Source organism: Larimichthys crocea, chromosome XVI (genome assembly GCF_000972845.2).
Source record: "Larimichthys crocea isolate SSNF chromosome XVI, L_crocea_2.0, whole genome shotgun sequence".
In the NCBI taxonomy this organism is placed as follows: domain Eukaryota; kingdom Metazoa; phylum Chordata; class Actinopteri; family Sciaenidae; genus Larimichthys; species Larimichthys crocea.
Window position 1 is genome coordinate 11,479,167 of NC_040026.1, and position 121,896 is coordinate 11,601,062.

Sequence of the window (121,896 nt, forward strand, 5' to 3'; positions counted from 1 at the left end):
TTGCCATGATGGTCACTGGAAGCGCAGGCGGTGCCACTGTACGGCATAATAATATGGGTCTAATTAGATTTTTCATATGGTGGTAGTGTGACTGTTGATTATTTTAACTAATTGTGAATGCTTGTCTTCTCAGCTGTGGCGGTGTATGTGTAACTACCAAGCGCAAAAACAGTGAAAAGAATACACAAATGTCAAGCATTTTCAAGCACTTCACAAAAAAAAAATTCAAGCATTTTCACAACCTTGAAAAAACCGAATTGAAATTCAAGCATTTTCAAGGAATTCAAGCACCCGTGGGAACCCTGTTCACAGTGAGCAGGTACAATATCAGAGCCCTGTAACTGGCTCCCCTAAATGGAATGCAGCCATTATTAATAAGTGGGCCTGTCTGCTGTGGAAAGAGTGTGTTGTAAAGTATAGGCTGTTGGTAGAATATGGTGATTATAGATTAGTTTCAGACAGCTACCCTGTTTCAGTCTCTCACAACAAAAACGTGAAATCCACCTACAAGCTCCGTTCTTCACGTTTATCAATGACCAACACAAACGTCCATATAAGCCGTAGTTGCTTAGCAACTAGTAAGTCATCAGGAATCCGGTTACGCTTATCTCCGTGTCCCTCACCTGTTCAGGTGTGGTTGTGTTGAGCAGAAGTACCAGGCTTCCCTCCTCCGAGTAAACCCGCATGAACTGCAGCAGTATGCGGTCTATGCCCATCCCCTCCGCCGCCACCAGCAGCCCGTCAGAGCCGAAAAGACTCAGAAACATCTCCGTCTCGAACTCCAGCAGCGGGCCCGCCATGTCGGAGCCACAGACGCAGAGCTCCCGGCGCTAAATACAGAACGTTTTCTCTCACTGCCCGCCAAAATGTTGTATAAAAGGAGGCAAAAACCGGTGAGAGACGGTCACAGCTGAGCCGTCACGTCTGCTCGACAATGTTTTGAAACCGCGCATCCGGTCACGTGACACTAATAACAAACAAGCGCGTGGTGGAGAGTGACGTTTAAGGTGAGGAGCGCCATCTGCTGACATGGAGGATAAACACTGATATTAAAGGAGCAGTGTGGCATGTAGCGCTGCTTATTCTTATTCACGTGATTATACACCAATGAAAAAGAAAGTATGCATATTCTATTTTTTTTTTTACCATATTCTGTAAATACAGCCCCCGTAAATCTGACACAACCTGTCATTTATTTCATATCACACTCTTCAGTATGAACCATATTATTTAGTATGCACATACAAATAGGTTTTAAGTCTGAATAAAAATGTAAAGTCTTCCTTGTTGAAAGTTTCTTGTGTTCTTGTGTTTTACAAGATTTGAGAGTGAACAGCGTAACCGTTCTGAATTCGTGTCATCCCTTTTTATTTGTCTCTCTCCAGTTTTCATTTTTTTTCGAAATGACATAACAGTCAACTCACTGGTGCTTTTTCTCCATAGGCATGTGAATGCATCATATATAATATAAAATGGTGTGTTTGTCTTTTCAAAATGCATTTAAACAGAATAATAATCCTCATGTCATGTTGTCAAGCTGATTTCAGGACATGCTGACATAAGGTTTGGAAAATGGTTAGCAATAAAATTGTACATGTACATAATTAGGACGGCACTGTCACCTCACAACAAGAAGGTTCCTGGGACATTTCTGTGTGGAGCTTTCATTGTCCGTTCTCCTCCCACAGTCCAAAGACATGCAGTTAACAGGTTAATTGGTGACTCTATAGTCATAGATGTTAATGTGAGTGTGAATCATCTGTTTGTTGGTTGTTCGTCTCTATGTGTCAGCCCTGTGACGAACTGGCGACTTGTCCAGGGTGTACTCTGCCTCTCACCCAGTGCCAGCTGGATTAGACTCCAACCCTTACAACCCTGATAAGGAGGTTACAGAAAATGGATGGATGTACATGATTGATGTGGTGAAAGCATGCATCTAAATTCTGTTTTAGAGACATTTACTTCCTGACAAGAAGAACATATTTCTTTTAGGAAACAGTCAGACCTTGTTTTGGCATCAAACGTCACATTTTAGTGAGTTTAGTCAGTTTTTCCAATATCATATCTGGTTATAACCTGCATCACAGTATCAGACCTAAAAAACTGCAATAAAATACTACACCACTTTCAGTTAACTGCACCAATAATAAGTACACTATCAAACAATAGAAATGGGCCCAGGGATACAGGATAGAGCGCCAATAGCTGTTTTAGTGACAGCATTAACGTGTTTTCGGGTGGATTATTCCTGTAATGCACCGACAGGAACAAAGCTGTAATATGCTTGCATAACAAAGCCTGCCAGCTGGGCGTTGTGAAACTCTGTTGAGTCAGCCCACATTTCTCTGCCGTAAGAGAGGAGGCTGATGGGACCAGAATAGGTCTGTGCTGGTGAACGACAGCAGAGGAGCAGGACGATGCTGAGCCCACTGCCACCACCACCTTCAACACACCACACACTCACACACATAATCACAGAGGTTTTGTTACACAGAGGCACGGACGTGACTCATCATGGTTTTGAGACTTTAAGCTTGAATTGGATGTTTGTATTTGTCATTCATCCACAAACAACACATGGACGGCACGTTCTTTCTTTTCACTACTCTGCAAAGTTAGTTCATGTTACCCTTCAAATGACACCGGAAACTGGTGTGTGTGTGTGTCGATTTGACCTGTCAGGAAAACTAATTTCTTTTAAAATCCTGATTTTGAATAAATGAGGGGTGAAGGACTGTTGCAGAAATAAAGTGTATTAATTAAAACTCATATTTCAGTGACTACCTTCCATCACTAATGAATTTCATTAATTCTGTCAACAACTGAGGGAAGAGTAATATGGCAAGTCTTAAATGGTAGAATATAATTACTGGCCAGAGTTAATTAATGGCCAAAGCTCAACATCAATGGCTGACCTTCACTGGTGGCAAGTGACTACTACAGTTTTCAGGTACTGGTACTTTACTTGGATATATCCATTCTACTATTCTACTCCACTCTACCTGCTGTGGTTACCTTGCTGATTTAGATTTCACATAAAAATCATATGATAAGTTCATAAAATAAAGAGGCGATTACCAACTTCTTTAGCTTATGACCCCTACAAAAGAACAGTTCTTCTTCTCTTGTTCTCAGATAGTTTAAGTTATAATAAATAACTGAAACCCAAACAAACAAAATATGAATTCTAAAAAATAAATAAACATTTGTGTTGTGGAAAGGTTTTTCCCCAACTCCTGCAGTTATTTCATGATTTATCTTGTGACACTAAGGTTGGGAACCACTGGATGAAATGACAAATCTGTACAATATTTTAAAACTAGCTCAATTTGGCCAGATACAGCAGCGAAATGCTACATATATTTTTTGCATCAGTATTTATTAAAAAAGTGACATAATAGAATCACAGGGGGTATTATTCTGCAGAGAGAATACTTTTATTTTTGATACTTTAAGTATACTTTCAGGAAAAAAACTACTTCAGATCTTTTAATTAAATAAGAATTTAAGACTTTCACCTGTAGTGGAGTAATTTCACATTGCTAGATTGACACTTTTACTTTCAAAGAGGAGCATATTAACCTTCTTGGGTCTGAGCAGATTGCTTTTGCAATCATGGCTGATTGCTCAGACCCCAGATGCTTGATGCCAATGGTTTTGGAATGAGACATTCAGCAAGTAAAATACTGCGCGGTACTTGTGCTTTACTTGAGTATTTATATATTCTGCTACAGTCTACTGGTACTACATTTCAAGGGCAAATATTGTACCTTTTACTCCACAACTTTACCCACTAGTTACTTTACAGATATAGAATATATACAAAGTGGTGCTTACACATAATCCTTCAATAATCCTACAATAAAATATAAATTCTATCTGGCCATTATTTTTTATGAGAGCTTTTACTTTTGGTGCTTTAAGTATATTTCATGATAGTGATTTTGTTCTTGTAACAAAGCATTTAAACACTTGTATTATTACTTTTATCTAATTTAAAATATTTCTTACACTACTGCAACAATTACATAAAGGTGTTATCATTGGGGGTCCATATACAAAGCAGTGTAGTGTAATATATCTGGCCCTGTATTTTTGAGCCTATAGTCGTCCTTCCATATGATCTCACTGTGAAATCTCAAATAAATTGCAGGCCTGCTGACTAAGGAAGATACAAAGCTCCGACACTCCAGCCAACATCAAAGGTGACCCTGAAGGCAGAAGACTCAGTGCCGGGCCCACGCTGTTTCGCCTCAACACTGTAATGCTACTTGGGAGGTTCATAGGTGCCTTGAACAGAAACTGATAACTTGATAGACGCCAGAGGAAAGCTGGAGGAAGCCAAGCATGAAAAGATAAATGAGGCTCTACCTCCATATGAAAGGGCTGAAGCGACATGATCTAGATTATTTCAAGTGTAAAAGCCATAGCCTTTATAGCCTTGTGTTGAGCTTGCAAACTATGTTTATTCAGTTTATTATGATGATTATGAGAGGGGTTCATTAGCTAAGACCAAACTTTTGCTGACTACAAGGGTTCACTTGATCTTTTTAAAGAGATGAAACATAATATAAAGATCTGACACAGCATCCCTCCAGTGGTTTTGTCAAAAGGGTCCATTGATTGCTTAAAACAATGCAACTCTACATCTCAAGTGGCATCATATTTGTCACATCAAATGACAGATTGTACTAAGAAGATACCAAAAAAAAAAAAAAAAAAAAAAAATTGATTAAAATAGTGCACTGTCCTGAACAAGCCTATAGAGAGCAGTGGAGCGCTTTGTCCTCACATCAGACGAGCCAACCTCTGGGGTGATCTGTGTGTCCGTCCAGCCTCTTCTGGGAGACAATCAGCAGCTTCATGTCAGGATGAAAACATGAAGCAGGCGGTTTGGATGGAGTGGTAACACGACACCATTAGGGCTGACAAGAGAGAGGAAGAAAGATATAATTGATTCTGCTATTATTACAGTTTTATGGTACATGAAATTGAATCAAATGATGCATAAATATGCTTGGAGGAAACGGCATGTTTCCACTAAGGGAGCTTCGGGTTGGTTGGCACATGTGAGGGATTGTGGCGAAAACTGTTCATCCGCCTCTCTTTGCACCGAGCGAGATGAGTAAAAATGTACGTTTGGCAGCTGATGTGCATCCTGATATCATGGACAGTGTGGCACATTGTAAATGGGAGGAGAACAGCTTGAAATTGATGGCAGGCTGGAGGATAAAATAAGATGAGATATTTAACACTGTCCGCCTGACTGCAGTGTAGGAGGGAGAGAGAGAGAGAGAGATAAAACAGAGAAAGAAAACAGCTAAAGGCTTGATACAACCAGCCCTCATTAGGAAAAGAGTGAAGCAGCAGGGTTTTGTTGTAAATGGAGGGCTAAGCCTGAGAGTCAACTAGGCTCTAAGGGCCAAACTCAACGCCTCTGGAGGTTAACACACACACGAGCCCACTCTTTAAAGGGATATCCTGACATTTAGAAAAATATACTTATGGGCCTGCTTCTTCAGAGTTACACTCGAAGATGTCCACTCTCTGGTTTGTACGTTACATTTTTTGTAGCCATCTGTAAACATGTTTATTTCTGCTGAAGTTAGACATTTTCAAAATGGGGGCTGATGGTTATTGACTGGGTTTGTAGCCAGCCTCAAGTGGACGTTCAAGGAACGGCAGTTTTTGGCACTTCTGCATTGGCTTCACTTCACAGCCACACAGGTTACCTCTTGTTCAGCTCTAGCTTAATTTAATGTACACAAGAATTGAAACTAATGCTTATTAGTCTAATAGTAAGGTAGTTAGCATGGCACATCATTCATATAGAACTACAACATCATCATCATTTTTACACTAGTTTTACACATTAAACAGATGTAAAACATGCTATTAGTGAGCTTAAGTAGCTTCATATTTACTGCGCAGACATCAATGTGATAAATATGCTCATCTTACTCACAGCAAGAAAACAAACAAGTGTATTTCCCAAAATATCAAACCCTAAAAGAATCTGCACTCTTGCATCGACGCTATTACTGTGGTGGCAGAATAAAAATGAATGCCTTCACTGACAGTGAAAGTACATAAATTATCTTCGATGGATTGAATTATCCCTTGTAAATGTGGAAGTATTTCTACACTAGTGTGGAACATTAGTTTGAAATTGGTTATTACAGTTTTTGGAAAAGAGAACACGGAGGTTTTGTCCGACCGCAACATTGTGGATGTGAAAATTCTGTTCAGTGCTTAAACCCAGACAACATTATTTGTTAGTTTCTGATTATAAACCGACCTGCAGTTAATGATTTCTTGCTCTGTTGTCAGAAGAAATTGGTTGCCACGCGCATGAAATTGTAAAAGTGAAATTTCAGCCAGGAGACATGCAGATCACCCAACTTAGAGAGAGAGCGATCAGCGGCACATGCAGATGCTGTTTTGGTCAATCTGACTCTTTTGGACACGTAACTGAATTTAAGTACAATTACTCACATCACTAAGTCCGTGTAAAGGCAATTCTGAGATCTCTTTCAAAATACATTAAATAATGTTGGGAAATAGTTGCTGAAAATGTGAAAAGACTTTGAACTTTGATATATTAACGTTTTTAAGTCCAGGATTTTTTGGGCAGTCCTAAAGGGTGCCTTGATGACACACTGAGGCCACCCTGAGCATAGCCCTGCATCCCTAACAGAGACAAAGAGATGAACTAATCTTGCACAGTGTTTCAAAGTTAGTCATGTCATTTCCTAAACTCATCTGACACGTTTCAGTTGCTTGAAAATTACCTCTTGACTGCTCCCATGAGTGGGCGTGGCTTTAGTGTCTGCGGACACGCCCCCACAGTCCTGGAGCTACTGATCATTCTTATGGATTTTGATGCCTAATTTAAAAAACTTGTGGATATTTTTAATCATTGAAATTTGAATTTGGTTAATAACACTTTCTTCTTTGGTCTGACAAACTCAAAAGACATATTTATTTTGACTTCACAAGGACTTTAATGTAGCAGAGGTTTGTGTGTTGTGTTTTGGTGATTCATCCTGTACCCGTTTATCCTTACCAAGTTGCAGGGGGCTGGAGTCTATCTCAGCTGGGGCGAGAGGGAGGGTACAGTTTAGAGTCACCATTTTTTTGTAACGTGGAAGTTAGCCAGAGTACCTGAAAAGAACCAAGGCTGACATGGGAAGAACATGCAAACTCCACACAGAAAGGCCGCAGTCAAGGTTCGAACCAGGAACCTTCTTGCTGTGAAAGGACTGCAATACACCACTGTGCTACCCCATGATTTGTTGATTTACAGTGTGTTATTGAACAGGTTTACAGGTAAGATGCCACAGCACCCCTTGTTTATTTCTTCCCTCAACCCAGATTTGTTATTCCATTAAGGTTCAACTTAAATCCAATCCCAACACCAAAGCCTGCCAACAAAGGCAGCCCTGAAAAAAAAAAAAAAAAAAAAGCAAAATGCAAATTTTTTGTTTTGGCTTTGGAAAGGTTTTATATTTGGAATGTGAAACGAATAACCTCAATTCAAATCTTCATGGAGTACTTTTAAAAAAATATTTCAGATGCTCTAGTCTGTCCATGATTAAAGTTCTGGGCCAAAAACTCTTCAACTGCACCTCAGACTGAAGCAACTGACTCAGGATTAAATTCCCCAAAAGTGTGATTCACTGTAAGCCTTTTAGTGCTAAGAGCAGTCACAAATTTAGAAAACTGTGCAAGCGCAGCTGAGGTTCAGCAGATATAAAAGTACTCCAGCGGCAGCACAGAAGATGGCTGCTGCAGGCTCTACATGTATAGCATTTCAGGTTGTCATGACCCTTGTTACTTCAGCACCATAGTGGAATATGACTAAAGATTACGGTGCTTGGAAATGGCAGAGTGGTGCTGCTGCATGTGAGATTATTACAGAACACCCTCAGTGCACTGAAATATAGATGAGAGAGAGGAGCATTTTGGTACTCAGAGCTGGGTCAAGCAGCACCAGTCAAGCAGCCCCTGTAATGCTCAACTATAATGACAAAGAAGTAATTTCTTTGTTTGTGTAATGGTGTGAGCTGATTACCAAAAGCAGAGATTTAAATGTTTTCCAGGGCTGCAATTTGCATATATTATCAATGACAAAGCAAGAGAATAAACATCATTGCAGCGAAGGAAAAAGCACTCTCTCGTGGTCAAACACAGCACGCTAAAGAGATGAAAAACTTCTACTGGAGCAAATGTATGGCTTTTATAAAGGGGCCTGAGCGAGGCTCGCTGCCCGTCACATCTGCTTTGGCAAATCACCGTGACAACGGATGCCAATAAAGAGGACGATATGTGGCGTTTGTGAGGAAAAATGAAAAAGAGAAACAGAGGGGAGAGCCGGGGGGAGAGGAAAAGACAATAACAGGAAGTGAAAGAGTGAGACAGATAAACAAATCTTTCTTCCCCGTAATGTTTGGCGAACCGGCACAACGGCTGGCTTTGTCAAACGGGCATATTAGATGAATAATTCAAGGCGGCTGGCAGACTGGAGGTTTAGACGATGGTGTCAGTAGGTGACAGGGGAAGACATGTTACAGGCTGGAGTGGATGTCGGTGATGCATTAGAGGGATTGACTGCTTTGTGCGTGCGTGTGTGTGTGTGTGTGTGTGTGTGTGTGTGTGTGTGTGTGATAGAGAGATAGAGGGCGGGAGAGAGAGAGAATGAAAGTAACATGAGGTTTGTTGAGAATATCAGAAAAAGATGAAGAGAAGAAGGTTTAATGTGTTTGTGAGATGTGGAAGCAGACGTGAACAGAGAAATACCCACCCTGCAGAGGGACTCGCATGCAGAGTTTTCGGGATCCATTAGCATATCCCTCTCATGAGCGATCATGGGGAGAACTGCAACTTCTTTCATGGTATTTTCTCCCCAGCACACGCCATGGAAACTAGACTTTCTGTTTGATGTTGCGGACACACATTTCCTGCGTCTATGAACCAATAAACCCGTAAATCCTGGCGGATCTGAGGCCCGTTATCGACCGGCAGACCTCACATCCACAATACTGCACTTCCCAGACCAGAGATAGAGATGCGATGAAGAACAAGTGAGAACCAAAGGAGAGAAGCAGAGATCAAGGCAGCTCAAAGGCTGATTTGATCTCTACCAGCAATGTCCTGGAGAGGTGAGTCTCACTGTGGTGTGGAGGAGGGTGTGGAGGTTGATATAGTGCTCAAGCTGAATGTAAAACCTTGGTAGTGGCGTTTATGTTTTCACATTAACATCATCTTAACATTAAGGGAACTGAAGGCTACAATATTGAATGTGTTGCCTTGAAGCAGGGAACTGTATCACTCTCCTCTATCTCAGCTGGACAAGTTTGCACCATCACACTTTGTACTTTGAATGAAAAGGCAACTATAAGCTGAGGGCTGAAACAAACTGCTGTATATTTACTTGTGAGTCAGACCCTTTTGTCTGCCTCCTCCTGCAGTCCTTGGGAGCTTGATAGCAAGAGGCCATCGCTCTGTCCAGAGAACTCAGCAACAACCAGTCTTCACACCAGTTATCACAGCAGGGCACAGCAGCTAGCCCTTTCCCTCACCTCCACCTGGCCCTGCAGCTGGCCCCCCCGCTGTCTGCAGCTCCAATCTTAGAATGGTACTCACTTGTTTCCTGGCTGGAGCGACAAGCCAGTGGACAGTAGGGTCTCTTTTCAGCTGGGCTGGCCCTTGCGGGCACTCCAGTGCTGGTTCCTCCATGGTGGCGCGCTCCCCCCTGTGCTTCCAGTTTGGCCACTGTTTTAAATTCTCCCAGTGCTCCTGCACACCTGTCGCTCATGTCCTCGATCATCCACCATTTGGCATCTATCTGTTATCTGAGATGAACAAACTAGTTGCTACTAGTTTTTACATTTATTCTGTATGCATTTCTTTATATCTAAAAATGTACTTCTAACAATGGACCATGAAATGCTGTCCTCACAGCAGGTAATGGACTACCAGATGAGACTAAAACGTCCACTTCAAAGCAGGTCATGTTCATGTATAGCCAGTTTCTCTGGAAGTGCCCTTGGTAATTGTCCAACAAAATAACATGCTGCTGCTCACAGCTGTTGTGACATTCAGTGACATTTTAAAGTTGAAGACCCAATTTTCTTTGCGTGAATTCAAGCTTGCCCTCTTTGCTCACAAAGCGATATGCATTTAAAATCATACAATGCAGGAAATGCAGCTATATTTCTTATAAAACACAGTAAACTAAAAGCATAGCATTCTCCATTTTAGCTCCACGTGTTAGAAAGGTCTGCATTGTCACAAGAGTCGAGATCAAGATTACTAAAGTCTTAAATTAAAAGTATGTATTGAAATAAAGTACAAGCATCCTTTAAATTACTGTTTAGCTGTTTCTGTCTTTATCTGTGGACAACAGGTGCAGACATATTGACATGTAACAGCTTAAAAACAGGTGACAAATACACAGAATAACAATACATCCTTTTCATTAATGACATCTGGATTCATCTAAACCAGGTGTGACTAATAACATTAATAATGACTGTGTTTATTTACAGTATGTGTCAAGATTAGGAGAGCATTCCTCCACTTTCTGGCCCTGGAGCACACTGGCTCACTTGTGTGGTTTACTGACAGTCATGAATAAAATGAAGTCATCAATAATGTTATTAGTTACACATGCGCTTGTCTTGCGATGACATGTCAAAATGTCTGCCATGAAAAGGACAACTTACAGTTATGAGTCCATGGAGTCTGATGAGTTCAATTCCCAGAATAGTTGTACCGAAGTCTAATCAGCCAGAACAACCAAAAGGACCTGTGTGAGGGTGTAGTAATTTAATAAACCTATCATCTATATATCAATCAGTGTATCACACTATATAAAAGGGGATCAACAGTGAGAGTCATCAGGAGTGAACTACAGGAATTGGCAAAATAATAAGTTGAAGTTTTAGGGTGATATATGGCCAGAAATGGAATCTAACATGCATAACTATGTTTTCAGTAATGTATAATCACCTCAGAAAATGAATTGTGAAATGATCTGTTTTGTTAGAAGACAACAAAGTCAACAAATGCACCAACACAATGCAGAACAAGTAACAATGATATTTGCTATAACCTGTAGTTTTTACAGCATATCTAACTGAATACATGTGTGTAAAAGAAACCTCAATAGTCTCAACAGGCTACTCGTGCCGTTTTAGTCCTGACCTTTTTAGGCCACTGTAGCTTATTCTACACACTTGGAATGGGAGCGGTAAGCTGGGGGTTTGGTTGAGTTGATTGCAATCTGCAATCTCACTACTAGATGCCGCTAAATATTACACACTGTACCTTTAATTTTATCTTTCATTCATGGCCATCTAGTCACCTTGGAGGTTCAGCAGGTTTGTTAATTAGCATTAATGTAGAGACTTGCAGTGTATGGCTGATTGGAATTCAGAGAGAAAGTCAGATGGTAGGCTACGCAGTGTTTTATCTGATTATCAGGACTCAAGATTAGGTCTTTGTTGTCAGAGTCCCAGAGGAGATGAAAGACCTGGTCAAAGTTCACAGAAAATATCTAAAGAATCCATTGCTATCATTTTGACCCATTTCAGCTCATGAGTACGGAAAGAAAAGGGCAGCTGGGAAAGTTATGTAAGGTCTGGATGAAGCCAGTGTATTTACTGGGAGTCATTGGAGATGTTAGCACATAGCCAAGGTTTAGTGAACATGTGCGTGTAGCATAAACACTAGTTCAGGTACACGCACACAAAGATATGCACACTTCTGCTTATAAGAGCCAGATAGCTGTCAAGCGTCTGATGCACTAAGTCAAAGGCAAAGGAGGATTTTAAACATTAGCGTTCCTCCATAATTCCTTCTAATCCAAACACTAATACAACAGTAGGAAGTTCAATCTAATTGAGGAGGGGATGAAAGCCAAGGATATCCTGTGTGGGAAAAGATATCTGGATTAATTAGTATTGTTGTTGTAGTGCATGTGTGTAAGTACTGTATGTGCCAAAATATGCTTGTGTAACAGTGTATGTGTCTGTGTGCGTGTGTTTGACAGTATATGAGAGGGTAATTGTTACTGTATTATATCCTATATGTGGAGCCGCCACCTCATCAGTGAACGTTCACTGTCATAAGAAGCATGTTTGATTGGATTTTCCTATTTTAATCACTCTGTCTCTATTTTTGCTTATGGTGGTGGGGCCTGGCTAATTACACGGATGGATTAAATTTGAATGTCAACATGTTTAAGGCATGCAATCACAGCCATAAACACATAAAGGCGAATCTGGAAGCATCATTTTAGATTAATCAACCACACAGGAGAGTTTGTCTGTGTATCTTTATGGGGACGTGTGTGTATTTGCACCCTTTTGAGGACCATGTTCTTATGAGTACATGGGCTACATGCAGTGTTGTGGAACTCATGTTTCACTCTTTGAAGGGTGTCTAGTGTTGGAATCAACTGAATTTTTACTTGGTCTTGTCTCGGTCTCAGACCAGAAGGACTCAGGATTTTTTTTGAAACCACAACTGCAGGGATATCACTAAATTATGTATTGTCTGATTTATTCCTTAACATCATTACTGTGATTGGACATAAAATTTCCTGCTTCAAATCAGCTGTCACTACTCCACGCCCCCATCACAAGCACTCCAAGAAAGTGAATGATGGAGTCTGGAGACGAAGCTGTGGCTGTCTAAAAGGCGGTGTCAGCCAAATCTTCTGTCATAAAAGTTGGCGATCTGAACCCCAAAGAGTTCGTCTGCAAAATGGTGTCCAAAACAAAACACAGCAGTATGTAAATTCTGCAATGCAATGCTTAGTGAGACGACTGGAACCATGCGATACCGATAGATATTTGGCAAATATTAGGCACATATTAGCTACATAAATAGCTAGTAGGTAGTAGCTGGTCTTGATTTGGTCTCAACCCTCAGAATGAAAAATTGTCCCAGTTCAGGTTTAGATGGTCTTGCTACATGTAAACTGCAGAAAACTGCACTCTATTGACAGGATTTATTTACCTTGCCACCTTTCCCAGAATCAGAGAGAGTCAGTGTGAGTGCTCATCAGAAGAATTGCAGCATTGGTTGTTGGTTCACATACTTGTAGTTGTGTTTTAGGTGTCAGCATCCTTGAAACTGGGTCAATGTGTTGTCTGTGTCTGAAATCAAAAGTGCTTGTAGGTGTTCTGTGTAGCAAAGCTCAAAGTGAAAAGCCTGTCATCATAGAGAAGGGCCAAAGACAATAACTACAGAAAAGGGCTTACAATTTCTGACAATCTTTCCTTGAAGGCATTCATAGTGTCGCACTTGTTTGTGCAGATGGAAAGTGACTTAAGTAATTCTGTAGAAAAAAAGCTTGAGAGAGTGCTTAGTTTCTCACCTCACCATTCATAAAGATGTAGGGGTTTCAGACACTATTCAACCATTCATTTTTTACTTAAGTTGAGGCATACTGACACATTTGCTGTATTCTCTACATGGTAAAGTTGAAAATAGCACGAAAGAGAACACTCTTCTTGTACTAACTGTCAAACTTGGGTTTCTAATCAGATTTTCTAATCTGACTGCACCAGATGTTCTTTTTATATGGAGCCATGTGTGAAATCTTTGTTAGAAACGATGGAAAAGGGCAGACATTTAGAAAATAAAAATTACAGGCCAGGTTATTGAACCATTCACTGTCTGTCATGGGCAAACTTCAACCATTCAACCGTCAATGAACCACATAACGTAGTCAAACTCATAGGACTCTGTGATTATTCTGTAATCGCTGTATTCTGACACAAGCTCATAGATTGAAGCCTGGCAAAAAGGATTTTTGGTTTCATACATGATTTTGTGCATGATTTCACCCATAAGTAATGTAGAGTGTAATATACATTGAAGAAATACTTGCAGTGGCCTATTGTTCTACGACTAAGTGGTACCAAATTAGAATGAGGCTTTTCAGACACTATTTAGTAGTTGTTTAAAAGAATAGTAAATTAAAATCTCTCACAGAATAGCATCTTGAATTGGAGACTGCAGCTGTATTCTTACAAATCAAAAGTAAGAGTAACAGGTACGTGCTTCGTGTTCTGTAATATTTTATTTAAATGCATGTAAGTGTGTGTAAAATGTGTGTAAGTGCATGGAAAAGCAAAGTATATCCTGTTTATCCCATGTTCCCTTCATGTTTTCCACTTAAGTTCCTGCTGAGTGAGGAACCACCTCACTATAGTAGTTGATGAGTGCGACTGACAAAGTTTCATGTGTACTTTAAGCCTGGGTTTTCATCTTCTTTCCCTTGTTTCCTGAGAAACTTAAGAATATTAATATTTAGAATGATTGTTGCCTCGCCTCATCTCACCGCGGAGATGCTTTCAGCAATGCGCAGCACGTCAGCACCCGTCAGTTTAGTGTGTTGTTAGCCAGCATCTTGGGTGCTAATGTTCCCCCACAGTTTATTGCTTGGTGAAATGGCTCCATTAGAGTAGAAATCCACAGTAATGGCATACAGATGGGTCATCATGCGCTAAAGCAAGCTAAGACTTGTGAGGGGGAACGCTGACGGACAGGAAGGAAAGCAAAATGTCAACCTACCTTTAAACTGTGAGTGTATGTGTGTGTTTACGTATGATAAAGAAGAAAATATTATATTTGCCAGAATCACTATGTATTTATTTGTAGCTTTCACATGTATGCATACAAATGTGAGTGTGTGTGTGTGTATGTACATGCACTAGAGAGAGAAAAAGTGTGTGTTTATGTGTGTGCAGTCTCCTCTCAGGGGGATAGCAGGAGGTTTAGAGACGTATTCGCTTCTGTTCAGCTGTTTTGCTCCTTGGGGGTCTTATAGAAGCGACACAACAGTGAGGGGAGATGACAGTAGGAAATGGCCGCTACGCCACACTATAAATTGCTGTGCTGGCTCAAAGAAACTAAAAGTTGGTTGGAGTTGGCCTGCAGGAACTCTGAACTTTCAAACTCAGTGGGCGTATTACCATACTACTACCATATGATGTGAAATATACCTAACTTTGCAGGAAATAGGCAATAACATGCTGTTTCTGACTAATGATGCAACTCTTCTGGGACCAAGGGACAAAAACTCAATCATGACATGATCTTGGCCTAACATTTCATGGCTTAATAAGAGATGATACCACACTGGAAGGGGAATTTTGGAATATCTGTCCAATAGATTTTTTATTTTATTTGACACTTTAAAACTACTCTCTAATTAGTGTGTTTCAAATCCATGGAATCATTTGGTAGTTTATCTAACGGTAGTTTATCTAACAATTCCACAAAGCACGTATTATGTCACGTAACTTCTGCAAGAAGTTACACACGCTCGATTCCAGCAAGCACGACTAATTACGCCACGTAACTTACACAAGTTTCGCACGTGCAGTGCAATCAGTAGTAAACAATGTCACCCACTCGGTTCAAACGCTCCAAAGTTTGGCTGCATTTTACAAAAAAAGATGGCAACAGCTCGACTTGCAATCATTGCAAAGTGGAGATAACAGCGTCGGGAGGAAACACGACGAACATGCAGAAACATTTGCGCACACAACATGCAATATTTTTAAATGAATGTCGTGTTTTTGACACATTTCGGACTGGAGATGAGTCTCAACGTAGCAGCAGCCAGGCTATGAGCACCTCTGCGGTTACTACAGAAGGTAACTCTGGTAAGTAACACATTGCCTACCATGTTAGCTCGATGTGCTTCTTTGTAAAACATGCTATAACAGTTAACATTAAACGAATGCCTTCTGCATTACATTTAGAAGATGACCATGACGAGAGAGACAGTCTGGCTCAGAGGCTGGCAGCTTCAGTTCACTACCTCCTCTAGCTTCTCCCTTCGTCGGTTTTGTAAGGTCGTGATACTTCTAACTAAACAAAGTAGATGCTGTTCAAACTGTTTGTTCTCCTTTTTTTCCCAAATGAGAATCGATAAGAGAATCGACAAAGAATCAAATTGTTAAGCAGAATCGATAATGGAATTGGAATAGTAAAAATCGTATCAATTCCCATCCCTATCTATAATGCGTATTTGTTGACTCAAAAACATGAACCACACCTTGGAAGACACTGCTGCTATTTCACGCACATCAAGACCAGAACATTTAAAAAAATCTTTTTACATTAATACACTATTATACAAATGGGTACACACTCTCATGAAGCTTTCAAAAAGCATCAAAGCTAAACTACAAGATTTAAAACATGGGCAGGAGAGAAAGATTGTTCGAAACCCCTTAGGGAACAATATCTGAAGATACTTTTATTGAAATACTAACAGTCAGTGGCTGTAATATTAAATTAGAGCTTTTTGAATATGGTGAGAAGCATCATAAGTTAATTAGAGAGACAATCAAAATAATCGTCAAGATTAAATGCGAGTCAGGTAGAAAACTAAAGAGAGAGAGAGAGAGTAATGAGGCTAGATCAAGAAAGAGCTGATCTTCTTAAAAGTGAGCTGACTAAAATAAAGCAAACAGTAAGTGGGCTAAAGATCGATACGACCCCCGGAACAGAAGGTCTTACATAAGAATCCTGTAAGAAAATAACCATCTCCTGCTGTTTTTATTAAATATATTCATATGTTTCAAAATCACATCAGACATTAAAGGAGGCAATTATTGTTTTACCAAAACAAAGCAAAGTCCCATTAGAAGTTAAGAGTTTACTTTTTCACAATGGAATGTAAGCGTGTCTATATATAAGCAAAAATAACCTTCTAAAGGCTTCCTTTGTTTATCTTCAGTTAAATACTGTTATGTGTGAAAGTGCTGACATCTTTAACATGGCTCCAATAGCTCTTCAGTAGGTGGCCCTCCTAGCAACTGAGCTAACTTTAACATATAGCTGCGGTGTTGTGATCACAGGAATCGCAGGAGACAACGTCAAGTTTACACATCAGATGGACACAAATTGCGCAAAACTGTTGTACACTGGCGCAAAATGAGTTTCAAAGAGCCAAAAATAGTTCTGGTTTATGATCACCTGCAATTATTATTGCAATGGTTATTATTATTGATTTCTGGTGTTCAATTTAAAAGATATATTTGAGATAAGCCCTCAGTATGTACCACTTATCATCGATAGATCCTGGCTGCTTCCTAACAAACATAGCTTTCCTTTGCACACACACTAACACACACACACAGAGGATGCTGTGTGGTTAGGTCGGCGCAGGTGTTCCTTGTTGTCCTGATGAACCACTCCTGTCTCTCTCCACCTCTCAGCCACTATGTTCACATCCTGTGTGCTGGTAAATAACAGCATTCGCCCATTTTTAGTCAGCAGGTGGCTAGTTGTTGGGGAGGTTGTGTTCTATGTCCAAACAAACTGTTGAAACAATCTTCCATCTTCACTTTCAGAGAGTGGGAGTCCGGTTGGTGGTGGTGTGAACAACAGTATTGTGGGTAAATGTCACAGAGAGCCTTCTGTTCCTTATCTGACTAAGTGAACAAAAAAAAAAAAAAAAATTGAACATATCCACCACTTTGTCTGCTCAGACAGAGGCAACAGAGCGACTTTACTCCTTGCCAAAAGGTCAGGTTATTGTACACCAAACAGTATCTCTTCCTGTTTTGTTGCCGTACAGACACCACGAGGATTTGACTGTTGCAGACATACAGTGTGGCTCACTTCCTGTTTCTACTACTGTATAGTGCGTCATATGGGCTGGAGATGGGAACAATTCCCATATTTACAGTGTGACTTACAGGCATCCACGTCACTGGACGGCTCAGTGTTTTAAAGCTCAAACTGACAAAACAGCACTATGTTAATTATGTTGTATAAATTAGGGTTTAATCATTTTGACATACAGACTTTGGCTGATGTAAGGTTTTCAGGCACTTCTATATTAGTGGTGCCAAGTTGATTATATCTAAGCTTTTATAAAAAAGCAGAAGACTTAGACTTGTTATTCATTAATTACAGTAAATCTGATATGACATAAATGCAACAGCCTCACAGTATCAGACCTCAGTTTTATAGAAATAATAAAGGACCAACTTTATCATATTAGCATTGCTAACATTTGCTAATTGGCATTAAAGACAAGGTACAGCTCAGGCTGATAGGAATGGCATTTGTTTTTTAAATATTTGGTCATAAATTTAAGTACTGGGTCCTGATAATGGCGCTAGATGAAAAGTCTCTAAAGAGAGGGATGGATGTTAATGAGTTGTCATTAACATCCATCCAAAGATGAAAATTTAAAAACAGTCAGGGTGTCACCAAAACAATTAGGATTCATCCTCTGGGGATCATGAATGCCTATATAATTTCAATCCATCCAATAGTTGTAGAGATATGTCTCCAGTGGAGCAACTGACCAATTGACTGCCCTCCACAGAGCCATGTTCGATGGATGAAAAAGTTCAGAGCTTGAAAAATAGACCTTGGCTTTGAAGGATCAAAAAGTGAGTCACCTTTAGATGTGGAAAACTATCATCGTTGAACACATCACCTCTTTAGCATACACTCTGGATGACTTCAAGTGCAACATTTTAACTAAAAACTTTTCTCTGGAATTCAACTTTTAGTTCAAGCAGGAAGACAATTATAATTTTAATTATCTCATCACACCCGCCCTCCACCTCTCAATTATTATACTGAACTCACTAAGTTATGTGCACGTACTTTCCTGTCAACCATGATTAACCTAGCCGAAGGGTGTCTAATCTCTCCTATAAGTTTTTCATTGCTGTCAGTGCTACTTTACCCCTCCATTATTGGGTTTGATGGGTTTAGAGGAACGTTGGGAAATCTTGTTTCTATGCAGGTTTTAATGTGTTTTGATGCTGCATTTACCAGAGATCACTGGCCAGTCAAAAACTGTATCGACAAATCATAACTATTTTATATCATCTAGTACTAGACAGTGACAAAACACACATTTATGTGAGAATATGAGATTTTTATTATCTTAATGCAACAGTTGGGATACATCTGTGACCAGACTTTGTGGCAGAAACAAATTCGTTGCATTAAATAAAGTGAATCATGCACATTTTTGACCCCACTGAATGCTAGAATCATCAAAAACTGATCCAGTTTGGCAAGCGAACGAGAAACGCTGATCCCCGCCAGCTCTCCCAGTCTGTCTCGCTGGCTGTAGGCCCAGAGGGCAGGGCACAGGGATGGATGGGCCTGTCGTTGGCTCTCTGCTGCCCAGATGGCTCGCTCTGTCAGCGGGCTCAGCACCAGGAGGGGTGGCACCCTGACGTCAGGCCATGATTGGATACGCCAACTTTCATTTGCTTCCTCCCAACACCTGTGGACTGCGTGGAGAAATGAGAGGGTGGTGGTATTGGAGTCTGGCTAAGTGTGTGTGCATGTTCTTGGCTATCTTTTCCTGAGCCAGTTTAAGTTGAACACTTGCAGCGTGTGGATATTCATTGAAAATCATTTCGGATTTTAGGATTAAAAGTTTATTTTTAAAATGGTAAAACTGAAGCTGACAAAATCTTCCTCAGTAGATATAATCTGTTCAGTTGTCGTGAAAATGTAAATGTTCAAATTTCTATTTCTCTGAGCCCTTTAAACGTCATTAAATAGCTGCTATTAAAATTTTAGATCAACATTGGATCAAATTTAAATAGATGTGATGTCAAAGGGGCACTGAGACTAATCACCCAGCTCTGCAGAGCATTTTAGTGTCTTTCAGCTTAGTTTTTTGGTTTGACTCCAACAATTTTTCTCTCTTGGTTCACTGGCAACATTTTACATGTTTTACATGTTTTACACAGTTTACATGTAAAAGCGCTGAAAACTGACCTGTTCAGTATGAAATAGCAGACAGGTTAGTGACTCCATGGTGAACATAGTGGAGCATCCATCAGAGTCTGTGGAGGTTGGAGCCGATGCCAGCTGACATTGGGTGAGAGGCGGGGTACACCCTGAACAAGTTACCAGTTCATCACAGGCCTGACACATACAGACAAACGATCATTTACGTTTGTCATCTGCATGTCTTTGTGCTGTGTATGGAAGCCAAAATACGCAGACATTAGGATCTCATGCAAACTCCAGAGAGAAAATATTGGACTTTTGTAAATAATCTGATGTAGACCCAAGCACGATGTCAGAGTTGTGTTTACAACTCATTTACACTTCCTCAAAGTGGCCAAAAATAAGATTAATTAGTTTATGTTAGTGATCAAAAGCTGCAAAACAGCTATTGAATGGACCTTGTCATTAGAGTATTCAAATTTCAAATGGAAAAAAATGCAGGAACTCATATGATCAAAAGCTCAAGAACAGTTTTTAGGCTGTTTAAGGGGTTTCATTCTGCTTTTATTTGTTCTGTTGTTTATGTCATTCACCTCACAACTGTTGCATACATATTATTGTAAGATACAATAATATTGTTAAATAATTCTTTTAAAAGGTGTGTAGAGCAGAAATCTAAAATGTTAGTTTGACATAAGTTTGTTGAGTGTTTATTTATACACATACAGTATATGTCCACCTGCATTAATTAAGCTGTTTTAACAACTAAACATGAACACGATCCTGTTACTGGATACACTAAATGAATAGGTTAAATAAAGAATTACTGCTTAATACATAATTTAAATGTACAATCTGTTGGCAAGGCTCCATGATTTTGGCATTGGTAGCATTCTACTTTCCATTTGTAGTCCAAGTAGTATCGACCAGTCACATTTCCTTGCATGCAAGCAAACAATCTCTGTGGAAAGGAAAAGAGGCGAAACACACTGGACGAAATACAATCTCTTTCACATCACTTGGGTATCAACTTGCTGATTGATATCTGCTGGCTACACAGGAAACATAACACTGATGGGTTTGCTTAACACCCAACCCTTTCCCTGTTTATGGCAAAAAGTTGCTTCCTGGGATCACAGCAGTCATGTGACCATGCATTCAGTTCACGTAAACCCTACTACTTAAGCTTAATCATATCACAGAATAATTTAGGAAGTATGCCATAACTGCACAAATACGTTCTGAAAGCAGGTATAACCATTGATGAAGCTCAGTGATGTCATTGTTTACTGTACAAATCTCCCACTACCTGTAAGTGTTTCTTTAATTAATTTTTAATTGATGATATAATTATCAAGCTCAGTCTTGATTTTATGTATTGAACTGAACCTTGGTTAGACCAAGCCAACAGTACAGCAGTTCTTATTAAGTCAACCCCCTACCGACAAACCAGTGGGGACCGATGTTACGCTGTCTGATGATTCCCGTGTTTTCTTTGAGGTAATTATCTCTGTGCACAAATATTGAGTCACAGTAACACAAATTGAACTATTACTGAAGACAACAGTGAATTATTGAGGCTTTCTCTTCCCCTCCTGTCCTCTGTCCTGGGTCTCTGTCAGTGATCTTGTAGATAATTTCAGTTCTAAAATTACAAACGTTATTGATGCCTTTGCCCCAGCTAAGGTTAAGGTAGTCTGCTGTAAAGAAAGAGCAGCAGGGAGAAATTCCATACTGGTAAAATAGATAAAATAAAAATAAAAGAGACTGTAGGAGACTGATCTCAGGTGGTGATAAACAAATTTTGAGGTTCATTATGACATCTATAAAAGTAACTTTTCATTTTTAATTTAGAAAGGAGAAATGTAAAAGTAGTCTTCTGAAATTATTGATTATTGATTATCAATTATCAGTGAAACATTGGAAGAAATTGTGCAGCATCTGAAATCTGTGATGTTCTCCCCACAGGCTGAAAAATGTTTTTAACTGCAAGGCATCAGATCTTCAGCAAAGTCAACACTTTTCTACTCAGGATATTTCCCAAAGGCCCTAAAAATGCAGATATTAAGTCAATATTTAAATAAGAATCTAGACAACTCACTAATGAACAATTACAGGCCTATATAAAATCTCTTTTTATTTTTTTAAGGAAATCACTGAAAAGGCTGTTAAATGAATTATTATTATCATTTTGATGTTTTCCAGTCAGGATTTCAACCACACCACGGCGCTTCTCTTAATAAGGTCATGAATAAACAGTGGAGAGACAGTGGAAAAGTTTCGGTCATAGTATTATGTATTGGATTAGATTAGATCTCAGTTCTGCATTCACTTTCTGCCACAGTACTTTACTGGCTTAAACCGTATTTGAATGATAAAACTACATTGTGTTGATTGATTACAGATCTGTGCTTAGAAAAATGATGTGGAGTTCCCCACGGCTCCATTCTTGGGCCTCTTCTGTTCAACATCTACATGCTCCCTTGAGCATGGATTGTGGAAAACAACAAGATATCATTATTATGCAGATGACACACTATTTATTTTGAAATCACCAGTCGACTATGTTCCCGTAAAATAATGAGTAGGTGCATTTAACAAATGGTCAAAATGTTCTCTAATTAAAGAGAAAACTGAAACAAAATGGTTTTGGAGCCAAAGACATTAAAAGACAGTGCTCAGCTGCAGTCAAACACCACAAAACCAGTCATAGGCTCAGACCTGACTTTCAACAGCAACAGAAATCAGTCTGAATAACATATCAAGAATTAAAGGATTTATGTCTCAGCAGGATTTAGGAAACTTGTTCATGCATTTATTTTCAGGATCAACTACTGTAATGCTGTCTTTACAGGTGTCTAAAAAGACCAGAGGATTATTATTATCATTACTCCAGTTCTTAGATCTTTACACTGCCTTTCTCTGTGTCAAATATTTGACTTTAAAATACAGAAAATACCACCACATTATTTTATGTAGCACTGAATATTTAAGGGACAAAATACATTTATGATCTGCTGCTAAGATGTGAATCATTTAGACTCCTCAGATTGTCTGGAACAGATCAGCTTACTGAAAACTAAACATTTGTTTAGACTCCCAGAAAACATTAGATCCGGTCCAACTCTCTGTTTGCCCTGGACTGCTTATTTTTATCTTCTACTTTATTTGACTTTTTTTCTTTTTTTTTGTAAACCGAATTTAACTTTGTCTCTTTTTTTACATTACCTTCTATTTCTTTTCTTTTGCCTTTTATGTCTCATGTAAGGCACTTTGAATTGTCTTGTTGTGGAAAGGTGCCATACAAGGTGCCTAGAGTCCAACATGAAGTAATTTGAGTCAGCCAAACAAAAGTGGATTTAAGTCCTCAGGCATTACAGTACTGTTGAAGATTTGTGTTGTGAAATTACTTTCTCTTCCCCAGCAATAGGAATGGGAGTCCTAACTTGTGGAGCATGTAATTTAACTGCCTCAGCTGTCATTACTTTTAGTTTGAAAACTTTGATGAACCTTGGATGAATAGTGAAGTATTTCATAGTGGTCTTTGGCTTTTAAATGGCTTGCTTCACCTACAGTGTCTTTCCTTAGATGCTGGCACGCACAGCTAACGACACGAAGCCAAAAATATCTGACAGCCAAATTGATCTTGCCACCATGTAATGATAACTTCTTGGATTCCATTAGGAACCAAAACACTCAGGCGAACATAAAATAAGCTCCTTTCTGTGTCTCTGGTGATTTACCGGACTCACTTCTGAAACGTTAATACCCCCTTCATGCAATCAGCCTGTACAGGCCTCTTATGTATGTTCAAAAGCAAGTGACCCATCACCTAAGTCACCCGCATGCACTTGAAGTGTGCACTTATATGAGAAAAACACAGGAAAAACATCAGTATTGTGGATTTTACACCCTGGCAGCTAATGAAAGTGCATGGTGTGTGCAATGTGTGTGTAGCGGGTTTCCTCTTATGTTTGTGTGGATATATTTGTACATGTGCGAGCACGATCAATAAACAGCAACTAGCTTTCATTTGTCACAGTCGAATACATTTCCTACAGGAACCGAGCAAAGAGCAGAGGCCAAAACACTGACCTCAAGTCTGTCCAGAAAGCTGCTATCTCATGTGGACATTTTCAATGTTTTTGCAGTATCAACCATTTGACTGCAATCCCTAAAATGAGCCTTCGTGTTCTTTCAAAGAAATGACAGGGATGGTGATTTTTTACAGCTCATCAGCAGTAGTAAAGTGAAGGACTAAACCTCAGTTTCAGAGCAGAATAGCTCTAAATGTGTATGTGCCCTGGTGTGTGTGTGGATTTGTGAATGAATTACTGTTCTGTAAGCAGTCGGTTCCACATCCAATCTCTGCTGTTGGGTCCAATAACAGTCATTTGTTTGACTGTAGAGTCCTTGAGCAAGCAGTCCCCACCTGCTCACTCCCCTGCGGCTGCGCTGGAGTCAGCTAATGTCACACAGAGAGAGTGGAAAAATATAAATACAATATGTAGTGCATGAGTTGGATTTAGGTGGAGATGACCGTGTGGATATTTTAATGTTAAAATGCCACATCTTATCAGCATCCTCTGTGGTTTGTTTTGCATCGTCTGTTTTTGCTGTTTGTTCTGGAGAGCTGATGATACATCTCCTCCAGATTTGTGCCTGTATTGACGGACAAAATGAAATGATTGACACATGTCAGAATAATCATCCTCCATTTAGCAAACAGAATAAAGGAGGTGTTCTTTGGAGCCAGACATGTTTCTGCTTTCTAGGGGAGCTACACACAAAGTGTGCCACATGAAACTAAAACAAACTGAGACACACTTCTGTTCAAATTTGATCGTTGTGCATCCCAAAAACATGGATTGATAGTGATTCATCCTGAGGGGAGGAAAAGCAGGGTTTATTTTGAAAAGCCTGGCTTTAATGAGGCTCAAGGAGTGAATCTGGATGAAGCTGTTTCATTCATTTTCTCTAAACTGAAAAGCTCATCACATCTTCGACAACCTTTCTTTTGGACAACTTAAATCAAATCAGCAGAACTGTCTTCTCCCACCTCAAAAACACAGCCGGACTCTGTCCATCACTCTCCTTCTCCTCTGCAGAAACCTTCATCCACTCCTTCATCACCTCCAAAACAGACTATTGCAACAGCATCCTTCACAGCACACCAGCCAAAAACCTTAAATAAACCTCCAGTACATCCAGAACTCTGCTGCTATCATCTGCTCACCCACACCTGCACCTGTGACCACATCACCCCCATCCTCCAGAACCTCCACTGGCTCTCAGTCCCACAGCGGATCTAGTAAAAAAATCTTCCTCCTCACACACTAAGCCCTCCGCATCCAGACAGTATATCAGGATGACAAAATTCTGCACAGATTGTAAATCTACATGAGGAATATGGATCTGGCAACAGATCCACAACCTCGTCTGGACAGACTACACAAACACACCATTCACACAGATAGGAGAAACAAACACACAGAGGGAGAGACAGGACTTAAAGCTAGTGGTGGATATGTGTGCGCAAGGGAGGTCAGTGAAGAGAAAATGAGAGCAGGGCAGGAAAGAGACGAGTTTGTACCCAGCAGTGACCGGTTCTTTCATCCCTGTCACTGTGGTTCAGGCAAAAGGCTTGTGATGTTGTTAGACTATGCTTGCGGAGTACTGAAGAAGTAATAAAAGTTGTTATAGCCTATTATGTCTTTCATAAATTAAAATCCCTGTGATTTATAATGATCCACTGTCCAAAGTTTAAAGTTCAAACCTTCCTTCAGTACCAAAGTAACCCAGTGACTGTTCGTCCAAAGAGGAACTGCAACGAGCTAATCCTGTATACTTATGTTTACAACTTGCAAACAATGTAAACAAAGACAGACTTTCAAATATTTATAATATAAATATTTAAATATACCTTGTGTAAACTTTGTATATTTCTGCACAAACTGCTCAGCTCTTTTCATTTTAGAAAATATTGTATACATATTTATATTATTTATATTTCTAAAATACTCATTTTTTTTTATCTTATATTTTTACTTAATGTTAGTTTTGCATCAATAACACCAAGACAAATTCCTGGTATGTGAAAACCTACTTGGCAATAAATCTGATAATTGTTTTGCATACTGTATATTGAATTATGGACTTTTGAATTAACCATAGGATGCAGATTGATGCAATATAAGTTTATGCTTTTTTACCAATCATGACCAATCTTTATATAATGTATTTAGGGGCCAAAGGGCCACAGGTCAGACTTGAACCTTGGACCGCTGCGGCAAGGACTGAGCCTTCGTACATGGGGCGGATGCTCTACCGACTGAGCTAACTGACACCCATGCATCATAAAGTTCAACTACAATGAGTTATGTCACAATATAATAAACAGAATAACACTCAGGTGTAATTAGATAAAATCAACATTTATTATAAAAATACAACCAATCATGTCACAGTCATGGTGTTCGGTACGGTCATTCATTAGGATTCAACACAGGAACAAGTCAAAGTGTGTGACGTTCCCCCATTCATAGAGCAAACGTGCTCTAAAACAAATCACACACACAAAAAAGATAAAGAACAATGTGATTGAGCTCGGCTACCATGAGGATATAAAAATAGATAAGGACATAAGGTTCCTTCTCAAACAGGAAATGAAGGAGATGGACTGAGTCGTCTTTCACACATTACACTCATTATCCACTCCTCTCAGACGCCCCCTCCTCCCTCCATCACATGCTGACTTTTTGGAAACCGGACAGAATCCGTCAGTGTGAAATGAGGTCAGTGATCGCATCGCTGACGGAAAATCACCTACAGAACCCACCAGACCACGGACAGACACACACACACACAAAGACCAGTACGTACACTTTCTCTCCAACACTTGCAGAGACACACAGATGTGTTGCTAAAGGGTTGCCATGACAACTCTCTTAAATTCCCAGTCGGTCAGGGCAAGTGTGAGAGTCTGTGTGTGTGCAAAAGTGTAATCTAGTAGAGTCATTTAGAGCTCACAGAGAAAGTCATTCTGTTGCAGTAATGTCCATTTTAAAGACAATTTCAGGACTGTGAGCTCCCAAATAAGCCTGCAGATAGTAGGCTGTGACACTGCGAGGCTGATTCAACTATGACTAAACAGTCAGGAAATACTGCACTCTTCCCATTAATCACCAACAAATCCCATCACCACCACCACGTTTCATCAGCCTGACACCAATCCTTTAGTTTTCCATTAACAGCACCATCACACCTTCTTCATATTATGCACTCCAGCACTGTGCCGAGTTCGCAGCACAGATCCCGAACAGATTAAACCGATTAGGTGTGATTTGAATGTAAAGTGCTGCATCATAAATTTTGATTTAAACTCCGAACCAATGATAAAATATTTTCATCAAAAAAACATCACAGTGAGGGGGTAGGCAGTCAGTTTGATCTACGCGTTCATAAACAAGTAACTAGAAGAAACCAAATGGATATTGCAACATGAGCCCGTTAGCAATTTATCTCTATTGGAGGAACGCGAGAGTAATGGACTTGGGCACAAATGAGCTCTGCAATGCTGCTCAAAGATATTAAAGTTGTAATCCTTGAGCTTTTTTATGACATAAAATCAAAGTTTTGATGTTATTTAAGGTCCCATCTTTTCAGCGAGAGTCATTCACTGTGTGTACATTCTGTGGTGGGGTCCGCCATTGCTGCTCTGGCTTCAGATTCCCTCCACATGCACAGGGGATTCATAAGCAATCATACATGTACTCGAGCGTCACCGGTTACTCTCCTATACTCCTATCAGAGCTGTATTGCTACTTTGAATGCTGTGGTTTCACATTAAAAGTGTGCAACAGGCTTTTATTGTGAAGGAGTAACAGGAAAGGTAGTGTATTTGCCATAGACAGAATATCTCATTAAAAATGCTTCTACAAAACATTACAACAATCATTTCTTTACAGTGGATCCGTTTTAGTAATTCATCAACCACGGCTCAATTCATTTTTAGTTTGCTATAAGTATTATGGATTAAGAATAGTGTCAACTAGTCCCACATTTCCAGGTTAGTTAAACGATGTACCACATGAAAACACACACAATATGGAGACATGAATAGTTTGCATAGGATGGCCAACAAGTCATCAAGTCAACAAGTCAGCAACAGAAAACACTGTAGACGATATGACAGCTGAACATTTTCACATCATTAAAGGAAGATTCCACCCTTTAATACTAGAAAATATTCAGTGCAGCCCAGTGTTGTTCTGGGATAAAGGGCTGAAATGTATCATCAACCACACGTTGTCTCAAATAAATGTTATTTATCTTAGTGATTTGTCTACATCTCCCAAGATGCGGTTTGACAGCCTCTAAAGTGAATTTAGCAAAACAAGCCGAAGCTCCTTTCTCTTCCTCTTGTATGAGTTTCTCTTTGCACAGTTACCACGGTTACCTACAGAAACAAGAAAACTGTGTCACCAAACAGCAAAACGCTGAAATACAGAGAGCAGCTGAAGCAGCTGTTTAGAATGAGGTTTCAATGTTTAAGGTGGAATCTTCCTTCAACGTTAAAAGTCTGGATACATTTGAAGTTTCACAGAGATTATCTGACATTAACACAACATACTGTCTTAAACTTTTGACATTTAACTGCACAGACAGAACGAGGCTCAGTCCCCTTTTGATCTGTGCCGTACAGTTGTGCTTCTCCACGAAAGAGTCGCAAGTTTTAAAAAACATTCAAAGATCTTTGTGTGCCGCTTTTATGGCAACTGTGGTAGAGATAATAACATCCACTCCGTCAATAGGTGGTCCTATGAAAACATTCAGCAGAGAGGGAAAATAAAAATATCAAAAGACTCTGTTCATTTTATAATGTGTGGTCGGTGTTGATGTGCAACTTAATATACTACTCTTTAATATATTATATATTCAAAAATTATGATGATGACGATCAATATGTCACTCTCTAAAAACCTTGTTGAAAGAGGGGCTCAAAACTGTAAAATGAAATGAAATCAAAACAGTTAATAACAAATCAAACAGAGCTTGTGACTGTTGACAAGCCAAGTTTTTCCCTGATGTTCCCCTGCTCTGGCACTCAGGCCTGCAGGAGCTTCCTGAGATCCTCGTCCATGCCTCCCGCTCTCAGCTGCTCTAAGCTGTGATAGCGGTGGATGACATCGTCGGCGGTCACTACCACCACTCTGACGCCGTGGGTGTCCTCGCCGAGCTGGCAGCCGATGGCCGAGCTCACGACCATGTCCAGGCCGCCGTGGCAACCGCCTGCGTTTCGGTGATAATGGCCGGAGAAGACCGCTTTCACCCCTGTGACAGTGAGAGAGGTGAAATCAGTACATCAACAAAGAAACTCAATAAATGCAAAGATTAAATGCAGAAACTCAAGCAGCGGTTTTAAGTGGCCTAATTTTGTCTCTGTTTGTGCCACTGATCTAAAGTAGGATATTACTGTGAATAGGTGAATGCCCTATATAATTTATACCACGTCTGACCTTGGCTCAGTATGTACAAATTATATAAACCTGTGAGTCAATGTTCGCTTCATCAGAAAATGTCTGTCTTTAAATAACTCACTTTACAGTCACTAATGTGCTTTTAAACATTATCTGCTGCTCAATGACATGACTTCTGAAGAAAGAAAGAAAGAAAGAAAGAAAGAAAGAAAGAAAGAAAGAATACTCAGGAAGCTTCCACTTGTAGCATTTTGTAAAGCAGCAGAACTTTCATTAAGGGAGCCACGATTTTCAATTTATTTTCAATTACAAACGACATCATTAATAGAACGGTGAGGGTAAGTCTTGGCCCTGCGGCAGTGATGCCGTGCCACTACAGTTGAAATGACTACACAGTTAAAATGGCACGCCAAAACAAGCCTCACTTTGACTGAGGGCTACAAAATGAGTTGTTCTGCCGTGTGTGAGGGTAGTATTTGTCTAACTGTGAATTCCTGGCTTTCACTTTCTGGCAGGTTGGTGCCAATTTTCACTTGAATAAGGGGTAAACAGAAAGTTACGATTTGGACTTTAGAAAAAGACTTGAATAATGTGTTATGTTTGGATAAAGCGGTGGTGGTGGTCAAGGCTTTGCTGCTTCGGGATTTAGGGATACGTGTGTGCATTCTAATGTTGTTCCGTGTTCAAATGTGCATGCGAGTGTAGGTGAGGGAGTTTGATTTGAAAATGAGTTTTCTGCAGGCTTTTGGCAAACAAACTGAGCTGCTCTATTTTCTAACAGCGTTGTGTTTCCATGGAGGGAAGCCTAGCTGCTTACTGCCTCGTTGCCAGAGAGACACCAAGCCAAAAAAAAAAAAAAAAAAGTAACAAAAGAGGATAAATTGCAGCCTGCACATGAGAAAGACACCGGTCTGTCCCAGAAATCTACACAACAAAGACAAGGAGGATCCGTCCAGAAAAAAAACTCCATGTATCCACTGCTGATACTACTTCAATGTCAGCACCGAGAAACTGCCCTGAATCATCAAGTCCGCCACTCTACATAATCAAGCAGCACCGGCATACAAATGTGACCTAAATTTATATTAATATTCAGAGCTATGTGAGGACAGTGGTTCCACATGCTGAACCATTTAATAATTAATCTGCCATAGATGGAAGTTGATGATTTAGGTCTGGATGTGTGCATGCCTGGGCTAAATTTGTTTTCAATCAAAACCTTGGGCAGTAATGTGTGAAGCCCACCCTCCTGTGACTTGGGGGTGGGCCTGGAGCGACATCATTATGGACCACACATCTCATGAATCTGTTTGTGTATATGCACAGTTGGCCAGGAATAACAGCCTTTGATATAACCTTGCCACTGCTGGCGACCTGGCCAGGGGTCAGCTCCATCTAGTCGCAAAGGTGTGTACATGTGCGTCCTTGATGTTGTTTCTAGATGAGGGCCAAAAGGCCACAAATGTGCTCCACGCCTCAGGGCCAAAGCATGTACTCATTATTCTGTACGACTGTGTTCTGTGGTGTACTTCCTCTGTGCTGACAGACACCCAAGTGTTTTATCTGTCCTACGAGGAATCGCACAGCTCGTCTACTATTATTTAGACCCCGCGAATGAAAACAAAGCGAAGCAGCAACAGAAGTGTGAAGCAGGGAAAATGTTTGATGTGATCACCTGGTGACTCAGTTAGCGACGCTGATTGTGGAAATGTTGGATTTGTTACAGTATCCACACGAGGGCTGCGACTTCTTCATCACCTCAGAGAGATGAGGTGGGAGGAAGATGCTAAGACAGCAATAGTAAAGAAGAGATAGACATTCATTAATCCTGTAATAATAATGACGAATCATCGGCAGGAGAAAAAAAAAATCTTTCTGAATGGTTTTCCTGAATCTCCTCTAAAAACTCCCAAACATGCAGTGATTAATCACGCCACCAAATAAAAGTGCGTGGGAGTGTGTAAGTGTGCATATGTATACATGTGTCAGTGCGTCTGAGTTAAGTAGCCACGTCTATGATGATCCACATCCCACTCACACAGACTGCATGACACCACCACGCAGCAGCAGTGAGCTTCCCCCATATGGATGTGACATATTTGTGATGCATCCATGTAGTGGAGTTGTGCTGTATACTTGTTGGTCTGAGCTTTACATATCAAAGAAAGAAGAAGTCACTGTGCAGTAATTTGTGTATGGCTAAAGTAGGAAACCACTGTTCGACATTAAAGGAATAGGTCATGTTGGGATTAGCATAGTTATCTTAGCGAGAACAAAAGTGACAATTTTTGGTAAACAAACGAGAAATAACGTTTTAAATTAGTGAGGAACAGAGGTGCTGGGGAGTAGAGATGTTGTAACCTTCTTTATATTTTGAACCAGTCCTCAAAAGAGATAAATCATCTTTCAGCCACTCAACACTACTATTACAATACCAGAGTAACTATTTATTTTTTGTTCTATGAGAGATTCACCACCTAGTTTTCTCCTCCAAGGCACAGGGGTCCTGGGAGAGTTGCGCTTGGCTAACCTGTCTAATGTCGATCAGACAGAAGGGGATCTCTGTTGGGTCGTCACGACACACAGGGTTCCTTTCGAGGTCTTAAGTATAGCTGAGAATTGAAGTGGACTGAACCAATGGACAATTTGTATGCTGTGGAAATGAATCGGCTCGCTCCGCTGGCTTGTTCCACTGGCTCTTACGGAGCAAAGCCGATTTCATAGAAACAATTTAGCCAAAGCCCAGTGATAACACCCTGACCTGAATTTATTTGAGCACGTCCCTTTCAAAGAGGCGTCATTACGCAGGCTTTAGAACTCAAATCACTCTACCTGGGCCCCTAAAAAACAACTCTCTGAGAGAAAAGATGGCCTGTCAGAGAAAGAAGAGCATTTTCAATCTCCAAAAGATTGTCTGCATGAATAAAAAATAAACAATTGGGGGGAAAAATGAAATAACAGAACGAATGAAGAAGAATAAAGAAAGCTGTCCCCTTTGCAATGCAATCAGAAGATAAAGCTGACCCCTAAAATTGACTGCAAGAAAACGAATGTGGGAAAGCACTCTTTTAAAGTGAGCAGCAGAAGCTGAAATTGCCTGCATGGAACTGAAAATACACAAAATAAAAAGGAGAGAACAATTTAACCCCCCAAATATCCAAACTTAGTTTCAAAGACTTTGGAATATAACTATTGATTGCCACTGAGCATTTTTAGACTAACAAAGTGATGATGGTTACACCCATATTGGCAACCCTGTTCCTGACTTGGATTGAATTCAATTTAAACACTGGCATGCTAACATGCTCACAATGACAATGTAAACATTTTGACGTTTAGCAAGCAAAATGTTTACCATCTTTTTTTTAGTATGTTTACCATTTATTTGGTCAATGAGCATAGTCAGTCAGTGACAGCATATGTACGTATGAAGTTGGGTATCAACTGCATAAAATATGATAATACCTAACCCATTTCTCACAGTTATTCCATGGGGTGCAAGTGTTCAGTGACCCAAAAATTGAGTTTTAAAAAACAAAAATGTGCTGTATAAATAAAGTTGCCTTGACTCAGTAACAGTTGTCGATCAGCAAGTAGTTCCATGACAGCAGGACTTCAAATGCTCTGAACCTTGGCATTTGCTGTTAGCGTTGCAAAGCTTTTGTTCATTCTTCTTTAATGACTCTGTGATTAAAGATAACAATCCTCTGGCACTTTTTTTATCATGAAACACCACAAAAACTCATAACTGCTGCTGTAGTTCTCAGCTAGAATAAAGACTTAAGAGTTTGTGGACCTGCATGCACTGATATAGATTCTGACACTGTCTTTAGGATAATGACGGTACCCTACTGGGAAAATGACCTTTATGTGACAAAGAGGAAATATGACTCCTTTCACTTCTCTTCACTACAATCAAAGTAGCACGCCTCACTTTCTGTACATTCTTTTTCAATGTGCCTTGCAGTACAATCAGCATGGGTGGCTTTGTGTGATTTAAACCCTCATTTGTGGTCATGTTAGTACCACGGCTCTAGCCATTGCGCTACATAAAGAGTCAAATCCTTCTCCTTCTACTGATAATACCATATTAAACCCATTCAGCCATACAGAGAATGGCCCATATAACTGTGCCAAGTGTCTTGCTTTATCCATTGAGCTATATGCAGACAGGAGGCACAGTGTTCAAAGAGTGTTAAATAGCAGTATCACATACAGTAGAGGATTGTTCAGTCCAATTTCAACTCATTTTTGTCTCTTCGCTATGCTTTGCTGAATTCTTTCCCTTTTCTTGCTGAGTGTGTACCCTCGTGAAAACATGCACTCTCTGTGCTGATAATTCCACGTCTTGTTTAGGTCCCTGCGGAAATCCCATTTACCTGTCAGCCTTGAAACAGCGCTGGTTCTTTTGTGCTTTTCTTTGTGATAAAGACTCCCATCTGGGGACTGGCCTTTGCTTTGACAGACAGGGTGGAGGGAGGGAGGGAAGGAGAGGGGGTGTGCTAGGCGCTCAGAAAACACCCAGAGTAAGCAGTCAGAGTGATGAAAACATATTGAATGCTAACGGAGGAAAATTACCCAGAGTCAAATTGAATTCTGGTCAGGGTTGCAGAAAAATGCACAGTAAGGAGGAAGGGAGTCCCTTGCAATATGCAACTTTATTTTGTTTATGATTTTTATATGCTGCAGTCATTTGAGCCGTGTCCACCTTAATTGGTTTCTGTGTTTGAATATTCTGAAAAGCCTTTACTATTTAAATGCTAATCATGTTTGCTGACATAGACCACAAAATAAAGGAAGTAAAGAAACATCTGTAAACATCTGATCATGTTTGATGTTGCTCCTTCCTACAATCTGCCCTCCCTATCTTTCCCTCCCCACTCTTCATCATGTCCCTTTCATCTCTTGGTCACTGATTGGATTTGCTAATTGCGAGCTAAGTTCCTTTCTTGCCACTAACCCTCCCCCCTGTCAGTGATTACCTCTAGAAGAGAAGGCATTTTCCTTCAGACCTTTTCTCCCTTTTTCCATCTCTTTGACACAAACTCTTAATGTGGTTCTGAACAAAGCTGTCATCTACACGTCATGAGAATGGGCTGCGTAGGAGTGAACACGCAACATGTATGCTTGTATTGAAGGGTGGCTGTCATTAAAGTGCAGGTCTTGGAAATAATTCATCATGAAATGGTGGCTGTTGATAATTTGCATGACAGAGGGATACAAAATGATGTAGCGCGGTGAGGCATCTTGCAGCCCCGGCTCCCCATAAATCACTTTCAGCCATCAGTCATCATGCAGAATCCCCTTCCTGTGTCCTCACACACACACGCACGCCCACACGCACGCACACAATCACAAAGGGAGCTGGGAAATGAAAGTAGTCAGCATGTCATCTATCCCTCAGAGAGCATGCATGCCTTTTGGCCATTTGGTACCCAACGTGGTACCTAATCATCCTGAATTCACCAAGCTATGATCCTTATGTTTCTCTAAGTACGTCGTCAGGCCTTGAAACTGTTAAGATGTCACAGATGTACAAGGGCGAAATTTGAGGGGGACTGGAGACATGGGGTGGATGCTCAAAAAGCCTGGAGTTGATGGTTTCTTTTTTATCTCTAGCAGCTTCAGTCTTTTGCGGCTACAGAGAAGACGTTCAGGCTCCGTACTGAGTGTAGGTCATCCACATTTTGGCAGTGCTCACAGCCCAATATCAACGTAAATGTTAATTAATCAATGTACTGTAGGTATGAGAGTAAAACACCTTGAGGTGCTGCTTCAACTGCAGCAGGAGATTAAGTATGAGTTGAGATGTAAATATGCTGAGTTAACGGCAGAAGTGGCAACAATGGTGGAAGCTTTTGAAAGAAATTAAACTTTCATCAGCTCAGAAGTAGAGTTGTTCTGATTCCGATACCAGTATTGGAAATTGCTCCGATACTGCAGAAAATGCTGGCATCGGTATTGGCGACTACTGAAGTCCAGGCATCGACCCGATACCACATAATTTATTAAATTAGTAATCTTTTTATTGGTTAGCTCTGTTAAGCATAGTTCTTCTTCGCTGCTCTTAAAACAGTGGCGCTGTGCTGCAATCTGCTGTTTCAGAGGGACGAGGAAGAGTTGATCACGTGACACAACATCAGAGCCGGTTGATACGAGGCTTGGAGCTAAGCTAACTAGCACATTATGTCAGCGGTGTGGCAGTATTTCACGTTGGATGCGGGGTGAGGGGAGCTGAAATGGCTTGAATTTGCTGTATTTATTCATGTTTTACAAATGGTTTAACCTGAGCCAGGCCTTACCACAATGATAATCATATCACAGTCATGCAGGCGTAGTATTTTTTTTTTGAGATAGTTCTGCTCCTTCATACGTGGAATCCGCTGTATGAGTTTTTGTATATTTTACTGCACTACATTTATCTTACAGCTATAGTTTGTTACTGTGCAGATTAAGATTATAGTTTTAAAAATATTAAGCATTGTTAGGCTATATCGTAATATATTATTAAACTATCCAATATATTACAGAGTATTTGAAATTACATCCCCTTTGAAAAGCTACAACAATATTCTGAAATATTTTGGTAGTTTTTCAAGTTGTATACACACACAAGCAGAACTTCGTCTGAATAAAATAGACCAACAGCAATGTAGACTTGTCTCTATATATGTTTACCGATTTAACCTGAATGAGTTTTAACTTGCTGTGGAGGTATCAAGCAGAAACAAGGCAAGACCTTCATCAACAGTCAGTAAAACAGGAAATGAACAGGAAGTTCAAAAGTGTTCATCCATGGATATTGTCCACTCTAACAGTTGTGATTGTTTCAAGCATGAAGACATGATGGATCAGTACACTGAGGCAGTGTTAAAGACGAACTTAGGCTAACACCTAAGTCACCAACACAAAGGTCAAAGTCTAAGTGTTCAAGTCCGCAATCCTGGTAGATGACTTTATTAAGGTTAGCTGTGTAGATTATTTACCTGGTAATTGTTATAGAGATATAAAATCCATCTTCATAGCATTATAAACTGCACTTTTTTTCGCATCTGATAAGGCTTCAGGCTCACAAATCTATTACTCCAACTGGCCTTCCTGGATCGTATCATCTCACCAATCCCTGAAACAACAAAGCCCCTGTTGTCCGTCTGAATGCCTGATAAGTTGTCCACGCCATTGCTCGTGGTAGAAGGAGAGTGTGAGACAAAGAAAGAGACAGAACACGAGAGCGAGATGCAGAAAAAGAGAAAGCACTATTCAGCCTCATGATTAAAACAATGGGGTTAAAGGCTTAACCATGGCCTCTTATCAAATCCCCAGTGGGTGATAAATGTGTCTTCACTTTTGAAAAGAGTAGGACCCTTGCTGATAAAGACAACCGGCGGCAAGAGAGAGAGAAAGAGTGAGAGACGGAGAGGAGAAGGCAGAGAGACTACGCAGAGCAGCACACGGCTTATCTTTTCCTCTAATTAGCTACTGTATGTACAACACTACCGCTGCTAGCAATGTTGGGAATTCAAAGACTTTCTCATTCGCACTCTCGTTTTTGTTTTTTGCTCATACTGTACACAAACAAGATTTGGAGGCTGCATGGAAATGTATCTGCCTGTACATCAGTGTGTCCATTGATTTGTCCTTGTTTGTGTGCTGAAGGTATCCTGAATGTAGGATATAAACCTTGGAGGAGGAGGAGGAGGGCAGAGAAATCTAATTACAGTACTACCATCTATGAGGAGAGGAGAGGCTGAGAGCACTGCTGGGATTTCTGCTCCTCTACTCGCCTCTTGGAAAGATGGAAACTGGTATTCAATCGTCTCCTAAGAGATTCTGGATGTGCGCAAAAACCTGTTCTTGCAAAATCCAACTTCCTCAATGAGCAGGCAAACCACAATTTTTGCATGTCTTTCTTCCTCTGCTTGCAGTAACTAAACGCTAGCTGTATTTATGGACGAAAAACTGGCATAGGTAGGGGCAATAAAGCCAGTGGGAGCATATTTACTATGATTATGGGTATGACAGTGATGAGGCAGCACAGAAGTTAACCATAATGAGAGTAAAGATGTTCCTCCAGGGTTTTTAAAGGTTCGTGTCACTGAATGTACTCGACTGAGAAGTTGTCTGCCAAGTACAAAATACCACGAAAGACTCAAGTTGTCTTGTTGTTTTGTTTACTGGTTCTCGTGACATTTTGTGAAGCGACCAATAAGTCACTGACTTATTTCTCCATTTGAGACATTTCTTTTTCTTATCGGCTGCTTGGTTTAAGCACGAGTTTTAATATCAAGTGACAGTCAGATCAGATACCATAGTAATTGCTTGTGCAATTAAAAAAAAAAAAAAGGATTGCACGACACTTTATTTGCCCAATAGGGGGTCATCACACAGACAGTGCATCATTAATATGAGTTGGAATGCAGTCAACAGTTCCCAGGGTGGAACTGCTCGCTGTGATGAGCCGCGGGAAGACTAATTGGTGTCGCACCTTTCCTGTGTGCGTCTGTGCTGCAGAGATAACATATAGATACTTACTGTAGAATACATCATGCATAGAAAAATGCACCACTGCACAACGACTTATATGCAAAACACATCATTCACACACGCACACAAAACGTGCACTGAATAAACAGTTGCAAATTCACACGTAAATACACAAACTCACATATCCTACGAGACCAAGCAGGAAGAGAAATAAAAAAAAGAAAAAACCTTGCTGAGGAAAAATCAATTAAATGTATTTCTTTGTCTGCAGGGGACTATATTCTCTATTTCCATCATATCTAACTGAAGTGGAGTGGAGGCTGCAGAAACCCAGCAGCAGCGGTAACAACCTTACAAATGCTGAGCCAAATCCCCAGCTGCTGTAAGTCAACTGACACCACACACACACAAAAAAAGACTCCTTTGGAGTGGACGGAGAAGTCCCAGTTACACACAGCAGTGTGTACTTACTTATGAGCGTTGATTTGACGCCAGAGACACATTTGCGTAACATCCAGCGATTCCATTTCAAGGCTTTCTGTAGAATTATAATTACTAGACAAAGAATGAGGAAAGCCATCCAATTTTTACCTTTGTTCTTGCTAGACTGTCGCTTCTCTTTGCTTAAATGAGAACCAATGAGAACTTTGAGGCAACAATCTAAGAAGAATATCCTTCAAGAGTTTTTCAAGCATGTCCATGTGTTATTCATACAAAAGACACTCAGTATTATAAAGAGGGTCTCAGCGTTCCTTTAAGAGATCTTGAAGTGAAATTCCTTGTATACTATAAAACATCTAATCCTTCAGCTGCTGGTATGGCTACATTTATCTTCCAGACAAAATGAGAAAACTGGCTGCACAAACATAAATGGAGACTTATCTTTGTCACCTTCTTACTTTATTGAAAATCTTAGAAAAATTACATTCATGCTCCTTTTGCGCCAACGCTCAACTTCCTGCGTGGTGTGTGTGTGTGTGTGTGTGTGTGTGTGTGTGAGGTTAATGATGCTGCCCTTTACTGTAATGACAGTAATGATCTGCGGAGTACAAGAGCACATCTGGAGGATTCGGATCACGGGGTGAAGCGGTGAGGACAGACCAACATTGGAGAGAGATGATGCATGAATAACGCAAACCAAAGAGGGGGGAAAAATTACCATAGCCAATGTCCAGAGGAGCCATAATTTACCATGGATGAGAGGAAATACAGCGTGCATAGACGGGGAGACAAACAACACACTGCCTTTTTTTTTTTGGTTTATATGCAGTAAGTAACAGTTTTCTATAATTCCTCGCTCGTTTCGATTGTCGTTTCCTCTTAAAAGTCTCTCCATTGGGATATTTTCAGGTGCTAGCTTCCCTAACTACTAGATACAAGTTACAGTTACTTCCTTTTTTTAAACATATAAAATCTAGATTTTTACTACAGTGAATCTGTGAAATCATACAATTTTGTTTTCTGTGGAGTAGCGGTAATAAAGTATCTGCATATTTGCATTTTATGTGACACTGGTACGTTATGTATTAAAAAAATGAATAACCCTTTCATATTTGTGATGTAGCTGATTATGCATTAGTGTCGAACATCAAATATGAGTAAGTGAAGTGTAAGCCAATTTTGTGAAAATATATTAATTTGAATGATTTTCCCCAAACAATCCTTCAAATCTTTCAAAATATAAACAATAAAAACAGCCACTAGCAGTTCTGTGAGGCTGTACGTCTGTAGGCACAGTGCTGCTTTATTTTAAATGCTAATGTATTGGTAAATGGACTGTACTTATATAGCGCCTTTCTCTTCTGACCACTCAAGGCACTTTTATGTTACAAATCTCATTCATACATTCATTCACACGCATTCATACACTGACAACATTAGCTGCCATGCAAGGTGCCAACTGCTCATCAGTTTTAGGAGCTAACCATTCACACACCGTTGGCGTAGCCTTCGGGAGTAATTTGGGGTTCAGTATCTTGCCCAAGGAACACTTCAACATGCAGACTGAAGAAGCCGGGGATTGAACCACCAATCATCTGATTAGCGGACATCCACTCTGCCCCCTATCACCAATGACTATATTTGCATGTGGATATAATAGTGCAAATGTGATGTTAACAATGTTCGAAAGTCAGTTTTTCAGGTATTTTGTCATAGAGATATTAGACAAATTTAAATGTGACCTGATGATGGCGGAGGACAAAAAGTTAAGGCAATTTGTGCCAGCATCAAAGTCATTAGGACACACCCTCTGGAAACGTGTGCCGATCCATTTAGTAGATGTGGAGATATCGGACTAGATATTTGACTGGATAACTCCTGACCTGACCTGATTGTCCAAAAAAGTCAGGAGATCACAAAAGTCGTCAGGATTTATCCTCTGGGGATCATGAATGTCTGTACCAAATGGCACTGCAATTCATCCATTGGTTGCCATGACATTTTACTTAAAAACAAAACCTTGTAGTGGCACTAGACTCTGGAGCAAAGCGGTGGCAACCCACTGACCAGCAAACCGACATTTCCATCCACAAAGCAGCGCTGCCAGCATAGCTGAAAATAAAAATGCTTTATGACCAATATCTGATAAGAGTGTACAGTATCATAGTATCATATACAGACACAGAGCACACTGGCGATCACAGTCAGTCCCTTTTTACAGTCATGCCTCGTAAACGTGTTCTAGTAGATTCAGGCATGAAAGAAAAACCACGGGATCGGAGAAGAGCAGAAGAACTGAGAGACAACGGCTGTATTATTCAACAATAACTAGTCTGACTCCCTTTGTGCAAGTGGGGTCTTTTTTGTCAAATCATCTGATTTGAATTTTAGATTTTGTACATTTAGCTGACTTATCAAGAGCGATGACAAATGACAATGACAAATCTGTATTTCATAGACAGAAACTCTTGCACTGCTTGTGATCTAAATGGCTTCAAATTTTTAGAAACATGAGAGATAACTTTACAGTAACATTGAAATTCTCCACCTGAGCAGTAGAAACAGACATTTACACATAAATTCAAGAGACACAGCTTGACATTTTGCCAGAGCCCATTGTTATACATGGGACAGGACTGGATGGAGATGGTACATGAATGTGATGATTAAAATATGACTGCTTGTACATAAATCAGATGGTATAAATATCGGAAGTATTATATATCACAGTTACACACACACACACATAAAGAATGTATATGCATACCAACATGAGTAAGTAGCAAGTCTGTCATCAATTATTAATAACCAGGCACAGTACATGTATGTATATAGCTCATAGGGTACATGCCATGTATGTAGTCTGAATTTATAATTGGTGCCAGGACATGTGTGAACAAGACAGTAGATGAGAAAGGACACTCGGGTGTAACATGATGTACACATACAGTAATACTCTCCTTTCCAGCATATAAAAAGCCTGTATGGGTTGCCCTTTAAAAGCAATCAATTATGAGAGAGAAGAGTCAACAGACCAAAACTGGCCAACATGGTTAAATACATGCTGGAATAATGGCTAGATAATGAAATTAATACCATACCCCGCCAGTCACCTTGATGCATGATTGAGAAGCACGACACAAGTCCGTGTGACTGGTCCTGTCAATCAGTCGTGCAGAATTGGCCGGATGATGTGATGGGTACATGCGTGTGTGCTTGTGTGCTTGTTTCGCTGCTTTCTTAAAGACTTACTGTCCTTGTGAGAGTTTCCCTGCCCGATACACCCTTGCACCAGACTCTTATAAGCTGACAACAATAGAATTTCATTATGGAATTATTCTTCTTATAGGGAGCAAATTCATGAATTAATTCAATCACACCCATCTAGTGTGTGTGTGAGCCAGGAACTCCTCCTGTGGTTCTGGCTAATGGCGTATTAATCCTCCGGGCTTGGATCTTAACTGTGCTTCAGTTAGATATGCTAGAAATTAACAGGTTTAACAGGAATATTGGCTGAGAAGTATTAGACAAGAAATTTAATACCACTTCACAAGTGGCCTAACTCCATCATTACAGAAAATGCAGCCGATATTTTAGAGTTTTAGGAACAGACAGCTGGCTGAAACAATAAAACGACATCTCTTCTGTAACTTCTAACTCAAAGTTACAACTCTCTATCCAAACAAACATATATACATCTAGATTGACAAGACATAGAAGAGACAACACATCAAGTTGAAGTGCTCTTGAGCAAAATACCGGACACACACCAGCTCTGCAAGATGGTCCGTGTAAAGACACGATAACTAGCAGAAAAAGGTACAACAAGCCCATTATATGTGCCTCCCTGCTGTCCTACCTGCCTTCTTGAACCTGTCCAGCAGGTTTTGTCGGACTGTCTTCTGCAGGTTGAAGTAGTCATCCTCCTCATCGGGGGTCTTTAGGTACAGAGGAATGTGCTGGAACACCAGGACGTGTTTGGGTTTGGGTTCCTAAACAGAGACAGATGTGAGGGATGGGTTCATGACTGCTTTCCAAAGACTAAATTCAAGTGCTGTGTCAAATGGCTGCAGACCGCAGCAATTATCCAAACTTCCAGACACAGCAAAGGAAGACATTATCTAACTGGATGTCTTCATGAATCAGATGAGAATAGAATCATGTCATAGATGCTATCCTACCTTTGAGGAGGAGGCTCTGCTCAGCTGCTCCTCCAGCCACGTCTCCTGGGCCTCTTTGAGCTGAGGGCAGGCTGAGGCGTCATAGAACAACTGGGAGTTCAGAACCAGGCAGAGGACACCACCCACCTGAGACCACAGGAGAAAGACAGAGCAGTGTGGTGGATGCTAGTCATTTACACCTCATTCATTTTTCAAACAAGTAGGGGGAGAAAGGGTTCTTTTTATAAAGCCCTTTTACCATCTACTGTATACATTTCTATTCATACAATTATAGATTTTTCCTCTAGTATTTTCTTGTTACAGCTGCAGAAATCTAACTAACACAGATGATCACATTTTAAAAATTCCATTACTTCTGCTTATACATGGATTATGCAATGGGCAATGTGAGCAGGGCCCTGGAGTCCAGCGGGGCTCCTGGCTCAAGTGGTTAGAGATATGAAAGCCTTACATGTACATGTGAATACAGAGCAGAAATTAAGTGATGTCAGTGTTAACCGTGATTACAGGAGGTCAGAAGAAGCCTGTGGTCTAGGTAGAACATTTTTCAAAATCTTTGCTGGAGTACCCCTTTGAATAATAGTGTATCCTGTACATGATATGCAGAGAAGAAAACAGAGCCATAATGTGGTTAATATCACATATCAGCATAGTGCATGGTGTATAAGGTTGCTCAAGTCATCCACACTACAGCCACTACTTCAGGGTATACTACTACTACTACTACTACTACTACTACTACATGCATTCAGTGTTCTGCTTACCCAGAAGCTGAAGTAGTCATTCCCCCATGCACTGCAGTACTGCTCCACTGTCCTGGGGGTGGGGGTGTTGCCCAGGTCATGGTTCCCACTGACAAATACCAACGGGATGGTGGGATCCGTCCCCTTCAAGACTGCCTTCAGGTCTCGCTCCTGGCCTTCTCTGAATGGAGTGTCTACGGGGTGAACAGGTGAACTCATTGTCACAATGTGAAAGATGGCTCGATGTCCTTCTGACGGCCACCATAGAAAAACAAATCAATGCTTGATTATTAATATTGATAACATCTTTCCTGGACAGACTAAAATGAGTCCGAGAGAGAAATTTCTATGAATGTTGATGAAAACCGTCAGATTGGGAGTGTGAAGGGTACTACAGGCCAGAGAGCCACCTAAGGGAAGGGGGATTATTTGGATGATAATGATGACAGCTCAGAGAATGATCAATGCTCTGTACAGCTCGACTTTATATCACCATGGTTACGGACATGATGAGTAGTGTTCTGGTGGAAGCCTCCCTGGGTCCGCACGGCAAACCCAACCTTTCTGCTGAGCGGAGCGATACCCGCCTTTTGTCACATTCATTGGTCCAAGATACACGAGGCTATTGGTTTTACAAGACCTTTACAACGTGTTCATCTGTTCGTTTGTTGTTTTTACATCGGGGATCCGATGCTGTTAAGCCTGGGGTTCACCAAAAGGAGAGGAGAGCAAAAGGGAGGGAAATGTTTTGAGCTGATTTAATTCAGTCCCAGCATAGGTAACAGGCGGAGGGTGAGACTCAAATCTATTTATAATTTAGAATGTATATCAAACAAACCCATCAGCCCCCTGCTTTTAAGTTATTCCTTCCTCTGCCTCTTCTCCTCTCTTATTTCCTTTCCTCCTTATTCATCTGAGTAATTATTTTACTGGCCTACTTTTGAAGCAAGCGTTTCCTTGGATGTTTGGATAGTACTCATTACATAAGAAGAGCCTTTTCCGACAGAACATCTTGTGCGAAGGATTAGAGTTTAAAACGTGTTCGGATGAAAAGGTGAAACGCTGTTTTCACCTGTCTCTCTTCTATAATTAAGCTCGCCTGTCAGACTTCAAATTGTCAATACAACACACAAATATGCACTCGAATACAAAGAGAGACACAAAGGCCCTTTTTGTTATGTAAAACAGACGTGACAATTTTATCACTGCATTCATACTCAGGTTTGCAGAGTGCTGTAAAATAACTTCCTCAAGTATACCAGGTAGGATTTGAAGAAGAAGAAGAAGACTGGAGCTATAAAAGTTCATAGAGCGTGAGCCCCATGTAAAACGGTTAAGTCCTTGATGCAGCGTCCCAGGATTCAATTCTCTTCAGCTGTCACTTTCTAATAAAGGTTCAAAAGGCCAAAAAATAATACTAGTAGCAACAATATCATAAAGTATTGCACCCAATTGGCTAACGTGGGCTGATGACACCAAATCATAGTCTCTAGCAAGTCTTTTAGTCCATATCTATGACTGTTGCATGAATGTCTCAATGGGACACATATTGCACCTTTAAGCAGTTTAACATTTGTATGGCTGAACAGAATGTTGGTCAAGTGTCATTAAACTGCATTTTGACCATCCTGCTGGAATGTCATAAAGATGCATTATATCCAGTTTAATAATAATGGTAATAATACTGTAATCATGTATTTTTCACAAATTAATTTGCTTTGTTTTGATCTCAAAGAATAATTCTGTGCCATGAAAATTGAAACTGAAACTGTTACCTAGCAAGTTACTTTAGTGGGTGATTTGTAGTGCAGCTAAAAAAACTAAACATTCAGTCTGGTCTCTGGGGGAGCTGACAGTTTGGAGAACAGTCTTGATGAAAACACGAAAGCTGAGGCCAGAACAATGTGGACTCATTATTCCACAATCACAATATTTGACCGCTGCCACAATCATACACAAACAAAGACAGCCGCTCTAATGAAGCTGGAACGGAGAGCAGGGGGGCGCAAAGGTTGTCATTTGAAATGCTGAGGCAACTGTTGCAGCTGCTCGCTCGCAACGAACCCTGCTGTTACACAAAACTGAATCTTAATTTATTCACAAGTGAGGAATGTTTTCATTTCTATGAAGTCAGTTTCTCCAGGTGTTCAACAAGCTTAGAAAACCTAGAATGGGAAGTCAATGAGAAATGCTCTACCCTCTCTTAAACACCATCAATGTGCTCTTTAGCAAGGCACCTGACCTTGTCAGCTGCTCCACTGGAGTCGGTAGGCAGCTAAAAAAACAGAAAGAGAAATGCTTTTTTGTGCTCGACAGTCGACACTATCCAAGTGTGAAGGTGTGTAATCGAGTGAGTGTGCGACAGGGTGGGACTCAACAAGAGCATGTAGCCACACGTTACTTTCTTTGGATGAATTTATGTGAAAAAAAATAGCACGGGTAGCCAAACACAGATGCTGAGCCACCTTCTGCTTACCCACAACTCCAGCTGCCTGCCCTCAACTACAGCCATCCCCTAACGTGGCAATATCCATGAATCATCCCTCAGCGCTACACAGTGCAAACCAATCCTCAACCATACAGTAGCCCATCAATCTGCATTTGAGACACCTTGCTTTAGATTAATGGGGTGTGTTTACGGGCACGACAACATTAAGGCACCAGGCAGTTTAACATTTGTAGGTTGTTTAGATACACGTGTCCGAATGTCTGGACTGCTTATTCACTATAAAATTGGATTTAAACTTATCTTGTTACATTTGTCAGTTAACACGTTCTCCCACACTTCCCCTTAAGCACTAGTAATCGTGCCATACAACACTGTGCAATTGACCACTTGCTTGGCAAAGGTAGGATAAAAGAGGGAGCAGAGGATTTGTGATGAGAACCCATCATGTCCAGAAAAGAGTGATAAAAACGCTGCAGATAAGTCGATTTCATGAATGATTCCTCAAGTGCAGGAAATAATGACGGCTAATTCTGAAAATGATGTTTTCCGCATACATTTTCTCACCCTGCTCTTTTGGAATAAACAATATAGTGTATGTACAGGGTAGGGTATGTGGAAATAAAAACACTGCTCTCTGCTCTCTGGAGCTCTGACTGAAAGGCCTTGTTCATTTAATGAGATTGCAACACTGTGATTCTCAAACCTTGACAGGAGACTTTGGCAGGTTCTCGTTGAGCCTGTCCAACACTATAAGCACTTCTCTCAATTTCCACTGAAGACCGGCTGTCGAGACTGCATGTAGGCCTCAGTGCGTGGGGTCTTGCTGTCGCATACATTTTCTTCACTTAAACAACTTTCAATGTGTGTGGGGACCACTATATTTGTGACTAAGTCGAGCATGTAGTGGCGCTGACAGGTTGTGCTGATGTGGCAGTGGCCTACAGTTTCTGACAAGGTGGTAGCTAGAATGAAGTCATATTAAATGTATCCTACAACCTTTCACACACACACACACACACACAACATTATAACATTACAGTATGCTGGATCAATCGTGAGTAATGAAATTCACCACTAATACTGTAAACTGTAATGTCTTCTGAACTGTCGCAATAAAACTAGAGATGTCCCAAGCTGATCCTAAGGAAAAGTACCCGGGTGGAATATTTCAAAGAATTATATCGGCTAAAATAAAGCAGCTCAAACTCTGATCCTTTCTTTTCTGTGCTCTACTTTGTTTTGCTCACTCATCTTAGTTGTTTTGCAGCACTACTGTTCTTTACGGAAGCCAGACTCTACAGTGCAGCGCTTAGCCGGCGCTAACAGGAGCTTTTGCAGGCAGATTGGCTGTCGTTATATAATGTTCATGTCATCAGTAACTCGAAGGCAGGCCTAATTTAAACTTGTCTGTTGTCTGGTTGAAGTGTTCATCTGCAGGCCAGGAAGTGTCTGTGCTCACCCAAAAGTAATTTTGTGAAGAAGGAAACCCAACTCTTTAACACCACTGTATAACCATGAGCGAACTCAGCGTTTGTGTAGTCTCAACCACTTCAACAGAGTGATATAAGATTTACAAAAGTTGCCTTCTACCACTTCTATTCATATCATATCAGTCATTTAAGCTCATAAACATAATACTTTTGAACCAGGACCTTCAGTATTTAGACCAAGTAGCTTGTAAAATGTGCCAAATTTAATGGTTTTCAACTGTTATTTACATTTGCAGATTGGAAAGTTAAAGGACTTGATTCAGGATCCGAGCCATAAGAACCTTGAATGGAACATTTCTACATACAACTTCATCAAAATCAGACATGCTTACATTTCTTGTTCACTATGATGATTCTAACGTGGACAAGCATGTTTAGATTGTATAGGTATAAAGTAAAATTAATCATCTGTCATCATCTCCATTCATCTTTTCTCTCCATGCCTTAAAAATGCACTTGTTACAAAGAATCATCTGGGATGTCGTTGTTGGAAACCGTTTGGAAAAAGGCAGGTGCTTGAATATAATCGATGCCATAGAAGCATTTACGCCAACCTCTTCAACAGCCGCCATTGTTGTTTTTCAAGTGAACCGATGATCCCACACATGTCTGCGCACACATCTAGTATTAATCCATGCCTGTAAATTATGCTATAGCTACCAGCAGTTCATCATAGGAAGCTCATTGGTCTGTAACCACTGTGCTGAGACAAATGCATAGCTTGAAGTCTGTGAGTTGGATTCTTGCATCAGTTTGTGTCTTGCAATGTCTTGTAATAAAAGATTATGACGGAATGTTTACTGTCAAAATGACAGAAAACGAGAAAGTCTAATGCAACCTCTGGTCCCATCTGTCCTGGGAACGTCTTGGGATCCCCCTGGAGGACGTGGCAGGGGTGCTGGATGGACTGCTGCTGCCAGTGTGATTTGGACTAGTCTACAAAAATGGATGGATGGGTGGAAAGATGGATGGAGGAATTCACCCTGACATTTACCACGGTTGTCTTACAGCGTCTAAGAAGATCTTTTCACACTGACATTTTGAAATGTGTATTACCTGGGCAACTACAGAAAGGCGAACTGTGAAAAAGGTATCAGAGAGACATTTCTACACACTACACTCTTGGCAGACCTATTACTGCCCACAAGCCACTGGATGAGCCCATTTGATAAATACTCGCAGAACCGCACACCTCTCTCCAAAAACAAAGTGCTGCCACGTGTGCAAAAACCTTCATCTCTCAACCTCCTTCATCTCTCATCTACTTTAGAATCTCACAGACAGCCTTCAACAGCAATTAAACAGGTTTCCACAGTTACAGAGCGGGGACAGGGAAGTCCCAAGGTAACCCCTACTTCACCTTTATGAGTTTTCCATATATGCGTGCACATATGCAGATGCGCACACATACTCAAACACTTCTCCATGCTGTATCATGCGTAACATCCCTTGCAGACCCCCAGAGACACAGCTTGAATCCTTTGTAGTGCTCATTAGGAGAGTGTTAAGTCCAGCGTGTTTCTCTAATCTAATCAGCTCTGTATCCCCCCACTTCTACACCTCCCCACAGCCACCCCGTCCCTGCTCTTTATCCTCTTCATTTGTCAGCTTTAAAAATAAGTGAGCGAAAGACACAGGAGAGTGAAAGTGAGTGAGGGAAAGGCTGAGATAGGGTGAGATTGAAGGAAGTCCTTGAGATGTGAAAGTGTCTCTCGGGTTTAGCTTGGATCAAGAGGAAACAGAATTGGGATCAAGGAACATTCTATCAGTAAAGGTCGGGACGACACAATGTTTTCAGGAAGCATGATCTGAGTTTGTTTAGTTTTGGGGAATGGGATTGCACCTCATGGACCAATGTGAAGGGAAGCAAATGAAAGCCTTTGAGTCCATCAAGGTTCCTCTCCATCTTGTGCAAATAACTTCTAATTACCACTTCCCCAATTAGCCTTCGATAAGGGAGAGCTCACTAGTTAGCCTTCCGTTTCCCTGCTTTTGTATCAAAGTCTGAAGAACAAATCGAATATTGATGACTCTATTGTTTGTTCCAGAACAATTACAAGAACAAACAGAAATTCTGATTCCTCTCCACCAGTTTTAATTCATATGGATGCTTCAAATAGATTCATCAGAGGCAAGAATAAATGAGCTTGTTTGTGTTTGGTGTCAGACTTGCAAATGAAGGATGTCAAAATAAGGTATGAGGCGTAAGACAGCAGCTGTTTACTGAAGAGAACAAACAGATAAGAGCGAAAGACGGCGAGACAAGAGACAGAAAGGAAAGGAGACTATGAAGCGACAGAGAGAGAAGAGATAGACAGTGAAATCCGTGGGAACAGGAATACAGTTGCCAATTTCCTGTCGCCGACAGGCAGCAGTGTTGACAATGCCAGTTGACAGCCAGCTTCCCCTGGCCACCACCCATTCATTCTGTATTGTAAATAAACAGTTTAAGGGGAAATGTCAGCTGGGAGACGGAAGGAGCAGCTCCGGCTATAATATCTTTTCCCTCCTCCCTGCCGATGCTGCAGCCCAGTTGCCAGGCAAGTGACGGACGTGGAAAGTAATGAGGATGGCACACACAACCTGCTCTGGTGGGGTTGACACTAACAAGGGCTGACGCCAGGGCGTTTAGAGGTCCCCAAGGCCGTGCGGTTTCAACCCCATGCTTACACTATCTACCGTCCCGCTGTACATCTCAAATGGATCTCGCTGTGACCTAAAAATGCAACTGATCAGAGGGAGATGGGAAGTGGTGTGGAAAATGGATAGCAGCCATGTTTTGGTCTAAATGGTGCAGTCATGGAGATGATAAGGATACTTGGGAGGCCTACAGCAAAACTCTTAGATGATAGAGGGAGACAGCTCCAAGAGTGTTCATGACTGTCCCAGTGCAGCTAAAACTGGTGGTCATTATGGCCCAGAAAAAGTCAACAGTTGTGCTGTGACTAAACCAAGCCAAATCTGTGTTGCATATGTATAGTTTGCCTTGAGTCATATTTTAGAAACAGGGTCCAATGACATTTTACAGATGACATACTGCACCACATATTAAATATTCTGCTAAATAACTTGCATAATCTTCAAATCAGGATCAAGGCCAGAGATTGGTTTATTGTGATCCAATCAAACAAGTAAATAGACACACTGAGAAAAACAACATGCAGAGATGTAGAGAGAGATGACTTCTTTTTGTGCCCATTCCTTGAGGCCAAGCAGCCAGACAGGCAGGCAGCTCATGCTACGGCCTAATTGTCATGCAAAGGTAGTTTGCTTTGGTTGGCGGCTTGTGGCTCTTCCTGCTTAACTTTAACTCTGCAGTGGTGCCTGCCAGCCTGTTTTTCTTACCCAGTAATTAAATTAGGACGCTGGACATCAAGAAACATGCTCATCACCTTACAGTCACTCACTGTTCCAATGTCTTCTTCACCTACTACAACTCCTACCATACTGAGAAACATGTGAGTATTGTCCACAGTTTTTTTTATAAATGGAATTGGTTGGTTTATGATTACAGGTTAGCACTAATCAGCATCATCACTACCAAAACAGATCCACAGACAGAAGGGAGCACAATTGAACACAGCATGCGTCAAACACGGTGTGTCAGTTCCAAACAAGGTGGGAAATGAGCAGCAAAATGACTATTTTGTTTACTCGACCAGCCGTTTCTGGGGCGAGTTCCCAAACCCAGTTCTATTCTCAAAATCGATTTGTCTGGCTACACAGCGAAAGCATCTGGTGAATTTAGGAAACCAGCTGCCAGTGTGGCAAAACAAGTCAGCTAGCCGTTCATGTTCCAAGACATCTAACATGTCCAACTCAGAGCATAAAATTCAGGGGGACAAACCAAGTTACCCTTTTGTTACAAACTAAATGATTAACTAAAAAGGCCTCAAATGTCTCATCTGAAACTAGTATTCAAGAGCTGAGCCATTCCAAGAAAAAAATCTTACCTTCATACAAACAGCTTTAAGGCAGGCAGGTGCTTTTTAAAGATAAATATTGCATGCTGTCACAGGGGGTCTGATGTTTACAAGCAGGTAAAACTAACTTCTGCACCTTCTAGCTGCAGCGGCTGCAACACAGGCACCACGATGACCGCAATTCTGTATAGATTTGAAGAACTGGACAAGAATTTTAAGTGTGACTGGTATAATCGATATCCAAAATCTTCATCAGCGCAGAAACTAAACTTCTGAGAATAGCCAGAAGGCCTGTGCTATTTCATAGATAAATATCAGCTGCTGTCATAGGGGAGTACGTTGTTTACACACTCTGGCTGGGAAACAGAGAAGGCTATTAATGTTCAAACCTACCACCATGAGGAATATTCTGTAGCTCAACCATCCCAAAGCTGATGTTCTTAACAGAGTGCATTAATTAGATCAGGACTATCTCAGAGGGTAGCTGCGAATTCATTAATCAATACATATATCAGGCATATTCCATTCTGTTTAAAGACTGATGAATGTCAGAAAGTGTGCTCTGCTCCTGCTGATAATGTAAGTGAGGACTGCAGCGATGGGCCAAGGCAGAAGGCCCAGTACTGTATAAGAAATTTCAAAATTGTGCAACAAAACAACAGCATGTCTATTATATGTGTCCTTTTGCTCAAATGCCATTCACTATTGCCAGAGATGCATACATACATTGGTTTTGCAAGTCATCACAAACCTCTTCTGCCTGCTGCACCGGGGTCACAAATAAACAATCCCCACCTGAGGCTCAAAAATGACACACACAATGACTGACAATGAGGCTCAGATTATACAGCATGCCTATCTGGAATCCTATATGACAGAAAAAGGCATGAAAATTTAATGGAGTCCGTCAGAAACATTCTTCTCACATTTGACTATTATGACAAATATATTTGACATTGGCATAATGGCTCCCTTCAGAGCAGCTTTCGTACCTAATCAGAAAGTCAACTCATGTTGGACGGGTCAAAAACTAAGACCCACAGTGGAAACAAAGTGAACGGTGCCAGGTTTGACACTGCTGAGCAGTTCGACCTCTAGGCATGGAACAATTGGTGTTCTTTTCTATATTACCATAGCATTATCCTCATTCACACGACCCAAGCCTGCATATTACACGAATATTGAACTGTATAACTTCATTGTAAATATGATTTATTCTCCTCTTTTATTGCTATAGTTTGTTTTAGTTTTTATTTAAATGCTTCTGTGTGGAGGGGGGTACAGTCTACAATCATGCAGAGTTGGGGTCATTTATATTGCTGTGTTACGGACTAGCCAATACATCTATGGCACGACGTGGCCTGATTACATACGACTATGCAATCAGGCCATAATCGCGGTGCTATTATTGAATGAAATGTGACCCTGAACTATAAATCAAACACTCACCCACTGACCCCTTGTGTCCAGTACAAATCCAGCTTAAGGATCAGCGATAGCCTTTAGACATATGGGGCTTTGGTTTAAATAGATCATTAGCTAGATCAATAGATTAATAGATCAGATGATGATCTGGGTGGCATAGCTTAATATTCCTGCCTGGATCTACACTACGAGTTAAATTTCTCCAGATCCAAGCTGTTAGTCACAACAGAACTACTGATGAATAAATGAATGAATGAATGAATATCTATCTATCTATCTATCTATCTATCTATCTATCTATCTATCTATCTATCTATCTATCTATCTATCTATATATCTATCTATCCATCCATCTATCCATCTATCCATCTATAAGATGTCAGTCGTGAGAAAAAGTTACATTGTGTGTATGAAAGCAGGAAGTAGCCTCGTGACTTGAGTATCAAACTTTAATGTTCACTAGCCAGATCAGCAGGCCTTTTTTATTTTGTTTTTATCATACAGAAGATTAAAGGTATGACTTGGTTTGACAGCACATTCTATAGTACATCACTTCACAGTGTTTGAGTGTTGGTTGTTAATCATTTCTCAGTTTGCTCATAACTTTCCTTTGATCTCTCTTGTAAAAAACAAGATCTCAGCTTCGGGGCACAAATCTGTCAAAGAGCAGCCTCAGAGTGCTGAAAAAAAAAAAAAAACGGGGCATAAAACAAGTTGACTGGCAAAACAGTGTATAGCGTGTGAAATCTGTGTTTCTATAGAGTTTGCTGTTATCTGTTATTTGGGAGAGCCATTTCAAACGCTCTGAAATACGTGCAGTATTCACATGAGCCTGCGTGAAGTACCGGATGCCGTGGGATGAACGTTGTGTCATTTGGTCTGACTAATAGAGGTCAGGTAGAGTTTAAGCTAACATGACTGGCATCTGTGAGGTCGCATCAAGTCCTCCAACATTAGGTGGATAATTGGCAGCCACCCTGTTTGATGCCAATATCACATATTCACTGTCCATATGGCTGTGAGTGTGCTGGGAACCTTAACTGCTGTGCCTTGTTTTCAGTAGTAAGCATGTGCTGTTGTAGTTTTTTTCTAAAGTTTAAAAGGCGCCGTGCTTGTCCTTCATGCGCTCTGTCCCTACCTGGCATGGCATGGACCAGGTCGCCACAGAGCACCACGAACCTTGGCCTGGGTCGGAGCTGGTTTACGGCCTCCACAGCTTGCTTTGTGAGCTCGACCTCCTCGGCCCATTCCTCCCCTCCTCCATCGCAGTCGCCGTCCCTCCACGCCTTCATCAGACCGAGCTGGGGATCCGCGGCCTGGATGAAGAAAAATGGTCCCGTCCACTCATGCTCTGCATCTGGAACAGCAAGAGGTAAAAATGGACTAAGCAGCAGAGAAGGACGCTGGTTGTTACCAAGACCACAATACAATAAAACTGATTAAAGATGCACTAATCGATAATAACTACTACTTAACTAATAGATAGATTTTTGTGTGACAAATATTATGGAAAAAGGTCATTTAATACTAATTAATATGATTATACAACTTTAAATAAGTGTCATTTTACCTATTCACTGAATTTGGATATAAGCGGGCACTTTAATTCAAACGTGTTCACACATTCACCCAATGGACCGATTATATTAGCAGCTGGCCTTTTAATATATGTATAAAATATGTCTGCTGTGTACTAACTTCACATTTTTTTCAGTGTGTTTAGGTCACTGGATGCTTGTACAGAACACTGCACACAACAGTAAGCAAGGACGTGAAAGCTTCAGGGATTAGGTGTCATAACAGCATTAGTCATTCAGCGGGTATAAGACCTGCTGTGACAGCTTTTTGTAGAAACCTTATATTCACTCTTGGAATAAACACAATTGATTAGCTGAAAGTGCTGTTATCAGGGTTTAGACGTGGGAATTGAAGACGCGGGGAGGGGGGTTGTAATGTACAGTCTTTTGATTAAGCTGTACATGCTCACTCCATGAGTAACCAATGCTAAATAATTAACAAAACAGATCCATGTTGGAGCATGAATGAACAACAGAGAACGAGTGTTTTACATAATCCTGACATTATGTAACGGGGTGAGGGGGGCCTTACAGTCTAATCACTCTCCAATATTCATTAACAACACGGCATGTAAAGAACGGAAGCAGACACTCAGCGCCGCTTGGCTTGATGGTAATGACGAGGTTTGACATGAAGGACACGAGAGAAAAAACGGCTAAGTGATATGGAAATGGAGCCCTCTTGTTTCCTGCAAATGGACCGATGCTAAAAGCAGGTGTAAACAACGGTTTCTGCTCCTAATCATTTAGTTTCCGGAAGATGTGAAAGCAGTCCTGTAGTTATGCACTGCTGTCACTGTGGAGCGTCTGCATCTGCATTCTGCACAAATCCCCTCGCTCACACTCAGCGGGGGCCACTAGCTGTTCAACATCCTCTATGTTTAACATGCTCTCCGCGTATCTCTCCCTCTCCCAAATGAGTTTATGATAATTCGGTCCTCCGGAGAAACGTAGAGCAAAGATAGGAAAAGAAAGAGCGACAAAGAGTGTCTCCCTCCTGGGAACCAGACGAGTAGAAGCTCAACAATGATTCCCACGTCGTAATTGACATTTATGGATCCAAGAGGGGGAAACACATTCTACTTTTATGATGATTACCATCATCATCTCTTCAAACAAATTACTTTACAATGCCTTCAGTCCAAACTAGCCTGGCCTCGATCTTAACTTATAACTACACAGTGGGGATTGTTGTTGAATTTTAAAAAGCTGCCAGTATAAAGTTTTCTACTGTAGCGTAGGCCTGACTTTTTCTCAGAAGTCCGTGACAGTCTTTAAACATTTACTTCTTGAGAGAATGCCGTCTAGATCCGTCTTTAAAACTTTCACCAGCACACACCGAACTCTCGCAGCTTGGCACAACAGTCTCCAAACTTGCACTCAGCTTACGAGAGTTTGCATACGGAAATCATTACTTAACAATACACACCTCAGTGAACAGGTAAGACCAGCTCTCTGCAAAAGGATTGCTTTCGAATCACACGGGAACTAAAGTGTGCACGCAGATAACGCAAACAACGTGCACCTCGATGCATGCTGGTGCCACTCCTGAGTTAATAGCTGTCTTTTTTTTTCCCCTTTGCGTGTGCTGCGAACATGAGACACAATCTGTTATGATTTCATGAAGCTGCAGGGCGCACACACACAAATCCTGCAAGCTTTTTTTTTTTTTTTTGCTACAGCGAGCATACTTTATAGTACAAGGTTCTCTCTCTGGAGTCAGATGTGTAAACTATTTCACAGACAAATGAAAAATAAAATAAATAAATAAACAACAACACAAAGACTTGCAGAAGCCGGCAAAGCTCCCATGACAGGAGATAAGAGGCAGCAGCCTTGTGTGGCTTCGCTGGGTGAGCACAACTTCAAACATAAATTGCACAGATTTCTCAGGTGGCAGATGGTGCGCTCAAAACAAAAATTAATCATCATTTGAGATGAAAGCACAAGGGGGCTTTTGTAGCAAATAATAAAATACTGAACATTTCAATTTCTTCCCTTGAGTTCCTTCATACGGGCTGGTTTTCCTACAGCAAAGAACAAAACAGACATGAAAAAGGTAGAAACACACATGAGCACACATGCTGAACATGAACACGGTCTGAATCACACACCTCACTGATGAAACATTTGAAACTAATGTAATTAACATAAACGAGGTCTGCCACAGGTGGAAACACTTCAAGTCGCGCCACAGCTCCTCCTTAAACATGCATTAATGCGGTTCAATGTTGTGTAATGGAGATTTAATGTAGTGGAACAGACCAGATAAAGTTTAAATTATAAGCTCACTTGCATTACATTAACCACAACTACCACCTGTGACCTCTAACAGCGGGCTACATCACTTTTGAGTACACTGTGAATGTTGTTTTGTCGCGACACTAACTTACTTATTGGATTTATTCTTGTAAATACAAGCTAACGCGCTAGCTGCTGTTTAGCCTCGCAAAAGTGGACGACAGTGACCCAGTTTGTTGTAAAAACAAAGCTACACAAAAGCTACAAAGCGACTGCGTTCGCTCTGTCGCGACATATGCGCAGGTTGATGTCGCGACAACTTGTGTAGCGTCCAAGTTAGCCGACACATTACCCCGTACTGTAAGTGGGCTAACCGGTGGCGCTAATAAGGAGGCTAACGACGGTCTGCTACCTTCAGTCAGTCCGCTGAATGTCCGGTGTTTGGCCCTGAGAAAGATATCCTCGCTGTCAGCCATAACACCCGCTCGATAAAGACTTGTCCGAGCAAACTAATGCGCGACGAGCGTGAGTCTGTCAGCGAGCCCGCGAACAGGTGCGTCGTCTCCAGCTGTCTGTCGGCGGCTATCCGCGATCGATTACACAGCCTGGCTCTGTGTGTGTGTGTGTGTGTGTGTGTGTGTGTGTGTGTGTGTGACTTCAGCTGCAGTGTGGGACTACAACACACACTGTCCTGACATCTATACAGGCACAAACAACGTGCATGTGTCAACTTTAACATATTACCTTTAACTTCAACTGCTTTATTTAAATAAAACATGCAATATATTTAAAGAAATTTCGACTAAATCAGCCTAAGATCTACACCAAATTACACCACAGAGAAGCTCAGGTAGGTCATAGAGAATCTTAAAATGGGTAAATCAATGGTGGCACCCAGCGCCGGTCCTGGCCACATTTGCGCCCTGGGCGTTCGTGCGCCCCCCACGGAAAATGCGCCCTGGGCGGCCGCCCACATTGCCCATAGCTAGGACCGGCCCTGGTGGCACCTGTGTTGACCCTACTGTTTCATGTCAAAATGGCTGCTGAGAAAAGAGCGGCAGTTTTCAGTTGAACCTTGAGCAAGGAGTAATTCAAAATTCAGAATGATTCACACCTGAGTGGAGAAACAGTCTGTGTGGTTTTCTTGCGTTTAGATGAGAATGAATTGTTGGTTTTGTTTACTTGCACTGCATCCATACAGTTCAAATGAGCCTGAATGTCCTTTAGGTATCTGCTTTCACAGAATTAATCAGAACACACCACTTATGTTACAGGTTTTGCAGGTTGGACATTATCTTAAATAGATAAATATTTAATGTATATATTATATCATATAGTATATATATATATATATAATAATTATATATATATTATATATATATATAATCCTATTAAGTTTGCTTTTTCAGGTCAGTCCGACTTCTCTCACAGCACAAAAAAGCTACTTGACAACAACAAGAACTTGAGATAGTCACTAAATATAAAACTTCTATAGGCTGCAAAGTGTTTTCTAATAAAACATCTGTATTGTTCATTGTTTCTGATATATTTATTTAAAGGGTTAGAGATACATCCTCCAATTGGATGACATGTGAGAATGAGCCTCTTCATTTTTTTTCCCCAGATGAGATGAATCTGTGTCTGCGCACTGTCCCTTATTTTCAGGATTAGAAACATTTGGATACACTGAACTGGTCTGAAAGGGTCTGTTCTTTGCGCGTATTGCTGCTTAAGAACCTTTATTGTCTTTCAGAGTTCCCAGGATCTAGCAGCCTTTACCTCCCCGGGCCACATCTTTGTTTTGTTTTTTTGTTGTTGTTTTTGTAAATCCATCCCCTGCTTTTAGAATCTCTGCCAACCACTGCCTATCCTATTGTTGCACACTATAAGTGATTTCAGGATTTCCGAAACAATGGCAACCTACGACTGAAAAATGCATGAAGTAGAAAGGGGGAATGGGAGGAAAGGGCTCCTACGCGTTTCTTCGACGGCAAAATAGAATAGTGATGTGCGTATTCGGGGATTTTATCAGAATTTTTCACAATAAAGGCTCTCTCTCTCTCTCTCTCTCTCTCTCTCTCTCTCTCTCTCTCACTCTCACTCTCTGTCTTCAGCCCTCGCAGTCTCCCTCCCTCTCCATGTTTTCCTCCTCCTCTCCTTTTGCGCACCAGGCTCTCCCACCCTCGGCTCTTCTATTCGCTCACTGCGCTCTCATCCTCGGTGCGGCTTGTGTCTCTGCTTAGTCCTGTGCGTAAGAGCGCGCCGATGGATATGTAAAGTGATGCACTCCTGAAGACGCGAAATCTGAGCTTGCAAATGCCTCTCTGGAAAGACGTGTAGATGCGCGGCAGAGAGCGCGCGTTGGAGAGCAGTTAGTTAGATTAAGTCAAGTTCATCTCACGGAGATTTTATTTTATTTTATTCTGCGCGTTTATTTTGTTTTGTTTGTTTTTTGGATGGTGATATGTTAATAAAGATGTTCATCAGCGCGGATGACGGTGCGTTGCTATTTGGATGTGTGTTTCTGGACTTTTCAGCGTATCATGACCGTGCGCCTTTCCCCCTCTCTCCAAGTCATTTCGTTTCTGCGTGAAGTTGAACGGAGGAGAAAGCAAGATGAGAGGGAAATACTTTCTCCTCGGCTTCTTGTTGCTCAAACTTATGGCTCTTGTGTGCAAGGCTGACGGGGAGCCAGGACTGCTCGGTGGATTCGTAATGATCGCCACCTCCAACGGCTCCAGAGAGGAGGAGAGCGCGTCCGAGGCGACCCCGCACACGGAGGACAAATGTCGGGGTTACTACGACGTGATGGGCCAGTGGGACCCGCCGTTCATCTGCAAAACAGGCAATTATCTGTACTGCTGCGGCACCTGTGGCTTCCGCTTCTGCTGCTCCTTCAAGGAGTCGAGGTTGGACCAGAGCACCTGTAAAAATTATGACACGCCGGTGTGGATGAAGACCGGACAGACTCCCTACAAAAAAATGAACAAGATGCACGACAGCACCAAAGACAAGACGAACTTAATTGTTTACATCATATGTGGAGTAGTGGCCATTATGGCTCTTGTGGGGATTTTCACCAAACTGGGGCTGGAAAAGGCGCACCGGCCTCAGAGAGAGAACATGTCCAGGTGAGTCTCTCCCTCTTCCCTCTCTGCCCGCTCCTCTCAGTGCGCTTGTTTACAAAGAGACTTGCAGTAGTAGCCTACGCACGCACTGATCTGGAGCGCGCTCTTCTCTCCACACCTGCCTCAGAAGTACACAATGGGAATAAATCCAAACACAGCACCATTCAACTACAACTTCTTTAAAATGCATTATATTCTGCACACAAGCTGTGGTTACTGGGCAACCAGAGCAACTTAGGTCATCTTCTCTTTATGATAATGCATGCTCTCTCCATTCCGGTCCGTCCATCCATCCACTGTGGTATAACGTAACATTACGCGAGCCACTCTCTCAGGCGGGGGCGGTTTTCTTTCACTAGAGTAAAGCGGCATTGCGCTCCATTGTGCTCCATTGTGTATCTGTCTGAGTGGAGATCAGTGAAAACCCTTTTTATACACCTTCACAGTGTAGTGCAGAAGCAAAAACTGGACTAATGAAATCTTTCCCATTCATCAAGGAGTCCCATTTTCTCCCAGTTTCATGAAAAGATGCTGCACAGCAGTACAGCCCCACTGAATGATTAAATTAACCATGTTTTGCACAGTTCCTCATGTCTGCACCTCTCATCCATCACTGCCTCTCTGTCTCTCTCCTCTGCTCTGCTCTCCTCTCTCTGTCTGTCTGACAGGGCCGTTGCCAGTGTGCTGCAGGGCGGGTGTCCAGGTGAGCAGTTTCGGGGGGAAGAGGCCCTAGGGATGCATTCACAGCACTTTGTTTCCAGGGCCACAAACCTCCGTGAGTTTTTTTTTTTTCTTCCTCCTTTTATTTTTATGTTCAGGGAGATTTGGACAGCTCATTGGCTGGCTGTCATGGTGTCACAGGTCCTTTTATGAAATCATCTGGAGCCGGACACATATCTGGTTGATGGTGCGATGGTGCGTAGTCAGAAAATCCTCAGTATGAGATACAGTACGAGCACAGGCAGAACACACACACATCCACTGCAGGCGTGTTCCTATTTTGTTTCAAATGACAGCATTGGGTTTTTTGTTTTATCTCACACTGGCCAGATATCCATCCATTTCATAACACGCTAGAAAGAGAATATGTGCCTGCCTGCCTTTTCTGCAGCTTTTCAAATCCAAACATTATTCACCGTTTTATTTTGGTTCGTGCCCACATGATATAATGAGAGAGAGAAAAGGGGAAGTGGGAGTGTGTGTGTGTGAGTCGGTGAGGTATTGGTGGTGGTAGTGTGTGTGTGTGTGTGTGGGTAGGGGGATTGGGGGGCTGGGAGTTTGGGTGGTGTTGGTGTTGAGGGTAGAATACAGAGAGTATGAATGCCATCTATTTCTGTTGCGTCCCGTGGGCTGCTACAGTACCGAGCTTCTTTGTGTTTTAACACCAAAGATCAAACAGACGAATGCACGCGCGCGCACACACACACACACACACACACACATCATAAACGCAAGAAGCAGACATTACAGAGCATTCAGATTCCCTCACAGTTGCATCACAAATGTGTACTTCTTGGGACAAAACAAAAAGCGGATCTAAGATAAAATTCACCATGAAGTATAAGTTTGAGTCAGGCATATTGTGGCTTGTGTTATTATCAAGCTATGTAATCCATTTAACTAAGATGGCATTAAGAATTTTGCTCTTATTGGTGCCTTGCTTTAACTTGGGCTAAGAAAAGACAGATTATTTTGCTCCTAAACAATAGATACATGTTTATTTTATGCCAATCTTCCCTCTTATGGGCACACTTAAAGTGCCAGCAGCATCCCCAAAAATCCACCAAATCGTCCTTGCAGTTTCCAGTTAGAAACTTTACACACAGTTCACAGCTGAGTTGAAACCATCAACAGAGAGCAGGCGAGAATTTTCTGAGATTTTTGGGAGCTGTTGAGTGCTATGACAGACAGGAAGTGTACATGTAAGGAAGTGGTGGCGGTGGTGGTTGGATGGGTGGATGGGGAGGGTGGGGGTGAGAGAAATATGTAATCATACAACAGCTCCCCTGGCTAACGACAATGTGACATAACCCTACTCAGCATGAAGCACTACACCCACAGACACCATCCACATCATGATGAGAGCACAGCTCATGGAAAGAGGGGGAAAAGAAAAGGTTGAATTCATGAAAATGATTTGGTTTCAGATGTGACGGGTGGAGAGGGGGTGTCTCAATCCAAAAGAAAAAAAAAATAAAAGATAAATATTTTGAGTAGGTGCTGGGGTCTGCCCGAGTCTTTTTTTTTCTTTTCTCGCAGCACTGTGGGAGTGATGAGATAACAGGACGGCCTATCACCTGAGTGGCCGTGAGGACACTGCTGTGAAATAGCGGTTATTATTTGCAATGTGGAACCTGCTCAGCTGAACCCTCTAATCCTCGGGCTTGTGGGTGATCATGTGGAATGTTATTAACCTCTGTGATCTGCCGCGAACCTCACCCTGATTGGTTTACGGGGTCTCTCCGCCGGCTAAGGAGACGATTCATCACGGGGCACAGGCAGGGGGTGGTTGGAGAGGAGAGGAATTAGATATGGATTTGCTGGATATGGACATGTTATTCTTGTTTTAAGTGATTAACGGAAGATAAATAGACTGGAAAGGGCAAGATGATTTTTTCATTAAGAGCGCTGATGTAAATGCAAAGGACGGACGAGGAAGGAGTGTGGAGAAGAAATTGCAATGTAAGGATAAGTGCTTGGGTTAAAAGGGCCACTGTACATGTGCAGAAGCTGTTGCACATAAATGGAGTTTACTTAGATAAAGTGCAGGATTGTGCTGGAAAATCTATTTTCAGTGCAAACCACATATTGATTACAGCTTATGGGCAGATTGTCCTATTGCTGGCATCAATTAATCTGATCTGTCAAGTCTTGGCTGCTCATATAAGAGGAGAAAATTCCTTTGGGACTTGTGCCACTGTCAGTCAGAGAATGCTATTTGGCTGCTGAAGGAATCACTGCTGATTGCTGCTTTATCATTTATTCAGTTTTCCCACAAGCACTTTACTGAATGCATTCGTCAACAGAGGTATAGAAAAGCAGACACACCTCTAATTCCCACTGCGTGCTTTGCTGTGTCTTGATAATTCACAGTCATTATCACAAGTGAGAAACACAGAGCATCAATTTGTAATACAAAAGCCGGAGGTTTATGTTTGTTATGTCATGGGCCCCAGTGCATAATCCAGCGACTGCATATTAAAAATGGACAATTTGGTTGCTTTGTGAATGAGAACCAGCCAGCCCACCAGGTCCCCCAGGTGGACCTGGCTGGCTGGCTGACTTTCATGTCATCTTGAGAAAAAAGAAAAAAAAAAAAAGAAACCTGGAGACGTTGTTTGAATCCTTAAAAGACTGAAAATCATGCTTCTCTTCACTTCCAGCCTCCAAGTGCTGAAGAGACAAAGGACGCAGGGGAAAAGTGAGAAGGGTGGGAGGAGAGAGAGGGATGTGAGCGCAAAGTGAGGAGTCAAAAGATCCTAGTGGCAGCACCCAGACTGATGGAAGCACCCAATTTTGAAGCTGTGGTGGTGACGGATGGGGCTTTGTACCTGTCATGTGTTAAAGCAGCACTGAAGCTGCTTCTTCTTGTTCTTGTTTGGAGTGACATGAAAAAGACTGAAAACATCTTGGGCATTGTCATTTCACTCAGGGTGACTTTCAGCTCCGTTTTTGGCACTATAGAAACTGGAAATCCTGAGAGTTGAAGTGTAATTACAAGCAGCAGCAGCAGCTCATCTCCTTGTAACAACATATACTATATAATCTAATGAGGAACTTAGTCGTGATTATACATGCATTATTACACCGAGCACTTCCTCCAGATAAATGATGCACTTCTTAGTCCTGTAATTGTCATTTTGGGTATCACACTAAATAGCTTTAGGTGGGCAGCACTATTAGTTTTATTAAGACAAAGCACACACAGCTACACACACATACGCAGCACTCTGTATTCACAACTCAATTCACCATTTGCAGGCTTAATTACCTTCCCAGCAGTTATAATCTTTTCCTAAACATTCTGAGATGGGAAGGATGAAATTTTAATAGGTAATTGCTTCTGAAATTGCACAGGCACGGGGAAAAGGCCCTGTCTGCAAAACACTCCTACTCCGCCTTGTGACTGTGCGTGTGCAAAAGTGTGCATGAGCGAAGGCGTATGCAGCGTGTGTGTGTGCACGGCGGAGGCCTGTCAAAAGGAGCTGTGCATATCCTTCGTTAAAAGTAGGTGACTGTGTGACCTTGTCTTCCCAGCTGTCATCTGAGCCTTCAGTGTGTCACATCTGATTGCGGAGTGTCAGAGCGGAAAGAGGAGCTCCAGCTATAGTGAACCTACACACACACACACACACACACACACTGCAGCGCAGGCCATAAAAACAAGCAAAGAGACGCTGTGAAAGAGAGAATGACAGAGCTGGAGGTAGTTATCTGTGAGGCGTCACTCCAGCTCCGGCTTCGTTTGAAGCTCAGCTTCTGTCCTCTTGTTCAAACAGGCAAAAGAAGCAGGTGAAGTTGAAGTTGCCTCCCTGAGTTTGTCTTTCAGGCTCACGGCTTGTTGGAGCGACAGTAAAGCTTGTGCTGTATCTAAAGCTAGTTTTCTTTCATCCGAACCATTGAGAAAAATGTTGAATTTTGTTCGATTTTTTGATGGATTTACTTTCATTCATACTGCCTGGTCAAAAAAAAAAAAAAAAGTGACAAAAAAAGTCAAACAGACCAATTTTCATACATACACTTCACTTTTTGGTTGAGAGTTATGAGAAGATTGATATGCCTTTCAGCTAAATATGAAGCAACAGCCGACAGTTGGCTTAGCTTAGCATAAAGACTGGAAAACAAAAAGAAGACTAGGCAAGATTAATAATAAAGTTATTTCCCCAAAACATTAATCTACTCCTTTGATCTCAGAGGGCGCTTTGAAAGCCTTGTCAGCCATCTTGACAGCTGATTTAGGGCTAGGATTAAAAAATGTTATATTAAAGCAACAAGGGAAAGACTTAAAGCCTGAGTCACCTGTCAATCAAGACAAATGTGCCCTCAAAAGATGCTTTGCTTTATATAGTAGCTCAGTCCATAGGGACTTGGCTTGGGAACCGGAGGGTGGCCGGTTCAAGTCCCACATGGACCAAAAATATGGAAGGTGGACTGGTAGCTGGAGAGGTGCCAGTTCACCTCCTGGGCACTGCCGAGGTGCCCTTGAGCAAGGCACCGATCCCCCACAACCGCTCGCTGGGCGCTTCTCAGGGGGGCTGCCCATCACTCCACCATCTCTCTCCACATTTGCATGTCTATGAGCCCTTGTACCTTGTACTGCATGTGTGTGTCTGGGTTAAAATGCATGTCAAAATAAAAAATACAGTGAAAAAAGAATTTCCCCATTGAGGGATTAATAAAGTATATCTTCTTCTTCTTCTAATTGTCTATGATGTTCAGAATTGCCACCAGACAAATAAATTAGATTTTGAGACCCCTACAGCCTGTAAAATGACCATCAGAGATACATGCTAGATATAAAATGCACTAATCACAGTGCAGTCAACATATTGCACCTGGTCTTGCCTGTCCCACATCAACATCTGTCTGCTCATAAGACCTTGCAATCCTTGTCCTCCAAACAAATCACACTGCTTTCCCACAGCTGTATCACTTATTTGTAACTTGGTGCCACACATTGTTCTTACCATACCAAAGACGCATATCAGGCGATATTGAGTCAAGACGCCAGCAAGTCACAGGCTCAGATTCTCAGAGAGTACAGGAGTGTCTCGTCCTCCTCTCCAGGGTCTCATTCCTGCACCCTCACTCCGCCTAATTATCCTAATGTGAGGCCCCTCAGCAACCCAGGGACACCATTAGACTCCTGTTTATTGGGGCTCAGGGGCTGCACAGCCTGCAAGCATCGACCAACGGCAGACATCCGCTCAGTTTAGGCACAGAGGAAGAGTGGCCAGGGAGGTGTCAACACAGACAGGAGACCCGGGCTGAGGAGTGGAAGGAGAAAAGAAGCAAAAGGATTTTAGAAAGTGAGACGAGAGAGATACAAAAAGAGTCAAGAACAGAGGGTTGAGTTTCTTTATGAAATCTTAAAGAAATGTATGTGTCACTCTCCCGTCCCTGAGCATTAGCTTCTTTGTGAAATCTAATGTAAATTGGAACAAGAACTCATTCTGTGGACGTTTAAAGAAATCAAGCAGTATTTTTGATGGGCATGGAGAGCAGTCTAATGCATGCGGCCCTTCATTTTCTGTCCTTAGCGTTTTGCATCACGCAGTGTGTAATTTCCCATCTTGTCATTGTGGTGCTTTAATAAAAGAAGCAATAGGGACAGTGAATATCTTAACTTCTAATCAGCCAACCTCCCCTCCCTCCCATGCCCTCCTCACGAATATTAATCAGTTCATTTACTCCCAGGAAGTCACATCTTGCATTTGACAGGTAATTACGTCTGTGACTGTGTGTGTGCGTGTGTTTGCAGGTGTGCATGTGTCCATGTGTAAGTTCAATTAGGCGCTCATCATATACTTATGCGCGTGTGCGCGTATGCATATGTCGGCCGACATGACCTGTGGTGCGCTCCGGTCAAATCCTGAGTTCAGAGAACAATATTACGTCCATCTGTCTTCATCTATTTCAGTCTCATTTACGTTTGACTATCTATAATGATACAGCACTTGCAGGCAGTCATGGGATAAGCAGACAGACTTCCCATCTGTATGTTTGAACAGGTGGTTATCACCACTGGTTTCTAATTAACTGCTACACTGACTCTCCTTAATCGACTATTCAAATTAATGAGTCAAGCCTTTTCCAAATATTAGGATCTTTTTTTTTTTTTTCCACATGAATTCAGACAAAAATGTAATTATTACAAAGATAACTCTCAACATGGTTTTTGAGATGGGATTTGTTTGTAATTCTGCCTGTGTTTAAGTTGCGAAAGGCACTTGGCTCAATTCATTCATCCTTATGTTTGTCTTTGTCATATTTGTTCCTTTTAGCAATAACAAGCTCACTCTGTCAGACATACAGCGAATACAAGCCAAATCTCATAGTGCCATTATACAGTATATTATACGTACAGAATCATGTATGCCCCACAACATGTAGCTGTGTGTGAAATCCTCTGTAATCTGCAGTTATTGTCAGACGGCGCTAATCTTCTGTATTGCTGACAATAATAGTATACATACTCCTCCACTTCCCAACAGTGTTCCAGCTGTGTTCTAATATTATTCAGGGGAAACACCGTGGGTACCTCAGGGATTCGGCGTAGCTGTGGAGTAGTAGGTATATATAATATATACATATGGAGTGCTCTGTAATGCCCAAACATCATGGGTTGTGATCACTAACATATATAAACATGGACGATGTGACTCCACTTCCTCCCTCTCTGGTGTCATCTGTGCTGACAGCATCATTTGGAGCCAGATTGTGCACACTAGTGATCAGGGTTGGACCTGTGTTGTCGTGGTCCTGCCGATACAGCAGGGCTCAGCTGTCTGTTTATAGAATCAAATAACTAATTAAAACCAAAAAACACACATCAGCATGATAAGTACTGATAGGCAAAACATATTTGATGTGTCCATTGATTTATTGATTTATTTTTTTTTAGCTTTATATTAGCTCTGCTAATATAAAGGGGGACTAGGTTTGAGGGAGTTTGGGGAACTGTCATGTCGTCCATCTTTAAAGTCAATGGTTGTGATTGAGAATGGGTGGAAACCAGTCAGCAAGCAAGAGGCTATGTCAGTTGGTTAACAGTAATGGATAAGTGGTTGAAATATTCGGCTAAAAGTAGACGATAAACCATTGAAGTAGCTAAAAGTGATGAATAAACAGTTGGCTAACAAATAATAGTAGCTAAAAGTGATGAATAAACAGTTGGCTAACAAATAATGTATAATGTTGAAATGGTTACCAGAAAGTTATGGATCACATTTGGATGACTGGTTGTGTGGATGAGGGTTGGGAACCCCCAGAGTCCCGAGAGTCCAGCTCATATCATTATACCTACAGAATTATAGGAGCTAAGCTGTGTATTAGTGTCACTTCTCCATGCGTGTGCATTTTTGAAAAGTCTTGGCTTTGAAAGAGAACAGTCTGTTTTGAATGCACCGGCCAAAGAAACAGTCACTTCCCATGTCCCTCAGGTGCTTTTTTTTCTTTTTCTCTTCCTTATATACGCACACATGCCACATGCACATGGACACCAAAAGGCCCCCACACGGGTACAACGTCCATATAAACACATGTATTCTGTTCCAGGCCTGTATTTCACACGGCCTGGGGGCAGGCAGCAGATTTGCTTGGCTAGCTGACTGATGCCACCAGCAATGCTAAGTCACAGGCAGCTCATACTGGGAGCACATTTTGTGAAATCCCTCCTTCCCCTACCACCCATGCGCCCCCCCCATCACGCACACACACACACATCACTAAACTCAGGGTAGCAGTCTTGGAAGTCCAAGCTCCACCTCTTGCTCTCTCTTTCGCCTGTGGGCTTCAGTATGGCCTGGCTGGCTCATCACCCTGCCCCGAGGAGGTAGAGACACATTGGCAGCCTTCCCGCCGTTCACCCTCCCATCCTCATACTTACATATGGACACACACAAACTTGTGGACAGCCTTGCAGCCCCCCCCCCCAGCCCCCCACCACCCCCCATCCTGCTGGGCGCTGGCCCATAGATAGGGGACATGTGGCTGGGCGAAATGCGTCACGATGCTGGGCTCTTGCTTTCAACAGATCTTGTGACTGTCTGCCTGCCTGCAAATTACCAGCCTGGAACGATTCACAAAAACAGAGAAGGAGTTTTGTTTTCCACCCTTCTGATTGCAGCAATCGCTCTCCTTTCAGCTCCCCTCGGCCTCTGGCCACTGTTGCCTTTTCTCTTGGCATTTCTTGTCTCTTATGACAGTAGTTGGTTACAGAGGTTGTACTTCTTTATACTCCTGGATCCAGCATTTTACAGTGTATCTATGCAACAGGCTTAGAAGACTGATCAGATGGTTACACTACATATGTATTTGGGCTGTGAAATGGAGAACTGAACAAAATCTCTCTTCCTTGGAGGATTTAAACAAGAGATCTTTTGGTTGTTTCAGGAGTTTTTCTTCCAGGAAAGGTCAGATGTTGTCTTTATTTATTTTGCCCACATATAACCTGGCACCTGTTAGTGGAAGCTTCACAAAGCCAAAACCACATCAGTGTCAAAGAAGCCAGCCAAGAAAACACTGATTGAATACATAATATTACCATTGAGACTTCCAACTATTCTTGTTTGAAAATCTTTTAAAAGGACTGATCCACTAAAAACTGTCCTGGGTATAACTCAGCTAAGTTCCACCTGATGCCACGGCTGTCACTGCTGATCGTGGCTGTTCTAGACAATGTTTGTGACCACACCAGAAGCATCAAAGCGTATTTCACGAGAATCAATGGAGAATACACAGCTGCTCTAGTTTTGACGGAAGCCACGACCAGGATCGGGCAGCACAAAACAAACCAAGCTGGCCGGAAGTCAGAAACAGAAAGGGCATAGATAATCAGCGAGTCAGTTTTCAAAATAAAACACCCTGTGCAAACATCTGATTTTTCCGTTTTTCTGTCCTTTCATTGGCCACCATGTTTAGTCTCCTGCATATATGCAAATGCACCATTTCAGTATCTTCTCATCAGATCACAGGCAGCAGCATAGCACTGTGTCTATGCACAAAGCAACTTAATGAGCTTCATAATCCCGACGGGCCTTATCTTATTGGAAAATAAGAGAGCATGTTAATTCAGTTGGATGCCCGGTGATATATTATATAGAGGACTGTGCCTATGATGATGCATTCAACTTTTATTCAGCTCTATTATGGTGTGTGGAGCCCCCATGCAGATTTAATACTTCCCCTGAGTGACTACCTGCAACCTATTATTGTAAAACTCAGTACATTGTCGCACATGTGATAACCATCTCCAATCACACAAGAAAGGTTCTTTTTCACGATGGAAAGCTGGCAGTTGCTTTGAGTTTTGCAGAGGTTAGAGGAATAGGAGTTCTAGAGGAGCGTAAGAGACAGGCATCCAGAGGGAGAGGTACCTTTACCTTTTTTAGATGTCACTGTCAACCTCACCAGCAGGCACCGATTGAATCAGTCCCCCTCAGGAATTTTGGGAAATGGAAGCAGAGAGGATCTGAAAGTGCCTTCTCCCCCTCCCTCCTATACTGATAGGGAGCCTGACAGAGAGTAGTCGTACATGCCGAGACTGAAAGATAGAGACAGTGAGCGAGAGCGAAATAAAGTGAGGGACCAAAAAAACAAGACGGGTAGAGTGCAAGTGGAGGACGAGAGATGAGAAAAGAAAGATTGTGAAAAAGAAAGAAAGGACGGCTGCTGACAGGGAGGAGGCCGAGAGTGTTTGCGGAAATATGGAGTGAGGAAATCTATACTGAGACCATCGATCTTTCAGGCCTCTCCTGATATGAAAGTGGGAGGATGCAGAGCAGATAGGATTCAGACAAAGCTCCCCTTTGCGTTTCGCCTTCGGGCACACAATGGCAACATTCCACTGTTGAGGAAATGTGACTTCTGTGCTGACACTCATTTAGTCGTGAATTGGTCAAAACCTCCTGTGTTTACAAAGTCCCCATTTGCTGTAGCATCGGCGGGTCCGTTACATGTCAAGTGTTAACAAATAGTATCGATGTGAATGTGGCAGGTGCATCAGTCTTGCATAGTTCACGGGTAGAAGATGAGAGACTTCGATTTCTTGCTTGCACAGACAATGTGAAGGAGGCAGATAGGTAGAAATAAAGGCGGCAGAGAGTACTGGGTGTGTATGCACAGGTAATGGCACAAACATGCTTGCAAACAATTCTTAGTTTCAGTCAGTCAGTTTTCAGGGTAATCCTGGTTTATTACTACCTTTGTGGAATTCTTGAGGCTTATAAAAACCTCACACTAACCAAGCTGACTTCTGAGATCTGGGAACAGGCTAAATTGAGGTTACTCAAACAAAACAAACAAAAACAAAGGTGCCCTAGATCCACACTACACAACCTTCTAAGCAGGGTTTGAGTTTGTAGTTTGTAACAAAATACAGCAACAAAACTTAATTTTTGAGTCTGCATTCAGCATATGCCGCTCTCCCACCATGCAGTGTACAAAGGAAATGGTCCTGCTCACAGCTGGAAAATAAATTAAAACTAATTATGGTTGCTGATGAGAAAGCCTTAGGAACACCTGAACAACAAAAAGTGGGCAAACCATTTTTACTGCCTTTTTGCAAAGTTTAATCCGCAGTGACTCTGTAAAGTCGCCTTTTGATTTTGGAGTGTTTAAAAGTATGTTGATTTCTTTAACAACATTTTACAATCTGTGTACTGTATTACAAAGATTACTTTGTAGTATATTCTGTGTGCAGTTAGTATATAGTATGGAATTATTACATGCAATACAGCTCCACCTATGATCTACATCTTTGCCACATCTTTTTGGATTAGCGAGAGCCGGGAGAAGCAGGACCACCAAGGTGGTGACAGCCTGGCCATCACACTCTGAGCTTCAAAAGCGGCTCTTCCGAAACCTGTTGGTGACGTCACGGATATGTCGTCCATGTTTATACTGTCTTTGCCTATAACATGGCTGGTCAAGTTCATTGTCCAAATGGACTTAGTGGTGATGCTGTGGTGATCTTTTGTCTCGGCAGTTACTTTTGTGAGAACAATCATCAGTCATAAGCATTATAAAAGTTGCAAATCAACTCTCAAGTATTTCAGATCTCTAAATTCTGACCATTAAATGGCATCTGAACAATTACCTTTCAAAGCTGCAATATATATATTTTTTCATAATAACCCAAGTCCAGGTCCTTTAAATGCACAGGTCCAATAATGAAATATTCAAGGTTAGTGGCTGTGCAAAGATGCTGTTTTATTCATTTCTTTATTGCTTTGGGATTTTGAAAGGTCAAAACTTTATTCCAGTCTTCAGACAGAAGCCTCAAGTTCCAGTTTTTCTATCCGAACCAACACAAATCCAAGTCCTGCTTTCTGCCCATCCCATTATCTAAGTTCAAGGGCTTGCTTGTATAAAGGTGTGTTTCTGCCTGGCATGGACTTAGCTGTCTATCTGATCCTTGTGTTGTTTCAGCATCATATTGAATTTCATCAGGCGGTACCTGAGTCATTTAGTCCAGCCATATGTTTGTATTGATTTTAACCTGCACCCTTGATACATCAGCCACTTCCTCTTCACCACATCCCATACTTCTTTTTTTGTGTGTTTTTCTTCATCTCCTCCTCTCTGATTGTGTACACTGTTCCACCAGTCTCTGCGCCGCCATAAGATCAACAGTTAAAAGCCATAAATGATGTATAACCCATTCCACGCAGCACTGCCCGCGCAACAGATTAGATTTATGTATGAGTGCCTCCCCTGACCCATAATATCCATCTCCAGGTACCTTGCTAAATTATAATGCATCTCACGAGTTCTAGTTCTTTTGTGAATGTGAAAACAAGCTTCTCTCTGTGATTTGTTGGTTTAAAGGTTTAGTTCAGCTGAAGTCTAGTTCAATAATTCAAAGTGTGTCCATCAGTTTGAAATATCTGATTAGCTACATTCAGCATGTCATGTTATTGGCACTGTTAGTGTTTTTCAAAATTACTACAATGTTTCCAGTCAACTCTGCTGCTCTCTAAAATGTTTCTTTTTAGAGAATTAATTGAATTTCCTCTTGATCTTTCACTCCTTCATTTTAGCAATGCTATAAAAGCATGTGTTGTGAATCTGTCTCCCCTTGCCATAAATTACTACAGTGAAATCCATCGTAGCAGCAAATAAAGCAAATAGGCTGCCAATCTTCTAAATGATAATCTGTTTGTTTATATCTTGTTTGGGTTAATGGTTTATTGATGCTTAAATGCAACATCTTTAATAGCCTATCTATCTGTTTGACAGAAATTGCACAATTTGCAGATTTTGTACCAGCCAGTATTTGGAAAGATTATCATCATTATCGTCAGTGTTTCGCGTGCACATGCACAACCTGCCTGACATATATCAACATCAGTTCTGGGAAGAAAATCAAACACGTGCTGAAGTAAACTCCACTGGCTCCTTTCCAACAGCTGCAGCAACACCGGAGTGAAGGTTTTAATATCAAGTGGTGGACTTGTGATTAAATTTGCAACACGTCTTAAAATTTGATAGAGTACTATTGGTTTGACTAACAAAATACAGCCATGAAACTGTAGCACGAGCTCGCTTTGCCAACCACCACTCTGCCCAGAACCACCAATTAACCAGCTCAGCATCAGTTCAGTCCTAAATTATTTATTGTTTTCTGATTGCTTTTGGTAACTGACATCTCAGGTTTCTCCATCGCCGTGTCCACACTCCTACACTGTCTACCCATCTGTGGTGGATGGATTTCCAAGACACCTCCATCTACGGGCATGGCCACGGCTTCGACGTTTGTTTACAGCATCACTTATTTATTTTTTGGAATGATTTGCTAACAGCAGGCGGAGAGCACGCAGGTTGATAAGCAGGAGGAGAGAGAAAGGGAGGCAACATAGAGAGAGACAGAGAGTGATGCTAACTAAACTGTGTTTTTATGGAGGATAATTTTCCTCCCCAGAAGGCAGTGATTGGCATTAATTACCTAACAGGTGCTAACAGCGATGAATCTCATAATTAACCAGTTTAGATTTAGTTCATTTGGGAAGACATGAGTATGAGACACTGGGTGCACAAGTGTGTGAGCATGTGTTTGGTGTGTGTGTGCATGCAAAAGAGAAAACAGAGGTGAAAGATAATGTCAGAGGACTATGTGTGTTTCTGCGTCTGTGATGTGCTTGAGAAATCAGTTTCAGGTGTAGATTTCCAGACTGAGATCATTTGTCGTCCCAGCGAGCTCTCTTGTGGTCTTTATCTCCCAGCTTGGACAAAGTTATCAGCGATTAGACCTCAGACTTTGAAAACTCACTTGACTAAAAAGTGTGTGTGAAGCGGAGTTATAGACCTGTTAAATTGGTTTGCCATCAAATGCGATCATTTAATAGAAGTCGTTTTTGCCATACTCCTCCAGAGTGCTGAATGGGGTAAAGTGGGTCATCCTTCTAAACCTCAAAGAATTGAATTAGTCTGAATTTCAACGTGGAGTATAAGTGACTCTTGTTGATCTTGTTGCCTTTTTCACCCTGAGAAGAATACATGTCAAAGGGAAATCCTTCATCTATCCTGTCAGATGACCTGCATCTGAACCACACTGAGTTTCTGAAGTCCATCTATTGCTACTAGATGTGTGTTGCTACCCTTTTGGCCTTCGGGGCACCATGAATTCATTTGAGCATGGATTCTTAAAGATGCTGGTTGTATGAATATTATACCACGTACAAATGGACTTTTCCACATCATCCAAAAGATGCTGGAATTGGTTGATATCTGGGGACTGTGCAGGCAAGTGAAGCTACAGCAAGAAAACTCTCCTGGAGCCATTTGGTGACAATACAAGTTTTATTGCATGGTGTATTATCATGCCAGAAGGGTCCATCCAAGTGTAAATAAAAAGTAGCACAGAAGGAATAAACTTAGTTTGCAACATTATACAGATACGGCAATCTGTTGTGTCCTGGGAAAACATTCCCAACATCATCACACTGCCACACCAAAGAATACAACCGCATGAATGTACATTCCTCAAGCCGAATTCTGAACCAGGATCCATATTTTGAGTCAGGTTCCTGGAAGAATTATGGTTTGGTTTTGTTTGACCTAGAAACTTTTTTGTACTCCTCAGTGGTCCACATGTTGTCCTTCAGGCATGATTTGTCTGTTCTGCAGGATTCTTGACACTCTCTTTTGATCCCTCTGATTCACAAACTGTTTCATCCACAGGACTGTGATCTGTGGTTTTTGCTCACACCATTCTTACATTCGTAAAACATTGCAAAACATCAATCATTTCATGAGAAGGAGGACACCATCAACAGATACGTTTGAATGATTTATTAACAAACAGAAAGATGATGAAAAATGGATTGCTTAGATTCTTGTACTTCTTTGGATGCTTCTGCATTGTGGGAAAGCTTTGGTGGGGAATCCGCTGTAGCACCCAGGCATGATGGACCGCCTAGGACCCTATGGAGAGAAGAAATAAGAGAAAGAAAGGCGTGGGGGGCTGGGGGGGGGAGTAGAAAACGATACGAGAGCGAAATAGGAGAATATGGATAGCAGGTTATTTATAGGAATGCTGGAAAAGGCGCAATCGAGGTGTGTTCCTGCTCCTGAAACTCTGCAAATAGCTTCACGGATGATGGTGGAATCAGCAGATCTATCACCATCATTTTGCCAGTAACTAGTTCAAACACACTGATGCACGAAACACTGGTCTTCCATGCACATGACTTGTGAATGTACAATCTGTGTCATGGCAAACTTGCAACTCATTGTATGAAGCCAAACTTTTTTCCCCTTCATGCCTCTCGCTCCGGGCTCTGGGTTAGCTTTGGAGGGCTGCTGGCAATGCAGGCATTGCCCAGGCGTTGGGTGGGGGTGGGGATGGGGGTCACCCATATGGGGATTTCCTTATGACCCACTTCTTACCCCTGTACTTCTGCACAGAAACCATCTCTTGCCTGCCTGCCTGCCTGCCTGCTTCCCCGCTCTGCAGCATTCGTCAGGCAGGAGGAGGTGTCTTTGTCTGCTCGCACTGGTTCCCTCACTCTCCCTGTTGCCAAGACACAGAGCGGTGCAGAAGAGCCGACGGTAACACTGGCACTCTGCAGGACAATTGCCTTGCATGGACCTTGAATGCTATCACATTACATTCAATGCTTTGTGCACGTATATGTATACATACACGTAAAACACAGTCAGATGGAAAAAACCCCCACAGGTATTCACATGGAAAACAGCTCCAAACTGTTGCATGAACAGACAACCATCGGCGCAAACACCCATGTGAGAATGTGCATTCATCAGTGCAAACACGTGCACTCATACTTACAGGCAGCGATATATGCTATTGTTTCTGTTGCTCTTCTTACAGTTCTTTCAGTGACACGCAGGCGCATTCACTCACGCAAAACACAATAACACACACTGTACACTTTGCACCCCGCCAGCGCTTGTGTTCTCCTGCTTACAAATGGAGGGATTGAGGCACCCGGTCTTTCTTCAGTAACCTACTTTTTCTCCCCCCAAAAAAAAAGAAAAAAAAAAAAAAAAGAAAGAGAAAAAAAAAAAGGAAAAAAAAAAAAAAAAGAAAAGGAGAGAGGATCTCTCCTTCTTTTTTTTTTTGTTTGCTTGCAATCCGTAACTTCTCGAGGGAGTATGGATGTCTTGCTTGAGTCGATTCCTGCAGCACAGGCTATCAATAAGCGCAGTGTTTAGTTTATATTGCTAATAATAGAATGTCACTGAGGCATATTTGTGGATGAATAGACGGGTCCTGCGGTAGAGTGTGGGATTCAGTCACAAGCTAATCTGTCCCTCTTAGTGTGGAGATCCCTCGGGGCCACTCCGAGGTTTCCGGAAAGAATATTCCTCTCCCTTCAAATTTTACATCTTTCATGAGCTGGAGTTACACAAGAGGAAAGTATCAGATGCCCTTCTGGATGTGTGTTTGAGTGTACAATGGTGCAGGGAAAGTGCAATGACCTGCTCTCCTCCCTCTTTGAGCTGCAGCTAGACAAGAAGGCAGCGAGACAGGCAGATAAATACTCCGGATGCTTTTGACAACAGATGGACTGAGGGAGCTGGGGGGATTGAGAGAGAGGAGGAGGAGGCACAGAGAGAAAGAGAAGACAGATAAACAGGTACACAAATAAACAGGCTCACGGATAAGAGTGTGTTGCCTACCATGTGCTGATATCAGACAGGCATATGGCAGCAACGCAGAGGCAGAGACAGAGGGAGAGGAGAGATCACTCTAAACACCAAGCCTCTCAATCTGGCCCTGCGGAAGCATTTCCCCCTATTAGTAAACCCATTTCACATCTACAGTGAAGCACCTAATCGCGTTCAATTAAAGCAAATTATACTTTCAACGCTCAGTCAGGAGCACACACAAACACAGGCTGATAGTGAAGACTAGCAGCCTTCGTGGAGGAAAACGCCGTCAGATTACCCCCAACGAGTGAACAGAAGGCATAATCACACTGTTTTTAGTCAAAGGAGGAGAGGAGCCTGAGATTATCTACCTCGCAGACACAGTGATGTGCAGGATGCAAGGCGTTTCTGCAGCCTCACTTTGACTCACTTCGCTAATGTGTTGTCTTGTGGCTTTTAGGAATGAAGGGGACGTGGGGGGCAGGAGAACATGAGAGAAAACAAGAATTGTGGTTAAAATGTTGTTAGAGGAAACTTCTAAATGTCATGAAGTTATGAGTCCGCGAGCAAAACAAATTATCTCTAAATGATGATAAAGCATCATGTTATCAAGCTGTTCTGCTTCAAGACAGTTCTGTAAGGGGTTATTTGCACTGTAGCTCTCTAGACATACACCTAGAAGGCATTTCTTTGTGCACCAAACAAAGAAAGCCTGTTAATTGCAGTCTGGGATTGATTGGATTGTTCTGATTTCCTGGGAACTGCATGCAGCTTAAGCCGTTACCGCTCACATTCATCTCCAAGGTATGGAAATCTTCCTACTGCCCTGTCTTGTCTTCGCAGACCAAGAAAAGCCCCTCACAGCTGTGCTCCAACATTTAAACCTGCCAGAGATTCAGCCCAAGGGCCAGGTATGGCAGACTAAGGCTTTTAAACATAAAGCTTCTCTTGAGCGGAGCCAGAGGAGCAGACTGTGGGTCAAAGACTGCAAGGGAATCCATTTGGAGGTTGCACTTAATTAAACACTATCAGCTATCAGAATCCCGCCTTCAGCATGTGCGCTTTGTTATAATAGAGGCTGCTGGATTAAGATGAGATTATATCAGTTTAAACTCAATTTAAAAATCTCATATCAGCCAGCCAAGCTCAAGTCCATTGCTGGTGTATGAGAGAAAAATATTAAAGGTCCAGTGTGTAGAAATTAGTGGCAACTAGTGGTAAAGTTTCAGATTGCAACCAACTAAAAACCACCTCTCCCTCTTCAAGCATGAAACTTGAAAACACAAAAGGTCCTATGTAGAACCAGTGTTAGGCTTGTCCCTTCTGGGCTGCTGTAGAAATAAAATGGTTCAACATGGCGGACTCCATGGAAAAGGACCCCCTCCCTCTGTAGATATAAAAGGCTCATTCTAAGGTAACATAAATATTACAATTCTTATTTTCAGGTGATTTTACACTAATGAAAACATAGCTATGAATATGATATTCCATTTCAGTTTGTCAATAAATACCCTTAACTGTGACACACTGGACCTTTAAGTGAATACGAATATATATAATTTTTAATTAGGCTTTTTTGTAAATGTATTATTTATTTAATAGGACTAACAGCTTGATCACCAAACATGACTGCGAGTTGTTCTGGCTGTGGCAATTCAAGATAATGTTTATGATCCCACCGAAGCACTACAGTGTGTTGTAGAAGTCCTAGAAGCAGTTATCCTGCAAAACCAATCATAAAAACAGTCAAATTCACAACTCTTTGACTATGTAGCCTACTTACTCATGGTAGGAACACATAGACCAAGGAAAAATCTGCGCAAGTAAACAAAGTCTGTCGTTCATGGTGGGGGTGTTTCTGGTTTGAAGCCGACCAAAGCAGCATTGACGTAGCAATGTCCCGGTAGAATTCAAGAGTCTACAGTCATGGGAACGGCTCTATGTTTAGCAGATCTAATGTGTGGTATCATTTACCATGTTCACAATGTGTCAGCATGCTAACATTTTATAATTAGTAGTATGCACAAAGCACAGCTGAGGGAATTGCAGGGATCTGATACACCAAGGAATTGGAAAATTTAACCAGATGTTGGAGAGTTACATGTGATTTCCTGCCCTGATACAGTAATCACATTTTATATGCGTACAATACTGTGTAATGGGCTTTTACAAAAGAAAAGTTAATTTCAGCGTATTGCATTCCTTGGGTTTAAATCACATGTGTTTTGCTTTACTTTTGTCATCATAACTACTTGACAGGCTCTCTCAAGAAACCATTGGAAAGCAGTGTCCTTCCTGTCTCTCTCCGGTGGTATCTGGGTCGGTGCTGCTGACATGTTGTCAGAGGTGTCAGCCCCCCATGGAGACACACATCATTATCATCACCATCTCCCACTGCCTCCCTCCCTATCTGTCTGTCTCGCTTTGTCTCTAGCAGCATGTTGCTCTCATTTGATGGAGAGGCAGTCCCACTGCTGACTCATAACACTGGATGTTGGGTGGGGGGGTAGTATAACCCAGTAAGTCAAGGTTGCATCCTGCCAATCAGAAAGCTCCAAAACACTCAAACAAGCTCTTGAAAAGACAAACTCAGAGGGGCGAAAGAGAAAAGTTAAAAGGGGGAAAACATAAGTGACACAATAATTCATAAAATTGGCCCATTTTTCCTGCAAAAAGTCATAAACAATCAGGCCACGACTTAAAAATGGAACACTGTTCTGTGAAACAGAAGATCATTGAGAAGAACAATAGGCCCAGATGTTATTACGGATGCTCTGTTTCCTTGAGTGGTGCTCCATCATCATGATGAATAGGGGCTCCTCTTTGTCAATCATGTGCTTTAGTGGAGCAGGTATTTATTTCTCTGTTTTTCGACGTCTGCATGTCTCGCTCTCTGTGGCCTGGTGACTGATGAGCCCTGTCACAGGGAGGAACACCCAGTCTGTAGTCACCAGAGATGGCAGCCTGGGGCACTTATGAGATAAAATCACTGATTCTGATAGTTTGAAATACAGAAAAAAAGGACATTTCCTTCAAAGCTTTTGGGAGTTGTGATGAAAAACATGCTATTTGTCAGCAGTCTGTTCTCATGGATACATTTGACGTCTTATCACTTTGTTCAGAGGATGCATTGATACATCAACTCTGGGTTTCTGCCAATACTGAGTACCAATCCGATCCCAGGCATGTCTTTTTTCTTTATAATGTCAAATTCGGCCTACTTTACTACATATAACCTATTAGGATCATTTTTAGGGTAGGCATTTTGATGCCAAAAAGCACCGTGGCACTAAAAAACAGCCCACTTTGACAAAATAAAAGTAGGTTCACAAACAAAGACCCAATATGGATATAAACTCGGATTTGTTTATTCCGAATGAAGGTGAACTAAGATGATGTTGTGTAGGACGGATGGAGGATGAAAGGATGATGGTTTAGGAATGAAGGGATAAAAGCAGAAATCGGGGTCGTAGATGGATGTAGTAATTGGAGTAGTTGGGTGTCGGCTGGTGGCGGGAAAATGGGAGGGACCTGGGGAGGGAGTTGAAACTCCGAGTAGGGGAAGTGTGTCTTCGTTCCTCTATGGGATGTGAGCCTCAGTGGTTTATTTGAAGAAAAGAGAGAGAAGGGAAAGGAAAGAAGTAGAGTAAAAGTGGTTGGGGTGAGGGATGTGAAAACCGAATCAAAGGGGATTTGAACGGATAAGGTGTGCTTAACGTGTGGTCTTTGTTCCTGCACCTGTTTATAAAATCTAATTGATGGTGGAAACACTTAATTTTATAATAAAAAAGAGCAACAAATACAAACAAAAGCTCCCACACTTACTGTAAATGAAGTATTATGAGGGATCTGATACAATCAATGTTGGGGTCGATTCTCTGACCTTATTAAACCTTATCAGACTTTTGGCAGGTGCGACTGATCCACACTGAACACAGTTTCTTTGTCTGGTGTCATTCATCAATTACATTTATTCAAGTCTTTAGGTTTTTAGTACCACAGCCTTGTGTTACCTGATACAAAATGATCCCAGTGAGTTCCAGATTCAGGAAAAAGAGAGCACTAGTAATAGAAAGGGAATCAGTATCTGAGGTATCTGGTTAGAAATAAAGTTGGATCAGTTCTTCGCTAGATCTTGATTTTATTCTGAGCATTTTTCTCTTCCATTCTAGGATCACGGTAATTTGGCTCAGACCTTTGCACCTCTTACTCTTCGTTGCCTGTCATGCTACTAACCTCTTAATTAAGCTTTAACTGTTGCACTTACACAATGAGAGACAAGGCCAGTGTGTTTGAGTTGTAGTCTTTGATTTTCTCGTTGATATGAAATTGCAGTTATTAGACAGTATTCCACAGCTTTTGTTTCCAAACAACTTTTTGCACTTTCCATTTTCTACCTCTGGTGTTCTCCCACACATCTGTCAGCGCTCAGCAGCTCAGCGGATTTATCGTTTTCAGAGTTCTGATAAACAGGTCTTGTTCTCCGGAGGTGGTATTTTGCATTTCATTTGCTCAAAACGCCCTTCACGCGTGAGTTGTTTCCATCCACTCGTGCGGCTTGTAGATGCCACAAGGTAGATTCTTTTTGGTTTAAGTGTGAGGTGAGTTGTAATGATGCATTATAACACTGTTACAAATGACTGCTCCCATCTGCTACGGTGTTGGATACAGATAAAAAAAAAGCGAGCTTTCCTACTATACAGTATGTGTCAGAAGTGGAGGGAAGGGAAAACAGTGGAACCTGTTCAAAGGAAGTGTCTTCTGGGACAGTGATGGTCATCATCAGAATCTCTTTGACACAGATATTTCTCTTATTCCCACACAGCTTACTTTTAAACACATTTCCCCTGTACTGAGATATTTGTCTTTATATATTTCAGTGTGATATCTTACTATTGATTCAGTGACCGGCTTTAACAATGCCCTGTGAGACTCAATCTATGAAAGTCAGTGCATTGTCCTGTGGCAAGCCAACGCAACAGGGAGATAGTTGTTGAACGCCGCTGCAAATGCTCCTCTGTGGGAAAAAAAAACAATAGAAATCGATATCACTTCGAAATGAAGAAGGTATGACGGAAGGCTCTAATCACAAAAGGCTGCGGTCGAAGTCATTGTGCTTTCAAAGGCTCGGCGAGAAACAATTAAGGCTAGATAAGCTATTCTCTCTGCTATCATCCTCCACCGCATCTCATGACACACTCTCCGCCATGCCCCCCCTCTGAGCTCCCTCTCACTATCTCTTACTAAATGGGAGTGTACTGATGCGCTAATGAGCGAAGACAAAGCTAGCAGCATATGGTGACGATAATGAGATGAACAATGTTTGGAAAACAAGGCCATATATAAGGCTGAGGATCTGACACATTGCTTTGGAGCGCACTGAATGCCGTACGATAGCCTTAAGGCTGAGATATATTATTCATGGCCACACACACCCAAGTCCTTAAGGCAGTGTTTCTGGGCAAATAAATGCTGGTGGCCAGTGACATGCCTTTATCCTTTTATCATATAGCACTAGCTTCTGCCCTCAGGTGTTTGTGCAAGTTTTCATTTTGTGGCTCTCAAACTTACCGTGTTGCTGAGCAGCAATCTAAAGCAGCAACCTGTTTTCCATATGTACCCCCCACAGCTGTCAGATGATGAATGATGCTATCTGGCATGCTCCAAATGTGTTCATAACTTGATGTTATCTAACTCTTTTAACTATATAAAAGTCAACCAAGTCTCATGAGGGTTTGCGTTCATACTACTGATGGCAGAAGCTAGATATTTCATCCATTTATTACTTTTTGGCTAACTATTTCAACAAAGTGACCAGGCAGACACCCAAGTCCATCTGGGAATGTCCCAGTTTTCAAGCTGGGTGTCTTGAGTCCCACCAAATATCTGTAAAATCCTAAAATGTCCCAATTTCTAACCATCACTGCCAAGTTGCCCCACTTTTTCTTTTCTTTTTTTTTAACCAAAATTAAAATAATAATCATAATATTACACTTGTTTTCAGTGCTTACATCGATGTTATGTCCCACTCCCACTACTACCTAAACCGATGGAAAAGCATAAACAATGCACATCGTCTGGCTTCAAGACTGATTTGTTTGCATATGTGTCAATCAATCCGTGTATTGTGGGTGATGAGTCACAGGCTATGACGCTCGCAGCTCCTTCTGTCAGTAACTGTTGGCTGTCATGATGAAGAGGAAGTCGTCCTTTTTAAATGAGATCAGGAGGTTTACTCTTTGGTGTTGAAAAGTGCGTTCAGTGGGTGTGCTAAGCGCTGAAATAATTGTCCTGTGGTGTGTGGATGAATGCAAGCATGGTAACTGCAGGAAGACCCCCCAGGGGTACAAAGTGCTCCTGGTTGGGAACCACTGTTTTAAAGTAGGCTACACAGTGACTTTTGAAGCACCTTTAACAGTTTGCCTGGCTGGCCCTCTTTCAAACAGTAAGCAGCGGTGTCAAATAGTTTCTCATCTGTGAGCTTTTTTGGACCTTCCACTTCAAACTTGCCTCCTACTGCTGACAGTGCCAGCAGGTAGCAAGACCCACGCAGCCCCGGACATCTGTTCTACTCAGTGTTTGTCTCACGTTTAACAAACTTTCTCATATATGTAAGGATTCAATTAAATTCCTGGCCCATTCCCACAAATCACGTTGATCTGACCCACAAAAAAAAAAATAAGAAGAAAAAACTCCTTCCTTTGCTCAAGCCTCCACATGAACTCCCTCACCTCACCGCCCGCCACACAAAGGGGATTTCACACCAGGCTAGCGGCAAAAGCGAGGCCCCTGCTCACCCTGTAAACCTTGCTGTCCTCCGTGCTGCAGGAGGGAGATACGGGGGAGAAGGGATGAGGTCAAGATAGATGCAGTCCCTCCTTATGTACTGTAAACAGACAGGAGGGTAAATAAAGAGGAAGCTCTCCCATCCCGCCTCACACAGGCTCACACATAACCTGCTTACCATTTTCAGCGTGACTAAATATGCATATGCAGAGAAACAGAGATGACCCCACACACCCTCCTACACATGCAAAAGGATGTGTGTGCACTGTCACATAAGGGTGAATGATTTGGACGAGTCAAGCGTTCTCGACGCTACATAATAAATAGAGAAAGCACACATTTATAGTCTCAGGATGCGTTTCTTGCATGCACATTCTGAACTAATATCACAAAGATGCTTCCTGTCGCTCCCAATTAAAAACAAAACAATCCAGGCAGCAGCTTTGGACATCGGCGCACGTCTCATCTTTTATTTTCAGGCTCTGTTAACACAGGTTTTCATCGGCGGTGCAGATTTTTATGTCAACATCTATTTGATGTCAAAATGCTTTGCCAGAGTATACCCAAAAATGACTCGTAAAAATTGCCTTTTTACCGAACTGGAGCAAGCTTTCAATAAAACATGCGTTCTTTTTTGACAACGTCTGACAAAGCTGTTAGGATGTGACCTAGAACAAGCTCAGGGGAGGCGAGCAGACACGTGAAGAATAAGTGGGGAGAGATGAACAGACAGAACGACAGAGCAGCAGGCAGCATAACATAGGTTGCATAACAATGACTTTTTCAGTACAGTACAGCCGGCCTGCCTGTTGATATGTGGGCGCGGGTGACTGCGGGACAATGCGAACCCGCCGTGTGCTGCAGAGCAAATACTACACGAGAGAATACTGTTGCCATGACAAGAGGAGAGAGGAAGAGACAGAGAGGGAGATGGAGAGGGTTGAGTAATGACAGAGAGGCAGTTTTGCAGCTGAAGAAAAGAAGAGGGTTTATCCATTTGCGAAATGAGGAAAAAGAGGGAATAATAGATGAGTCAGCTTCTTACAATTTTCAGCGCTGAATCAAACAAGCAGTGAAATTAACACTGTACAGCCAGTAGCGATGGAGTCAGGCCAAATATGAGATAGAAGCACTCCTACATACATGTGATCTGGCTCTCTCTTTATGTTTTTTTTCATCTTCATTTTTTCTTGCACACAAACAGCTACAGCTGCTGAACGTCTACCCCATTTCCAACAGAATATATTCTTGTGTCTACGACATGAGAAACGCACAGATAGCGTTTCTGCCCCGAGAGGATTGCCTCTTGGCTCCACGCTGGATGTCTGGCTTCCCACGAGGGAGACAGCGCAGCTTTGAAATCTTTCCGTCTTTTGGAGCAGTATGACTCTGTGCCTCTGCACGCAGAGCACTGTGTTATATAGTGCACACTCATATTGTGCGCTGCTGACTGTACTGTCTGCTACCTGCCGGTCATAAGCTCATCATCCACACGCTGTCTCATCAGTGCAGACACACTGTAATCCTGACGTTTCTGCGCCCTGCAGGGTGAATTCATGTAAATGTCTGTTTCTTTAACATTAAGAAAAAACATTTGAAACCAAACGCATGATCAAATCAACTAGTATTCAAGTAGTGCTCTGTGTTGACTTCATATGTATAAATGCCTGGTTGGTGTGACATCGTAATGTTTCAGGCTGAAGCCAATTTACAGCTAGTTTTACAATATACCCTTACAAAAACAGCGTTGTGTTGTGCCAGTGTTGTGAGCAGCTTTTATTTAGAGAGAAATGAGAAAATCTTTCACACTGGGCAGCAGTAATCTTGTAAAACCAGACATCCTTCTTGTCAAGCTGGCAGAGGCCTGAGGAAACTCATAATAACTTAGCTTTAAAAATCTTCTGGCAGCTATTAAACCAACTGTGAGGTGGAAAAAAAAACACCTGCCCATGAAAACAGTGTACCTGGATGGATTCAATTACAACTGTGGATTTCCTACTGCGCTGGGAAAATCCAAAAAACAAAAAAAGCTCTTTCATGAGTGTTTTCCCCAAACTGACGTGACACCAGTTGGACACAACTCCTACACATATAGCAGGAGAAACAGCTTTTTCAAGATAGTTCGATAACCATAACTTTTTAGAATTTTAGCATGGTGGTGTTGTACAGTCAGTGTTTTGTTAGCTGGTTGAAGAAGTCCATATCTCAAATGGACAGAGGGCAAACAACTAACTACAAACAAGTTGTCTGGAACATTTTGTTATACATTTGAAAACATGCTGTATCGCTACTCTTTTTCTAGTATATCTTAATGTAATCTAAATTTCCGGTTAGCACAAGCGCAGAGATCGCTGCCAGGGCTAAACAGACGATGAAAAATGTGCCAGACACTAGTGCGCTACACATGGATAAACTAAGCAAAAGAGACCTCAATATCCCATCTAGTAAAGTTTAAACTAAATTTTGACCTTTACATACATTGACAGGCAGCAAACTTCACCAGCACCTCATTTGACTGCAAAGAAAATAGAGATTTTGAAGAAGAAACCCTAGTGTACCATGACCTTCGAGGGATAGTTCGGGTATCCTGAAATGTTCTTGTATGAGGCACTTATAGTCAGTATACTACAGTATAACTTCTAACTGCAGCATGCATTGTATTACGTTGCAGATCAGCTGTTCTGTGTCAGAAAGTTGTGGGATCAGACTGAAACCAGACAGCTGATCTATGCTGTAATAAAGTGTGCAGCACAGTTGGTCTTCTATAGTTAGTGCCAAGGAAAACCGACTGTCAAACCACAAGGTAAAGCAGTGAAACTATTTTTAATATACAGTACACTTAACTTTTATGTGGCTATCTAGACTGTAGTTTGTCCTCTACCTCATTCATCAGTGCACTGCTATGAGATACCCCCTAAAATGTTCTACTGTGTATTTGTACTTGCACTTTTATGTGGCCAATGCAGCAATGAGACTCCCTGCTGTGCCAATGCAGCCACTTTGCTCTTGGTAGTATAAGTATTATGTTCCCTTATAGGATTACATTTGCAGGCAACAATAAATATTTTCAATGGCATCTGAAATTGCTTCTTGAGAGAACAAAGGCAAGTGTTGTTCCCCTTAGAAAAATAAGACTTTCATGTCCCGGTGTTGAAGTGCACATAGGTGGAAGGCTGCAAAATTTAGAAGACTAAATTATAGAGCGCCGAATTTTAGTTGAGAGAGAGGATTGGACTGTCACTTTTTAGGATTGTCAGTCTTTTATTTTGAAGGCACTAAGGGAAGTCCCGAGAGCAGATTATCAAAATTTAATTAGGAGTTTTAAAGGCCTTCTGAATCTTTCATTTGAAAAGTCTTCATACAAATGGAACAAAATGAACAGAAGGAATGCATTACAGTATTAAAGTTTTACCGTAAAACCACTGCAGAACTCCATCTGATCAACATACTGTACATTGTCCTGACTGTCTATTACACAAGATATGTTTAGCAGTATGTCATTTTCAGTACATTTAGGTTTCAGTAAAGGAAAAAAGCTTTAGTTTTTAGATGAACATATCTAATGGGCTTTGTCATAAACAATATTTTTATATACAATCAGGCTCCAGAATATCTATTGAACTTTATTGATCAAATTTATTGATCATGTTCCTTGAATTTCTTTTTTTCTTAATTGAACATAGTGGACGTTTCACTTGCAACATATTTATTATTATTCTGTTGCCACGACTGTGTATGTGCCAGTTGTATTCCTAGAGCTTTGTTGAAATTTCAAGTAAAAACACAGAAAGAATACAACGAGGCAGACATTGTGTGGCTGTTCATTTTAGATTAGGATGTAGAAAAGCGTTATTTGAGATCTAAGCTTTGTCTTTTGTTTGTCCTAATACCAAAAAACAAAATGGACTTCATTATTTGTCAAGTTGATTATTAAATATATCCAATTTATCTTGCTTTTTTGTGTTTTGCTGCTGTCCTAATCTTTGGGAAATGGGAAGTGAAAACGTGCTGGCTATGAAGATTAAATTTAAAAGACTGTGGTGACCTTGGAGGATCGGTGTGTTTTGGTTCAGTTTGGTGAGGCTACCACACCGGCAGATTCCTTCTGTTTTATCATCCTGATGGGCATCCTGGTGACAGCTGTCAGTCATCTTGTTGAATGGGTTCATGGCATGATGACACCTGGGTGTTGTGTTTGTTTTTACTCGTATGTGAGTGTGTGTCGTCTTTTTCTAAGAAAATGCAGGGAGAGGTTTTTTTGCGAAGATGGATCAGAAGCAGAAAACAGTAGGATAACTGAGGATTTTGTACACATGCAACATTGCGTAACTATTCTACCATAGAATAACAGGTTTGAAGTCATTTTGATGTAATTTTGACTTGTAATCAGGTGAATGGCGTGTCTGTGATTCCCACTCTGTGCCTCGTTTGTCTGTTTCTGTATATGTAACTTTGTGCTCTGAGTATTTCCACCCACAAGAACTGCTTTAAGTCATACACCACCAACTATTTCACTGATTTTGGTAAAACTGGATCATATTTTATGGAGAAAATGGTTTCTCTCTAATATCCTCTGGCTACTCTGCATCAGTTCTCTGTGATTTACAGAAAATAAACCGCTGTGAATTATAGCTGCTGTTAGCTAACGTTAGCTGAGTTTGTTAGCTGGGCTTCCCCACCAGGCAGTGGTTTTCATATCATTTCGTTACCCTTATCAATTGGGTGCGTAAAGAGAGCTAATGAAAGTGTGTCTATGAACCTGAAATAATTGTAGCACTCTCTACAAGTAGAGGAGAAGAGAATGTGGATTGTTTTTCCCTCTGAAAGAGAACGTATTAGAATAAATAGTGGAAACTGAAAGACAGTGTGATTCACATTGAGAAGCAGAAAACAACATTAATTCATATCTTGGATAACATGCATTAGCAATAGATGAATTGGTAAAGAATGCCTCTTAGGGGACAGCTTTGCATGTTTTGTGGACAGAATCACTTTGTGGTATAATGTGATAAACTGCAGAAAATGTTCTTCCCAAAATGGATACAGAGTGTCCCATAAATCCCTTAGTACACCTATTGCGACCATCCAACACTATCAGCACTGCTGCAGTTTCTTGTATAAATTGCTGTTCTTACTTTGAGCCTTCGTGAGGTGTTGACTTGCTTTTGAGTTTGGTTCTTTCAAACTACGGAAAATGGAAAATGTGAATCCAACTTTTTGCTGGATGGTGCTTGATGAAAAAGAGGGTATTACAGGCAAATTATGGACCGGCACGCTCATTGTTATGTCTCTGTCTCTATTATTTTTAATCTGTTAAATGCTTTAATACTTCAAGCCATCATGGAGAAGTTGCAGCAGGAGATAATTAAAATGATTATGGGAGCCTAATGAACACTGCGCCTTTGAATGTGTTTTAAAATGCCATTGCTCCCACTAAGGTTTAAATCAATCAATCAGACTTTATTTATGTGGCACTTTTCATACAAAGTGCTTCACACAATAAAACAACCACCCACCCCAAACACACCTCTTTATAAACAAAAACACAAACTGAGGAAAGTAAAGGGAAGGTTTAAAGGGACAGATTAACATTATGAATATGTTTATTAGCCTTCAGGTAGAGGGTTAGATGGCTGTCATGTCTGTATACTAAATGTGGAGCTATAGGAGACAGATAGCATAGCTTAGCACAAAGACTACAATCAGGTAGCCAAGCTCTGTAGAAAGGCATGAGTTAAATAAATTAGCTACATGTTGTGCATGTTGAATGTAGATTTTACGGTAAATAACTGTAAATGCCTGTAATATATGTCATCATTATCACTGTTTTACTGTATACAATATAAGTGATATTACAAAATCTTTATTTATATGGCATTTTAAGGGAATTTATACAGAATATAGTAGTATTTTATATTAGAGACTGTTCATTGTACAGTAAAACACTGTATTATTTAATTGCATATTTTACGTTTTTTTACTGCCATGGCTTGGCAGGAAAATCTACACACATTTTAAATTATGGAATAAAACACCAACCATGAACATGAAATCAACAGTTCTAATATTCTATTACTGTAATATTAGAAAAGGTTATACCATATTTGGTATGGTAAAATCCTGGCAACCACAGCTGCCAGTTTCTTACTGTAAAACCTTCTTTTTTCACAGTGTGACTTTTTTACCTTTTGACAAAACCAGGCTAGCTGTTTCCTCCTGTTTTCAATCTTTATGCTAATCTAAACTAACCTGCTGCTATGATATTTATGATACATGAGAGTGGTATCAATCTTCTCATCTACCTCTGCGGCAGACAGAGAATAAGTGTGTTTCCCAAACTGTTGCTTTAAGCCAAACTGCATCACAGTTGTAACCAGATGTTTGTCTGTGCTTCAGTGAGACTGTATAATCTGATTTGCCAGCTTGTCACATCCCCAACAGCCAGCCAACTTGGCAGACCACACACGAGTCCAGCTAAATACAATGCGATTAGATTCTCTGTGGTATATTATTTTTATTTATTAACATAAAATATTTGCATACAGTCGCTGTTTTGTTTTTTTTCCTCTTTACGTAACTGTGAGTTTTGCAATTTTGATCTGCCAACTGTTCATGGATTCACTGCAAACCGGTTCATGGCCTGAAAACAAGGAGATGTACCTGTGCCTTGATGGTATATTGAATTTCACAATTGTGCTCAGCAACCAGACAAAATCCATTATGAAATGAGAAAATTGGTGACCTCATGCCGGCCATTTTGGGCTCCTATGAAACATAAAGCAGTGGGTCTGCTTTCATTGTGACCCCGGTGAGTGCTGTTTTTTGAGAGATTCTATTAAATTAAGGACAGAAAAGTGTCTCAGCTCCATCTCTACAATGTATCTAAACCCTTCTTTCAGTTTACTTAGCCTACATTTAAGCGGCCTTCAGTGAGTCATTCATCTATATAAACTTACATCACATGTCTGCTGCTTTTCACCGAGCACCATGGGACATTTCATCACATTGGGGAGTCTCTTATTCTTTCTTCTACACGGCCTTACACTGTCTCTCACTTTGATGCTCTTTTTAATTGTCTCCGGTCTTTCTCTACCTTGTCAGTCACTGTGTGTGGTTTGAATCAGTGCCAGGGCTAAGTGATTAATTAGTAACAACACAACTTGCCTTGCCCTGACAGTTGGGCTACACAGGTTTAAGGCCTCTGAGCGGACCTTGTGGCTGAACAATGCACAGCTGAGATGAAACAAGGAGAAAATGGTGGAGGAAATCAATGTTGCCGGGTTGTGGCCGCACAATTTCCACTTCTGTTGCTGTGGAGCAACAAAAGGCCATCTGTCTGAGCACATATAAGAGGGCTGAAAGGAGAAGGAGGGGAGGAATAATTTGTGTTTAAAGGATGGTGTTAAGATCTTTTACTGTCTCTCCCCTTTGTTTCTCTACCATCTTTCTCTCTCTCCATTCTTTATCCATCCTCATTCCTTTTTCACCTTTCTCCCTCTCATTTCTTCCTCTTGCCTCTTAACTTCTTCATACTTCACAAACTATCAAGTGGCAGTGTTGGGGCTTTGAAAAGAATGTATTCACTTAGCAAGGATACTTCTGTCTTCGGTTACAGGAATTTGCAATTATCTGTCAGGACCAGCACAGCGAGAGAACAATGTTGGAGAGAGTGTCCTCTACATTTCCAGCCATATTTAAACATTCGGCTGTGCTTTAAAGTCAGACTGTGCAGTTCTGATACACTTCCCTGCCGCTCTCGTACAACTCTGTCGAGCTGCCGGCCTTCATATCCATCTGTACACTCGTGGATGTGTTATCCTGCCATCTGGTTTCGGTGTCTTGCAGAGGAGGTGCAGCTTTTTAGGTGCAGTTGTGGAAGAATGTTAATCCATTGACTAATCAATTATGGCGATGTTTTAGAAGAATACTTTTAAAAATGTGTTGGGGACTGATTTCCTTCTAATCAAAATCAGAACATACAGTTTAATGATGACTCACTGTAGTTTAGAGGCAGCAATTTGAATCCACTGTGTTATTTCTAGCTGTAGGTGCTACAGTGAGTAGACTCTGCACACCTTTTGAAATTTAATTATTGCTTATTTAATTATGGGAACACATTACAGTTAGTAAATTTTGCATCTAGGGTACTGTAATTAATTAAAGACAGCTGTTACTTCCTACACCATAAGCAGGTGGCCAAAATAGAGTTTATTCCTTATGAAAATGAAACATCTTCACATACTAATAGATAGTAATGACAAAAGAAACGTAGAAAGATTGTGGTGTAGCTCAACTAAGGAAAATAAGGGCTCAAAAATATCAGCTTTAACACATTTCAACACCACAGATTACATCAAAAGCTGATATACGCACTTCTGTGCGACTACTGTACCGCCTATGAGCTTTTCACCTATTTCTGCTAGTTGCTTTTCTAAGTGTTAGGTTACAGATCAGCCGTGTGGTGAAATATTTTTTCCAATTACGTGAACAAAGCAGAGAAATCAGAGAACAATCTGTAAACTCTGCAGACGGTTCATCAAGTAGCTTAATCAGACAGGCAGACTTTCATCCCTAAATCAAAGCAGTAGGGCTGATTAGCATTTGGAGCATTGAGTGCAGAACATAAAGCGAATGTTCCTCAAACACCCAAAACAACATGCTGAAATGGTTGCAAGTGACAGGACCAGTGCAGTGGAATTAACTTCAAGTCAGCACTATAAAGATGGAAAGACAGCCAAGATGATACCCAGAAAAACAGATCAAATCAAGCTGTCTGCTCGACATTTTGAGAACTAAAAACACATCGATGCATTATCATTAGATTTCTGTTTTTAAATCATCCTTTATGACCCTGGGATAAGATGAATATATTCTAAAGTTTCATTTTAAACTCATTGGAAATTCTTCAGTCCTCATCTAGACTGAATGTTCAGAGAATTCTCACACAGTACATGAATCGAGGGTTTAGGATGTTACCTTTGTATACTGGGAGATCAGTGTTCCAGCTCTAACGCTGACATACTGGAAGTATGCTGACATGTATGGTACAATTACTGGTACAATTTCATGTAATAGACAGCAGATGCAGCTTATCGGTATAGAATCTGGACTGTGTCCAAAAGTGTATTAGGCAGCATGACATACAATAGGCTGCAGCTGTAGGATGATGGCAAGAGTCCATCAGTTGATGGTTTCGATATGAATGGATGTTAATGTGTCATTTCAAGCACCAGATAGCCCTGTATAGAAAAAAAAAGGCATGGTTGTGTTTGTGGACACTGGGAAATGTGAAGATCTGACACAAGATTACAAGACCTGATTGTAATCATCATGTCTTCTTGTCCACAGAGGGTGGTCAGATCAACAACAACGTGGGACCAGGCTCAAACATGGGCCAGCAGCACCCGTACCCTGCCCTCAGCCAGCTGACTCACGTCTACGAACAGCAGCAACAACAGCAGCAGCAACAGCAGCAGCAGCATCAGCAAAACAAGGACATGAACAAGTACGCCTCCCTGAAGGCTGTGGGTGAGTATCTGTCAAATTCTCTTATTATCTCACTTATATTTAAATTTTAAGACAAACTTAAGAGCAGAGGAGTTTATTTTTTTTCTTTTTTTTACAGCCTAAGATTGATGTATTAAAAAAAAACCACACAGTTTTTTATTTACAGCAGTGTTTGTTCAGGGTGCATCACTGTCATAATGAATCTTGGGATTTCCCTTATTCTTGTTAGCCGTGTCACCATTCTGATCTGGCAGGCAAAAAAAGGGCAGCAGGTAATTTCTTTCCAGAGGTGTCCGGGAATGAAGTGACTAAACTAAAGCAGACCTGCAGGCAGATTTGACAGGTGTTATTGATTGCGCTACCAAACTGGAGCCCGCTTATCAAGCTGTTCGACGGCCTAATGCACGCCACCAAATTCAATGAGCTCTGTTGCCGGTGCAGCTGGTTTGAATTTGCCTCAGCGTGCCCATATGTTATTGGCAGCGGCATCACTATTTCATAACCTGAACTCATTCGGGATTGACTTGTGAATTTTTTAGCGTGTGTCTGTCAGCTTGTTTACGCTAGACAGGTACCCTGCCCTCACTTGATTTAAAATTCAGCCCACTCGCACCAGGTAACAGATCTAGAGATCTGTAGAAACAGTCACAAGGTTCTATTTGTCTGCATTTGTGTCCTTTATTTGAAAAAATTCAGACAGAGTTCGTCTTTGAAAAGCCTGCCAAGCAGCAGAAAGTTAAATATTTAGTCCAGTTGACAAATGTAGGTGTGAACTTTCTCTGTTAATTTGGATGCTATTCCCTTGCTCACAGTGCATGTAGAGGGCACTGACTCATCGCTAGACACATTACAGTAATAGATTATCACAACTGTTTATTGTCAGTGCAGCTTTGTGTCCTTTGTGTGTAAACAAGGAGATGTTGTGTAATTGTGGTAGCAGTTTATGTAATTGCCAGCAAAAATGAAAACAGAAAAACAGATGAATAATAAGTGATAAGTGGACACATCATCTGTGAGCTTAAAGGAAAGCCAGCATGCGAGAACATCAACGAAAATTATGATTAACACTGTCATCGTGAGTCCTGGACCCTGGCATCTTTTTATTGTGTGGTGGTGTATTTTTATAAATCCCATCTGACTTGCTAAACATAGACATCAGGCAGTATTTTTTTTCAGCACAGCTACAACTGTGTTTGATTGCAAAAAATTGTTCAGTTATCTATAACGCCAAACGGAAGACGTCTCGCTGTCGGTCCCCTGAGGATCAAAGAACAAAGGGATTCTTTCTCAGCTCAACATTTTGCACCAATATTCAACAAGGAGAGGAGAAATCTATCGCAGGAGAAGAAGAGATGCCATATTCCCTGATGACGGGAGCTTCAGTAGATCAGAGTGCAGTGCAGCCACGAGACACATCGCAGTTTGAATAAGGGACGTAACCTCACTGATTCTCAACTGGAAAACCTGGCTCTCTGATGTTAGGCTACAGCTTTCCTTTCATCTCACAGCACATTAAACCAACAGATGGATGCAGCACATGCTCTGAGGATTGAGGGTGGCATTTTGGGAAATGTAGGAAATCTCTAACTGGAGGGAAATTAGAGGAAGGTCGATGGGAAATAGGTAAAAGGGGAAGACGAATTCAAGTAGGATTATTTGGATTTGTTAAAAAGAAAATTCAGTACTCTAAGCAGTTATTCTAAAGATGTATTGTTCCTTTAAAGCTCTGGGATATAGTTTGCTGCTCAAAAGCAGTCTCAAACCTACAGTTTATTGTCTGGGAATCAACAAACATGAAATATTCCAAACATTTTATAAAAATAAATGACCTCAGTCCTTAAAAATACATCTACTCCATCTCTCTTACTGAAATATTCACATTGTCTGAATAAGCAAATCTATATGCATTCTAGTTTAAGTGGACCCCTGATGTTTTATACTTGAAAAACCCATTCTTAGTGTATAATGGGACACCACAATATGCAACCAAGGGCTGAAATGCTAACAACAACAAAAAAAGCCTGAAGCAAGCTAAAACATTTCAGCATTTTAGCACTGAGATGGAGAAAGAAAATGTATACTGACAATCTCAATATCGTGTCCTGTCGCCTTGACTTGCTTGTTTTTCTTGGAGAAATGTTCTGACTGGATAGCAAGAAGTGAAATTCTTTAATATTTACAACAGTTCGATTGAGTAACGTAACATTCTCTTTTACCCCGACAAAGATCAAAACCAGACCTTTAGAGCTTCAGCCTCTGGTTTGTAAAACTGTAAAATGTAGACATACTAAGTGTCAGAATCCAACATGCTATCCCATTCTTCCTGCTGATGCTGCTTCACGTCTTCTTAAAGACTCAGTTTTTTCGGTTCAGCAGCTTATAAAAACTTAGTTTTGGGTTCTTTACCCTGTTGTTAGTGCATCCCACCATGCAGCAGCTTTTGGGTATTTTTTGTTGTCTGTTAGAAGATAGAAGAGACAAGCCCCTTCACACAATACAAAGTCAGCGGAGAGCGATGAATTGTTTTCCCCTCCGGTGTGGGTGGGACTTAATTGTGCTCTGTCTCTATACAAACAAGCCATGTTTTTTTTTTGTTTTTTTTTTCTCCGTATAGCAGAATGATAGTGGGTTGAACGAGACCTTTCTCCAGCTCTGGCTAACAAAGCGTGGAGATCTGTTAGGACCAAATCTGTTTCATCACTCAGACTTGTTTACTCCTGCAGCAGAAACAGTGCTCTCCACCGCTGCAGAGATAACACAATGGCAACACAGCGAAGTGCACAACTTCTGTTTCTTTCCCCCCAGTTACTCCAGAGCACATGCATGTAGACCAGTTTCTGTTTTACAGAAGATGTTGTTGATGCTGGTCAATAAATGACACTATAATTTCATTACTCTCGTACAGGCAGAAGACAGAATCATACTTGTAAATGGATGCAGTTAACCTTTCGGAATAAAAAAGCTGTAAACTCCTACACGCTTTTCTGCTTTTTTTCTTTTTAACAGCGACCTTCAGCAACACCAGTTTGCAGACTAAAAACACAAGTGAATAGTTTGCCGCACAGTGCAGAAACTAGTCAACCAAGAAGTGCTTTTGAATAGACAATCGTGAGATTTTCGGATATTTGGATCACTAAAACTAATTTTCAGAGGAGGAGATTTAATGCTGCCCATCGCTTCCCTGTTCCCAAGCATGTTTTCTGTATAACTATCCAATGATAACTAAATGATAACTGTCAGTGAATACTATTCTGAAGCAGTTAATAATCTCTGCAAGTTAATTTTGATAATATACTGGCATGTTCTGAAAGCAGTGACTGTCTGGAGGGATTACAATCAATATTTAAAAAAAAGCTGTGGCTCTGATATATGTTGGAAATATTGTAAAATGTACACTTTTTAAAGCTAATGGGATAAAAGTGCAAAAATACGTATTTGGTTCATTTACAATGAGGCAAATTTGCACATTTGTGGAAACTGAATTGGGTCCAGGCAGCAATATAGAAATCACAGCACGTCTGTCAATATTCTTTCCTTCCCCCTTTTCAGCTCCTTCCAATATCTAAAGTGGCCCTTCACCACTTCTCCGAGACCGTTTTCACATCTCTTCGCTTGCTCTTCTTACCTTTAATGTCTTGGTTCAGCTCCCTCTCCGTTACCTCCCTCTTCTCTCTCACCTTCTCTCCTGCTCCCTCCCGCTCACCTCTCCCTATTTCCCATCCTCTGTTCTTCCTTCTTTCATATCGCCACCTTTATCACCCCCCTCCTGCCCCTCTCCTCTGCATTTTCCCCTCACCTTTTCTTTTTGCTCCTTTTGTCTCCCTCTCCCACATGCACCATCTCCGCTTCACCTCCCTGAACCCATCCTCCCCCTCCCCGCTCAATCCATCACACTCCATATCGCTCCTTAAAGAATCATTGGGCTGCTAATCTCGATCCTCCCTTATAGTGGCTCATATCTGATTCCATTTCTGTAATTGAAGGCAAGGCCTCCCCCCTCTAGCTCACACTTGACTGACAGATTTCCATTCCACAAGTGGTATTCAAAGCCTATATGAAATGATTGGAAACCTGTTCAGAGATATAGCACATATACAGCACAGGAAACCTGGATTTCCAGGAGGCAAACTGCCATTACTGTGAGTCAAATGATGGAAACGTAACACACAAGCTGTGAAAAACGTGTATGTGTGTGTGGAGTAAGAGAGGGAGAGCGACTAAATGACAGCAAACAGAACCAAAATGCCAGCTGTGCCTCTTTTTGAAGTCACCTTTGTTTGCGCTCCGCTAATCTTGAGCAACACAAATGGACTTTTCTTTTCTTCTCCTCCTCCTCCTCTGGTGTTTTCACTGCCTGTTGACCCCCTGAGAAATGGAACCAAGTCTAAGATCAACACCATTTTCCCCAAACCCCAGAATCACCTCCTTTTCCTTTTCTTTAATTGCTTCTGCCACTTTCCCAAAGGTCTACCGTCCAGCTGATAAGCCACACTTCTGTCAATCAATAGCCATCTCCACTGTCCCCCTGTGCATCTATATAAGGTCACTTTATCGAATTCTAACTGCAACCAAGGCGAAAACCACCTAATAAATGTCCCTGAATGCAGACCTGTAGCTCAGTCCAGAGGAGGACGCAGTCTTCTACATGTACGGATCACCAATTATTACTCATATCTAACACACATCTGCTGAATCTGCCACAAAATAAATCTAAGCTATCTTTACAACATGCCTTCTAATAAGTTAGTGTTTCACATACAGTCAACAACGTACATGTAAATCCACATTAACTGGGGATAGTCATAATAATCTGTCATGTGTATATCAGTCATAGAATATCTGAAACTGGAAGGGGTTAAAGCACTTTAGGCTTCCACACACCCCACCTGTTGCTGTCATATATATTTGCAAGACTTTGTCGGTATGAAATGATTAATTATCACATTTATTTGAGAACATGTAAATTATCCTCGCACCTCAGCTGTTATTTCATCTTCTACAATCCTCTTTACATGCAAATCAGTTTAAAAAATGAAACACAGGTGGAAAATCTCAGCTTTTTTTTTTGTGTATTGCTTTAGTGCAGCAGCATGGAGAAGTGGTGCGTTAAGAGGTCTAAAAGTCTAACATTAGCAGCTCTGTGAGGTTGTACAAGGGTGCTTTGAGCTTCATGCTAATGTTAGGACGACAACATGCTCATAATGACAATGTTAACTGATGTTTAGCAAATTAAAAAATTCCATGTTTGATGTCCATGTCCATGTGCTGGCTAAGGTTAACAGCAATGTCATTAGTTTTGCATTTTTTTTGTTGGCCTGCTTGTGATGTCATAGGATCACCAAAGTCTTTAGGATCATCTGGACACTGTGGGTGGCAATCCTTCCAGTTGTTTGTTCGATATTTTACTAAGAACCAAAACTCTCAACCTCATGATGGCCTTAAAGTGTGGCACCTAGCGGTGAAGGTGCAACCAAATGAATACTCTCCCATGCCTCACCCTCTCCACACAAATATGCAAAAACAAAAGGCCATATGTAGAGCCTGTGTTTAATTTGTCTGTTCTGGGTTACTGTACATGGCAGACTTCATGGTAGAGGACTCGCTCTCTGTTGATATAATGAGCTAATTTTTAGGGAACAAGACATAATAATTCTTATTTTTAGGTGATTATACACACAATGAAAACATTTGAATGAATATTATATTCCATTTCTGCCAGTAGATCTAAATCTTATACACTGGACTTTTAACTTAGGGGATCGGATCACAAAAGTCATTAGGATGAATAATTTGGAAACTGTTTATCTCGTTACAAAATTTCATTGCAATCAATCTAATAATTGTTAAGAAATTTCAAGGTAGACTACCGTCAGATTGCCAACATTGTCATTCCAAGTACCATACTGGCTTCCTAAAATGTTTATGACCATGAGATGCCACATTTTCAAGTATTCTCAAACAGCGCACAAGCAATTTGCACCTGTGTCTCAAATAGACAATTTTATGTGCTACAATTGCCTCTTAGCCTGACATTACTGTATTTCCACAGCAGAGATAAAAGCTGATGTACTACAGAAAGCAGTTTCAGATTACATCTCAAACCCTGTGCCAATATCGAATATCTTTATATTACAGCATCATTCACTTGTTAAGAGTTTACTTTGCAGTGGAAAATCCTCACATTTACTTCATCATAAGACAATGAAACTCTCCACTGATACCCAGACTAATTGATGCTTTTGGGTAGGTTGGCAACACTATGAAAGGGAGATCCACCCACTGCCACATGGAAAATATTAAAACGTTTGAGGAATAGATCTGATCTACAAAAACATATTGTAAAATGTCAAAAGAAATGTGTTGTACGTATTAAAAACGTTTTTAAATTAATGAACCTTCAGTCTCATGGCAGTAGACCGCCTGATTGGCTAATAAAAATCAGATTGACATGCAGGAATAAGGTCATTATTTTATTGGCAGTAAAGGACTTCAGAGCAGCAGTTCTTGGTGTTTTTTTTTTCCTGATGCATAATGCGTGTTAGTCTCTGTGGGATGCTGGCCTTTCTCAGGCAGAGGCATGCAGAGCCCACACTGCGTAACAGCGGTGTTTTCCGTTTCCACTCACGTACACCGCTGGATGTGTGCACTGTTGAGCTGACTGCCGCCGGATTGATTCACCTGTCGCCTGAGCAAGTTTGATCCCTAGGGGCGGTCTAGCGACAGCTCGGCGGGTGAGATGCTTCTCTCCCTCCACCCCTTTCCTCACCCACAAGCCCCTCTCACAGGGCTGCTCACTCAGTTCTCTCCCCGTTCGCAGAGCGATAAACTAGATTTATAGTTAGAACGGCAAAGCAAACTCACTGAGTGTGTTAACTTTATCTTCAAGGACGCGGAGGCAACAAGGGCTAAAGAGTAATGACTCGACTGTGAACGTGTTATTCGACAGGAAAAAAAGGTCACATTTTCGCAGTGATAAGAGAGACTGTAGCTTGGTGACAGTGACTGACAGAGGAAGGAAGAAATGTGAGGCTTTAAACCTGACTGCTCCAAGGCTAAAGAAACACAGCACTGATAATGCATCATATCCACTTGTTACACTTTGCAGCAGTATTTTAATAAGCCACAAAGCTAAAATGTTTATACAGGACACATTTTAAGAAAGACAGCACCCGAATAAACCTACCCTACTGGATATATGGCAAGGAATTCTTGGGATCTTGTTATATATTATGTGGAATAGGACATTTTGTCCTGTCACTCAATGGTTAGAGTGAGGTACAGACAGTACAACATAGTAGCATGAAGGTCATGCTACTATGTTTGAAGAACGACTAGTATAGTACATGTTCTAATGTTTTTTCTGCATCTTTTTTGTCAGAACCAAATCATGTCAAATGCTGTGTACACCAAGGTAGATACAGAAAGCATTATACCCCTGTAAGTGCACTACCCTTGATTTCGTCCCTAGAAATAGCAATCAACAAGGTCTTTTTAAAATCTTGCACCTTGGAACATACACCATGTTGAAAACATGACCACCATACAGCCAGATATTCTTCCTCTTTCTACCATAGTGAATACCTACACACCACTCAGAAACTGGATGTTTTTTTTTGGCTTTATAAGAGAAGAAGCGAGGTGGAGGAGACATTCTGGGCTTTCCTTTTGATTTAACTCCTCCAGTGGCACGACAGGTCTCTATATGCAGGCGTTTACAGTAGCCGTGACGCCCTGCTTGGTCAGTTACAGTGGATGAGGATAGGCTGACTAACAAAGTTCTCAGATCTGTTCTATGGGATCTGTTCTATGACCTGTTCAGACTGTGGGAGTATAAAGGGATGGGATGTTTTCTATCCAAACTTCTGCTTGTGTGTGTATGCTTTTGCATGTGCATATCTTACTTTATAGTTTGACCTGCAAACTGCAGAAAGTTTTATTTTATCAGTCACTCTATATAACAATATTTTCTTCTTTCTGTTTCATAGAAAAACATAGAAAAACAGACAAGCTTGTCTTATAAGCAAACAGCCAAATTGAAGGAAGGGAATTCATTTAGATTTAACCCAAGATTTCAGCTCTGCTTTTCATGTCAACTTAACATTTTCATTAGCTCTGTTTTTCTGTCCCTCTCCTTTCAGCTGCCAAGTACAACGGTGAACTCTACAAGCGTCGGCTGATGGTGGAGCTGCCAACAAAAGGCGGGCTCCCTCTCCAGCCCATGGGCAACTCGAGACCCTCCATGGGCAACATGTCGTCAATAACCCCTCCGATGACTACCAACCCCATGGCTTCTAACCCAATGACCTCCAATCCCATGAACCCTACCATCACCCAGATGACCTCCATGACCCAAATGACGTCTATGATGCCCATGACATCTATGACACCCATGACCTCAATGACCCCCATGACTTCCCTCGCTCCGATGTCCTCCATGACCCCTATGACCTCCCTTGGTCCACTGACTCCTGAGCCTGTGGCTACCTATGTCACTGAGATGCCGAACATCTCCTCCGTCTCCACCCTCCCAACAGAACGGCACATAGCCGGCGGTGGAGGAGGAGGGGGACTGAAGCCGAATGGCCACAAACCCAAAGGCAGCCATGGTCACGTTGCCTACAGCTCTCATAGCTCTCACACTCACGCTCACAGCCACAGTAGCAAGCCGCCAGGACTCGGGGCTACCTCCCTGGCGCACATGGCAGGGACAATGCCAGGTGGCACGTCCCTGGGCATCTCCAGGGCTGCAGAGGCTGCCATGGGCTCCAGCTCAGCTACAATGGGCCGCCCATTGGCATACAGTTCCAACACAATCGCGGCTGGGCATGCAATGGGGCTAGGGTTGAAGGGCTGGGATGGGACTGAGACGGTGGGCCGGAGGAAGGCCTATGGGCCCAAGAGGCCTCAGTGTACCGTTCTGGAGCCCAACCAGCTCCACAGCACCAGAGGCCACAGCCACAGCCAACACTTTCTCCCCACACAGCCCTACTTTGTGACCAACAGCAAGACAGAGGTGACTGTGTGAGAGTGGAAGAAAGGGAGAATGGGGGGAAGGATGCATGTGGAGTGTTGGCACAAGTAATGTCATGAGTTGAGACACCAACTCCTGAGGTGGTCAGATCTATGTGTGTGTTTGTGTGGCTCGTTGGTACACTGGTGAATGTGGTGAGACAGTGACACTGTGTCTGAGTGGTCCTCGTTTCACAAACAGAGAGTTCACCAATCAAATCACTGAACAGACCCTTGTTGTCAAGAGGATGGCGTCCATGTTACCATAACTTCAAACAGCCTACAGAGCAGGGATGTCTGTACACTTGTGGTGATATTGGAGTGTTGTCTGACAGCTAATATCTACTCTGTAATGATGACAATACCAGAGTATTACACAGCAACTACACACGGATGAGAAAGTGGGAGACTGCTGATATTAAGAGGGACTGGCTTTACAGACCAAACCTGAGAAGCAATATGAGGAATCAAGTGTAAAGCACCGAAGCATCATGGGAAAGAAGAAATACAGCAAGTTTTCCCACAAACCTGGCAACAAAACTTCTGCTCACCTGCCCAACGTCGAATGGTTTGGATGAAATGACGTTCATTTATGACCCCCCGGATCTCCTGAAGGCTTTGAAACAGACACACGATGAGGGCGCTGGGCTTTGGACTGCAGACATGCAGGGCTTTGTACTGTGGCTATTCAGAAGCGCCTTCATAAGCTCTGCAGCTGAAGGTCGCCCTTTTCCACAAGGCTCCAGGACAGAGAATGGAGGCTGTCACACTGGCATTGTTCTGGTCTGATCTCATCTGTGTGGTGACAGCTGGCCCAAAGAAAGGATAAGGAGGCAGGGAAGGCAGCATCTGGATGATGCTGCAGCTAGCAGAGGCTCCGATTTTCGTACACACACAGACACACAAATCCACACATTCATGCACATGCAGACACGTTTTCACACACAGAGAAATGTATACTGTAGAAATACCACATGTCAGGGTTTGACCAGTATGGGATTGAGGGATGGGGATGAGTGGTCCCAATACTTTTAGAATCAATGTACAGATCTAATTTCTGCATATTTGTTATCTTTCAAAACACTGTCAAAGTTCAGTGTTTCCCCAAAACTATATTCTTCAGACCATCACAATACTAAAAAACTATCAAAGAAAAACCCCTAAATAATAAATTGAAATGGCAGCTAAGTCACAATGTCCCACAACATCCATTCAATAACAAAGGTACTGTTTGGGACACATATATACTTTTTTTTAAATTAGAAAACTATTTTCAAAAGATTCCACAACAAAGAAATGACGCTTTGGAAAATATGTGTTTTGCTTCCTTGCCAAGACTTAAAGTAGATAAATGCATGTTAAATATTAAGCTGCTACCAGCAGTCTGTTAGCTTAGCTTAGCACAAAGACTGGAAATCGAGGAAACAGCTAGCCTAGCTCTGTCCAATAAGAATATCCGCCTACAAGCACCTCTGAAACTAGGTAATTAATATGTTATATCCTGTTTGTTTAACTCAAACAAAGCCACACTATTTCTTACACAGTAACTTCTTAACACAACATTTTAAAAAGTGATTAGATGTTCAAACTGTTTTGATGTAGCTGTGGCCAGTATTTGGCCTTGATCAGACTATGTGTGGACAAAAAAGACTGAATTGAAAAATTGGGTCAGAAAAATGTGATTTATGTATGTATGAACACAGACAGTATACATCAAATATAGGTCAACTGGGCAACAGTATATGCCTAACTTACTTCAATAAGTGGACCAAATGTATCCAATCTACCAAATGCTTTGGCTTTTTGACATTTCTGCACAGATTTTGCATAGGATGTTATATTTCTGTAATTATAGACGCAAGAAACTAAAAAAAGTGAAAAGTGGGTGTAACAGGAATAAAAATACCACATTTTCTCACTGGTAATGTAAGACACTGCCATGAGAAACTAGGCTTAATTAAATCACTCACTGTACTTAAGTTTTAGCTTAAAAAAAAACAAAACAAAAAAACATCACAACCGCCAGAAAAAGAAAAAAAAAACCTATCTAGGTTACATGATTCAAACATAAAAATAAATCCTTGAGTCTGACAAATAGGCCAAATCTTCTAAGGGCTTCTCCAAGCCTATATTACTTGTTTTGTAATGATGTGGATTATAAGCGGCTGCAGCCACAGTTATCATTTTGACCTTGTTATCTAAAGTGCTGCTTCCACCTCTAAGACCCTCTTTACACTCGCGATTAAGATGCATTTTAAAAAGGGATCAGATTGTAATCACAACATGCTTATCCACATTAAAATGTGAACGCAGCCAAGACACAGTGAGGAGGGATTATGATTGGTTTGATTAAACCATCTCTGGAGGTGTTTTGGAAATGTGTGTGCAGATACAACTGAAGCATAAGCACAAAAAAAGGCGATGGGGCAGTATCACTTACAAAGACAGATTGTCAGGATGTTTGTGGATAGAGAACAAGCAAAAAGGTGTTGGTTGTCAAATTTTAAAGCATGTAAATACAAGTGGAAGAGGTGCTCATGACAATCTGTTGAGGCAAACGATTGGATTTCAGTGTGACACATTTTATTGGGAGCTCCAGCAGAGCTGCACCCAGTTTGGGTACACTGTGTGTCCAGGCTGCATGTAGATCTGAGCTGCAAAGATGGGGCTAATTCTAAGGCTTCTGAATCGAAAGCCAGAAACAACATGAAACAAGCCAGCTGAGCATAAGATAAGGGGGTCTACAGGAGGGGATATTTTACGCCTCATGCTGTGGAATCCCCGCTACCTTGAAGGCCACATGACTGGAAACATGAGACCAAATTGAAGGCATGGAATAGGATTTAAAAAAAGTCATCAGAGCGGTAAAATGTGTCACCTCTACCACACTCACACACACACACACACAGACACAGAAATATTACAGGGTGGACTCTGCTTTCCTTCTGCTCCCACAGTGCCGAGCAGCAGGCGTCATCACAGCAGGTAGACAAAGAGTCAGTACTGTTACTGCGCCTGTTGTACATGAAAGACTGTGAAACTCCAGACCTTGGCCCTTTGTAGCGATAACTGATATTATGCTTTTTATATATAAAAAATATACATAGCCTTTCTCTCTTAATCTGTTTCTTTTCATTTTCTTCTTCACTTCTTTTTTCCCCCCCTTCTTCTTTGCTCCCTCCGTGTCTGAGTGGAAGCCCGTCAGAGCAGAAATACCTGCGAGAAACAAAAAGACAGGGCTGTTGGTGATGAATCTTTTCTGTGATAGTGGAGTACAGTCCTGATGAGACAGTGAATAATAATAATTCACCCCCACCTTGAAAGGCATGATTGGTTTCCCCTTGTGCATTGTTCTAGCAGGAAATAAAAGTGATTGATACTGTGTGCCAAAAAATGTAATTCAGTTTGCAGTTTTGTACCATAGTGTGTCCTCTTGAACACTGCGCACATTTCACTCTTTATAACTTTTTGTACATCTGTGTGTGTGTGCGCGTGTGTCTGTGTGTGTGTGTGTGCGAGTGCGCGTGTGTGTGTGAATCCAATTTTGGCATACGATTATTGTCTCTGAAAAAAGTCAAAACTCAAACAAACAAACAAACTGATTCAAGTTCACAGTCCTATAAACCTGTCTGCATCCAATGGGAATTCTTTGTAAATTTTGTTATTTCTTTTCCTCCTTTCCTTGACAGCTGGTGGTTTTATTTGTGACAGAGTTGAGAAGCGGGTCAGTGTTTGCTCAGGATGTGCATTATCAGACCCAATTGACTTAATCCAGCAAGGCGGAGATGTGGAAATATGAACCCTCCTTGTCACCCCTGTATTGCTCCAGCCTTAAAGCTCATTCAGCTCTGCAGAAAGCAGCCACTGGAACAGGCAGGGCAGGACAGTGGAAGCAGTTGGTAAACAAAAAAAAATAAAAAAACCTCTTTCCTCGCCGTAGCAGCCAAAATCAACCTGATAGAAAGGGAATTGGCTGCGCTGGCTGGGTCACGGTTGATAGGGTCAGGGCCACAGATGAGTGGGTTCAGGAGGCAGTCATGTCTGACATTTTTCATCAGACGAGTCAGTCAGACAAAAAATACCACAGCAGAGACAAAAGGACAAAGGTAGTCTGCATCGCTCAAAACATCCAGCTCAGTAGGAGAGCCAGCAGAAGCTCGGGAACACCGGGTGTTCATCATTTATTGAAAATATAATCTTTGATATTCTTGTTTTTTGAGAACACAGTTTGGTGATAAAATGTAGTGCTTGTACTTACCACAACAACAAAGACATTCAGTCTTCATGGATTATAGAGTATGGATTTCTTTCCACAGCAAGTAGTCAGTTTTACTGTAGCTTTACCTGTATGCCAACTTTTTCCGCTATCCGCTATCAAGAGCAGAAACTCATAAACAGGGTACAGACTGAATCACCGCCCACTAAATATTGCAGTGGCCCAGTCACACTAGCATTTTTTACTTTTTTATATTGAGTTCAAACGTTGGTCAACTTTGTAATGTGAATTTGCGTCGTTGACCAACAACAAGCCCTCAATGCTATTGTGACTTATTCGCTTTGTGGCGCCTTTCACATTTATTTAAAGGACCAGTGTGTAGGGTTTAGTGGCACCTAGCGATGTAGTTGCTGATTGCAACCACCTCGCCTCACAAGCTGTTTTCTATCTTAAAGCACAGTGGCTGCGAAATGGGTGAAAAACCAAAAAAGGCCATATCCAGAGCGTCTGTTCTGGGCTACTGTAGAAACATGGCAGTTTAGCATCTGTACAGTATATATGCAGATGGCTCATGCTAAGGTAACATAAACATAATTCATATTTCAGGTGGTTATTCACTAAAGAAAACAGTTTTGAATAAAAATGTTCTGTAAATAGAGCCGCTTCAATCTTACACACTAGACCTTTAACTTCCTCTGTTGGATTATAAACTGCTCCACAAAGATTCATGGATTGCAGACAGTTGGAGACAGTAGCTGATGTTATGAATAACTTACCTACAACCACACAATTCACAAAAGATTTCCACTGTGCCGCTTTCCGGTGTGACCAGGCCTTTTATTGATCAAACTACCAGTCGATCAAAAGTTCACTGACCCAGCTGGCCACGCTGTAGTAACTGACATCATTCAACATTGTGTCAGTGATCACCTCTTAGTGTCTTAATACCTACCATGACACTGCCAAATGAGTTGCAAATTTAAGAAATGACCACACAGTGTGAACTCATTGCTCAAAACCATTCAGGTCCTGATTGCACTGTAGGTGCACTGCCTGCCACAACTCAAACGTTTTTTTTTTGTCCTGTCTGAATGAAAGTCAAATGAAGAGTGGAGGTGCAATTGGCCTAATTATAGGAATCAGACCCAAGTTAGAGGGTGCAGCAGTTCACTGGCGCACTGATCAGCAACAGAGGCAGGTACAAGAATCAGACCAGTCGAGCACTGAGCCTGAAGTTGTGTGGTATTACAGCTTTGGCTGAATATGCTGTGACCTGGAGTTAATAACTAATATTATATTGTGTTTTTTTACTGATATGTGCTATATTCTGACTGAATTCACATAAAACATGTGGAAACACATGAGACCTATTTCTCAATTCAGTTTATTTAAACCACTTAATTTAATCACCAGCCTTGGATTTACTTTGCGTCGTACACCAGTTTTGTAATGAAAACCAGAGCTACGTGCAGCCTATCGATGTCATGCTACATGATTTTTTTGTACTATATATTTTTCTGCATGTTCTTCTACCTTTTTCTCCCAAACTGGCATGGTCCACTGTGATCTTGATCTCAGAGATGAAACATATGAACATGTGTTGAGCTATCATTGAGATTCTGGAGGGCCTACTCGTATTGTGTCATAGCGACACAAAGAAAGGCAAACAGCAAGAGTGGCAGACAAGAGATTTTTTTAATTTATTGCAATGTCTCCAAACAAGACTGGAAGGCAAACACCTAACACACTCACCCACCCACCAACTCACGATATACAATTTGACAAGTACTAGAAATGACAAAACTGAGAGTTACAAAAGCCTTTACTCCCACTGGCCCACACAAGCACTGAGGGATATAAAGAGGCAGGTGACAGAGGGGGTGAGGCAGTTATAGGAGGTGTGAGATATGAAAATGTGGACTGTGGTCGAATTTCTCTCTTGGTTTAACTCTGAAAAAAGCAACCCCATTAGACAAGTCGTGCTGAAATCCAGCTCTCTTGTTCAGCAGAGCAGCCAGCTGCCGGGAGAAAAACCACACAGTGGAGTTTCTACAAGGAATATTCAATAAGAGACAGAAAAGGAGCTGTACTGGGATCAGTGGCCAGGGGGGCTTTATGAGTTCTCACTGTGGTCTTTAATCACCAAAACCCGGAGAAATGTGGGGATGAGCTTTGGTGCTGCGACAGGGACTCAGTCCACAGTGGCACAGTGCAAAAGAGAGAAAAGCGACTTAATATCAACACTCAATGGGGAGAAAGCTATTAATTATTGATATTGCAAAAAGTTGGCGGTGCACGGCAGCAGCTCCATTTGGATTCAGAGTGGACTATTGGCCCTCGCACGCACATTTTATGTTGTAACACTTTTGTTCCAGACATGTAGACTCGCAGACTTGTATTGATCATTCATGCAGCAGCTCAGTAGATTCCTAAATCGATCATTGATTCATTCAGGCGGTCTGGCCATTACCAATATACACCGGAACATGTATTTGTCAGCTCCTGTTGAGTATTTCCATTTAAACTAAAGATGTGAAGCATGGATTGTTCATGTGAATGAATCAGGACAATGCAGCAGTCTGTAAATATTCATTTCTTGGTGGGGAGGTAGTGAAGAAAGTCTTTTTTTTTCTATTAATCACTACAGATAAAATGCAGTATTCTCTTTAGTACACTCTTTTCATTAAAGAGAAGAAAGAGCAGCGTTATCATGGTGAGAAAGTGGGAAATGTACAGTACATCGAGGATGACACTAAAGGGCTCAAACACACATTTTTACTGGATTTTCCTCCACTCTTTTCTTTTCTATCCTTTACCGTTGCTTTTTGCCTACTTGATAGTGTTGTTAACATTACAGCCTATGAAGAGCGGCGCCTGTATGATCAAAAGAAAAAATCAATATATCACTATATTATTAAAAGGGGTTCTCGTCAGCTATGTTTACGACTTTGTATAGCATCAGTCTTTATGCGCAATGTTTTCACCAAACCAGAGCTGTCTACTTATGCACACAGAGACAGAGGAGATGCAGTGTTTGTTGTCCAGTAACGCTCAACATCTGTTTTAAAAAGGGTTTGCTCCTATGGTGTGCTTTATACTGTATGTATGATTTTTATCATGAACCTATATTAAATATATTTGCTGTTAGAATTAACCGAAAGGATATCAATCACAGTGGATGTGAAAAATACTGAAAGACCTCTGCTATGGTCCAGAGCCGAGGGATTTTCCATTACCTTTGAAGAATCAATAAGCTATTTACGATATGACTATCCATTAGTAATCATATCCTTTTATAGAACAACTCATTGATTAACTCATTTTGGTGTTAATCATGCATTACATACAAAAATATGAGATCCAGTTTTCTATTTTTGATGTCCAGACCAGTTTGTGGTATTTATGCATATGTGTATATGGATACATATGGCCCCAACACTGCATTTATGCGTGACTAGTAAAGCATATTTTCTATGGTAGAGCCCATCTCCCACTATTGTTTGCACAGTAGCTTATAATATGCACCGTGATGCCCCATTGTCCTTTTACTGTTTACTGACTTTATAATTTGTGAAATTAAGTTATGAAAAAGCTGTATTTTGGTACTATTCAGATATTGTTAGAAAAAGAGATATAGCAGACGTTTTGTCCAAGAAATATATTATCATAGTGTTGCTATGAATCTGTCTGTTTACTTTATTTTGGGGAGGGATGACAGGGATATTTTTGTTCTTCCTTTGTCGTTGATTTGCCATCTGACAGTATATCACCATTGTTCTATATACAACTTTCTTACGTGGCAATAAAAGATGACTTCTGTAAAAAAAAAAAAAACGCTCCTCTCTTTGCTTTACTTTGGTGATGCCTTTTATTCTCTTTTGTTTCTTTGTCTGTGTGTTTCCTTTCTTCCCCCTCCTTCTCCTCTTCATATCTCCCCACCCACTTCCCTCCTCTCTGTTTCCCTTGGCTCTCTACTTCCCAGCAAACATTTGATGTTAAGTAGATGTTGATAGAATGGATTGGACTAACTTTGCAAACACATTTATATATAGCAGCAACGTAAAAGCTGAAGTGACATTCATACACAGCTGTTTCCTGCTTTGTTTTTTGAGGATGACACCTAAATGTCAGTCCAAAAAAAACACTCAAAATCTATTTTTCCTCTCTGTAAAATGCTGATAAATTACTACCTCTTCTTCTGTTTTCTTAGCACTCTGCATAAAGTGACAATAGACAATAAAGTGATAATCCCTAAGATTTTCAAAAATAAAAAAACTCAGTTTGATACTCTACATGGTTTGTTTTTTCCAGCGACAACCCTTACATGTATTTACATTCAGTAATTAACCCTCTATACACTAGTTTGTTTTGTTAGTGGCGGGGTCCGCCAGGGATTGAGTTCAGATTTAGTCCACCAACCTTGACATGGGTGTAATCTCATTAAAATGAAAAAAATAAATACATTTTTTTAAAAAAGGTCCAGTGTGTATGATTTAGGTGAGTATGTTGTCATTAGTGGAGGTAATCAACCGGATTTGTTTTTTACCTTAGAAAGAGATTTTCCAACAAGAAGCGCAGGTTGGGACAAGTGGTATATATTTGGTATCAATCTGAGTCCTATCTGAATCTGAAATAATATGAATTATCGTCATTAAATCCCATGCTACACATTAAGACTTTGAACTGGTAAATCATCTTTTCTGGAGAAGTTGTACCAAGACACAAACAATGCTCGTTTTTTTTGTCTCATTAAACAGATTACAGATAACAGCTGTGTGTTGCTCCCAGAACTGTAGGACCTGTCATGTAACCTTTAATCATAGGTACTAGCAGATTAATCTTTTAAAGAAATCTTTTTATCTTCTTCTCATAACTGACGTTAAAATAATTTTGTCTTTGTTTTTTACATATTCTCAAAACAAGTGACAGATACTGCCACAGCTTTATTTTAGTGCTCTGCCTTTATACTTTTTGGCATGTGGTTCTCTCAGCATCACCTCTGGGAGGTTTGCAAAATTATTTTTGGCAGCATTCCTTTCATTAATAATAACTTTAGAGATAAAATGGTTGCAGGGAAGATGAAATGCGCCTCAGTCTACAAAGTCACAATATTCAATTATCAAAATGTTACCAACCATAAAATATTTCCTGGATCCTCTGCTCTCCTCATACCTCTGTCCCCTGTTGCTTCCCTCTATGATTGCCGGGCTAAAGCCAGACTGTTAATGTGTCCTTGGGCTTCAAACAGAAGATCTCTGCCAGACGAAATCTGACCCACTGTTTAGGTTGTATTTTTTTAATTAATTTTTTTTTACCTTCAAATGAACCATGCGTGGAAGGCAAAAAAAAACTGATTCACAATGTTGTCTTCACACTCATCCGATTACACACAACAGAATGCACAATGTGAGTTTACACTAATTACTCAGGCTGCCAGTGCCAGTCCAGGGAATTGAACTAAAACAAAGCAAACCTGCTTTTCCTCCCACTCCCCTGCCAATACCTCTACCATCCCGAATCATGCTCAGCAGAGCGAAGCTGCACAACACAAGCTTTCTGTGTGTTTTTAAACCATCTGGCACTGATCTCTACTAGTCAGGGACTTCATCATCATCACAATCATCATCATCATTTTTTAGTAGAAGTTTTCCCTGATCTCAAATAGTCCAGACCTCCTAAGTCCTTTCCTAAAAACTTTTCCTTGACCTGGATGGTAAACATCATGAGGTCAAGGAAATGTTGATGTTGCAGCCCCATGGAATCATGGGACTGTATTACCTCCTTTCCTTTCATAAAGGATGGTCAGGTGTATCCTTTTCTAAAGGAGATAGGAAAGAAAGCACTGGAGCACCTTTCCTTAACATTTAGAGTCTTCTGGGTCATTTCATGCAGTGCACAACCTTTCTAGGCAAAATAGACTCTTCAACCGGACCCACTGAACAATCTGGTGTTGTCTGGAAGGTTGAACCAGTGTTATATACTGCTCTGGTGATTGGATGATGAGCCACAGGTGGTGAGGTAATCAGGCAGGTGAATCGGAGTCAACAAAGAGAGACGGACAAGACAGAAATACAAGGGAAGAGGAAACAAGTGGAAAACACTAGGAACTGAGAGGCAGACAGCATCGTCATGATCAACTTCTGTTTCTACTACTTGTTGCTTTTACATTTGACAACATTTAGTTTGGAATCACAGATACTGGATAAATTCTCACCACCAAACTATGGCACAATCTGTGCTTCCATGTGTAACCAACCTCACGCTATAAACCATTCATCAGGTTTATAAATAATATGAAAATAGAAAAACAGTGAACCCATTAAGCCAAAAGAAATTGTGTATGAAATGTTTTTAGTTGTGTTAAAAATTCTTTAAAGATTTGGTTTTGGTTCAGTTATCACCAGTATTAGTGTGTGTTGTCTTCCTGTTGAGTTTTTCTCACAATCAGTTCAGTCCATTATTTAATCAGTACTTTATATTGTAGTTGGTTAAGGTGGAATTAATATACTGCTTCATAAACTTTGGTCTAGTTTTATCTATAATAATGAATTACAATTTAGAAACTAATCACATATTATGTATAGTATGTACATTTTAAACCAAAAAGTAACTCCAGGTGTCAAATAAATGAAGAGTTAAACAATATTGTTTATTGGGATCCCAGATAGGGAGAAGTTGTTGCCTTAGCAACCGTCTTCTTCTGTCTGGCTAGAATTGTAGACCAAATGATTCGGTACTGAATAACCTTGTAAAGGTCAACAGTCATGCATCCCTGCACAACTGGCCACAAAAAACGTCTCTGCATGATTTTAAATCACAAATTACAAGTCCATGGGATGTTCCCCCTCTTTGTATTAGATATTATATACAGTATTATATAGCCTTTTACCCAAAATGGACTTTTTGTCAACTTAAACTTAAACTTGGGTAATGTAATGTCTGAATGCAATGGCAGGATGGCCAAATGAAACATGCATGAAGATATGTTGCTACAGTTCATAGTGTTTACAAAGAATGGAATAAAATATAAAGAATATAATTTATTTATTTTAATGTAATTAATTAGACTTCTGTTGTCCAAGTTCTTTATTTTCTCCCTGTGCGATGGAGCTACGTAACAAGTCCAGCAAAAAGTTTCAGTATTTTACTTTTGCATGGTATCTGCCATCCTCACTTAATTTTACTTACCTGCTCTGATCTAATAACAAGATTTCCTGTTTCCCATCCACCATCTGCCTGAATCCACATCAGTTTAGACTGTCTTTCAAAATGTTCTGACAGAATATAGGAACTATGCTTAATCTATATTATTATGTAGTCTCAACCAAATAAATCCAATACTATTAAATCAACCATGATAGATTGTTTAACAAACAATTAAAATACCTCACTAGTGCAGTTTTAGATGTCAGTGATATTTTGCCTAAGTGTGTGTGAAATATTCCAAAACTCCAGACTCACTTGTAGTAAAGAAAAGACATTTTAATGAGAACATTTTTTTTAAATGTTTTGCATCACTCTGACATGGAAAAAATGTAACTCTGACTTAGCTTTGAATTCTTTTTACACAATATTTAACAACTTTCCAATCAACCTGCTCCATACAAAAAAAGATTCAGAGTGAAACACTGTTCTAATCACTGGTTCTTCTCAAACATGTCCAAAACTCTTATTGTCAGAGGTGCAACTTGGCATAAAGCCAAAAATACCAATCATCCGACTAGCAGAATTTCAGGCACAGAATAACCGTCTCTGACTTATTAAAAAAAGCCAAATCCGACTTACATTTCTTCTCACTTGCAGATACCTCTGGAAAATGTTTTTTGAGTTTTGGAAAACTGTCAGAACCACGAAAAATAATTCCACTGACTCGTTCCTCCCTAAAGTGTGTGAGGCTTTTAATCATCATTTGATTTCATCTGGCAAGATCTTTACCAAACAGTTCACTACTACTACTTTAACTGATGGCTTTCCATCTGCAGCCTCTTTACCAACTATTTCACACTCTGTCGGTTTAATCTAAGGATGAAGATAACATAGATCCGTCCCTCCTTCACCTCATAGCTGATTTAATTGCAGCACCTCGAGCTCACATTTTCAACCTCTCATTAGTGTCAGATAAAATCCCCAAAATTTGGAAGTCTGCTCAGGTTATCTCGAGATGACACTATTTTATATGCCTATGGGCCTTCTCTTAATCTATTGCAAATCTACAGTCTGCTTTTGATACATATCAAAACTTTCTCATCAAACATGAGCCTTGTTTTAAATTCCGGTCAAACTGTTCTCAAGGTCACCATGAGCCTGCCTGCTGCCTAAACTCAACATTGAATTTTTGTAAAGAAACAAATCATGTTTCTCCGCTGCTAGTCAAAAGACTATAGTACAATCCACAATTTTGAAAATCATTGTTTGATTACAGTGATATTATATATTATATTGTACATATGCACACACTCTCACAGTGCACTACACTATTCTCACTTGCTGTTACATCTTACAGTATATGAATATGTGGGACAAACGGATGGGACCAGCATTGTATGTTAATTATTTATGAGGCTGTACTGCAGTTACCTCTGCTCTGTGGTGTTTAAATACAGTACTTACAACATTAAAAGTGAGTCAAGATACTGTGCTGCATGCAAATGGAATAAACTCTTTTCACTGTGAAATGTATGTGAGCCCAGGTCCCTCTAGAAAGAGAGACCTTAATCTTATCGGACCACCAGTTTAAAAACATACAAATACATATAGGCTAGTCAGGAGACTAGGACCAGTGTGTATGATTTAGAAGCATCTAGCTGTGTACCTGCTGACTGCAGCTCCTATGCCTTACCCTCTTCTTCCTAGCATGAAGAGGAAACTACAGTACCGCCATGAAACTTGCAGAAAAACACGAAACTTCCTATCTAGAGTGAGTGTTTAGTTTGTCCATACTGGGCTGCTGTAGAAACATGTTCTCTGTTGAAGAGGACCCGAGCAGGTCAACTCTTCTTCTGTAGATACAAAAGACTCTTTTTATTATACTCAAATAAAGACATAGTTATAAATGTTATATTCACTTTCTGCAATATACTGTCAATAGATGCCCTTGAATGGACATTTAATTGCTGGATTAGGAACTGAATAAAAATGTTCTTTTATTTGTTACATATCTAACTTAAGTTTTTTTCAAACTTCAGTATTTTCTAAAACTTTGACTTTTATTTTTTGTTTTTTATTTTTTTATTTTGTGGTACTGTTTCTTCTTTTCCTTCTTCTAGGAAGAATATCAAATTATTAGACTTTATTACTGTTTCTGTGTTTTCTCAGAGTGACATGTTTTTTCCTGAATCATTTATGTCCATTCTGCCTTTAAAAATCTGGCAAAATCACTTCTAAGCAAAATTCACCTTCAGTGATAATTGATTCCTTAACATAGACTTTTATTACATCATTTTCCTATGAATTAATAAAGATGCATCCTCAATCTATGGTTGCAAGCATTTGATATTTGTGGGTTTCTTGAAGAAGGTACAGTATATTCCTGGTTTTCATTTATCTAAATGCTTAAATATTTCATTCATTTCAGCTTGGTAGCCATTCCTGTCTAAGGAGTTTAAGTGCAGCAGTAGGTTTATTTTTCTTTCTTTATGATTCTTTATTTATTAGTTTATTTGTCAGGGACAATCTACAATAACATGACAGCAATGTATTGCATATAGGATTTCTAGCGGAGGCTAATTTGCTTACAAAGGTCATATAATCAATTCCAAGAGTACATTAAACTGAGCGTATAATAAATAGTGACATTCTCGTACATGTGACAGGATCAAATTACAATTATTTATTGTAATTTATGGTTATTGTTAGGATGCATGAAGTACTTACCTTGATTTGTGTGTGTGTGTGTGTGTGTGTTTGTCGGCATGTAAGTGAGGGAAAAGAAGAAATCTTATATTTAAACATTTTGGCTTCTTTTTAAAAAAAATAAGTCTGCTGAAGCATTACAATTCACTGCACAGCACATCAATTATGTAGCGAAAACAGCATTCAGCTTTTCAGAAATTGCATATGTTCTTCTCATGGCCCAGGGCAGGAGAAATCAGCGTCTGTGAAAATGAGCTATTCCCTTCCAAAGCTTCAGACCAGGAGGAGTCAGACTCTAATCTGTGAAGAGAAAGCAATGTACAGCCTGGAGGGATACCACTGACAGCGACGCTGAGACTCACTTTGTCGTCTCTTTCACTGTTTGTTTGAACTTTGAGATCCAACGGAGGTTTGCTCCATAACAGAGTAATACTGTCTGTTTGAAATTAGAGCCTTGATAGTCAGAATATGTCATGCTTGATTCTGCTGAGCAGTTCTTGCTTTTTTTTCCAGTTTTTCTGCTACGCCTATTTTGTTTTATATTTTCCCAATTTGCCAGTTCATCTTTCAACCTGCACACAGCAGATTAAGATGCCTCTAAGAAGACTGATGACTTATGACCAAAAAGACCAAAATTCAGTTAGGTTGAATTTGTGGAGAAATCTGAAATAGACACTGTGATGAAGACGGAAAAAAGAAAGACGCTTAGACAAAGAAGTGTCTTAGGCAGAGTAAATTATTTATGGTGCATTTCAAAAGAGGGGGGCTGTAATTGAATTGGGAATGAAAAGAAACAAAAATATCACGACCAAAAAAAGAGTTTTAAAAATTTAGAGGTTGTACAGAAAATGATTATAAAAATGTTGAGATGAGAAGAAAAAGACGATCATACAAGAAAAAAAACAAAACAATAAAATGTGTAATAAATGCAGAAACACACATATATACAGGCTACAGTACATCACTGAGACATCTGACACATCCTCCATAGCACACTTATAACCACATCACATTTTTATGGCAGCTGTGAATCATCACCCCGAGCGTTAAAATAATCCTTCTTACCTCCTTCCCCTCAGCTTTCAATTTCCCTTCATGCCATTTGTCCCATCAGACACACATGATCAGATCATGCAGCTCTAACCTTTAACCTTTTACTGTCAGTGGGTTATGTTGTTATTTTAGATGAAGGCATTGCTGTCATACATGTCAACAGAAATGTAAAGCTGAACTTGAGCACCATAACTAAAGTCAGAATCGGGCCTGTCGTGACCCTGCTGCTGCAAATTATCTCATGCACAAGGCAGCGTATTGTGTGACTACCCTCTACACAAAGTTCAATGAGTCGTCTTGTCAAAAGGATTGACCGGCCAGTCACCCTGGAGACTTTTTCTCTCCTTCACACTCTCTTTCACTGTCAAGATAATACAGTATTCAGAGTGGGCTCTGGGCTATCTAGGATAAAATGCATGATGCTAAGCTGCTCCTCGCCGGGCTATATAATTTTCAATAAATGTTCTTTTTGTACCATTCTTTGTCAGATTCTGTCTCTCATTTAGGAAGCTGTTTAGCTGAACAAGTGCAGTGTGAGCGTTTTTTCTCGTGGTGTTCTCCTTGCTGGTGGCCATTTTGAGATTTAGATATTAAGGGGGAAGACTCCTTTTCTTTTTTCTTTCTTCATTTTATTGGTGCAGTGTTGTATATGGCAGGGAGAATAACATAAGACACAGGAGATCACTGAAACAAAGGTAGTGAAAACAGAAGGTGCACAACAAAACAGCTGCATGACATCAAGACCACATAGCTGCAGTGATGTGCTCACATAAAAAAGTGCGGGCGATTTGGACTAAATACAGTGTCAATAGAATTGTGTTGGTATGTTTGAATGTGCTGTGAGTATAGTACAGTACAGTAACAACAGTCCATGACACTTAACTATCTTTACTATTCATTATAAATCAGCCCTTAGCCTTGTGTTTAATATTATAATTCATAATAAGAATAATCTGCTAAATAATAGCTTTGTACATAATTGTTATTATTTACTACTAGACCTGTGAGTGGGTATACACACAAAATGGAACCAGCAGTGTGCCAGCAAGGAGCAACCAGGAGCATAAGGGAAGCAAGGAAAGGGTCGGAGCAGAAGCCAAGACCATTGCTGACATTGGAGAGGATGGCAAACAGGTAAGAATGGAAGAGCGCGACTAGGAAACATGCTTTGTCTGAATTTGTATGAATTTTGTATTCATAGCTGCTTTGTTCAGATCATCCCTTTCCCGAAACTCTGATTTGAGGTGTTGGATATCCTTCATTAGCTGTGAGTACTGATGTTTGCAGTCCAGACACACGTCCAATTATGGCTGAATTGAGTTCAAGAGTTGACTTATAAAACAACACGATCATAAAAATGGAAAAACTTCTCAAAGGTAAACCACAGTCAGTAAAAGAATGACATTATTTACACTCTATTAGGAGTGTACCAGTGAAAGACAAGTCCTTAAAACTTTTCAAATCCAAAGTGAATGACTAAAACAGTGTTATCTATGTAAATATGATGTAAAATGACCATGATCTAAAAGTGTATGATGACGATAAGGCCTAAAACTGATTTAAAACTGAATAAAAGTCAAATTATGACAGAGCCTCTGACCAGTAGACACAAACACTAATACATACATGCACATGTAAGAATTATGATATCAATATCATCATAACGAAGGCAACACTGTGAACTTTATATGGTGTTAAAATGTTAAAGTTTATAGCTCTTTTTGCTGCTTCCAAATGATCAAAACATCTATTAATAACAGGTATGAGATGAAAGTTTGAGTGGTTCCTGGGATGGTGATAACGATAGCTAAACAAAGCATGCATGAAGCATATGCACTCCATATATCTTGGGCACGATTCATGTACCCAAGATATATGGAGTGCATATGCTTTTAAAACAACACGGTGAAATCATTGCACGTATGAGCAAATGACTCCTAGTCGATCTCTGTCCGTGCTAAACCATTGACTAACTGTGTAAAATTGATTTTCTGTGGATATGCTGCTGAGCACAGCATCCCTCAGAAGAATTACAGTGCATACAAAGTGCAACCCCATGTTCACTGGGTATAGAATTTAGATCCACAGGTGAACACAGGATGCAGGAATGTTTCTGTAAAGATAATTTTGTTTTCATAAGCCTTTGGTGTCTGGATTCGTTTCATCACAATTGCAGCACCAGCAACAACATCACACTGTTTCTAAAGAATCCAACTGCTGTGGACATAGCCGTCAGCTCCACATCTACCCCCCCCTCTATTAACAAATTAGCCCGTGAGCGAGCACATTCTGCTTATTTCCAGTAGACAAAGTATTCTGTCTCTGGGTACAGAGAGGAATGGTAGCTGTCCAGAACAAAATGGACTGCAACAACAACCGCACTTTAATCATTCCTGCTGATTAGATCGATTTTGCGAAGGAGACGGGAGCGAGTTGCAGCCGGGGGTCAAGCAGCGTCCCCGGGGTAAGAGTGAGGGGGGACAGACAGACGTCCTGCTAACAGGAGAGAGAGGAAAAGCACTAGTGATGCACCTGGATACCAGATGGTTCATCAGCAGGTCTTTCTTTGTCCTCACTGACAGGAAATGGATCGCTGAGGGCCAGACTGTTACCTAATTACTATAGGACCACACACACAAAATGCACACAGACACACACATAGACTTACAAGTGACACACACATGCCTGCCCACACCTTTGAATACACACACACATGGGGACTGTTGCACCTGAGTCACGCCACGAATACACACAGCACACCTGGATGCACAAACACACACACACATACACACATACACCATAGACAGTGCACCGGCTGTCAAATAGGCCACTCTCTTTCCTTTTTGCTTTTCCCAGAGTGCATTTCAGCACCGAGCTGTCAGATGGCCCTTTTTTTTAACTGTCCCAGTGTGCCCTGCCAGGCCTCCTAACACACACACACTATGACAGCACCGTTTACACACACATACACACTGTAAGTAGCTGTATACATGAGGGTGCACCTGAGGTTTCATACACACACACACACACACACACACACATGCAAACTGACTTTTTTAAATATTCTTTTTTGATACACACACAAATTGACTTTTTCTGAACACTTCCAGTAAAAGTACACACTTTACTACACATTACACACTTATATTACTTTCATCTTTTATTCTATTTCCCTGTTGCTCACTCCCTTACAAACACACACACGCACAAACCAAGCACTGACCTACCTAACCAGTCACCCTGCTGGACACAGTGTCACAGTCACACCGGTCAGCTCCAGACAATCAGTTACTTGTCGCTGTGCAAAAAGTCCAATCACAGCAGGAAGGTCAGCTGATAGAGAGGACAGGAATCCAGCATTTATTTTTATGCCGAATAAATGTACATTTAATAAGTAGTGCACGTCTATTTCCAGAGTTATCATGAATCAAAGGCACTTGTGAAAAATAATGATAAAACATAGTCGGCTGGCAAGAAAAAAAACATACAAAAGAGCACGACATATTGAAACAACCTTGTTTTTTGTCATATACTGTAAGTTTCCAAAGCATCTTGAATTTTGTGCTTCTTTTGGTTCATGTTATGGTTGGTCAGCTAATTTTATATACAGTCAGAGAAAAAAACAGCTTCTATTTATGTTGTATTGATATCTGTGAGAAATGTAGGTCTCAGCCTCACAAGACAATGCAGGAAGCAGCTGATGTGTGAACTTTTACTTCGCTGCTATTTATATATACAGTATACGCGTTTCCGAATGCGTTCAATGTGTAACATCAAAAGTGTGCTGGAAAATAGATGGCCCAGGAAACGGAGGAAAAGAAAGTGGGAGGAAAGAGGAAGACTTCACTGTATTGTACTGTGTGTTTCAGGTCTAAGAAGAGTAACTGCATGAGGAGAGAGAAGACACTCAACACGCTATGATGGCATCCAGCTGTTTCATTACTTAATAAAGAGCATAACTAAACACAAAACATGACAACCCTGGTTCCATTGTTTTTAATTTAGCAATTAAGTTCTTGAATCTGTCTGAGCTTACAAAGAACAAAAGGAAAGAGAACACAACGGAAAAATTATCAGTTTATAGTTGTTTGTTAGCTCGTTAGTTGGAGTGGTGACCAAAACAGCATCCATGGACAAATCTTTGAGGTTGGAGCTGAGTGTATCTATTGTGTCACTGATTCCTGAGCCAGCCATCCCTGAACTGTGACAGGAGCATTTCTCTACTTACAGTCCGGATTACACAGTGACGCAGTTACATTACACTCTACATATATATCTATGTGTGGAGGAGCCCCACCTCGTCCCGTGACTGTTAAACAGAAAGGAGTTTTGATGTCTCTGTGGGAGAAGTAGTCAAAAAGTTAAGGGTGAAATGTCAGCAGCTTGACAGCGACCTCGACAGATTTCTGTAATCATCAATGTTTATAACTGTACTCAATGTATTTCTTATCAATTTTACAGCTAACAGAAAATCTAATCTAAAGCTCCCAATATGACAATGAAAATGACTTTAAGATTATTTCTGAATAATTATGTTAACTAATGAGAGAGGAAGGTCATATTCAATTATAATATTTGCAAAATAGAAATGTTTTCAGCTATCTGGCCGTCATCATAGTTGAAAACACAAAAACCAAACACATGGGAAGAGCAACAACAAGGAAAAGTGTGTTTTTAAAGGTAGCCCATGCATCTTTTTACTGCTAACATGATGATCATATGATGATGTTATCAGGGTTATTATTTCTGTGATGTGAGGGTTCGATGTACAGTAGTTGGATAAGAAGAAACATGAGGAGTCGGATAACTTTCTTAAGAAGCAGCACTTTACTTTACTGATTTCCACGTCATAACAATTGCACTTCCACGTTCAAATTGATCACATGACTGAACTAACTAATCAGAAGCTAGGATTTAGCTAGGACTGAGGTAAACGTGTGGGAATCAGAGAGGCAGATTCAGCAGAAGAACATAACTGTTTTAAAGCTTACATTTCTAATTTGGCAAAATTTCTCTTTCACTCTCTGATAACTTAAATTAAACTTTCTTTCTTTTTTTTTATTATTCCATGCCTGAATTGAATTGATTTTGTCGTTATTGTGCTCTGCCAGTCACCATGACAATGAGGCTAAGGAGGAGACTAATCTGTCGAGATGATACCCAGAGAAATCTTTTTAATAGGCGTTGATGTGAGGCAGAGATAAAGTCATGCTGTATTTGGAGAAAAGAAAAAAAAAACCTCATTTGACACTCAAACAAAAGACTTTAAACAACAAAAACACTGACACTCTTACACAAGTCTAATCAGTTGTTGGAGCGTTCATTCC

At 41.0% G+C, this 121,896-nt stretch overlaps 3 protein-coding genes across 5 annotated transcripts in view; 1 reads left to right on the plus strand and 2 right to left on the minus strand.

Moving 5' to 3' along the window:
• The window catches only part of LOC109142924 (DNA repair endonuclease XPF), a 6,849-nt gene extending 5,898 nt beyond the window's left edge, over window positions 1-951 (minus strand). The window contains exon 1 of the mRNA XM_027289168.1: window positions 624-951. Within this exon, the coding sequence (XP_027144969.1) occupies window positions 624-800 (177 nt within the window). The 5' untranslated portion in view covers window positions 801-951. The remainder of the gene's footprint in view (window positions 1-623) is intronic.
• A 25,340-nt stretch (window positions 952-26,291) lies between these two features.
• Window positions 26,292-56,811, minus strand: cpped1 (calcineurin-like phosphoesterase domain containing 1). 2 transcript variants are annotated; one of them, XM_010730784.3, is made up of 6 exons: window positions 56,595-56,811; window positions 53,503-53,721; window positions 43,099-43,271; window positions 42,335-42,460; window positions 42,013-42,145; window positions 26,292-29,082 (listed from the first exon to the last, which is right to left on the minus strand). In XM_010730784.3, exons 1-6 carry the CDS (start codon window positions 56,656-56,658, stop codon window positions 28,856-28,858), a joined length of 942 nt encoding a protein of 313 aa, XP_010729086.1. In that variant the 5' UTR covers window positions 56,659-56,811; the 3' UTR covers window positions 26,292-28,855. The 2 variants fall into 2 exon arrangements, with proteins under 2 accessions (XP_010729086.1, XP_027144983.1); XM_027289182.1 differs by lacking the exon at window positions 56,595-56,811 and adding an exon at window positions 56,238-56,500.
• Window positions 56,812-58,353: 1,542 nt separating this feature from the next.
• On the plus strand, window positions 58,354-106,196 carry shisa9a (shisa family member 9a). Of its 2 annotated transcripts, none has more exons than XM_019261952.2 (4): window positions 58,354-59,313; window positions 59,979-60,085; window positions 92,281-92,460; window positions 100,578-106,196. In XM_019261952.2, the coding sequence occupies exons 1-4, from the start codon at window positions 58,799-58,801 to the stop codon at window positions 101,462-101,464; spliced, it is 1,689 nt and encodes a 562-aa protein (XP_019117497.1). In that variant the 5' UTR covers window positions 58,354-58,798; the 3' UTR covers window positions 101,465-106,196. The 2 variants fall into 2 exon arrangements, with proteins under 2 accessions (XP_019117497.1, XP_019117498.1); XM_019261953.2 differs by having other exon boundaries at window positions 59,979-60,013.
• The last annotated feature ends 15,700 nt before the right edge of the window (window positions 106,197-121,896 follow it).

Excerpts from the sequence above, each read along its gene's own strand:
- cpped1 (XM_010730784.3), bottom strand. The coding sequence starts at position 56,658 with ATGGCTGACAGCGAGGATATCTTTCTCAGGGCCAAACACCGGACATTC. Across the intron at positions 53,722-56,594 it reads ATTCAGCGGACTGACTGAAG|ATGCAGAGCATGAGTGGACG; the intron begins GTAGCAGACCGT and ends TTGCTGTTCCAG. Across the intron at positions 43,272-53,502 it reads CCTGGTCCATGCCATGCCAG|ACACTCCATTCAGAGAAGGC; the intron begins GTAGGGACAGAG and ends TTCACCCCGTAG.
- shisa9a (XM_019261952.2), top strand. The coding sequence starts at position 58,799 with ATGAGAGGGAAATACTTTCTCCTCGGCTTCTTGTTGCTCAAACTTATG. Across the intron at positions 59,314-59,978 it reads CAGAGAGAGAACATGTCCAG|GGCCGTTGCCAGTGTGCTGC; the intron begins GTGAGTCTCTCC and ends TCTGTCTGACAG. Across the intron at positions 60,086-92,280 it reads TTCCAGGGCCACAAACCTCC|AGGGTGGTCAGATCAACAAC; the intron begins GTGAGTTTTTTT and ends TCTTGTCCACAG.